Source organism: Panthera pardus, unplaced genomic scaffold (genome assembly GCF_024362965.1).
Source record: "Panthera pardus isolate Hobbes unplaced genomic scaffold, ASM2436296v1 HiC_scaffold_17, whole genome shotgun sequence".
In the NCBI taxonomy this organism is placed as follows: Eukaryota; Metazoa; Chordata; class Mammalia; order Carnivora; family Felidae; genus Panthera; species Panthera pardus.
This window is the reverse complement of record NW_026526732.1, coordinates 123057422-123201600: the sequence shown is the minus strand read 5'-3', so window position 1 is coordinate 123201600 and position 144179 is coordinate 123057422. Positions and strand designations below refer to the sequence as shown.

At 45.1% G+C, this 144179-nt stretch overlaps 1 protein-coding gene and 2 long non-coding RNA genes across 8 annotated transcripts; all 3 read right to left on the bottom strand.

Annotated features, from left to right (window-relative positions):
• Window positions 1-29634: 29634 nt before the first annotated feature.
• On the bottom strand, window positions 29635-38786 carry LOC109249637 (uncharacterized). 5 transcript variants are annotated; one of them, XR_002072681.2, is made up of 5 exons: window positions 38703-38786; window positions 38378-38612; window positions 37589-37735; window positions 33672-33940; window positions 30994-31560 (listed from the first exon to the last, which is right to left on the bottom strand). It is a non-coding gene; the product is annotated as an uncharacterized LOC109249637 (long non-coding RNA). The 5 variants fall into 5 exon arrangements; XR_008423046.1 differs by lacking the exons at window positions 30994-31560; window positions 38703-38786 and adding an exon at window positions 29635-29841 and having other exon boundaries at window positions 38378-38696; XR_002072679.2 differs by lacking the exon at window positions 38703-38786 and having other exon boundaries at window positions 38378-38696.
• An 18709-nt stretch (window positions 38787-57495) lies between these two features.
• Window positions 57496-123656, bottom strand: ADTRP (androgen dependent TFPI regulating protein). 2 transcript variants are annotated; one of them, XM_019420114.2, is made up of 7 exons: window positions 123545-123656; window positions 122582-122835; window positions 112337-112471; window positions 110835-110936; window positions 80479-80594; window positions 67223-67374; window positions 57496-58477 (listed from the first exon to the last, which is right to left on the bottom strand). In XM_019420114.2, exons 2-7 carry the CDS (start codon window positions 122756-122758, stop codon window positions 58443-58445), a joined length of 717 nt encoding a protein of 238 aa, XP_019275659.1. In that variant the 5' UTR covers window positions 122759-122835; window positions 123545-123656; the 3' UTR covers window positions 57496-58442. The 2 variants fall into 2 exon arrangements, with proteins under 2 accessions (XP_019275659.1, XP_053760883.1); XM_053904908.1 differs by lacking the exon at window positions 123545-123656 and having other exon boundaries at window positions 122582-122976.
• A 4112-nt stretch (window positions 123657-127768) lies between these two features.
• On the bottom strand, window positions 127769-129885 carry LOC109249634 (uncharacterized). The gene is made up of 4 exons (XR_002072676.2): window positions 129820-129885; window positions 129547-129686; window positions 128404-128576; window positions 127769-127873 (listed from the first exon to the last, which is right to left on the bottom strand). It is a non-coding gene; the product is annotated as an uncharacterized LOC109249634 (long non-coding RNA).
• Between the last annotated feature and the right edge of the window lie 14294 nt (window positions 129886-144179).

Here is a 144179-nt window from a genome sequence, read left to right as displayed (position 1 = left end):
CATCTGAGTGGTCCAGGTTCTTTACATTCTCCCCAGCACCTGTTATTATCAGTCTTTCTTTTTCTTAACGAGCCATTCGAGTAGGTGTGCGGTGCCATCTCCTTGTGGTTTTGATTTGCATTCATCCGATGGCTAGCGATGTTGAGCATCTTTTTACCTGCTTGTGGTCATTTGTATGTCTTCTCCAGAGAGATGTCTGTTCAGATTCTTGTCCATTTTTATTTGGGCTATTTACCTTGAGTTGTCACAGTTCCCTATGTTTTCTAGATACAAGACCTTTATGAGATATCTGATTTGCAAAACTTTTTTATGGTTTTCCTTTCTGTGTGTCGCCTTTTAACTTTCTCAATGGCGCCTTTTGAAGCACTGAAGCTTTAAATGTTGATAGCCTCACGGGCTTTTAAATGGTGAATTATTTTTTCTCTGCCTTTGGGTCATTTATGAACAGACCTTAATATACATGTGGTCATAAGATATTTGCTATAAGACACATGGTGAATTGATCTATAAGAGGTAGTTTTAGCTCGATATAAAGGGCAATAAAAATGGATAGAAGTGGTGAGAAAACAGCCAAAAAATTAAGGTCTGATGCTAGAAGGCATTGTGTGGAGAGGAGCCCTGCAGTCTTGCATATATCTAGGAATCACCCCAGTTGCCCAATACCAAAAGGGCCCTAGTTAATGTCACCATGAGAAGAAAGAAGATGTTAAGAAACAGAAACTATGCAGATAAAGACAATCACAAGAGGTTGCCATTCTTTGTGTCCTCCTGTTGTGAATAAACAGAGCCCCCGTAGCAATGCCCGTTTATTTAAAAAAAAAATTTTAATGTTTTACTTATTTTTGAGACAGAGAGAAACAGAGCATGAGCAGGGGAGGGGCAGAGAGAGAGAGGGAGACACAGAATCCGAAGCAGGCTCCGAGCTCTGAACGGTCAGCACAGAGCCTGACGTGGGACTCGAACCCACAAACCGTGAGATTAAGTCGGACGCTTAACCGACTGAGCCACCCAGGCGGCCCACAATGCCTGTTTATTGATGAAGCCAGGTGTGTGTGCTCACTCCCGGTCCAGTTACTTTACTACACGCACGGAGCACAGGATTTCTGATAGAAGTCTGTGTATTTATGTCTGGGAGAGCAGTTTTATTACACTTGTGGATGGAACCAGGGCTCCAGGTTGTAACCATTACAGCCTGAATAGAATAAAGTTTTTTTTTCTTCTTGTTATTTTCCTTGTCTTTCTCCCTTTACCTCCCCCAACCTTGCCACTTCCCATCTAAACACAGGAATATACTAATCAGGGAAATATGCACTGCTGTTTAGTAAAGGGTCAAATCCATTTGGATGGAATTCTAAGCTCAGCGTGCTAACAATGGCAGGAAACTGGGTCCTCCAGCCGGCTGCAGCACAGAGCTGTGAGCGATAGATTGTGGAAAGAGCCGGCCCTGGGGTATGCTGCTTTGGCGTGCTTTGTGTTTGGAATGCTGCGATTGTTCCAGACACAATGAGGGATCTGTCTGTCCACACAGGAGAAGTTGTAATTACAGGAACAGGAGCTAAATTACCGCTCTTAATTGCAAATGATTCCATAGCGGTCTGTATACAGCTTTGCTAATTTGTCCTCTGGACTGTATAGGAACCGGCAGGATTGTTACTTTAATGCGTTTGGTGATGAGGGGAGTAGACCTTATACCTTATATCCACTTCATCCACGTTCAAATGATGCCAGGATCCCTTCTGATTTACCTCTCATGTTGATTGTGCTGGTGCGGGCCAGTGCACGGTATTGTCTCTACTGAGAGGGACAGGGTGTTGAAAGTCTCACTGCCTTTGGTGTCCTAAAACCTCGATTTGTTGTGATCATAACATCCTGTACAGGAGTCCCCTTGTGTATATCATTGAGAAGCCATTTCCTAATTGGGAAAGAAGGTTCAAATCTGGCCCCGAAACACGTTCTGGAAAAGACAGCAATGGCCGATGACAGTTTGTAGCCAAATGTTATCTCTAAGTGGATGCTGTGAATTAAGGTCTTTGTCTTTTTTTTTTTTTTTTAAGTTTATTTATTTTGAGAGAGAGAGAGAGAGAGAAAGAGAGAGAATGTGAGCCGGGGAGGGGCAGAGAGAAAGGGAGAGGGAGAATCTCAAGCAGGCTCTGCACTGTCAGCTTTGAGATGCGGGGGCTCGAATTCACAACAGTGAGATCACGACCTGAGCCGAAATCGAGAGTAGGGCACTTAACTGACTGAGCCACGCAGGTGCCCCAGGTCTTTGTTTTTTTGTCTATTAGAAAGTACATTAGGAAAATTCACTTAGGATGGCTTATAATGTTATTCGTACGTTCATCCCTCCATCCATTCATTCAACAAATGCTATCTGAGAACCTGCCATATGCCAGGTATTGTATTAGGAATGGGATGAAAAGTAGCATAAGGGAAGGTCTATTCTATGAACTTGCGGTCTCAGTAGGGACCAAAAGATGTCAAGGAATAAAGCAGTGTGATAGCATCATGACAGAGTTATGTCTGTTTCGTGGCCTACAGATAAGAGTGATGAAGAACTTTCCGAGAAATAGCCCAAAACCATCTCCCACATATCATTGCCCAGAATTGAGATGTGGATCGTATCTAAACCAGTCGCTGGTTAGGCCAGTGAGGCCCATCCAAGGAAAAGGGGGTCTGGACGGCTTTCCTTGAGGCACAGGCAAAGGAGAGAGCTGTGGATCCCTGAATAAAACCCAGGCTCTGTCTGAAAGGAGACAGGGGAATGATATCAGGAGACAGCCAACCATATGCACTGCTTTTGACGGGCAGGTCAGAGTGCCCACTCCAGCGGTGGTGCGGAGAATGACAGAGGGGAAGCTTGAAGACAGGGAGACAGTGTGGACCGGCTGCAGTATTTGAGGAGAAGCCATGAGGCCTGACCCCTTCGGTGACAGTTACCAGGAAGAAGAGACAGCTTCCAGAAGCTGGGAGGGAGGAGACTTTATAACAGTGACTCTTCAACGTTTGGGGGGAAACGGACCCTTTGAGAATCCGAAGCAAGCAGTTTTATATTAAATGTCCGGCTTGTGGATTTGTCCTGTTTTAGCATCAGTGTGGTCTCGACAGCAGGGGAGCTGGGCTGGTCAACCCTTCGTGGGGGCCACAGTTCTGGGTTCGGATGGACGCCAGTGATCACATCATGAGTTTGGAGGCTGCAGACAGAAAGAACAAGAAGCAGCATTTTTACCAGGGACTACCTGTGTCATGCTCTGAGGCCCACCCAGCAGATAGGAAAACTGAGATGCCACACGTATCGTTCAACGTCCTGCCTCTAGAAAATGGCAGCTGCCGGGTTTGGTTCACATGTGAATTGCTATGATCGCCCACTTTTTTCTTTCCTGGAATCCTTTGGTGGCCTCTGTTTGTGCAGCTGAAGGAGACACTCACTACCTCATTCCTGACAGTTTTAGGAGCTGACAGCAGAACATTCAAGGAATGACATCAAGTGACTTTCCTCAAGGTCATTTCCTGTCTGTGACCTCTGCAAAGATCACATTCCCTAGCGCTGTTGGGGGCTGGGGGGGGGGGCGGTCACAAACAGACCCTATTCTGGCAGGCAAGGGATGTCTGAGGGAGCTGCAATAGGCGGACGTGTGTGTGTGTGTGTGTGTGTGTGTGTGTGTGTGTACATCCTCTGTGGCATGCTTTGTTGGTGAACACACACCCCACATTTGGCTAAAAACAAACCAGGTCTGCTGGGCGGGATGACTCATGCTTGAAACTGAAGTCTTCGCCCTGAGTCAATAATTCTCATTTTAAAGGCAAATGCTGAGTTCAACAGCTACCGGAGGTTATGCTGCCGGGGGCCACTCTGTGCATTCAGGGGGCTTATTAGAAGTGGCACTTCCTTAGCTCTTGATGGAGGACGTGCTTCGGTGGGCTCTCAGTGCTTCTGCCCCTTGTCCCGTCCAAGTTGCCCGCAAGAAGGGGCACAGTTCTAGGTGCGCAGAGAAGGCGGCCTGGTCAAGTGAACAGACCGTAGGTTTGGAGACGGGAGTCCTGGTGTCACGGGCAGCTTCTGCCCTTCATTACCGCGCAACGGTGGGTCACTTACCACCGGCTCACCTGTGAAACGGACATAACCGCGCTCTCTTGAAGGGTGTTTACTAGACTTGACGATAATGTGTGCAAAGTACTCGGTCACCTAGTAGGCACTTAACACGGGCATCAGGATTCACTTTGCTGCATGCGTTCTGCTTAGCCGAGTTGTCATTTTCTCCCCTCCCACTTTGTTTGACTTCAAGGGCTTTTTTTCATTTCTTTAAAGAGAAAGACACCCAGCTGAGCGATGTAGATTATTTGCACTCTCAGGGGGTTTTTCCTCCTCTCCGGTCACCTTCGTGTTCTGCATTCCATAGGAAGGCATCAGTTAGAGCAAGCGTGAGGACGAAGCAGAAGCAGAAGGCACAGAATCGGGGGACCTCGCGCCTTGTCTCTGGCTCTGCCCTAACTGTAAAGGCCCACGGAAGAGTCACCTAATCTCTTGGGCCTCTGAGAAACGCTAACCACTTTGCTAAGTCTGCGGATGCCTTTCTGTACCGGCCGATCCTTAGGACCAAATTTCCGACGCTCGGCACCAATGAGGTCAGCCTACGAAGAAACACCTTTACCATGAATGTGCCTCGGGAGGGCGAGGCGGACAGGGCTTGTCTCGGCTAATCAACCCACACATTTCCAGGAAAATTACTTTTTTCTCCTTGCTGCTCCTACACATGGCTTGAGCATGTGGGGATTTGTAAACACAGTTGATTTATAAGGGGGTAGATTTCTCTGCAACATAATTCGTGTTAATTATGTCCGCCAGTTAAAGAAATAAGTCAGCTAGTTAATTATGTCAGCTATCCTCATATGAGCTTGTTAAGACACTAAATATCCCTCCTCTAGTCTTTCTCATACTCAGGAATGAATGGTGGGTTAAGAAGTGTAATTTTGGTTTGTAAAACATCAGAGGGACTGACTGGGTTTATTTGTGTTTTACCCAAGGAAGTGAAATGTGAGGCTTTTCGCAAAGGGAAAGCTAGCCAACTGGACGAGTTTGCTTGGGCCAAATGTTATCATGAGAAACATTCTCGAACCTTCCCAGAATCCTAGTGTGTTAAGAGATGGAAGAGGCCTTAGGATTTCTGGGCAATTCCTTCTCCTCTCAACTGTCCTTTTAGCTCAAGAATGCGCTATGCAGAAAGTATATTCCTTAAAAAAAATTTCTTTTAACCTTTATTCATTTTTGAGAGACAGAGAGAGCCAGAGTGTGAGCAGGGAAGGGGCAGAGAGAGAGGGAGACACAGAATCCGAAGCAGGATCCAGGCTCTGGGCTGTCAGTACAGAGCCCAACGTGGGGCTCGACCCATGAACCACGGGATCATGACCTGAACCGAAGCCAGATGCTTAACAGACTGAGCCATTCAGGCGCCCCAAAAGTATATTCCTTTATTTAAAACAATTTTTTAAAATGTTTATTTATTTTTGAGAGAGACAGAGACAGAATGTGAGTGGGTTAGGGGCAGAGAGAGAGGGAGACCCAGAATCCGAAGCAGGCTCCAGGCTCTGAGCTGTCAGCCCAGAGCCCGACGTGGGGCTTGAACTCATGAGCTGCGAGATCATGACCTGAGCCGAAGTCGGACGCTCACCCAACTGAGCTACCCAGGCGCCCCAAAAGTATATTCCTGTAAAGAAAATTTTCAGTTAAATAGTTCTGCGGGAACATAAATCGCCCAAGTGGTGGAGTATCTCAGATGGGATTTTTTTTTTTTCCAGTAAGAAAATAAGAAACTTAAATTCTCTATCTTCTTAGAAATTTGCCCAATTCGTTGTAGGGTTTTTCAGATCTAGCTTGTTCGGGAGACTTTTATGCTCTGTGAATGCCAAGAAGTCCGTGTGAATTTTGCCAGCAGGTGGCACCAAATGTTTTCATTAGAAAAGTAACACTGGAGGAAAACCTCTTTTGCATCCTCTGCTAGTAAAAAAGCCTTTTAAGTGAGCATTGCTGGTTCATTCACCCAAATACAGGAAACATGTGCCTTTCTTATTTGGTGGCTCTTTGGCAATCTACTGTTGCAGTTCAGGGTGAGTTATTTCCTTGAAGTTTGTTAAAAGGGAAGTATGATGAAATTAAAGATGCGAAACGAAGCTTTATTAGAGTTTTGTAGACCAATTAAAATCCAGTCTCTCTGCCGCAAAACCTTCCCTTAACCCCTTCTCCGGGATGCTGAAACAAAGGACAGAAAGAGATCGCGGATGGTTCCATTTTCCCTTGTTATCCTTGCCATAGAATCTTGTTATTTTTTTCGGATCCCAAGCCAGCCTTTATAGTCTGGTTCAACTTTAAGGAAGAGTATCCTACTGTGACTTTATTGATGCAGGCTCTGTTCTGGAGGGGGGCACACTTATACCTTCAGCCATGGGTAGTGAGAAGGATAATATGTTTCTGCTCACCATTACCAGAAAAAAGGGCTGCCGATACTAAAGATCCTGAAAGATAGTGGCGATGTATGCCAAATTTGAATTCTTATAAGGTTTTTTTTTTTGAAATAAACAATGTAGGTACATTCATTTATTCATTCATTCATTTGACAGATATTTTTGAGGGTCTGCCATGCCAAGCATTGTACTTGGGAGACAGGGATCCAGTGATGAAGAAAAACATGTGGTTCCGGCTCTTAAGGTGCTCACCGTCCAGTGGATACTAATCAGGTTAATATTGTCCAATACTAATCAAGTCGCCCTGATGACCTTGCACCAACAAACTGAGGATAGTGCTTTGGAGGAAAGGAACACTGTCCCATGATGCCGCTGAACCAAGGAAGTTGACCAAATTCCTAGATTCGAGCAGAGATGGACACAGGCAAGTTTCCCTATGGAAGTGTCCCAGCTGGAGCTGGCATGTGAAGGGTGAGGATGAATTCATTAGGTGAGGGGGTAGGAAGAGGTGAGATGGAAGGTCAGATCAGGGACAAGCAAGTTCAAAGACCTTAGGGTGTGAGGGAGACTGGAGCATGTGAGACTCCAAGATGCAAGGGAGAAGGGACTCAGTGTTGAAGGGGAGAATAGATGCTATTACATGAGCAAAAACTCGTCATGAGTTTTACATTCTTCTCCGTGTTTTTTGAAATTAAATTTTTTTTTAAGTATTTATTTTTGAGAGAGAGAGACAGACAGACAGACAGACCACAGGCAGGGAGGGGCAGAGAGAGAGAGGGAGACCCAGAATCTGAAGCAGGCTCCAGGCTCTGAGCTGTCAGCCCAGAGCCCGATGTGGGGCTCGAACTCACAAACCGTGAGATCCTGACCTGAGCTGATGTCGGACACTGAACTGACTGAGCCATCCAGGTGCCCCATCTTCTCCATATTTATTATATTCCCCACCACCACCAAAAGAAAGAAAAAAGTCTAACACACACACTGCAAAATTCTATTACTCACCTGATCTGTAGTGGTCTCCTGCTTTTGTAATATGGTTGGCTTGAAGCCAATGTCCAAATACTTCCGAAAAGTTTGGGAATTTTCTTTTCCGCAGTACAGGGACCCACAAGAATGGACACAAGTGCCTCTGAGGAAGGCTAGGAGTGAAATTCAGTACTATCACCTGCAATGCTAGAAAGTGGGTTATTAAGCCTTCATTTGAGGAAGTGTGGACCTGTGAACTGATTGAGATTTAGAAATGACCCCAACCTTCTGATATGGTGGTAGCCTTGATTCACCAAATCTGGAATTTTCTCAGTTATATACATCAAGCTGGGCCAGGAACTCGATGATCAACCTACCGTGCCCCAAGACCTCAGCAGGTCAGTCTTTCCGATGAGTCCTAATGTCTACCAAGGTGAGTGTGTACCTATTTGTATTTGTCTGTTCTAGTGTAATTACATACCCTTTGCCACCTTGGGACGTTCCCGTGGTCATCGCAATCAAGGCAAGTTGCCTTTTCAATGGCAGCATCTTCCTGCAGTACGCCCAGCCCACAGAGAAGAGCCACTGTGTTGCTTTTCAAAGACGTTGGTGTCTCCCTCGCCCGTGGCCATCTCAGGCCCTGATGATGAGATCATCTATGGGGCTACTTCTACAACTGCATTCCTATCTCTTGACATCTTTGAATTATTTTCTTCTCTATTGAACTCACCATTTCCGGCCTCTCAACTTTCCCGAGACTGTACTTCCAATGGAGCCCAAGGCTTCTTCAGCTGACAAGCACTCTGTGAGAACGGCTCTCAGCTGCTCAGCGTAGCATTAGTAGATCCGGAATCATGGGTGATTGTACCCACAGTTATCCTGATCAAAACGATGTTTATTCCTCCTGCCTGACTCAATAGCCCTCAGGATCCCTTTTCTCACACATCGGCAGATCTTTGTCAATATAATTGAGTAACGTCTTGTAAGACTTTTGGTGGGTAAATCTACTGGGTTTGGCTTTGTAAATCTTCCCCTCCCCTTAGGAAATTCTGGGCTCTGATTTTAGTTACATGTCTGGGGATATCGAGGATTGGCACGCAAAATGGTTTGGTGGCGGGGGGGTGGGGTGCATAGAGCATTAAGAGAATCTGCTCTTCTCCATCTGGGAGAAGGTCAGAATCCTTAGGCCAAACATGGAGATGCCTAATCAGACAAGGAAAGAGGAGACTCAAAAGGGGATGCTAAGAGTGGGTTGAGGGTTGGGAAAATTGGAAGTCTCTAAATCCTCCCATATATCCCCATTCCAGTTCTCTTCTGATCAGTGACCTTATACATACAAAAATCAAAAACACAAAAACATTATGTAGATATGAATTCAACTGATAATATAATTGGAGAACTTTATATCACACCTTGCCTTTGATTTTCAACTACCTCAGTGCCATCCGTTTGACATAGACTTCGAAAAATGAGAATAAACAAAGCTGAAAATGCCAGCTTTAAAACTAGGATGACCCTGGGGGTGCCTGGGTGGCTTGGCCGGTTGAGCGTTCGACTTCGGCTCAGGTCATGATCTCGCGGTTTGTGAGTTCGAGCCCCACATCAGGCTCTGTGCTGAACGCTTGTTCAGAGCCTGGAGCCTGCTTCAGATTCTGTGTCTCTTTCTCTCTCTGCCCCTCCTCTGCTCATGCTCTGTCTCACTCTGTCTCTCAAAAATAAATAAATGTAAAAAAAAATTTTTTTTAAAGAATTCAGAGGACAGAGACGTGTGGCTTGAAGGCTGAGGGAATCCTTGCTATAGGAGGTGGGGGCTGAGATGAACCTTGAAGAACATTTAAATAAGAATAAATAGGAATCCAATTTTATCAAAAATTACAGATATATGATGGAAATAAAGATAATAAGTTCCAGGGACATTGACTGGGCTGATTTCATTAGTTTGGAGGAGTAGGACTTAAGGTTGTAGCCATTCTGAGGAAGATGTTGCTAAATTAAGTTTGAAATGTTAATACATGGGGCCATCTGAGTGGCGCAGTCAGTTAAGCATATGACTCTTGATTTCGGCTCAGGTAATGATCCTAGGGTTGTGGGACAGAGCCCTGCGTTGGGCTCTGCACTGAGCATGGAACCTGCATACAAATCTCTTTGTCTCCCTTTGCGCCTCTCCAACTCATGCATGCATGTGCACATGCTCTCTCTCTCTCTCTCTCTCTCTCTCAAAAAAGAAAGTACTAATACATAACTTTAATGCTAACATATCTTCAAGTATAGTGGGAATGTTGATTGCTATTGTTATTTTTTAATTAATAGCACCCTTTCAATTAATAGTAACCCATACCAATACACTTGACCCTTAAGTGCTTTCCACAAACAGTATCCCATAATCTCATAATCTTGCATAATGTCCATTCATTTCTTTAATACTTCTGGGCGTCTGCTCTGAACTGGGCACTGCACTAGGCATGGAGTATATAAAAGTATATCCAATATTGCCCCTGCTTTCAAGGAATTCACAGTTAGTTTTTATGTGAAATGGTCTGTTGAGCAGGAAAAAATTAGGGGGATGAGCTCTGGAGGGAAGTCAGGGCTAAAAACATAAGTTCTGTTCATTGCTGAGATGTGCACAAGGCACATGTGTGTTTTAGAAAGAAAAACAAAAAATAGATTTCGAAGAACAACCCAAAGCAGTTGGAGCCTCTTTAAAAGTTTCCGAGTTGGGGCGCCTGGGTGGCTCAGTCGGCTAAGCGTCCGACTTCAGCTCAGGTCACGATCTCACAGTTCGTGGGTTCGTGCCCCGCTTCGGGCTCTGTGCTGACAGCTCAGAGCCTGGAGCCTGTTTCAGATTCTGTGTCTCCCTCTCTCTCTGACCCTCCCCCGTTCATGCTCTATCTCTCTCTGTCTCAAAAATAAATAAACGTTAAAAAAAAAAATAAAAAAAAATAAAAGTTTCCGAGTCATACACACATATGCACATGAGTGTGTGCGTGCACACACACACACACACAACCATTTTAGCTAATCTTGCAACAAGGAGGTAATGAGAAATGTTACTTTGAGGTCACAAAACTGTTATTATTATAATGTACACATTCCCTTGAATCAGTGGAGTATTGGGTAACTGGAGAAATGGATGTCAGGATTAGATAGGTGATCAATATCTTTTTAATGCTTATGATAAGCTTATAGTTAAATATTTCTAGGCTTGAATCAAGTTTTATCTTCTTAGGGAAATGTGGATCATTTTCTCAGGAAGCCCAGTCTTGGGATAGAAGAAGATATGTTTGGGGCTCATCTCCATTCTTTTAGGGAGACAAAGATTTTAGGAGGAATTAATAGAAATGTAATCTTACCATCCACATACTACATCGCCCAGGGAATTCTTTATCTCATCTTATATTGCAATAGAGCTGACTATGGAGTAAAAGGAGATTTTGGAGCCTTGGAAGCAGCAGCATAGCATGACCTCTAGTCAGGGGTCCTGAAAGTCATTATCATTAAGAGCACCCGGTGAGAGAGTGATCCCCACAGAGATGCTTGGTGAACAGATGCTCAGTGGGGAGGAGAAAGTGAGGAGAGGAAAGGCTGGGGCCAGAACCCTGTGGAAGACTCATGATTAGGGGGCAGGAAAGACAAAGAAGATAAGATGAAATGGAGCAAAGGATGAGCACAGTCTCAGGAAAACATTGAATCACAGAAGGCGAGGAAGAGTTTTCATCGGAGTCAAATAGAGCTAAATGAAAGAACGTGACAGATTTTAAAAAGATCTTAGAGTTGGCTTCTCAAAGTTATTAGTAAAAGTTTGGAAAATAATCTCTGATCTTAACTTTCTGAGATCATCCAGTTGTTTTGTTAGCTGTCTTTTTGTTTCTGGAAGATTCTGAAGAACAAATCAATTTATACATATATACAAATAAATGAGAAATAGGTGTATTTGTTACTTAAAGATCACCTTGCAGAGATAAACGTTGGAGAAAAGAGATGAAATATGAAAGCATACATACGTTTATAACAACTGATAGCAAGTTCAGGGGCTTTCCTCTATCCAGAAGCCATGGCTCCCCTTTGTTTACAAACCGTGGTATTCCTTCTTCCATCTGGAAGTCAAAGCCTTGCCCTTTGAGCATTGTCTCCCAGGACCCTATCTATACCTTCCCAACTGGGTGACCACCCTACACCCACTTATCTTTCTCACCCAGGTACCTTTGCTTACCCTTCACTTAGACTTTCTTTGGTGCATTTATTCAATAAGTAGTAGATGCCTTCTTTTTGCCTGGTAAGGGAGTTACTATTGAAACTCAGATGGCCATGGCCTCTCTTCATGTAAAATTTTGCATCTCATGGGACAGGAAGACATTAAATAATAGCACATATAATCATGTAACTCGGAGCTATGTGCAGAAGAAACTGATGTAATCACATAAAAGTTAAATAAAAGTCTGGACCCAGATGCCCAAGATCTGAGGGGTATGTAGGAGTTAATTTGGTAAAAGGTAGGGGAAGTGTCGGAGGCAGAGAGAACAGCGTGAAGGCCAAGAAGGGAGCCCAGAGCACAGAAAGTGACACAGCAGCACAGGATGAAGTATGAGGAAGGCAGGGGCCAGACTGGGCCATGAGCTGGGCCAGAATAAGGCTTCGATCTATATCTATTTCCTACAGGTAGTTGAAAGCAAGTGAAGGATGTAAACAGAGGAATTACACAGTCGAATTTATGTTTTGGAAGATCATTCTGGGACAATGTACCTGAATAAACATTAGTTTTATATAACAATAGCAGTAAATGAAATTATAAATAATTACACACCATGACTAACTGGGGTTTATTCTAGGAATGCAAACCTGGTTTAATACGTGAAAATCAGTCAGTGGGCATCCACCATGGTAACAGGTTAAAGGAGAGAAATGACATGGTTAAATCAAACAATTCAGGAATAGCACCTGACAAAATCCAACACACCCATTCATGATAAAAAAAAAAAAAAAAACTATCAGAAAAATAGGAATAAAAGGGAACCTCCTCAAACTAGAACAGAATGTTCATAAAACTCCTATTGTTAACATCCAACTTAGTGGTGAAGAACTGATGTTTTCTCCCTAAGGTTGAGGGTAAGGTAAGGATAGCCACTCTTATAATGGCTATTCAGCATAGAACTGGAAATTTTAGCCAGCGCAATAAGGAAGAAAAGAAAAGAAAACGCATATAGAATGAAAAGGAAGTAATAAAACTGTCCCTATTTGCATATTACATACTGTCCACGTAGAAATCATGAGGAATCTACAAAACAACTCATACAGCTATTAAGTGAGTTCTCTGCTATTACAAGATCAGCATACAAAAATCAATCTATATAGTATTTATATATACTAGCAATTAGCTTGTGGAAACTGAAATGAGATACACAATACTATTTACAATCACTAAAGCAATGAAATACTTAGGTGTAAGTCTAACAAAACACGTACAAGATTTATGTGCCTAAAACTACTAGACAGTGATGAATGAAATCAAAGATCTAAATAAGTGGAGAGGGGCACTTGGGTGGCTTGGTTGATTGAGCATCTGACTCTACTTTGGCTCAGGTCATGATCCCAAGGTCATGGGATAGAGCCCCATGTCAGTGGGTGTGGAGCCTGCTTGAGGTTCTCTCTCTCTCTCTCTCTCTCTCTCTCTCTCTCTTTCTCTCTCTCTCTCTCTCTCTGCCACTCTCCCTTGCTGGCACATGCTCTCTGTCTCTCTCTCTCTGTCAAATAGATAGATAGATAGGTCGATAGATGGATATTCCATTTTCATGAAGAGGAAGACGCAACATAGTAACGATGCCAATTCTCCCCAGATTGATATACAAATTTAATATAATTCTCATTAAAATCCCAGCAAGATTTTCTGAAGATATAGACAAGATTATTCCGAAAAGTGTATGGGAAGGCAAAGGAACGAGAATAGCTAAAACAATTCTACAAAGGAAGGGCAAAGTGGGAGGAACTACTCTACCTAATGTCAAGATACCATGTAGCTACGATTATCAAGACTGTTCACATTAGTAGAGGAATAGATGCACAGATCAGTGGAACAAATTAGAGAAACCAAGAAATATCTTCACGTAAGTACACCAACTGTTGTTTGATAAGGATGTGAAACCAATTCAGTGGAAGAAGGATGGGTTTTTTTTTTTTTGGTGTTTTTGTTGTTGTTGTTTTGTTTTTGTAACAAATGGTGCCAGAGCAATTAGAGGTCCACAGGCCAAAAGCTGAACCTTGACCTAAACTTCACACCTTATATGACGATTAACTTAAAATGGAGTATAAATGTGAAGGTCAGACATAAAGCCATAGAACTTTCAGAAGATAACATAGAGGAACATCTTCGAGACTCAGGGCTTCGTGGAGAGTTCTGAAACACCAAAGGCATGATGCACAAAAGAAAAAATATGAATAAATTGGATTTCATCAACATTAAAAACTTCTGCTCTGCAAAAGCCTCTGTTAGGAGGATGAAACGACAAGCTACAGACTGGGAGAAAACATTTGCAAACCACATATCTGACAAGGGATTCTTAGCTACAATATGTAAAGAATTCTCAATGGGCAGCTTCAGAAACAACAACAACAACAACAACAAGCAAGCCAATCAGAAAATGGGCAAAAGATATGAAGAGACATTGGACCAAAGAATATATACAAATGGCAACAAGCATATTAAAAACGTTCAGCCCCACTAGCCATTAGCTAAATGTAAATGAAGACCAAGGCGAGAGAACACCACACACCCTTGGAACAGCTTAAAAAAAAGTGACGATCCCAAGTGCTGTTAGAGATGCAGAGAAAGTGGATCTCTCAGACGCTGCTGGTAAAATGATACAGCCAGCCTGGAAAATGATTTGGTAGTTTCTTATAAAACCAAATACACAGTTCTGCCCCTGGGCTTTTCAGAGAAATGAGGCTTATGTTCACATTCACGCCTGTATACAACCATTCACTGCGGTTTTACTTATGAGAGCCAAAATTAGAAACAGCCGAAATGAATTCATGGAAGTTCACTCATCCATAACATGAATACTGCCGAACAAGAAAAAGGAACAAACCATTGGTACGCAGTAACTTAGATCTCAAGGGCATCGTGTTGAGTGACACAAGCCAGTCTCAGAGAATCACCTACTCTATGATTTTTAAGGAGACCGAATTTTCAAAAAAGACAAAATTAGTTAGAGATGGAAAACAGATTGGAGGGTGAACGGGTTCCAGATGATGGAGGCAGACAGTGGGGAGAGGTAGGTCTGACTCCCAAGAGGTAGCATGAGGGAGGTCTCTGCGGTGGTAAGATAACGGTTCCGTACCTCGATTGCTGTAGCGGTGGTAACGTCAATCTACACACGTGATAAAATGCCACAGGACTAAACCCACACATGGCACCGATGTTAAATTCCTGGCTTTGACATTGTACTATAACTATACCAAATGTAACCATCAAGGAACCTGGGTGCAGAACATGTCGGTGGGTCCTCTCTGTCCTATCTCTGTAACTCCCTGTGAATTTATGAATACTCCAAAATTAAAGTGAAGAAAAAAAGCCCCTTTGGTTGTGGCATGAAGAGACTAAGGGAAGAAATGGTAGAATGGTTCCGGTGCAGGGGAAGCGACAAGAGATCAACTGGGAACTTTCCTCTAGTCATCGCTCTGACGAGGCTAGCAGTGGGAGACATGGAGACAAGTGAACGGAGGCGAAAGATCTTTTAGGGAGTAAGATGGCAAGTATTCCTTTGGTGTTGGATACGGGGTGAAGGAGAGGGCATTGTCAGCAATAACGCCCGGGTTTCTGGAAAGACCACTACAATGATGGTGGTGTAGTCAGTGAGCTAGGAAATGGGAGGAACAGGAGGGGTGCAGGGACTTGGGTGTGGAAATCGAGTCCGCTTTAGACATGCTGGATTTGGAGTGCCTTCGAGACAGCGAGGTAGAGCTGTTGACTCTCAGAAACGCGGAGGTGAGTATGTGGGAATCCAGAACATAGGCTACTTAAAGCCACATTGGATGAGATTACTTAGGGCAAGTACAGCAAGCGAAAGAATGAAGTCCTAGGATCTGTTCTTGAGAAATTCCAACATTTAATAGGCCGGGGAGAGAAGTACAAGCAGACAAAGGATATGGAGGAGGCGTTGCCAGAGAAAGAGGAGAAAAGTTGGAAGTGTCAGGGAAGCTGAGGACAGAATGTCTTGCAGGGAGAGCACGACTCACAGTACCGGACGGTCTGGGTAGTCCGGTTAGATTAGAACCGAAGATGTCCCCTGGGTTCGTGATATGGAGGTGGCCTTACTGAGCGTCTCTTTCCCTCCCAGAGCATGGTGGAGTCGATTAAGGAGGCAGTGGAAAGGAAGACAAGTCTGTATCATTTTTCCTGGCGTTTGGCTGTGAAGGGATATAGAGAGAGCTGTGGAAGGAGGTCTTCATTTGCCTGTTGTTAGCCTGTTTCAGAGAGACGCCAATGGAAGAGGACTGAAAATACACCCGAGTAGAAGTGTATGACACGGCACCTGAGAAGCTCAGAGGCCACAGCTTCCAGAGCACAGAAGTAGGCACATCACAAGTCATTTTTCGGAACCAGAGAGAGAGAAGTGCCTCTCGCTCAGCAATGCCGGGCTTTGCGTTGTAATGGTAATTATGGCACTTGGGTTTGGTCTGTGCTTTTGCACGTGAATAGACGTTCTTTCCTTAAGTTACTGCTCAGAAGGTTACATAGGTTAAATTAAAGTTAGAAGGGACGCTGGCATTGACCTAGCTCAGAGGCTGAGAGGAGTCGCTCCTCCCTATGGTGGGCAGGACTTGGATGGAAGCCACTGGAATCCCTCTCATCCCTGCATTCTTCAGCAGATCAGCACACTTCTTTGAGCCCAGGCTTCTTCGCTTACAACATGAACCATAATGCTTTCAAGAGGAGGGGTCTTTGGGATGATCTCTTTTTGTCGCTACGGCTTGGAAAAAAGATTGTATGTTTCTCTGTTCACGAGCTTCTCGGTTTGAAGCTGACAAGCCTTACAGGGAAATCTGATCAAGCCCCTCGATTACAGTACAATAGTCTGTGCTGCGGCACCATGTTATACTTGGAATATAAACAGCTGACTGGTTTTCAGGTGTCTATTTCAAAAGGACTCGTGGCTCACTTGTATTTGGGCAGGGAGGCCCCGATTCCTTGCCACTTTTGCAAAGACTGAGGCCGACACCCAGCAGCCCGCAGGCCCCGTCAGCAGGGCAGCCCAAGGCAATAGGTCAGGCACCTGTTCCGTATTCCTGCTGTTGCATCCGCTGAGACCAGAGGTGGTGGTTCTGTTTTTCTATTATATCAAGAAGAACTCCGTTTTCTTGAGGGGCCATAGGGTCAGTAGGATCAATTTGCATGCCTTTGTGTGTGTGTGTGTGTGTGTGTGTGTGTGTGGGTGTGTGTTTGGAACCCTGCCCATATAACACTTTCTTTTTTTTTTTAAGTTTATTTATTTTGAGAGAGAGAGAGAGAGAGAACGAGTGTAGGAGGCACAGAGAGAAAGGGAGACAGAGACTCTGAAGTGGGGTCTGTGCTGACAACAGAGAGTCCTATGTGGGGCTTGAGCTCACAAACCCATGAGATCATGACCTGAGCCAAAATCAAGAGTTGGACGCTTGACCCACTGAGCCACCCAGATGCCCTGGAGCCCTGCCAACTTAAAATCTTTATGATATTCTCTGCATAGAAACATCTATGTATACATCTTTTTATGTATCTGTTTTGGCTTTTTGTTTGCTTATTTGTTTATGTTAGGGGTATTTTAAACAATATATTATTATGAATTAATTTTAGTCTTCTATCCAAGTGGTAAAAATAGTCCCAAAAGTTTTCATGTATTCTTCTATCTTCCGCAAATGAAACCATTGTACAACTATCGAGACCGGGAAAGTAAAAATAGTACAGACAATACCACTAATTAATCAACAGACCTTACTCCAATTTTGCCAGTTGTCACATCAATGTTCTTTCCATAACCTAGGACCCAAGCCAGCATTTCACAATTGCATTTACTTGTAATGACTCTAATCTGGGACAGGTCTCCATTGTCTTTTTTGTCTTTCATAACCTTGATACTTTTGAGCCTGTCTCTCAGTGTGGGTCTCTCTGATGTTTCCTCACAGTTGAAATCAGGTTTGTATGCTTCTCTCTTTTAAGCACCGGGTTTTGGAGTTTGGGAGCTGGAATTCATATGCCACCCATGCATCATGCGCCTGTGTTCTTAGCGAAAGGCAAATTCACTTACAGAAAAAAGAATCTGCTTCTGGCTGTACCTCTGGAGCTATAAAATTAATCCTTAATGCAACTAATATAGCACTTATGGTTCACCTCCTGGGTTTTCATGAAATATATTTTTTAAAGGAACGTGAACTTTAAGTGTTATATTGTTTAATGTGCTATTTAAAACAGCTAAGTACCTGAGGGTATCAGTTCTTAAATCCCTATCATTAGTCATCATTAATTCACAGGGAACACAGCTAAATCATCAGAAACTAATGCTTAGACCAATTATTGGATCAACAGAAATTCTTAAAGACTAAACTCACCCATAAATAACTTCATAGTTTAATAGCAACCAATCGTGGGGCACGAAGGGGCTCAGCCCCCAAAAGATTTGCAGGCTGGGTACGACTATTGACGTCTCCAAAATGAGTGTGGGAAGCTGACAGGGGTCCAGAAGTTCTTTCAAGCTTTCAATTCAAATGCCACGTAAAAACTATAACTGGGACAGGAATCAAGACCCAAATTCCAGTCCCCCAGCTTACTATCATGTCACCTTAGTCTAGGAACTCAACCCCACTCATTTATTCCCTCCTTTTTAAAAAAGAGAGAATGTCTTCTGTGTGCTCAGCTCTAAGCCAAGCACAGGAGATCTTATGCCGAATTAAAATAGATAAGGTGTTTGGCCAGAAGGGATAAGGGAAAAGTGTTCTAGGTGGCGGGAACAGTGTGAACAGAGCCATTTGGCAGAAGAGAGCAAGAGTTTGGAAAAGGGACCACGGCAGCTAGATGGCAGGGAAAAAGGGCAACAGAACAGAAGCTGACTTTGTGGTGGAGGGAACGGCGAGACTGTGGGAACACCACAGGGAAAAATGAACCCAAATGGATCATAGAGCTAAATGTAAACCCTAGGCTTACAAAATGTTTAAAGGAAATGGAAGAGAATTCAAGTTGAGAGTCTGAGGTAAGCAAAGATTTCTAGGATGTGGTACTACAAGCAATTGAACACAGAAAAAAAAAATGGTGCAGTGGACTTCATCACAATTTAAAACTTCTGCCTTTTATAACACATTCTTTTTTAAAAAATGTCTAATGTTTATTTTTGAGAGAGAGAGAGAGAGAGAGAGAGAGCAGGGGAGGGGCAGAGAGAGAGGGAAATAGAGGATCAGAAGCAAGCTCCTCACCGACAGCAGAGAGCCCAAGGCAGGACTCGAACCCACGAACTGTGAGATCATGACCTGAGCCGAAGTCGCATACTTAACCGACTGAGCCACCCAGGCGCCCCTAAAAGACACTTTTAAGAGAACAAAATGGCAAATCCCAGGATAGCAGAACATGTGAAAATACTTGTAACCTGAATATGTAAAGAGCTCTCTCAAAACTCAATAATAAAATAAACCCAAACAACCCAATTAAAAACGGGGAAAAGACTTGACCAGATACTTCAGCCAAGAATATATATGGGTGGCAAAAAAAAAAAAGGCAGATGAGAAAATACCTCAACATCATTGTTAGGGAACCACAAATTAAACCATGATGAGATCTCTTCATACCTATTAGAAAGGCTAAAATTTAAGAAGACTTATCATACCAAATGTTGCAGAGGATGTGAAGGGCCTGGAACTCTCCTTGCTGGTGGGCATGTAAAATGGTGCAATCACTTTGGAAAATTCTTGGCAGTTTCTTAAATTAAACATTACCTTATCATATTATCCAGACATTCTGAGGCATTTACTCAGAAGCAATGAAGGCACATGTCCATGCAAAGACTTAGATATGAATCTTCATAGAAGTGTTATTTGTAACAAGCCAAACCTGGAAACAACCCAAATGTCCATCAGCAAATGAATAAATTGTGGTATATCTTTACGACGGAATGCTACTTAGCGATCAAAAGGATTGCTAAATGATTGATACTTGCAACAAGCTGAATGTCCAAATAGTTATGTTGGGTGAAAGAAGCCAGACAAAAAGGGTGTGTACTCTGTATGATTCTATTTGTGCAAAATTTCCGGAAAATCATTTTCTGTAATGACAGAAAACAGATCAGTGGCCTCTTGGCATAGGCAGGGAGGGGGGGAGGGGGTGGCGATGAGTGGAAAAGAAGACTTACAAAGGAGCATAAAAAGACTCTTGGCAGTGATGAATATTATCGCTTGTGTGATTTTGGTGATGATTTTGCAGGTGCAGATGTATGTCAAAAATTATCAAATTATATACTTTATGTGCGGTCTGTTGTTGTGTCGCGTCTATTTTATTCAATTGTATGTCAATCTAATTTTATTCTAGTGTATGTCGATTCTATTCTATTCTACTCTTTGTCGGCCAGAGCTGGGTCATAGGCGGGTCTTGGGCCACATGCCTGTGTCATGGCTGAAACGGAGGCTGGGGACATGCATGCTTGCCTTATAAGATTGGAGGGTTCCCCGAATGCTGCAAGGGTCATCCGATGCTGGATGGCCAAGAATCGCCAACATCAGGAGTCCGGGCCACTTTTAAGCTTACCTTCCATGCCCTTAGCTAAGAAAGGAATTTTTATAAGATTTTTGTTGAGGATCCCATGAGATCATATATGTGGAAGTTGCCATTTTCAGTATAAAGGCAAGCTGTTATTTTTCAAACCCATGAAACTTTGGAACTGAACATTTTTTTTTTTTTTTTGGTCCAACTAAAGTCTTAAAGGAATACACAAGAACTAAATAGCTGAGGAGAAGGCCCCATGAACAAACAGTAGGAGATGCCAGAAGACAGAGAAAGGCCTTAGATTCTAGGTTGTGAAGCAACCAGCAGAGGGCCCAGAGAGAACAGCCCGATAAAGCTGACTCCTTGAAGGAAATTCTTTCTCTGGCTATTTCTGTAACTTTAAAATCTAGTGACGATGGGGGCCGTAGCAGAAGCATTACAGTTAATAAGTTTATACACGTTGAAATCTGACACAGTGCCTATTATAAATAATAAATAAGTTGAATAAGAATACCTTTGCAGCTGTCATAAAATATGTTTGTATTACTGCGTGTATATCCGTATAACACATATTACCAAGTCAAATCTGGGAAAATGCTATCACACCCATCTAACTGTTCTACATCATCTTACGGCACCATCTCGCATTTGCATATCCCCAGCCGCGCGCGCGAGCTGCCGCGCGCGCGCGCGCGCACACACACACACACACACACACACACACAGTTTGTTAACACCAACTGAACTGACTAGATGCTGTAATTCCACACATGACTCCTATGACTTGGCCTTTGCTCTACCACAGTCAACACTGGAAATGGAAGCATTTAGTCTATAGGACACCCAGGGAAAGACCTTATAACTGCATTTAGAAGGTTATATATTTCACAGCACCCCCGGTATACTAACAAAGTAACATTAATTCCTCCAGGTAATTGTTTGCTATGTGTTTTTAGGTAAACGTCTGTATTTTAGAAAAGTTTTAGAATTACAGAACAGTTGTGAAGACAGAACGGAGAGTTCCCGTTCCACACCCACTTTCTCTTATTGTCAACATCTTACATTCGTGTGATGAGTTTGCTAAAGTGAATAACCAGTATTGATAGGTTATCATTAACTAAGGTCCCTACTTCATTCACATTTTGGTGATTTTCACCTAATGTCTCCTTCTGTTCCAGGATCCCATCCAGGGAACCGCGTTACATTTAAGTCATCGGGTTTCCCTAGGCTCCTCTTAGCTGTGACAGTTCCTCTGCCTTTCCTTGTTTTGGATGACTTTGACCGTTTTACAATTCACTGCTCCGAGATTTTGTGGACAGTCCTTCAGCTGGGATTTGTCCATTTTTTTGTTGTGATCAGACCTGGGTTATCTGTTGGCGAAAGGAAAGCCACAGAGGTGACGTGCCATTCCCACACGTCATATCAAGACACATGCTACCGACACGACTTAGCACAGTTGGTGTGGACCTTGGCCACCTGAGTTAGATGCGCTGTGTATTGTGTATTGTTCACTCTGCGATGTAGCAGGTCTGTCTGCCACTTGTTTTGTCATTGTTTTGCTAATATTTTGTCATGAGAACTTGAAAACACACGCCCAAGGTGAAGTCTTAGGTTTTTATAATATTTACATAAATCCCCAAGATAGATTCTACAACTGATCGTTTACTACGCTTGCCTGGCCACACCCCTGCTATCCATTCTGCCACCCATTGCTGTCAATTCATCCTTTTTAAAAAAGTTGTCATTTATTTGCTTATTTATTTTTTAAAATTTTTAAGTTTATTTTTGAGAGAGAGAGAGAGAGCGCGTGAGCAGAGGAGGGGCAGAGAGAGAGAAGGGAGAGAGAGAATCCCAAGCAGGCTCCACACTGTCAGCACAGAGCCCAACGTGGGGCTCGAACTCACAAACCATGAGATCGTGACCTGAGCTGAGATCGAGAGTTGGACGCTTAACCGACTGAGCCACCCAGGGGCTCCTTGTCATTTATTTTAGATTCTGCCGGTGTTGCCCCACAATGCAAGAAGAGAGAGAACAGCCTTGTTGCAAAGAGACAAAGGAAGAGAATCATACTGGATTTTAAAATCCAAGTTGTTGAGCTGCCGTGGCAGGAGCACATTGAAGAGAATAGTGGGGGGTAAAAATTAGCCTGCAACTTAGGAACTAGTGGAAAGTCCTTTGACGTCATGAAGTGTGTCCAAAATACCACCGCAACTCCAAAGATTACCAGCCAATAGCATGGAAAGAAGCTGAAGAAAACTATGGCCCAAGGCATGTGTGATTTCAGGGCATTTGAAGAAAAAGGAAGACCATTTTCCAGTTTTGGATACCAGGAGCGTATCTCCAAAGGAATCGTACCAGAAAAACCTGGAATTGGATTCCCATTTCCAGGACCCGTCCCCAGCACTAAATGGGAAATGCCAGGGTGTCATATTTTAACGATCTATTCCTTTAAGGCAGAGAAGGACGCAATGAATATCCCTTTACACTCCTCCTTGTCTGTAAGTGTGAGTATTTCTCCGGGAGAACAGCCTTTGTGTTCCTTTGCTAGAGATGCTGTAAAAAATAGTACCACAGCCTGGGTGGCTTCAACAACAGAGATGCATTTCTCACAATTCTGGAGGTTGGAAGTCTGAGATCAGTGCCTGCAAGAAGGATTCCCTGTAAGCATTGTGAGAGTCTATTCCAGGCCTCTCTCCTCGGCTAGAAGGTAACCACCTTCTCCCTACGTCTCTTCACACTGTATCTCCTCTGTCTCTGTGTCCAAGTTTTCCTTTTTATTAGGACACCAGTCATGTTGGATGAGGGCTCACCCTAATGGCCTCATTTTAACTCGATGATCGTTATAAAGGTCCTGTCTCCCAATAAGGTCATGTTCTGAATTGCTAGGCTTAGCACTTCAGTGTACGAACTGGGGGGCAATTCAACCTGTAAGTCTTCAGATTTATTTTTTGTACAACCCTTCAACGAATTTGGAGAAACTACGTACCCCTCACACAGTTTAACATTGACCTTTAAGAAACTATAGGCTTAAAACGGTTCTGAAGGGTAAAATTGCTGGCATTTTGTAAATATTAACATTTAAAAATAAATAGTGACTCTTTCAAGTGTATCCAAAAAAATCTAAATACCATAACAATTTGATTCAATAATCATCATCTATTAAAAAATGCATGCATAATTTCCTATGGAAATTTGATATCTTTCCTATTTCCACATTCCGTTCCAATTCCCCCACAGAGTTTTTTATCTTCGTGTTATATATTTTCACGCTGGGAAGTCCCAGTTTTGATCACCCTATTATACTTCTTTTTGACAAGATTATAAGTGGAAATTAAAATTTTTAAACGTTTTATTTCCTGGGATCATAAGGCTGTAAGTGTTTAAACTTTCTAATTGGTAGTGTTATCAGTTGAGCAAGAAAACAAAACTATATTAGAAAATAATTATCCTCTTATAATTTATTGAACAGAAGAAATAAAATATCTTTGAAAATGCTTCTCCACAAATGATATAAATAGTGCTTCTCCCTCCAATTAGTTCATGTATCTATTGATGAATGGCTTTATACTAGAACAATATGATTTCTGCAGTGACTTTTATTTCTGTCTTCCACCCCATTTTTATAGAAGTAACTGCTGAGAAGACTCATTCATAGTAATAAATAAGTGGGAATGAAAGGTGTTTGTTAAAGCAATTTTATCCAATTGTTTGAATTTTCTTCAAATTACATGCCAACTACTACCTAGTAATTTACTACCCCAAATTATTTTTAGTACTCTTCTTGTTAAACATCTATTAAATTCAGGGTGCCTGGGTGGCTCAGTGGGTGAGGTGTCTGACTCTTGATCTCAGTTCAGGTCTTGATCTCAGGGTCGTGAGTTCAAGCCCCGCATTGGGCTCTGTGCTGCGCATGATGCCTATTAAAAAAAAAAGAAAAAATTCTATTAAATTCTTCAAATTGGTGAAAGTTGAAAAACCACCTGACAAGCAAATGAGAGTTAGTTACACTTCCAAATTCCAGAAGAGACACCTAGATTTATCAAACAGCTCTTGGTCACACCTGTTGCTCCTTCACTGTAAGCACCTTGTTTAGAACAGATTGCTCTCTTAGAGTTCTCCAAAAAAGCAAACTCTAAAATCAAGTCTTGGGGCCCCTGGGTGGCTCAGTCGGTTGAGTGTCCGACTTCGGCTCAGGTCACCATCTCCCAGTCTGTGGGTTCGAGCCCCGTGTCGGGCTCTGTGCTGACAGCTTGCTCAGAGCCTGGAGCCTGCTTCGGATTCTGTGTCTCCCCCTCTCTCTGCCCCTCCCCCGCTCATGCTCTGTCTGTCTCTCTGTCAAAAATAAACATTAAAAAAATTAAAACAAATAAAAATAAAAAATAAGATCAAGTCTTGGGTTCAAGTGGTTTATCTGAAAGTTGATCCCCAAAAGTATATCACAGTGGGGACTTCCTGAGTATCATGTAGAAGGCACCTCAGAACTGTCCCACCAAAGGGCAGCACCTGCCCTTGTACGTGGCTGAGTACCAGAGAGAGTCCTCCTTAGGCAAAGGCTCTGGGCTTTACCACTAGAAAGTGCAGTGAGCCCCAAAGGGGGTCATAGGATACACAGTACACATCAATAGTGTCGGTACCTGAAAGGAATAGAAACATTGTAACTTGTATTACTGATAAAAATATCTCATCACATTTTAAAGTCTGTTATCATTGGGTCGCCTGGGTGGCTCAGTTGGTTGAGCGTCCGACTTTGGCTCAGGTCATGATCTCACAGTCCGTGGGTTCGAGCCCCGCGTCGGGCTCTGTAATGACAGCTTGAAGCCTGGAGCCTGCTTCAGATTCTGTGTCTCCCTCTCTCTCTGCCCCTCCCCTGTTCATGCTCTGTCTCTCTCTGTCTCAAAAATAATAAATAAACGTTAACAAAAAAAAATTTAAAAAAAGTCTGTTATCATCATCAAAACCTTGAAGCTGCAGATTTATCTAATTTATAAAAAATATCCTTCTTACACTGATAGAACCAACACCCTCTGTCAAGCCTATCCACAAAATAAAACATCTTCTGACAGCAACAGTTTAACTTCGTTTTTGATTCCAGTAAATGTTAATACAGGATTCAAAAATCTCATTAGCCATTCCTTGAATCAAATTTGAATTTAATAGTACATACATATTAAACACTACTAAAACTAATGAGAAAGAAATTTCAAGATGCATATTGTAAAGGGATGATTTCAATGGTGTAGAGATTAATTTATTCCCTTATAATAAGTTATCCAAACAAGAAAATGAACTGACGTGTCTTGTCATTTAACTTACAATATTTTGTAAATGATATTTAGATACCATTTGGCTAACACTGTAAATTATTTTTGAAAAGAGGTATATGATGAAAAACATGGCATTGCTTTGGTAAGTGTGTTTGTGTGCATTTTTGGATTGTTGGTATTGTGCTATGGGGAGTAATTAAATTAGAACCCAGTATAGACATCAGAAATAACATCATTGATTTTTAGATCTCAGGATAAAACTTGTCCTCATATTTAAAGGAAAAGGGGGCATCTGGGTGGGGGCGGGGGGAGGGTCTTAGTCTGTTAAGCGTCTGACTCTTGATTTTGGCTCAGGTCACGATCTTACAGTTGTGAGATTGAGCCCCATGTCTGGCTCTGTGCTGCGCATGGAGTTTGCTTAAGATTCTCTTTCCCTTGTTCCCTGCCCTTCCCCAGCTTGCGTGGGCACAAGAGAGGGAGAGAGAGAATTCTAAGCAGGCTCCCCACTGTCAACCCAGAGCCTGGCACGGGTCTCTATCTCACCAACCATGGGATCGTGCATGACCTGAGCCAAAATCAGGAGTCAGATGCTTAACTGACTGAGCCATCCAGGCGCCCCAACATGAAGCGTTTTATAAATAAAATGAGCTGGGAATTAATTTCAGCTAGAATAGACATTTAACTACATGCTTTTATACTGTGCATTTTAGCTGCTTTATTGAAGAGCACACACTGAAAGAAAGAAACGATGAACACATTTTATTTGTGGCTTTTTATCCAATTTACTTTGGGCAGTTTGGTGTCTCCATGTCAGATGCATTAAAAAAAAAAAAACACAGAGTCACTAACCTATGCTTTTCTGGCTTTTTAATGTTGTTTTTATTTCCAGCGAATGATACGCTTTAGGCATAAATATTGAGGATGGCCTAGAGGAACTGCTAAATTTTAACTTGACAAACAAGTGATGTCTCACAATACAACGAGTATGTGACGCTGAACATCACATGATCACAATGGAGCCAATGGTTCTCGAAATTTGCTCTGATATTCAGGTGCTTTGGATGACAAACATGTTTCCAGACGAACTGTGCCTACAAACCAAGGTTTTACTGTATCTCATCTCAGAGCAAGGCTTTACTCCTAATAGAAATGTGCCTACAAACACTAGAAGACCAAAAGCTTTATGGTGCTCTGAGTAGTCCTTAAAGGAGGCTTCTCTTTTGTTACTCACAGGTTTTTGAACTCAGGAGCCATGAACTGAAGTAGGATTTGGGATGGATGTAGGAAGGGCTTTTGTGAACACAGGTAGTCTCTTAGGTCAGTCCAGCAAAATCCTGCAACCTGACGAACCCTTTGAATAGCCCCGGTGTAAAGAATACCGGGTTCCTGGGTGTGCACATGTTCAATGTTAAGAAACACGGCCAACATGCCCTCCACGGTGTTTGTGCCCATTTACACTTCCATCACCTGTGCACGAGTGTTCCCATCACTCTGGAGACTTGCCTCCATTTGATACGATACCATCAGACTTTGAAGGTTTCATCCACTTGGCGGGTGGATTTTGCTTTACAAGATTTCCAAAGAAGGGCAATGAGTTCATGGATTTTGCTTTACCTTTTCCAAATTATTAATGAGTTTTGGCTTATAGTTTGTCAGCTTGTCAGTTTGTCAGCTGAGTTTCTATGGCAGTAAATGATCCTTATTTCTTTCTTCCTTTTTTGTTTGATTTTTAGAATTAAATTTTGAAGCTATATATATATATATATATTTTAATGTTTATTTATTTATTTTGAGAGAGAGTGAGAGAGAGTGGGGAAGAGGCAGAGAGGGAGAGAGAGAGAGAGAGAGAGAGAATCCTAAGCAGGCTCCATGCTGTCAGCACAGAGCCCAAAACAAGGCTCGATCTCACAAACCATGAGACCATCGCCTGAGCCAAAATCAAGAAAGAGTCAGGCATTTGACCCACTGAGCCACTCAGGTGCCCCTAAGTTCTTTATATATTCTATATGCTGATCCTTTGTCTGGCTTAGTGTTGCAAATACTGTCTCCTAATCTGTCCCTGTATCATATCTTTAACTTTAGAGTCACTGTCATTATTCTCATCGTCCAGGCCTGTTTAAACACCTTGTGTGCACTACCTCATTTAATTCTCACAATAGCCCTATGAAGGAGGGCTTATTATATCCCCATGTTACAGATAGAGAAAGTGAGGCATGCCAAGCCTTAAGGAAATTGATCAAGGTTGTCCAGCCAGTCAGGAGAGGAGCACTCATCCTTAATCACTAGACTTGCCTCCTATAACCTCATCTTAATACAATGCAAGCAATACTGCAGTGTCTAAGACGTAAGTTCAGTATAATACAAATGGTATTGAGTTTTATGGTCAAAAGCTATAGGCCATTTCATTTTGATTGGCATGAAGTCCTCACAATGGATTATATATTATGTGAGACCTGTGGATTACAAAAAGGAGAAAGAAAAAGACACAGTCCCTGCCCTCAGGGTGCTTGCAACGCAGGAGGGAAGGTAGTCGATTGCAATACTGTGTAATGAGCCCCGTAATAAGATCCAGCCGAGGACGCTGATAGAACATGCAGGAGGGGCCCTAACATGCAATCATGTGTGGTTCTACCAATAATCATGTCATACGAATGATCTCTGGCACATGTGCCAACCTTCCCTTGTCTTATACATTAGTTGAGACATAAATGTCCGAATTCATACGGCTGATCTGCTTGTTGAGATCTTTTTGGGACTCTGACTTGCCCATGGCAGGTTTCAGCGAGCATTTCCACCAGCATGCCAGTTACAGTTTGCTTAGAACGTTGTCGATGTCCTTATTCGTATCATTCACCACCCAAAGAACTGGTAAGAGACGTAGGATAGATTTTTGGAGACAAGTTGGGGGGGGGTGGGCAGCAAGCAAGCCAAACTGATCACCGTTCTGACGGTGGTTCGTCCCATTTTGCCTCTACTTCTAGAATACGGAAGGGTAGCATGGGCGAGGGGAACACAGAGCAAGGTGGTGATAAGCAGCTCTGGCCACAGAGGTGGGGGTGACCACGGTGGCTGTCCCGCTGTTTCCTTTCCTTTTCCTTCTTTTCCTCCCTTCTCCCCGCCCCCAACCACCATCAGACGCTGCAGAATCTCTTCAAGAAATTAGTGAAGCTTTAAGTTCTCATTTGAGCTGAAAATTACACAGCATCAGTTAAAACCGCTGGCACCGCAGTTTATTCCTGTTTAAAAATGGGGGGGGGGGGGACAAGTAATGCTGGACGCTAGATGGGAAATTTCAATTCTTCACTGCGTTTTGGAAGGAGGAAAGATTAGGAAAGGCAGGAGATCACTTTTGCCTGTGGGCCCTGGTGGTACCAAGCGGGAAAAGCACACCCACCGGTAAAGCCATTTGTGACTTCGTGCGAGAGCAAATGTTGTCTTACCTGGATTTTTCCTATTCTGTCATTCCAGATTGGTTATTTTTAAGCCCGCAAGCGCAAATATTCTTGGCTGCTAGTGTTCGGTCTCACCTCGGTTGCTATTTTAGCCATTGTCCTATAAAGGGACGGCCCTGTGATCTCGCAGGGTGCCGTGGAAGAGAGGGAAGAGCGGGGAGGCAAGGAGGAAAACGTGACCAGGAGGGCAGACGGGCTGCCACCAGGGCTGTTAGCAGGCACAGGTGAGGGGTGGGGGCAGGGGGAAGCGACCAGAAACAAAGTCCGGCAAAGTGCGGCTGCCGGGAGATGGGCTGTTTGCCATTTGTGAGAGTGAGTTTCCTTAAGACTATGAAGGAGTAAGGCTGGGGTGACGCTAGCGACCGTAGCAAACAGACAAGAAGATGTAAGGGAACTTCTCGGCCCGTTATGCCCTATCCCCTTCCCTATTGGAAGAGGCAAAGGTGGAGGGAACTGGCGGAAAACAAAACAAAACAAAACAAAACAACCAAAAACACGGAGTTTGCAGCATCGGTGCCAGAATCACAAAGCTGAGTACTCAAGGATGAGTTGGAGGCCGAGAGAACAACTTCATAGCTGGCTCCCTAATAAAGTCCACAAGGATGGAGCCTCAGCCACTTTATCATTGAGTTCACTCCTAAGACACAGCTAGAGCCAGGACAGTGATTCAGGAAGCAGGGCAAGACATTTACCTTCCCCAGGAAGGAGAATACTATCAGTTTCCCTATGAAAATGTTTATTTTTAAGGTACCTCCGGGGGGTTACTCATGCACACTATTGAACATTATTTATTAGCGCATGCATTTATTTAACACATGTCGGGATGTACCTTCTAGGTTCATGGTCTTTACTGCCTAGGGATTCTGTAGGTGGAAAAGAGGGCTCATTTAAAGCCAAGTTTTCCACTGCGGCGATAGCAAATTTATCTAAAGCTGGCCAGGCTCCTAGGCAATTATCTTTCACCACGGTCCGTTCTCTGTCGCCAGGAGGGCTGCGTTAGAGAGAGAGAGAAAATTAAAAATATTTTAAAATATAAATGCCACACCATCCCCGCCACTTAATCCATTGCTTTTGCAATCTCTCAGGAAATTTGGGAGAGGAAGGAAGTTTGAGTCTCTGTCTTTAGGCACTGATTACATAAGGTGAGATTAATTTTCCCATATGGTGCATGGAATCCACCTCGCTGCTCTGCAGGCATACTTTTGCCTCACGTAAGTCTATTTGTGTCTAGCTAAGCACACAGAGTAGAGTGTAGCTTAGAATAGAAAAAAAAAAAAAAAAAAAAAAAAGAAATGGGAAGGTAAGGAGAAAAAGAAGTGTGAAAGGCAAAGAGAGAAACAGAGGACAATTTCATTCCAGGTTCATCCTTCAGGATGGGTCAAACCCATTAGGATCTAGTCATTCATTCCAACGTGTAACATGTATTGAACATTTACGTGCCAAGTATTGCAGGATAAAGTCTCTAGACACCAGGCACGCAAAGACAAAACGTGACCCCTACCTTCAAGAAGCTTCCTTTCCAGTGGAGAAGCTGCACGAGCGAAAGAAGTCATGGTGCAATGTGGCAAGGCTTCTAATTAATGAGATGTGCTCAGGGTGCCGCGAAAGAAGAGATGAATGGCACCAAAATCCCACTGGAAGTCTGGAAGGCTTCCTAGAGGGGATAGTACTTTTGGCTGGTCAAAAATAAAGGAAAGATGCCTGGGTGGCTCAGTCGGTTAAGTGTGTCTGGCTCTTGACTTTGGCTTGATCTCATGGTTTGTGAGTTCGAGCCCCGCGTGGGGCTCTGTGTGGATAGCACGAAGCCTGCTTGGGATTCTCTCTCTCCCTCCCCCCCTGCCCCTTCCTTATTTGCACAAACACACACACTCTCTCTCTTTCTCTCTCTCAAAATAAATAAATAAACTTAAAAAAAAGAAGAGAAAGTAGATAAGATTTGGGGAAGTGGGATCAGCATCTTTCAAGGCACAGGGACAGGAAACAGGTCAGTATAACAGAGCATGGGATGAGAGATGGAACAAGAGATAGGAGGAGACAGGGCTGTCAAAAACCATGAGAGGTATGGAATTTTCTCTACTTGCAAGCTAACAAGTTAGCTTGGCATGGTTTTGTGGATCGTGGCAGATGACACAAGATTCCCGGGTCAGAGACAAAGTACTATGTTATTAATGGGGTAGCAAGCAGCTTTATCTTCAGCATATTTGCACTGGCCTCCTTTTTCCCCCAGATGACACAGAAGTCATGTGATGGACCCGGATGCATGCTACACATTCAGTAGGTTTGCTCTGAAGCTGAGGAACCCAGACCCAAAGGCACAGCCCTTTTGAAGCAAGCAGCTCTCAAGTCCCCCACTCCAAGGGAGCAAGCAGAAACAGTGACCATGCTGTCATCACCGGGATCTCCTTGGGTCCCTTTGTGACTGGCTGCAGGAACTGCTCAGTGTCAGGAGAGGGCAATTCTCGCAGTCTGGCATGCTTGGTAAGGGTATGCAGAGACACTCGGCCCCCATGCGGACTGCCTCTCCCAACAGGGGCCAGACAGTAAGCAGGGGCCGTCTCACGAAGGGCACTTTAGATGACGCTGAGGAATTCGAGCTTTGCCCCAAAGCATGTGGCGCCCTTGAAGACTTGGCCAGAGATATGTGCTGATAGGAGCTCCAATGTGAAAGGATGACTCTCGTAGCTGTGTGAGGAAAGGATCGGACAGCGAGCTGAGACAATGAAGAAAAGCTCGTTAGGTGGCAATCCCAGTATTCCGTGTGTGAAGTGAGCTACCAGAAGTCAAGGTAGCAGAGGAAGAGGTCGGGGGAAGGTGGTTAGTCCCAAGGGTATTATGCAAGGTAGGATCTGAAGCATTTTTGTGGAGCTGGTTAAAAACATTATTTTAGAGAGAATCTAAGTCAATATTACTGATAACTTAGTGTCCTGAATTTCATTAGCATTTTACACGTATCAGCTCATTTGATCTAACTCTTCGTGAAGGAGATACTATTGTTGTTTTACAGATGAGGAAACAGGTGCAGAGAACCTAGAAGGAGAGCCCTCCTGGTTGCCAGTCAGGCAGCTGGGTGGGTGGTAGTGTCTCCCATTGACATGACCCATAGCACATGTGGGGCAGGTCTGGGAAGGAAGATGAGGCATTCGGTTTGGGCCCATATTATGACCTGAATGTTTGTGGCCCCTCCACCCCCCAATTCATATGTTGGATCCCTAATCCCCAAAGTGATAATGGTATTTAGAGATGTGGTCTTTGCGAGGCGGCTAGGGTTGATAAGGCCATGAGCATGGCACCCTCATGATGAGGTCAGTGCTCTTCAAAGAAAAGGAAGACAAAGAATTCTGTCTTCGTGAGCATGCACTGAGTAAAGGTCAAGTGCGTGTGCAGAGAGAAGTTGCCGTCTGTCAGCCAGGAGGAAGGCCCCCGCTAGGAACTGAACTGTCTGGTCTCTTGATCTTGGACTTCCAGCCCCCAGAACTGTGAGAAAAGAAGTTTCTGTTGTTTAAGCCACTCATTCTATGGTGTTTTGTTATGGCAGCCCAAGTACACGGAGATAGCCCAGTTGAGCATACGATATCTGGTCAACATGTGAATGGTGATTCTTAGTAGGTATCTGAATCCATAACTCTGGACTCCAGAAGGGAGGTCTTTGGGGGAGAAATAGATTAAGGAGTAGTCATTGAAGGGATGGGAAGTGAAATCACGAATTTAGATGAAACTGCCTGGAAAAGTGGGATGAATAAAAGGAGCAAAGTGTTATGGGATGAGGCTGAGGCAGGGAAACTAAAGAGATCCCAGGAAAAACTGCTTTTTTCACTCCTTTTTCTGCTTCTATTCTTGCTAGGACCTACACGCCCGCCTTACACAGGCCTTATAGAACAGATCGTGTGTGTCCTCCTTGTGAAGGTCATGGTGTTGATGATTTCTTTGGAGTCCTTCAGCATAGAGACCACGGACTCATCAAGACCCCCAGGTTCCAGGGCGTAAGTGACTTATGGAGGACTCCTACACATTCGCATTTGTTCCTGGATGCCTGAGAAGACACGTGCACGGTACCACAACCCTCAAGAGAAACCCCAGACCCCTAGCAAAGATGGGACTCTCTCTTTTCCCTTCTGAGTCTCCCAGACACTCTGTCTGTGTCTACACTCCACATCTTCAGTCAACTCTGCTCTCACTTCTCCTTGGCTTACACATGATTTCTATCCTGCCTGAAGCCAAGGACTCCCCTCTGAGTCCTCGGACCCAGCCAGCCTGCATCAAAGCTATGAAGCTTGCATCAAAGCTACATTTCAGGAGCAGGTAGAAAGGAAAGCCCCAGAGAAGACCGACAAGGGATGATTAGAATGGTAAGAGGGGGGAAAAAAAAGGAGAGAAGGCACAGAAGCCAAAGGCGGGGAGAATTTCACGTAGAACAGAGTGCTTAATAAAAACTTGACCTCAGGGGTGCCGGAGTGGTTCAGCTGATTAAGTGTCAGACTCTTGATTTCAGCTCAGGTCATGATCTCAGTGTTGTGAGATTGAGCCCCGAATTGGACTCTGCACTGGGCACGGAGCCTACTTAAGATTCTCTCTTCCCCTCTCTCTCTCTCTCTCTCTCTCTCTCTCCCTGCCTCTCCCCCACTTTCTATGTCTCTCCAAATAAACCAAACAAAAAACTTGACCTCAGAAAGGTTGAGTAATGAAAGCACCATGCGCACTGAGTAAGGCAATTTGCAGGTAATTTCTAAGTGTAAAGAGAGTAAGTTAAGGCAGTGGACAAGAGAGGAATCATTGAAATTTGGACTGTGGATGACAAACCTGAGCTACCACGCGTTAAGTTACCTCAACGATAACTTCAGAGGATGTTCAACTGTGTTGGTTGGCCGGATAAGTGAAGCAACAAAGTGGACAGCCGTTTGGTTTTTTTTTTCTTTTTCTAAAAAGGTGTGATTCCATATCTCTCTGGAAGAGAATACTGTTGGCTTTTAAGAAGGTCATAGCAAGAACATGCACTCCCCTTGCATAGACTGGAAAAAGAGTGGGCATGTGTCCCAGAGAGCCTACTTGTAGTCAAGACAGGGTTTGGATTCTGATCCCGGTGCCTTGCTCCGCTGCAATAAAAATGGAAAGTGAGGGGTTAAGAGAACAGAGCCAGATCTCTTGTTGGTCGCGCTAAAATGTAACTGTTGTTTTTTAAAAAGCGTTAGAAGTGTTGTAAGATAGTAGGAAGCAGGGATAGGCCAAAAAGACCATGTGGCGGAGACCTCTCTTATCTTTCACTGCAGTTAATTAATCAGCTCAGAGAGAAGATAAAGGAGGTAGAAATGCTTAAAAAATAAATAAATAAAACATGGGCATAGGGTCAAGCAGAGCACTTGTTGTAGGAGATGATTATTATAATTAATGGTGATACATATGGATGATGTCAATTTGTAAAAGCTCTGAGGGCCTGGGAATTCTTCCATTCTCTCGTCCTCTAGGCCTTGGCTAACTCAGCTACTCCTCCCTGTTAACCCGCTGACCCTGCTGCTGTCTTTGTATTTTTGGTGTGTGTGTGTGTGTGTGTGTGCGTGCACGTGTGTGCACATGTGCGTAATTCTAAATAGCTAGATATATATTGCTATGGAAAGTAGTTCTACAGACAGCAAGTATCCCAGAATAACCAAAAGGGCTGGACAATAGGCTTAGTTGAATGTAATCCAAAGTGCAATCAAGTTCATGGTCTCCCGTGATTATCAAGAGGTAGCCCTCTCATCTAAGATGGAAAAGTAGGATGTTCTTTCCCAATATGGACTGTTGCACATTAACCAGCTTACTGAAGAACTACTAAATTTTAAAGTTGGAAGAGTTTTTAGAAATCAAAATTTCTAACTTTTTATCCCTGTAGATGAGAAAAATTGAGGCCTAGATAGGCTAAGTTATATCTCCAGGGTCACACGGCTGGACAGTGGCATGGCCAGGATCGGTACAAAGGTTTTCCAGTAACTTACTATTACTCATTTCATGTGGCATATGTGTGAATAGAAGTTAAATATATTATTGTGTGCTCGGACACATTTGAATATATTTTTTAAAACTCTGCTCTCACTGCTTTACACGTATGTTTTTCATGCACAGACATGGGTTCAAAGACCTATCCAGCTTTTACTTGTATATTCTTGAAAAACAAAATTTTGTTATTTGCAGAATATCAAGCTGTATCATTGAGAACCTTAACCCTTTCACCATTCTATATCCTAGCTTTTTTTTTTTTTATAAGATTTTATTTATTTATTTCAAGAGAGAGTGGGAATGAGCGAGGAAAGGGCAGAGACAAAGGGAGACAAAGAATCCCAAGCAGGCTTCATGCTGACAGCACAGAGCCTTGACTTGGGGCTCAATCTCACGAACCGTGAGATCATGCCCTGAGCCGAGATCAAGAGTTGGACGCTCGACCGAATGAGCCACCCAGGCACCCCCTCGATATCCTACCTTTTAAAATCTAAATATCTAAATCTTTTGGGGGAGGGGTGCCTGGCTGGCTCAGTTGGTAGAGCATACAACTCTTGATCTCACGGTTGTGAGTTCAAGCCCCAGGTTGGGTGCACAGATTATTACTTAACTACGTAAAACTCATAAAAATAAAAAAAAAAAATTAAAAAAACGTCTTCAGGGAATATTTCAGGCTGATGATAAAGGAAATAATATAGTTGGCTGGACATAAGCTCAAGGTCTCTTTGATAAGCCTGTCACAGAACGATTCCTTAGGAGACAGGCTGGTCTCTGAGCTGTGAAGGGAAGAACAGGAAGGGTCAAGCTACAGAAAACTTCAGGGTCTCAGTGGCGATCTCTCTAGCTCCTGTTTGGTCTTTTCGGGAGGCCTGTGCCAACTCGTCCATTCACCTTTGAAAGTTGCTGTGAATTCCCTCTTTTAAATATAGCAATCACGCCCCAGATGCCTGTTATTCTCTCTGACATCAAACGGACAGCTCATGTTCTTTACTGGCATTGTTTCCAGTAGGTCCAGAATGGCCTCCTACAGCAGGCCGTGGGTTCATTAGTCATAATTTCCCATCTTTGCTCTTCCTTTCTTCTTTCCATCAGAGCCTGTAGCACCACGTATGATAACATAACTTATTTTCATGAATGTTCATATTTGTTACTGCTTATTTCCATTTACCTTTGGAAAGCTCTGATGACAACTTCCAATCCAACTACTTCTTAACTCTGTGGCTAGAACCAAATCACTCTGGCTTCTCAGAGCCTTTTTTTTTTTTAACCTCTGTAAATCTGTAAAGTTTATACCTGATCTCCTGCTCCAAGGAGATTAAAAGTAGGGAAGTGCTTGACATTTTCCAGTGTGATAAGCTGAATTCAAAGATGGGCCCCCAAGATTCCCATCCCCTGGTTTATATACCCTGTATAATCGCCTCCCCTTGAGTGTGGGCAGGACCTGTGACCATGATAGGGTTTCACTGCTATGAAAGGATTACTAATCAGTTGACTAGGAGTTCATCAAAAAGGGTGGGCCTGGCCTAATCAAGTGAACCTTGAAAGAGGAACGATAGCTTTCCTAAAGGGAGATATAAAGCCAGAGAGGTGCTCCTGCTGACTCTGAAGTCAACAGTCTTGCTGTGAGCTCTCTATGGAGGGTGGGCCTGTGAACTTGGCAGGGACTTGAGTGTGGCTTCAGGGAGCTGAAAATGGTCCCCAGTGGATAGCTACCAAGAAATCAGGGATTTCAGACATACGGCTGCAAATAAAAAAATTCCACCATCATCTGAGGGAGCTTGGAAACAGGCTCTTGTCCAGTTGAGCCTCCCAGTGGGAATACAGTCCAGCCAACGCCTCCATGACAACCTGGTGAGACCATGAGCAGAAAGCCCAGCTAAGAATGTGGTGGAGCTCTGGTCCACAGAAGCTGTAAGGTAATAGGTGACTGTCATTTTAAACTAAGTCTGTGCTAGCTATTATGCAGCAGTAGAAACTAATACAGCTACTCAGTACCAAACACCAAGCGGTGAGGGGTGAGGGAAATGGACGTTCTCTCTTCTCACCTGACACCCCCCCCTCCCCCCATTCCGACCGCTGGGGCACAGGTGAGATCAAGCAGATGTGCCTACCTGGAACTTTGAATCTCGGGGGAGGGACACAAAGACTCAGAGACTATTAGAGGTCAACCCCTGAGGTCAGAGGCAGGGGGAGCAGTGCCTCGCTCAGCTTTCAGACAGGATGTGACCATGTGGTCGTGCCACATGGAACCAGGTCCCCTTCGTTCCTGACTGTTCTCCGTGTTTGGTGTTCGTGTAAATCCTGTGAACCGATACATTGCCTTTCCGATGCATTTATTTCTGTTGCCATTAGCCAGAAAGTGCTTCTGTGATTTGCCACCAAGAACTTTGATTATTATAGATCATACATGTGAAAGTGCCTCGTAAACTGTGACAGATACCATGGATGTAACATATTATTTTGACTGTTTCTCTGCCTTCACTTTTCTTCAGGCTCCTGTGTATGACCTCCGGCCTTCTCTGGGCTGTTATAATTCTTGGTGTCATTCTGCCCATTGATATTCCAATAAATAAGGGTACCTTGATTCTAATAAACAAATGGAACTAATAGGTCAGTCTGTGAAAACGAAGAGGCCGTTATCAAAAAACACTGAAGGACATTTAGGCTCTCAGAGACACAGAGAGGGACCATGGGGGCTTGAGTGGCCTGTGTAGGTTTAAAGGACTTGCCTCCAGTCAAACTCAGAGGTCAAACAGAACAATCTCTACCTGTCTTCAACCCTTCAGGAGGCAAGTGTCTGCTACCGTGGGGCTCTCCAGGGAAGACGTGTCCTGGATGATCCTTCAGAATGGGCTTGCGCCTTAGAAACGTACCTTCCAACGGGCTCAAGTTCACATCGAGGGTTCACACCTGTCCTGTAATGAACCAGAAGCCTGTGTGTTATCTTCTCAGACTCCCTGCATTTCCACCACGGACAGAATGGGAAACCAATGAAAATAGAAGCATCATCTTTGAGAACAGATGATTACAAAGCACAGTTTAAAAAAAAAAAAAAAGAAAACCAACACACAGGGATGCCTGGGTGGCCCAGTCGGTTAGGAGGCCGACTCTTGATCGCTGCATAGGTCATGATCTCACCGTTGGTGAGTTCAAGGCCTGCATCGGGCTCTGCGTTGATGGCATGGGGCCTGCCGAGGATTCTGTCTTTCCTTCTCTCTGCCCCTCCCAAACAAACAAATCCCAAACACACAAACACAAAACCACTGCCTTCTTCAGAGTCGTCTCAGGGGTCACTGGTGCGCGGCTGGGCAAGAGGGGTGGGGGTGGGCAGCCCACCACGTGCAGTCCTGGAGGCTATGCTCCTGGATCACGTGTTGGGTGTTGGGGCTGTAACCAGTGTGAGAGCACCTGAGAGCAGGTCTATTTTGTTCTGACCAGCTAAACCCAGGGCCCGTGGATCAATTTACAAATGGCCAGTGGGGGCCCTGGGGACCCTTTGTGGGAAAGGCCTCTGCGTTTGAAGAATGAGGACTCCGACCATGACTTTCCCCACTCACCATATTTGCATCCAGTTCCCAGCGAGGAGGGAATGAGGTGTTTGTCCGTGACTCCCGGCAGGAGATCTCCGGTGAACTGAAAGGCAGGCCTACCTGGGGCCGGAAGCAGTCAGGGACTAACTGTTGTCTGTAGAGCACAGAGCAGGTGGAGGGAGGAAGAGGAGTCACCGGTGGCGGCGTGGTGCTGCACAGAATAGCTTCCCAGGATACCCACCGGAGGATTGCATTTAAGTTCCTAAATAGGGAAACAGCTGCCAACGTGACCTCAGTAGAGGAAACTGTAAAAAAGAGTGAACAAATTTAGCAACCTCGGGTGGCAGTTTACTTGTAACCCTTGGGACAGAAATGGGGAGCGTGACAGAAAGCCAGTGGCACCGTGACAGAGGGAGGGGCGGAGCGCATGCGTGGTAGAAGGCGCTGCTGGGGGAGGAGCAGAGTGAGGACCGGAAGCAGGCGCACCGACCTCGGGGGCATCAGGCCAGACTGGGCTGGGCGGGGGGGGGGGGGGCACGTAGAGGGATCAGGCTGGTGGCTGCCCCGGCCTGGCTCTGGGCAGAGTCACATCTGTCTGAGGTGCTTCATGTTGACTAGGCATTCACTGCCCATCCCTTGGCATAGGAGCAAGCGGAGGGCCGCCAGGGTCTTGGCAGCTTTTGAGCCCCATGGAGTCTACGTGATCCCTTTCTTTGACAGTCCCAGGCTTGGCGGGGAACGGGGTCATGTGCCAACTGCTGCAGCAGAATCAACTGGCCACCAACCCCTCTTGGTGGCTATGAGGTCAGAAGAGTTGCACCCCTGTCCCTTCCCTCTGTAGTTATGAACGTGGCCTGTGATGTAGCGAGGCCTTGTAGCTTTCAAATTTCCTCCGCAAATGATGCTTTCCATTGAGGATAATATAATGTCAGTGTTCCAAGGCTCAAAAGATAACTCAAAATAGCAAAACAAAGTGTAAATCATATTTCCTGGTTTATGTAGAAATGAATATGGTTGTAAGCGCGGTACTTTGTGTTTAGAAAAATCGACCGCCAGTTTATACACACCGTTCCCTTTATTCGTATTACCGAAAAGTCAGAGGTGCGGCATTTAAACTCGAAACGTGCAAGCTTCCATGAGAGAACTGGGAGGCCGGGGTTTGCAAATGCTTGGACAAGTTGCTGGAAACTGGCCCCAGATACTTTTGTAATGGACATTCTGAATAGTGGCTCTGTGCAAAAGCTTTGGTAAGGCTGAGAGCAGGAGAATACTGATTGGGAGCCCTCCACCCTACCAGGGGTTGACCAGTTGGCCAGGAAGGAAAAGCACCGTAGTAGGAGCAGGTGGAAGGTGATATGAGATACATTGTATCTTCTGATTGTCACAACATGATGGTAGGATTAGCATCTCCTTTTTAGAAGTTAACAGTCACATACCTAAGGACACACGGTTAATAGGTGGTCAAATAATGATGATGGTGGGGCGCCTGGGTGGCTCAGTCGGTTAAGTGTGTGACTTCAGCTCAGGTCATGGTCTCGCAGTTTGCGAGTCCGAGCCCCGCACCGGGCTCTGTGCTGACAGCTCAGCCTGCTGAGTTGCGGGTTCTGTGCCTCCCCTTCTCTCTACCCTCCCATGCTCACGCTCTGTCTCTCTCTGTTTCTCAATAATAAACATTTAAAACTTTTTTTTAAAAAATGATGATGATGGTGATGGTAATGACAATGAGGGGGAGATGCTACCTGTGTATCGTGCTTTTCTGCTTACAGAATAAATTATTATTCAATAAGTGAGATCCTTGGGTCCCTATAGTACACAGGTGATGCAGATTTTGTTATGATCATTTTTATTTCTGGTGTCGGAAAATTTGGACCAAAACAGCTTTTTAAAAATAAGTACTGAAACGTAATACTTATTGAAATAATGAATCAAAATCCCTCTTTCATATTCATTGCAGGCCCGCCAATTTTTAGCTGTGTGACATTAAGCAAACGACTTAACTTCTATAAACCTTAGTCTCCTGGCACTAACTTCCCAGAGTATAAGGCACGAATGTGATGATCATTGTAAATTGTTTTGTATTGTTAGGGCTTAATAAATATTAACTACTTAAAAATAGTCATCATTAGAGGGGCTCCTGGGTGGCTCAGTCGGTTAGGTGACCAACTCTTGACTTCGGCTCAGGAAGTCATGATCATGGGTCATGATCGTGAGATTGAGCCCCAAGTCTTGGGATTCTCTCTCCTTCCCTGTCAGTTCCCCACTTGTTCTTGCTCGCTCTCTCTCTCTCTCAGAAAAGAAAAAAAAAAATCTTAAAAAAAAAAAAGTAAATAGTTACCGTAGAGATTCAAAAGTCCTTGCGCCTTTTTCATGGGATTTATTTCACAAAATTGTTACAAGAAATGTTTGAAGATTTTTTTTATTTTGTATTTATTTTGAGAGAGAGACACACACACACACACACACACACACGGGATGGGGGGGAGGGGCAGAGAGAGAGAGGGAAGGAGAGAGAATCCCAACCAGGCTCTGCACTGTCAGCACAGACCCCAATCCTGATGTGCTTCAGCTCACAAACTGTGAGATCATGACCCAAGCTGAAATCAAGAGTCGGATGCTCAACTGACTGAGCCACCCAGGTACCCCAAAAAGACTTTTTAATAAGGTGTTCATATCCCTGAAGTGTACCATGGCATAACCAAGACAAGCTAGATGGAAGATATATTGTCTACTTATGTATTTTGTGTCTCTTGTGCTTTCTCCTCAGTATATTAACTCAAGAAATACATGGTTAATGCCTCCTCTTTCAAGAGCTTACAGTCCAATGGGGCAACCATTTTTGTGGGTAATCCCAGTATAGTGGGGTGAGTGCATGTTGACTCAGCAGTTCCACTGTTAATTATTTTCCTAGGAGAAAAGAGAAAAAGGTTCAATATGTAGCCGCAAAAGTACTTGCACAGGATTGTTCATGGCAACTTTATTTACAATGGCTCAAACTGTAATTGACTGCAATGTCTAACAGTAGGATTATGGAAAACCAGATTGTGATAAACCCATACACATTAAAAGCAACAAAAAGGATGAAATGTGGATGCACAGACATGGGAACCTCAAGAACATCATGTCCATGCTGAGGGTAAGAAGCTAGACACAAAAGAGTACATGCTATGCAATTGATGCGAAATTCTATAATAGATAATGTTAATCTATGGTGAAAGGAATCAAAGTGATTGCCTGGGGTCGGAGGTGGAACAGGTTTTGACGGGGAAGGGGCATAAGTAACCTTTCTGGAGTGATGGGAATGTTTTCTATCTTGATGGAGGTGGGTGTGGGATAGGATTCAGAGGTGTATGCATTTGCCCGAAGTCACCAAATCAAACAGGTAAGATGTGTGCATTTCACTGTATATAAATTCTACCCTAATAACAAAAAGACTCTTAAGTCTTTTATGTTTTTACACTTTTATAAATGGTGTTTTTTAAAATCTTATTTCCCAAATATTTACTATTAATATATAGCAAGTCAATTACTTTTTGCATATTGACCTTGTATCATCTATCGGTAAATCCACTAATTCATTCTGGTAGTTGGGCTTTTTTATGTCATTTTCTTCAGGTTCTGCACATGGTAAACCTCCTTCAAGCTTCCATTTCCCTTAACTACCCACTTATGTTTCCCATTTGTGTCCCTCTGTTCTACAGTTGGGATCATTTCTTTGATCTTCTTGTTCTCTGTAGCTTAGTTGATTCTGCTCTCAGACTCCTCCTTTGAGTTTTTAATTTCCATTTTTGTATTTTTCATTTCTGAGGTTCCATTTGGTTACTTGTCAAATCTGTTAGGTCACTCTCCCTGCCCCCACCCCAAGTTCCTGTTTACTGTAGGTAGTTTTAATTCTCATTTCTTTAAACATAGCTATGTTATAATTTGCTTCTGATTATTCGGGAAACTTAAGTCTTTCAGGATCTGCTTAGATAGTGAGGTTTCTTTTTTCTGCTGTTTTTTTTTTTTTTTCTCCCACTGTTTATAACTTATTTTCTTGTGGCTAGGCTATCATGACTTTGCACTGCTCACTATCTATGAGACACGATTTTTGGTGGTTACCGTGGCTTGGGTGAAAGAGCTCTTTTTCAGTTTTGCATTGGCTTCTGCCAGACATGTGGGGACACTATCTCTCTGTAATCAATTCAAATTAAGTCATGGCTTAAAGTTTTCTGCACCACTCTTGGGTTTTTAATTTAGGTTATAATTTCTCAGGGGGCTAGCCTCTGGGTAGAACTACCCAGGGACAGATTGTGTGTGTGTGTGTGTGTGTGTGTGTGTGTGTGTGTGTGTGTTTCCCCACTCCTTTGCCCTATCCAACATTATGCCATCTCTATCTTGGGAGGTTTTTTTTATGGGGGCAGTGGAGGGGAGGAGTGGCTTGTTTTACTTCTGATTTATCTTTATCCTGAGGATTCTTCCTTTGGGATTCTAGGTTAACACAAGAGAGGTGTCTAATATTAACTTTTCAACCTGGTGGACACTGAGCTTTGACGTCTTCTTTCTCTGTAAAGTCTTCAAAACAGGTATGTAAGTCCCCCAAATATGTCTTCAGGGCAGAAGGCTTTTGTTGCTTTTCTTGCCTTTATGGGTTCTTGGAGCCTCTTAGACTTGGTCTGATAATTTCCTAATTGTTATTTTTTTCATGTTTTTAAAGAGATTAGAAAATTATATTTTCCATTGATTTTAGCATGTTGGTTCAAATGGCCTAGCCCTTCATTACTGGAAATAGAGGAAAATAAAATTTTGAATATTTCTAATAGGTCCTTTTTCATAATTTCTAGGTATAAAAATACCTAAATTGGTAAATTTCACTATGTGAAAATTTAAAATTCTGCATAGGAAGAAATAAAGGACATAAAAAGGAAAGAAATCATAAGGACGAAGGAAAACAGACATTCAACAAATAGGAAGAAGTATTTGAAACTCAAAGAAGCTCAAACTCAAGAGAAAGGAGTGATTTTCTTAACATATTTAGAGCTCTATATTATCGTTGACTGATGCATAACAAATTACCCCCAAATTTAGCAGCTTAGGACAACAAACATTTAGTACCTCTCAGTTTCTGAGGTACAAGAATATGGGAGTAGCTTAGCAGGATGATTGTGGCTCAGAGTCTATCGTAAGATTGCAGTCAAGACTGCGGTCAGCTGGGGCTGCGGTCTCATCTGAAGGCTCAGCTGGGGCTAGAGGGCCCCCTTCTAAGGTCTTTCATGTGAATCTTGGCAGGAAACCTCACATCCTCCGTAGTCACTTGCTGAAGGTGTCAGTTCCTCACCACGTAGACTTCTCCACCAGCAGCTGGCTGACGTTGCAGCTGGTTTTACTCCAGAACAAGTGACTCATGAGACAGTCACCAAAAGAGAAGCCAAATGTGTTTTACAGACTAATATTGAAAATGACACACCATTCCTTCTGCCCTACACTGTTGGTCACTGAGACCACCTGGTACAGTGTGGGAGGTACCTATGACTGAATGTGGATGTCAGGGAGTGAAGGTCATCTGGAAAGTCTTAGAGGCTGCCCACTATAGGCTCCTGAAGTTCAATACAAAATAAAAAACCCCAAAGAGAAAAATAAAAGGTACAAAAGTCTGTGCATTAAAAACACATACAAATAATACATATTAAGATACATCTTAAACATGACAAGGGGTTCAACCTCATTCAAAGTAAGAATCATACAAATTAAAACTATAGAGAGATGCCGTGTCTACCCATAAAACTGTATAACCCACTCTACTTTTGAAGATTTAGGGAAACAGGGTCTCATATTTTGTCAGCAAAGGTAGACATTGGTGAAACCTCGAAGAAGAGTAATTTGGCAATAACTATCAAGAGTGAAAATACACATTTCCTTTGATCCAAAAATTCCATTTCTAGAAATTTATCCCAAGTATATTCTGGCACATATGCAAAATGATGTCTGTTTGAAGATCTTTATTGCAGCATTGACTTACAATAGCAAAAGATTGGAAACCATCTGAATTTCCATCTAAAGGGAACTGATTACACAAAGTATGGCAATATACATATAATGGAATTCTATGCATTTCTTAAAAAGGAATGCAGCAGACCTCTTTATACTGATTTAGAATTTTCTCCATCATGTACTGAAAGATGTGAAAGCAAGGTGCAGAAAAGCATGTTGTCACTTGTGAAAAAAACATATATTTATGATTGCACATGAAGGCAATATCTCTGGAAGCATATGCAAGAGACTGGAATTGTAGTTGCCTTTGTAGAGGGGGACTGTGTAGCCAAGGAATAAGGGTATGAAACAGACTTGCTTTTAATGCATTCATTATTGTATATTTTGAATTTTATAATGTGTGTATTAACCACTCAAAATAATTTTTAAATATATATATATTTTTATAATTTTTTGAGAGAGAAAGAGAGTGCATGATTTGGGGAGAGGGGCAGAGGCAGAGAGAGAGAGAATCCCAAGCAGGCTCCACACTCCACACGGAGCCCAGTACAGGGCTCGAGCCCATGACCCTGGAATCATGACTCGAGTTAAAATCAAGACACTCAACCGACTGAGCCACTCAGGAGCCCCACATATATTTTTTAAAGTATGCTGTGATAAACTGAAATGACAGTGCCTTAAGCTAAGCTGACATCGATAGAAACAAAGAGAAGCAGAATTGGCAGGGCACGGTGAATAACTGTATCGGTGAGTGGGAGAAGGGAAAGTTCAGAATGGTGCTCAGATTCCTGGTACAGGACCTGAGCAGATAGAAGACAGAGAACCCAAGAGCATATCTCTTAGAAGAAATTTCTGTAGCTGATAAAAATTATCAAGTTTTAGTAAAACAAAACCCACATTTTAAAAAATTCAAGGCTATTCTTTTCTATATTGTACCATAAGCTTCTTGCAATTGGAGATTATGCTTTAAATGTCCTTGTATCTCTTACAGAATCTCATATGGTGTTTGACTTGTTATAGATACACAGTAGATATTTGTTAGATGAATGTCTGAAGATAAAATTGGTAAAAATGTGTTTTATCTCTTCAGAAGGTAGATTAAATAATTGCCCAGATATGTGCCGAGGGTGAGCATCAAAGAGATTGAAAATAAAAAATCTTATCATCTCTTTACCCGAGGGTGAAGGGGCACAGGCGGAGAAAAGATGAAGTTCATGCAGAAAGTTGCTTAATTGGAACAAGACACAGAACTTTCAAAACACAAGATAATTAGTTTTCCTATCTCTAAAATAAGGGGAAGAGCCCATTTAGCCACCAGAGGGCTCTCATCATTCCATTTCATTGTAGGCCTAGAATTATTCATGAGACAGACAAATGTAGTCAAAGACCCACAGAGACTAGATCTCCTCCCCCACCCCATTAAATTTATACTACCGTTGTAAGGACGTCCTGCCACGTCATCTTATTACAAGATGAGAGAATTGAAACTCAGCACATGTGCTTTAAAGGCTACGTTTCCAAATGTCAAGGATTGTCTTGTGTGAATTTAAAACTGAACTTATCTCTAGGACCCTGTAACACGAGGACTGCTCGGAAGGTTTTCCCATATATGGGATGGCAAGAAGGAGGAAGTTGCAACGCACTGTATGCCCTGATGTAAACCACTCTAAAGCAGCAATGTTTGTTGAAATTTTAGGGCTTTATGAAGACTTACAGGGTTCCAAAAACTAGGATTACTAGAGTCTACGCATTTACAATTGTGTATTGCTTTCTCCCGCTTTTATTCTGCTGGGTGCTATGTAATGGTCTCTTATTTGTACTTGAAGTCAGGGAATTTTGGGGACCTTCTTGTTGATTTTGTGAAGGCATTCAGACAATTAGTTAGTGTCCGTTCCATTAATATCTTCTGACCCCCCGTGCCCTCATTAGCCGCTTTGTCCTCTGTGACTTAACACTGAATCCACAGGATCACAAATGATAACCTATAAATATCCTTCATTGGATTAATAGAGGCTTTGAGTTAAGCGAGCAGAGAAGGACGTGGATGTTTATCGGTTTCCAGACACTGGGCTGTATTCTAGGTCCATTACGACATTCCATCCATACATTACAGTCACTCTAGCACAAGGTAGGTATTGTGCCCTCAATTTATAGATGAGGAAGCCCAGCTGTGAAGGCTGAATGAGTCACCCAAAATGGTAAATGTTGCGGTAATGGGACTAACTGAATTTTGCCTGCCTATCGTGTTTGTGCTCTTTCTGACATTACATTTCCCCCCTAAAATATGAACTCATGCCTTGGGCTTTCTTTATCTCTGCCTACCACCCTCTCCTCAAGCCATTCAGGGATCTTTGGTGGGGACTTCAGGCAGTGTCTCCCACAGTATCTCCTGGGAGTGTGGTGTAATGGTGGTTACAGCAACAGCACAAGGTCTCTCCCCAGTGTCCCCCCGCCCCCAACTGTCCACCAACCATAGTGGACATAGGAGACAGCGACGAGACCCCAGCAGGTCTTTTGTAGTAACTGGTTTGGCCATGGCTGCTCTTCCCATTCCAGCTACTGATGACCTTTGACCCTGGGACAGCCTGCCAGGAAACACAGGTAGGGTTAATGGGCCACCAGATCAGTAACTGTGCTCCCTGATGGGAACTTTATGTATTGACCATCTGCACTGAACTTGTATAATAATTAGACTTGCTTCCAGGAGGACAGCACAGTGGCCCAAAGTCAAGAGGACATATGCTTATGGGTTTGTTCTGATTCCTTCACACCTTCTCACCCAGTTCCCCTGGAAAGCAATGCTATAGGAGCAAGATGGTAACGTGAGGGTGGTTGTAAAATCTGTTAACTGTGGAGGACAGTGGCCTTTAGCACCTCCATCAGAAAGCCACACCCAAGACCACAGCCCTATAGGGTCATTAGCACATGTGAAGATGTACCAGGCAGACATCTTCCCTGTGCGGTCCAGCCCATCCCCATCTGAGGCAGAGCATTTTGAAACCCCAAGCCCCCTCAGAGTCACGTGTGGAACAGTCTTGCAAGTTCATTTTCCAAGCAACGCTCCAACACTAGGGTTTTCTTGCTGAAATCTGTTCCACTGAATGGGCTTATCCGAGGGAGGGCAGACTGTTGTGTCTTTGATTGGATGATGTAGGATTTTGGGCGATTCTTGAATGAAGGGAAGAGAGACACACAGAGAGAGAGAGAGAGAGAGAGAGTTTGGCAAACGGAAGCTGAGGGCTTATTATAGGCCTATGAGTCACAGGCACTGCAGGCAAATGATCTGGAGAGGGGCGAATGAGTGGGGGTAGGCGTGAAGCAGGGCTGGAAGGCAGACCCAGGGAAAGAAAGCCAGGGCAGGGAAGAGGAAAAGTAGAGTGGATTAGTCAGGGTTCTCCAAAGAAACAGAACCAATAAGGTTTAGTGTCTGTGTGCATATGTGTGTGTACATATATATGTGTATGTACATACATACGCGAGGGGGGGGGGGGGAGCATTTTAAGTGATGGGCTCATGCAGTCGTAGAGGCTGGCAAGTCCAAAGTCTGCAGGGTCGGCCAGCAGGCTAGAGACCCAAGGGAGAGGCCATGCTGCAGTTCCCGTCCAAAGCCTGACCCCTGGCAGAATTCCCACAAGGGGCCCCCACCGTGTCCTTGCAGTCTGGGCTCTTTTGCTTCTAGGGAAGTGTGTTGAGGTCTAAGGTAAGCATGAGGATGCCCAACCACAAAGCCTGCAGAGGCCTTTGAACCGTTCTCAGGTCCTGGCCCCACACTCTGCCTCAAAGTTACATCCAAAGGAACCAGGCAGACAGTCACGCCACCAGATTTGCCGAGCATTAGGATGGCCGGACTCTAGAAGGCAGCTTGGAAAGAAGGTTCTTCCGGGTGATGTTTAAAACAACCTGAAACTTATTATGTTCAATCAGACTTCAGCTGCCACCGTGTCCGAGGAAAATCCAAGGAGAATTCCCATACATCAGTGCTTCCAACTTTGGCTGCACACTGGAGTGACCTAGAGGTGCTTTTAAAATTCCCAATGCCTAGGGTGCGCCCGGGTGGCTCAGTCGGTTGAGCATCCGACTTCGGCTCAGGTCATGATCTCACAGTTAGTGAGTTCGAGCCCCATGTCGGGCTCTGCGCTGACAGCTCAGAGCCTGGAGCCTGCTTCAGATTCTGTGTCTCCCTCTCTCTCTGCCTCGTGTCCACTCATGCTCTGTCTCTCTCTGTCTTAAAAATAAAAAGAAAACATTAAAAAAAATTTAAATTCCCAATGCCTAATCTATAGCCCAGATGGATTCAAATCTCTGGAGGAGGGATCTGGGCATAAGTATGTTTACAGTTCCCAGGGATCCCAAGGCTGAATAGTTCTGCTCTACTCCTCCATCAGCCCTCTGTATTTCTATTCAATGTCCATTTAACCCATTTTCGTGGCCATTCAAGCTGTGAGGCCCAGGAAAGAGGCTCTTCCACAATAATGAGGTTTTCTTGGGCCTACACCCTTCCCATATTGCTCCAGAAACCTTAAACTGAACATGTTTAACATTTTGACCTTGAGGACACAGAAAGAAGGGTTAACCATCTAGACATTACGAAGGAAACAGAAGCAAGATTTGGTGGAGATCACATGGCATAAAGGAAAGGGGCCAAGCATCCAAAGCTACCAGACTGGGCTTGGATTCCATTCTTCTTGGGTAATTCCTCCTTGGAAAAATGCACCAACTTCACTGAGCCTCAGTTTCTTTATCCCTAACATTCGGGACAATAATGTCTACCTTTCGGGGCTGTGAGGAGGTCTAGAGGCAATGAACAGCAAATGACCATCTGTAGCAGGTTGTAGTTGAGACAGATGAGTGAGAAGAATTAAAATCTGGAATTTGAGAGGCGCGTGGGTCACTCAGTTGATAAGCATCCGACTCTTGATCTTGGCTCAGGTCATGATCTCACGGTTTGTGATTTCAAGTCCCGAATCAGGCTCAGTGCGCTCTCTCCTCTCTCTGCCCCTCCCCACTTGTGTGTGTGTATGTGTGTGTGTGTGTGTGTTCTCTCTCTCTCTGTCTCAAATAAATAAATAAAGTTAATTTTTTTTTTAAAAAGCTGGAATTTGATATCCAAAGACCTCTGACCCTCAATTCCCTCATTTGCAAAATAGGGATAATGTTCTGGGTTGAGTGCCCTTTAAGTCCAGCTTGAACCTCAGCATGTAAACTTATTTAGAAATAGCATCTCTGTAGATGCAATTGGTCATTGATCATGTTCAAAATAAGTTAAATGAGAAGCGATCATCTCCCCTAGTCTCATAAATCAAGAGGTATACAAAACAAAGAGGACACAAAGAGATCACAGAGGCCTGGAAACAAATGGACTTGTGTAACTCTGAGTTCCTGCCCTTGTAGAGGGGACAGATTTCCTGGCTGACATGGTGTACTAGGAACAAAACTTCCTCTTTTTTCTTCCTCCAACTGAAGAGCCTCATCTGGAAAGCCATTACTTCTCCTGCTTCACCATTGTGGGGGGAGAGCCTGGCATCTCCATGGTGCAGGTGGATTTAACTCTGGGGCCCTGTATCTTTCTCCCCCAGGCACTGCCCCTGTAGCCAGGAAGGGTGCACTAGGCGATGGGGGACATCTCTGCAGTGGGGTGGTCTGAATGAGATCCTTCTGGGCTTCGGGGAGCCCTAAAGACAATGACTGGTGTCTTTAAAAGAGAAAGGAGAGGCAGATTTGGACACCGATTTCAGAATCCTGCCATAGTAAGAGACACAGAGACATGCAAGGTAGAATGTCATATGAAGACGGAGGCAGAGATTGGAGCAGTGCAGCCGCACACCAAAGATTATCAGGGGCCATCGGAAGAAAGGCTTCTTCTCTAGAGCCTTCGGAGGAAGCATGTGCTGCTGCCACCTTGATTTCAGACTGCTAGCCTTCAGCACTGGAAGAGGATAAACCATTGTTTTTAAGCTACCTAGCTTGTGGTCCTTCATTGTGCTAGCCCTAGGAAACTAAGAAAGATAATAATAGCTGTACTACTTCTAGATTGCTGCAACTATAAATGAATATATATTGTAAATATAATTATAAATATATTTATATTATAAATATACTTAAATTTAGCGATGGTAAATGTTAACTGGGGCTATCCAGATATACTGGATAAACACTCTAGCCTGATGTTCACTGGTCCTTGGAGGGTCTTTCAAGGGTGACCCTATGAGAGATGAAGTGACATGACAAATGTCGAGTGGAGAAGAGGGCAAGGTGAGAGGTAGTAAGGCAACCTGTCAAATGCAAGAGCTGCCCACACTGGGCATCTCCACCCACCAGCCAGGGAAAAGGGGCTGGCTGCCCTTAGATTTCAGGCACATGACCACAACCTCCTTGTAACACAGACAGAAGCACACTCACTCACGAATAGCTTAGAGCCTTGCTGGCTCTCATCCTCAGAGACCCTCCACCCTCATCCCAGAGCTGTACTTCCAATCTCTTTCCCAATAAGGAACCACAGGACCAAGATTTACGTGCATGTGACATTTTCATTAAACCCCTCAGGATGTGCAGCAATCTTTCTTTATCATCGTTGTAAGTTATCCCAGGGCTCAACATGGCTCCCAGGTGGGCCCAACAGAGTTCATCTGTGAGTTGGAAGGACATTTGCAACAGGTCTTTTCTTCCCCATGGTGGGAGGTTTAGCCAGAAATCACCACTGTTGAGCAGGGATACCATGACTGAATTGGCTGCAGACATATCTCTTGGCCTCTTCGTCTCTGTTTGGTGATCGGTGAGGGCACCAAAAGGTCGAAATGGCCAGACTAGAGTCCAGCAGAGGAAAATACAGGCAATGCCAATGTCATCTATCTTATAAAAAAAAAGAATTTTACTTCACCACATGACTTTACAAATTGGCAAAGATGAGAGAATGTATATAAAATGGCAATGTGAGTGCATTTTAGAATATACTTAAGGAAGATTTTCCAATGGAACAAAACACAACTAGATTGGGAGTTTTCATCATCATGTATCGGATTCCTGCCAAGGTAAAAGTCATACGGTATTTGTTTTCTTAACTCAACTTCATCTAACTTCATAATTTGAATCTTAATAAAATTAAGTGTTGAGTGAAAACAAATCCCCCCAGTGTCACCAAATGTATCAGCTCAGGTCAGACTTAAGCCTCAGCGGAAGGTTTTGTAAGCTCTTGTAGTGGAAATGTTTTTTCTCTTCTTCCTGTCTGCATCTCAGAGGGGCTGAGTCTAGCAGAGCAGCTGTTAACACAGCGAGCGGGAGAAGCAAGGCTCACTTCTATATTCCCACAGACACTACAGGCAGAAAGGCTGCAAACCCCTAACCCCAGTGCGAGTGGCCCGAGCAGTGAGCACCTCGTCCCTGTCCTCAGACCATGCGTGCATATGACCCAGGCACAGTAGGCACTTGCTCAATGAATGAATGAATCCTACTGAACGGTGGAGTGCTATGTCGTTCGTTGCAACCTTATTGATGGATCAAGAAGTCGGTTTAATGAGGGGACACCTGCATAGCTCAGCTGATTGAGCATCCAACTCTTGATTTCAGTTCAGGTCATGATCTCATGGTGGCTGGGTTCAAGCCCCGTGTCGGGCTCTCTGCTGACAGCTCAGAGCCTGAAGCCTGCTTCCGATTCTGCGTATCTCTCTCTCTCTCTCTCTCTCTCTGCCCCTTCCCACCTCTCTCTCTCTCTCTCAAGAATAAATAAATGATAAAAATTATTTTAATTAAAAAAATAAACATTTAAAAAAGAAATCAATTTTAATGGTCACAATTTCAGGCAACATTTCAGGTGATAGAATAGAAAATAATAGGATAGAGAATGGTCTGTCACACCTATTAAAGGTGTGTGTATGTGTTTCTACGGAGTTGTGATGTAAAATGTATTTCTGAGGTATCAGTCGGGAAAGACTAAAAGCCCTTGGTGAAGTGGAAACTGTGGGGGCCTTGAGTTGGATGGATCTGGGTTTAAATTCCCACACCACCTTGACTGAACTGAACATGTTATTTGAATCTGAGTGCATCGTAGCGTGTGATGCATCATACTCTGTGTATGGGCGGGTAGAGTGATGGATAAGTCATGCCCCTTGCCCTCAACGCCACTCAGTGTACCTTTAATAGGTGTCAGTCTATCTTGAACACTTCAGGAGGTCTGGGACTGGTTGCGAAGATGTTTGGGTAAGAAGGAATCTCGGGGAAGTTCAACCAGGCTGAAGCTCTTCAAGGGCCAATGGAATCCAATTTTTTTTTTTTTCTTTGCTCTGCCTCCTCTCTTTTTAAGAATGGTGACAATCCAGCACTAACTTCTCTCTCTAGCTATAAAGCAAATTTAAATTCCAGTAGTGCCAGCCAGACAATCAAGACTAGAAACATCGAGAATGGCGTGTCACAGCTGTGCCTCCTCTTTCCACGCCTCCAAAGGCTTGCAGAGTTTTGTTGACCCGTCAGTGGCCAAGATCATTGTCTAGCTCTATCTTGGGGCACACTAACCAAAGATTAGCTCCCGCAGAGTGGGATGGAGAGCCAGGAACCCACCCCCAGGCATCTCTTGGCAACTCACATGGTAAACCATTGTGAACTAGGCAAGTTTGTTCTTGGAGTCTGCAGCTGACCCTCTCTGAACCTATTCCTTTTCTCCCAATATCCTCATTTCCATTCTGCTAAGCATACCTTTTCCCGTATGAACACTTTCTTTCAGATCGCCAAGTATCTCTCACTGATCATTGAACATGAATGAGAGCAAGTCCATGGGTCCCCTCTCTCAGTTATGTGTTAAATGTGTCTCTCCACGTCCAGTGGAATACTTTATCCAGGTGAAGGGTTGCTTTGTATATCAGTGAGATGTTTGGAGTGGCGGAAAGACCGGAGACCTTTTCCACGGTCCCGAAGAGTCATACCCTGGGAGTGGCTGAAGAAGTGTCAGTTCAGACAAAGAGTCAGACTAGACCAAGACTCAATGATAGGAGCGATTATCTGTGAGAAAGGGGTGAGAAGGAAAGGAAGATAAATTCTGAGGTAAACATGATTTGTCTTCAGCGGTCTCCTTTCTTAGGGATAAGTCTCCCTGATTTGGATCAGTGCCATGTAGGTGCTCCTTGGGGCAATCAGGGCTATCCAGTCATTCGATCTGGAGCTCCATCTGTGTGCAATCTTTATTCCCCAAGCCATTCCTTGTCCGATTTTCCCCTTTATAAAAAAAAAAAAAAAATTATGTTTGATATTTTGATTACAGAATATGCTTCATCCTGAAATGTGCTTTCTACTTCCGGGTCCCATGAAACTATCACCTGACCATCACTGTTAACAGGATCCTTGGATCGAACATGGAGACAGTATCTTAAGTGAAACAGCAGCTCTCATGTTAACAGTCTCAGCTTCTGGCGGAAGGGTAGACCCCTGGTGACGATGCCCATATGATTATGAGGCCAACCCTCAAGTCAATCCTCTGTACATATTTCCAGTACTTTCTCAGGGCACAGAGCGAGGCCTCGTGAGGGATGCAGACAACTCGACATGGCTCAAGTTCTCCGTGAGCTTGGAGTCAAGTGGGATGGAGAATCTTGGATGTCGCCACCACTTAAATAGTCTTATTCACTCATGGTAGGTATTATCATGTGACTTGAAAGAACCAGGCCTCAGAAATGTAAACTATTTCCTCCAGATTGCAAATACATGGTCCGGGGTGGAGTCTGCTGGGTTCCGAAGCTCACCTTCTCTCCAGCAACCCAACCGCCATGGGGACAGAAGCCAAGAGGCTGGATGGAGAAGAGAGATGTCGTACCGGGTGGGACTGGTACGTCCCACTCTGGGGTGCGGAGAAGGGAATGAGCCTGGCGTCTTGGGGAGCTCGAGGGAGCTTTTTAGGAGACTGGGCACTGGCTCCCACCCAAGCCGGAAGACACAAAGGACAACTGGCTTATACGATGATAGTTGGGTGGAGACAGGTCTTTCCAGGTAGGGAGACCGGTTGAAGGAAAGGCTTGGAAATAGGAATAAAATCACACTGGAGGCCCAAACAGGGGGCCCTGATTACTCCTTGTGGGACACTTGGTCTTTCACCTCCTCTTAATTCAGCCGAGGGACGGAGGGGCAGGGCAGGAGAGGGTTTCCCCAGTCTCAGGGACAGGACAAACCTGGCCTTGCCCACAGTCTTATCTGGAGCTGCTGCCTCAAGAGGAGGAGGATGGGGGTCTCCAAGGTGAGGGGCTTTTGCTCAGAAGGCCCTGGTGACGCAGGTTGCCAGTTTCCGGGGGGAGGAAGGCTGAAGGATCCAGGTGCTGCTATATTCCCTATTTGGAATCCTGGCCAGTTTCAATTTACATAACACAGCTTAATCCGCAGAAACCGGAGCCCAGGAGGCAGGTTCTTTCTCTCTCTCTCTCTCTCTTTTTTTTATTCTCCGAGACACGGAAACCTTTATTTTCTCCCTACACCACAAACCGGTGCTGTTAAATAATATTGGATAATTGCACCTGTCGTACTCCCCATATTGTGCTGAGGAAAAATAATTGCCGGTTTTCTGCTTTGCAGTTGAGCTGTGACTTCGTCATTTGACTCGGAGCATGTCATTTTCTCCCATTTTAGACTGTGTACAGGCAAACTGTGTGAAAGGACTCACAGATAGCAGTCCTGCGTGTGTGAGTGGGCGCAGGCCTCATTCAGCAATGATTTCTAATTTATACAGCATTGAGAATCCACAGCTATAAATAAACAGTTCTGACTGGCTTTGCTGCCTACTCAAATGCTTTATTAAAAAAAAAAAGAAGAAGAAGAAGAAGAAGAAGAAGAAGAAAAGAAAGAAAGAAAGAAAGAAAAAAAAAGAAAGAAAGAAAGAAAGAAAGAAAGAAAGAAAGAAAGAAAGAAAGAAAGAAAGAAAAAGAGCCACCAACGGCATGAGAAGGGAAAACAATGTCTGGGTACGGATTCTGGTTTCTGCCACCCGGGCCCCGGAGGGAGAGGCCCAGGCTTGGGACGGGTGGGTTCAGCGCTCAGCCTGGAGGCCTTCTGGAAGCCCCGCCTCCCCGCTCCTCCCTCAGCCCCCTGGGCTCCCCACGTGCAGGCGCCACGTGTTCCGGGATTACAGTATATGAAACTGACTTCCTGTTATGACAAGTACTGCGAGCGAGTAGGTGCAGGGGAGCAGAAAATAGCTTGAGAAATGGATGACCCATTTGAGGGGAGGATGGGGTTAATGGATCGTTTAGGCAAACAGGAGAAGTCTTCGCCTCGAACTGAAAACGGGCGTCGTGCGTTAGGTAGCCGCTCCAGAACGTATGGCCCGGTCGTGAGGCACCAGAGTTGCTCTTCCCTCTGCCGCCGGGGATGACAGTTTCCACCCAGTTGGGGGCCCCTGACCACCACCTTCTTCGGTCCAGCCCTGCTGACGTACTAATACATTTTTGCTTTTTTTTTTTTTTTTTTTTTTAAGTGAAAACTTTCAGATGGCCAGTTACTGCTTTGCCGTGTAACCAAGAGGTGGGAAGGCGGGTTCGGGAAGCAACCGCCCCTGTGACCCTGGCCCAGTCGCTTCCTTCCTCCGAGGCCAGGGGAGCCCTCCAGGCCAGCTCTTCCAGCCTTGCGAGGCCCACGTGGTTACGCGTGTCTCGTCCCAGCTCTGCCTTCAGTGGCCGGTTGGTGGCTTGGAAAAGGCTGTGGTGGAGTGTTTACGCCGTGGAGTGGGCAAAACACTATAAATCAGGGCCTTACACTTTCTTTTTCCTGGAGAGTTGACTTTTTTTTTTTTTTTTAGGTTTTCTTTTAAAGCTTATTTATTTCGAAGGAGAAAGGACATGGTCACGTGTGCATGTGCGTGTGCATGCTCAAGTAGGGGAGGCACACAGAGAGAGAGAGAGAAAGAATTCCAAGCAGGCTCCCCACCGTCAGCTCAGAAGCCCTACACGGGGCTCGATCACACGAACCGTGAGATCACGACCTGGGCCAAAATCAAGAGTCCTTCGTTCAACCGACTTAGCCACCCAGCCCCCCACCCCCACCCCCACCCCCGAAAGTTAATTTTTAAACATTTACGGAGCACACCAATATCAGAAACTCCGTTTGTTCATCTGGAAAACGAGAACCTAATATATTTTCGACTTATATTTTTGTGCGGGTAGAATGAGACCATGGGGGTGAGTGCTGCTTGTAAATTACATGCCCCAGTACAAATATTATCGCCGATTCTCTCACTGGTGGGTGTTGTTTTCTAACCACGCAGGGCCTGGCGTAGCCTTACGCAGGCAGCAAACCCTGCGGACCTCGTAATGCTATTCAGTGCTCATCGCAGGTATTCTGCCGATTTTCCCTTTACCGCGGCACCCTGGAGCCACCTAAGGGCTGATGTGCGTGCCCAACCGGGAGGTGGTTCTGAGGGATTTCTGGTGTTGGAATGGCTGCTGCACTTTGGTCAGTCATGCAGAAATCAAGGTTTCATTTGTTTCCAGGGACAGCGAAGCCACAGAGAGAATTCTGCGGGCTCTTTCCGGCCAACAGCTCACAATCGCTCTGAGAAGTATGCAGCCCGAGTCAGTTTCGGGGTGTGGAAAATGTGGGTGATCCCCTGCGGGTTTCCCATTTGGGGAATTTCCGCCTTGACAACTGCTTCGGGGCTCCTGCGGAGACCAGGTGCTTGGAGCAGTCAGGCAGCAGCAGGTATAGGAAAGGAGGCGGTCGGTGTTCTCAGCTCAGCCCAAAAAGACTGGAGGCTCATATCTATATATTAGTGGATCAAGGATTAGGAAGACAGCAGGTTTCTCTGTGCCTGCCCTAGGCTTCCTGTGGGCCGCCCGCCCTACTGTGTCAGTTGGCGGCCTTCTCTGACACTTCAAGACTTCTTGGTCTTTCTGAGGTTTTCTGGTGTTGGGATAGATACGGCACGGTGGCCGGTCAAATGGCAGTCAAGGCTTACTGTGATTCCAGGAACAGTTTTTACCAAATGTTACCGATTGTTGCCAAATTTCTCCTGTACGGCGTTAGGTTAGGAAGCCCAAGCACAGTCTACTCTGGGGCCCACACCCAACCCAACGGGACCTGGTGACACGCTGCCAGACTCCAACATGTTGACCCACATGTAAACCCTTGTTATCCATGTTCTTTACAAAATGAAGGCCCAGTAAATAAAGACCCTGTAAAGAAAGACCCACAAAAACCCCCTAGGAAGATCAAAGTAGGGTTCACGGATGTGCGTTGTTAGTCAACCGGCAGTCAGCTTTGTTAAACCATAAGAGCTCACTCAGCGAGGTGTTTTGTACCAACGTGTTCTCGGGGCGCCTCAGGGCCATGTCACTTCCCATCACTTGCTCCCCAAGAGGTACATTTATTTGATGAAGTAATCCACATTTGAATGGAAGAGATGTTGATGACATTGCTGTGTCCCGTCTTTGGACCTGCCCCAGATGCTCGCTCCCAAGATGGACAGATTTCCCCATATTTTTTTTTACAACTTAACTGTCTCATTGCACCAATCAGTTTGCTATCCTGTGAGGTGGACAGACAACTTCGGCAGCACCCGTCTCCCTACATTTATGTCTAGACTGTGGAAAACAAAATAGATGAGCAATCCGTGAAAATGACTAGTTTACGAAAATACTTGCTTTTAGGAAAGTTGGGGTTATTAAAAATGGCACCGGACTGAGAAGTAGAAGATCGGGGGGACAAATGCAATTGTCTTTGGCCCTCATGCAGGTTACTTTTTATCTAGGTCCTCAGCACCCTCCTCTCTAAAGTGAAGAGTTTTGACGACCCTAAGTTGCTTTCTCTCTCCTAAGCATTCTCTAACGCCAAATTTATGCAAATTTCCTTGGCCTTTGGCCAGATTTTGACCGCAGAGGCCAGAAGAAGGGAACAGATTCTGAGATAGCAGTTGTTTTTGAACAACTGTCCAGTAAAACCTTTACATGTCCAGTAAAACCTTTCAAAAAACGAAGAGTCCCCAAATTAAGCTACCTTCAGAAACCCTCCTATTAAATTTAATATCATCCTCTGTCCTTTCTGCCTTCCTATCTGACTCTATCACCTCCCCGCCAACCAGAAAGAAAAGAAAAGAAAAAAAAGAAAAGAAAAGAGAAGTATCTCATGTTTTCTTCCTCTTTTGTTCTTAAAAAATGGCCTGTGATCACTTCCTCTTCTTCCTTGGCTGGATCATGTCACCTGCACAATGAAGAACAGAGAGAGAGAGAGAGAGAGATCAGACTTCAGGGTTTCCCTAATGGGTATTCTTGTGTGAATAGACATTCACTGTGCCTTGGGCCAGTGGAAGATCAAGGGCAATTATCCCAAGGCAAGTAGATGCACTTTACGAAGTTCTGAAAACCTACCACCTCTCCAGAGAGGGTAAGAAGTGACTCTGTTGTCCTCATTTGGTGCTTGGCTCACAGCTAGCCTGTTGACCAATGGTTCCATTTGCCTTCAAGGCTTCTGCATGTCTAATGTGCACTGACTGATGTCGCTTTTGGTCAAGTCTTTACAGGCGGCACACCACCCATCGACTAACTCGGAGATTGTTGCAAATTGTTGCAATCTTTTCGGAGATGAAGAGACATCAAATTAGAGGAGAAATAGAAGAGTGGCTGTTCACCTATTTAGGGTTCATTCCGCAACCTCTCATCGAATCACCTTATCAGAATGGAAAAGTACTGGCATATTAGATTCTAGTAAGCTCTTGAGAGGGGCATTCTTCTACTGAAATTATAGCATTAGAGTTCTAGAATCACTTCCATTCAGCCAGGTTGGTACCTCCGTCTTTATTGATCATACATCTTCACACAAGCTCTGAAATGTCTAACACCTCACGAATGCATTATCCTTTCCACCTGTTGCCAAATGTTAACAATCCTACTTTGAAAGCTTTTCTCAAGTCAGCCTCTCCTTGCCCATTCCAGAGCCCTGTTAGTTCTGGCTTTGTGCCACAGCGACCTCATGCCCCTAGTTTCATGCTTCACCCTTCAGATTCTGCCCCCTCCATCAATTATATCCTTAAATATCTTCTACTAATTTTATTTTGCTAGAAGTCCCCTTCTCGGGGGCTGTAGTGACTGATGACCTGAAATCCCCCTTATCACACTGATTTTCTAGGACAGCAGACTCCTAATCACACAGCCTTTGGGGCCATCCTGCATTCATGTCTCTCAACACTTAAGGACAGTCCTCTCTCTTATTCTTCTACTCATCAATCCAGATACCCTCAGTCACCCCAGAGAAGCCTTCTTAATATATCCAGCTTACAGGCTTCATGTCATTTTCATTTATGATCTCACTTATTTTTCATTTTCCATGTAGTTTCTCTCCTCCCCAGGTCTCTGACTACAAACAAAGGACCTCCTCTTTTCTGAAGCATACCCATTTTGTCTCTAATGAATCCTTTTTCAGCTAAATGACTCATTAATTCCTTCCTGTTCAAGATCTTGGGCAACATAAGCTTCTCACCTTTGTCCCCCCGCCTCCCCGCTGTCCCTTTGAAGGTTCCTAAAACTCTCTTTATCCATGCTGTTTACCAACCCCCCAGCCCCTCAAGTGTAACTGTAACCATAACCATACTTCTGCAACCCCAGTTGCCAATGATTGGAGAGTCCTTCTCCATTTAAGAAACACGACAGAAACTGAAGACTTAGAAAGAGCCCAGGACCGGAAGTGGTGGCAGGAAGTTCCTTTGTGGGAGGAGCGCAGGTGGCTCTTTCTTCTGGATCAGAATCTCCCACGTCTAACACTAAACAGCTAGACGGAGTACTGAGACATTTCCATATACCCACAAACACATTAGAGAAGGCATCGAGTATGTCTCTGTGTGGACTTCCAACAATCATTTCTTCTGTAGTGACCTCCGTGGTGTGAACGTCACAGAAACCATATTTTTCTTTTTGTTTCTGGCAGGTAGGGGTGGGTCCTTAGTCCTGGATTCTTACAGAACTGAGAGGTCTCTAGGCTTCTTTGAATGCTCAGAATTGGTCTCTGACCACGATTCCACAGCACGTGGCTGGAGATAAAGGAACCGTTGACTTAGTAATGGATAGTATTACCTTACGCAAAGTTCACAACAAGGACTCCAAATTCTGACAGGGAAACAATGTTTGTTATCGCTCTTTTCTTCGTGGCAGGACGGTTCTTCCCGCGGGATGCCCACTAGGAGTTGGCAGGGAGTTAGGGAGCTACGTCCACCCCTGCCTCATGTTAGTCCTTTCTTAATCTTCTGTTAGATACCAAGGAGGAGAGACATTTTAGGCCAAGCATTTAACGTTTGTCTTGTGCAAGATCCAAACGTTTTCTGCCGTCATGGCAAAAAAAAAAAAAAAAAACACAACCCATTCTTTTAACCAACATCACTATGGGTACCATATGTAATTATATTCCTTATTATTCCAATAGTCAGAAAACAGAGTAAGTAAAAACATTACATTCACAAAGATTTACACCTATGTATCTACAATCACAAAAGCTACTGCTGCTAGACTTTGAACTGAAAACTTGAAGAATATTTGCCTAGTTTATGCGGGTTGGCTTGGAAAAGGGTGAGAAGGCAGATGGCTGGGGAGATAGGAGGTGTTAGAAGAATGAGGTTTGCACATGAATGAGTAAAAGTTTCAGTGCAGACGTAGCAGGAAGGCGATGGATTCGAGGTTCTGGCTGGAGAAACCCTCGTGAGGAAAGAGGCAGTGAAAGGAGGAGAAGCAATAATCCAGTTTGGACTCTGTTTGAGCTGAGGGAGATGAAATCAGGGCAAGAAAGGCAAAAAGGAGATGCAATTTTGTTGTTGACTGAATGCTGCTCCTGTGAGACCACGCTTTAGAAATACATACGGACTGGGGCACCTGAGTGGCTCAGTCAGTTAAGCCTCTGACTTTGGCTCAGGTCGTGATCTTAATGCTTGCAAGTTCGAGCCCCACGTTGGGCTCTGGGCTGACGGCTCAGAGCCTGGAACCTGCTTCAGAGTCTGTGTCTCCCTGTTTCTCTTCTCCTCCCCCGCTTGTGCTCTGTCTCACTCTCTCGAAAATGAACAAACATTTAAAAAAATAAAAAATAAATAAAAAGAAATGCATATGGAGTCATCTCCTGATAAGATTCTTTTGTGAGGAAATGATCAGGGGCAATATGCAAGAGAGAAAAAAATCGCAAAGCAAATATCTTCATGTATAAAACTAAAGAGGTTGACTAGATGGCCTCTAAGCAGTTTCAACAATGAAATCTCCCTTTTAAAATATCTGGTCTACAGGGGCCCCTGGGCAGCTCAGTCGGTGAAGTGCTGGGCTCTTGATTTCAGCTCAGGTCACTACCCCAGGGTCATGGTATCACCCTGAGTCGGGCTCTGTGCTGAGTGTGGAGTCTCTCTCTCTCTCTCTCTCTCTCTCTCTCTCTCTCCCCCTTTCCTGCCCCTAGTCTCATTCACTCTTTCCCTCCAAATAAGTAAATAAACACTAAAAAAAAAGATCCTGTCTACAGAAAATAGTATTAAAGGAAGGCCTTAACGTTATTCTGTCCTAGCCATAGACAAAGTCACTTGGTTAGACTAGAATTTTCAGTTTATAAACTCTCCTTAGGAAGACGAGGATTTGTGGTCTCAGGCCCTGACAAAGGATAGTCTGATTCCGGGCACAAGTCTCTCAGGAATGTAAGAAGAGGGGTCAGGGGCCAGAGATAAGCTGATTACGTCTCTGGCCACAGCTACATATAAGAGGCTTTGCCATGATGTCCTGGAGGCACTTAGCTCCTTCCTGTGCCTGACCTGTCTTGTGGGTTGTGTTTCTCTTCCTGAGGAAGAGACCTGCATCTGGACGTCAGCATTCTTGTGTCTTATCAAGGAGAAAACAAGAAAAGAAAGAAAATTCAGTACTTAAATGGCAGACAAGGAAGCCTGAACCGGAATCCCTTGACAGTCCCTTTCTCCAAATCAGGGTGGAAAGAATATGTCTGGGGCCTCCCTAGGTGCTCAGACATGGCGGGCCAAGCTTACACCAATCTGCCAGAGGCTGTTTCACCTTGCCTGATTCTACTATCGTTTGAAATGTATGTTCCATCTAACTCGGCCCGAAAAGTAGAAATCGAATCTTTCCTGGTAGACGTCTGGTCCCCCCAAAGTGACCCAGTGCTGGTCCAGTCCTCTGTCCTGTAACACATGACAGCTAGCACAAGAAGGGGGGTGAGATGGCGACAAGTCAGGCAGGGTGGCCCTCTGGCACCGCCTGAGAGCTCTTCGGGCCACAGCATCCCCTTGGAGACCAGCAAGACCTTCCTGAGGGCCTGATAGCATTTGTCTCCCTGCACACAGGGCCGGTCCCGTGAGTCTGCGTGCTCCTGGGGGACATCACGTACTATCCAGGTTTACATGTGATCACCGGCATCACCTTTTCCTACGGCCCTTCTCACTCCTCCCCACTGTCACCCACCAACGTGACACGCGAGGAGGTAGGAAGAGGGTAGGCGTTCAGCCACTGTGGCCATCACTGCAACAGGCCAGCAGCATCAGTATCTTTCTTTGGGTGTAGGCATCGGAAGGCCAGAATGCCCTGCCATACCTCAAATCTGCCGAATCTACTGCATTTTAACAAGAGCCTCGTGTTAGCAAGAGCTGGAGGTGCATTCAAGTCTGGGAAGTGCTGCTCTGAGACGGTGGCTCCGGACGTTGCCTGCAAACCACAGTAACTGGAAAGCTCTGAAAACTATCGATGCCAAGGACCCACCACCAGAGACAGCGACGTCATTGGTCTGGGGTGGACCCGAGGATCAGTGTTTCTCAAACGCCCCCAGTGACTTAGCAACAGTGATTTTACAACGTGGCGAGGAGATTAAGGACCGTTGCTAGAGAGTTCCTCGCATGGTCGATGGGTCCTCACTGGTATTTTCTTGACCACTTGGTGCTTGGCTGATAACTCCTGAGCGGACCGCGCTGTGTCTCAGGATTTCAGAACCGGGGATTCTGATTAATTCCAGCCTCGGTTAGCCTGACCTCCTCCATCACTCTAGCTTTGTAAGAATTGTTTCACCTCTGTCGATTTGCCCGCAGCTGTGTGATTGTTGCTTTGCAAGGGCCTTCGGCTGGGGAAACTGGTCATTGATGCATAAAACTGAGGGAGAGGATGGGAACGTCCGCATAGAAAAGGTGACGGGGTTCTGAGGAGGGAGAATGACGTTAACGGCAATGGTCACGGGTTCTATGTACCAGGCCCTGCTCTAGTCACTTGACACTTCTCTCATCGTTTACGGTTTTCTGGGATGTTAGGAGGAGGCTACTAGGATTGTCCCTGTGACACGCAAGGAAAACGGGAACACTACTGTGAAGGCACTATTCAGTGCCTTGCCTGGTGTCACAGGCCTACCAGGAGTAGGACCAAGGTAGGAACCGGGGCAGTCTGGCACAGAGTTTTTCCCCTAACCACCACCTCCCCCTGCGTCACCAAAGCACTCCTTAGAGTTTTGCTCTCATCCAAGGAAGCTCAGGTGTGAACAGGTGACAAAATCGAGGGAGCCCCGGATTTGGACCGAGGAGGTGGCTGCCTTCGTCTCTCCCTGGATCCAGAACAGAAGGTTCGGAGAGGAACCCGAGGTAGAAGAACCACACGGTTGATCGTCCAAGCCTCGACAAGGCTAAGCTACATGCACACTGGCGTGGCAGGCGTTAACCAGGACTGTCCGAGGCAAACTGGCATGAGGTCCCGTCACTGAGTCGTTGAAGGGTACTGACACAGTACACCCTTACGTGGCCCGTTTGTGGCTTGGTGGGGGACGTAGCCTAGTTTCCTGATTTCTAGCCCAGGGCTCTACCCCCCGCTTTGCACCGCCTGCCATAACGTGCATCTCTTTTCAACAGCTCCCCAACCAGGATTCCATAGCGTCACTGCCTCTACTCCTTAAACTCTCCGTCCAGTGCTTTAATCTCCAACCATCGGAGTCACTCCTTGACCACTATATCCAGAATCCTTGTGCACAAAATCCCATTAAACGCCTAGACAGAAGAACCCTCAGATATCTTTTGTCTGCATTGATTCATCCATGGGATAAGCTAATGGGAAGGGGAGATTCAAAGATGGAGAAGACATACCCTAACCCTTATAGAACTCAGCGTCTAGGGTAAAAACAAATCTCTGTGCAGACCAGAGAAGGCTTCCTGGAAGGGGTGAGTTGATATGATTTGCAGTGGGTGCGAGACAGGCAAAGACTGGGGAATGTGAGAGACTGAAGCCCAGGATGGTGAGGAACAGCATCAATGTGTAAAGAAAACAAGCAATTTGCGGGTGCTGGGGCACACATTTAGAAAAAGCAGAGGAGAAGCCAAGGCAGGGATTGGTTCACAGAGACCCTCATGTGTCATCCCAAGAACTTGGATTTTCATCTGTAAATTGGGGAAGGCTTAAAGTGTTTTAAGGAGACTAAGACGTGAGAAAGTGTGTTCACATAGATAGTTCTGTTTACTTTTAGGCAATTTAAAAGTGTTCACTGCCATTGGAATGTTAAGTGATCTAATTTCTCCCTCTCCTTTAAATTTTTAAAAATGTTTATTTATTTATTTTTTTAAAAGAGAGAGAGAGAGAGAGCACGAGCAAGCCAGGGAGGGGCAGAGAAACAGGGAGAGAGAAATCCCAAGTAGGCTCCGTGCTGTCAGCGCAGAGCCTGACGCGGGGCTCGAACTCACGAATTGTGAGATCATGCTCCGAGCGGAAGCCAAGAGTCGGAAGCTTAACCCACTGAGCCACCCAGGCGCCCCTCTAATTTCTCTTTTAATTCTTATTAGACCATTTGTAATTATGATCTGTTTAGAATTTAACCCATTTATGATCTTATTCTGATGCTATATAGGACTTTTGACTCAGTCTATTCTTTAAGGAGACTCTAGATTTCTTAAAAATCTAGAGAGAGGAGAGGGATGCGTGGCCACCCACAGTAATCTCTATCACTCACATAAACATTCCCATGTGTGCATGTGAGGGTCCACGTGTTGACCCTAGCCTAGTTACTCATTGGGACCTAACTGTAGTGAAAAATTAGATGTAGTTCTTAACCAACGAAGCTTATTTAAATGCACTTTGTGTTGTGGGGCACCTGGGTGGCTCAGTCGGTTAGGCATGACTCTTGGTTTGGGCTCAGGTCAGGATCTCACGGTTTTGCAGGTTCAAGCCCTGTGTCAGTCTCCTTGCTGACAGTGCAGAGCCTGCCTGGGATTCTTTCTCTCTCTCTCTCTCTCTCTCTCTCTCTGCCCCTCCCCCACTCATACTATCTCTGTCTCTCTCAAAATAAATGAACGTAAAAAAAAAAAAGAGCTTTGTGTTGAACATAGTGATCTCAATACTACTAAATTTGGTGAAAAGATTTTTAATTCAGTGGATGTTTAAAAGCCACTGTAGAATAAGAACTTAAAAATTCATCATTATTGAATTCAATACAGTTGTTTTAAAAAGTTAACGTTCTCTAAGCCCTGAGTAATCATATTTTTCTCTGCACGTCTTGTTTCTGTCACATTTCAAATGGATTAGGTTCTTTTTTTCTTTCTTCATATATATATATATATATATATATATATATATATATATATATAGGGAAGACATCAAAAATCCTTACCAAGAACTTCAAGTTGCCAAACCAGTTAGAATTAGATGTCAACACATCTGAAATGTCAACAAATTCCCCGCCCCCCCGGATAATTTCCTGCGATTTGGAATGCTGATTTTGGGAATAAATAAACATAACATGAATGAACTGGTTTTTAAGTGTTTGCTTTCAAGGATATTGCCTTTAAGATTTCCCCAACCAGTTAAATTCTCCAAAAGGAGAAAACAAGTGAAAAAGCCAAGTTGCCTGCTTATTTCTCTAGGGTCTCATTCTCCTCTCAGAAATATACACTCTTGTACTGAAGCTTCTGAAACTGTCATGTTGTTTTTCTTTTCTTTTTCTTTCTTTTTTTTTCTTTTTTGCATACATGGGCTTATGTTTTCACACCAGTTCATAGATTGGGCGGAAGAAGCCACTTCTGCCATTTCTATTTTGATAGAACAGAATGGCATGTGGGCGAGTGATGTGGGGGACTGTATGTGACTCTTGTCTTCCTTATATACAAAATCAGGGGAGAGTTCCTGTACTTCCCTTTGGGTGGGGAAAAAAAATCATGATTATTTTGCAGCCTGACTTTTTGATAGTTACTTCCCCAACAAAATAATGTTCTGGGGGTCGGGGCAGTGGGGGGAGCAAGGAATCAAAGAAAATCTATTTTAAGTCAGCTAAGTTGGTTTTTTTTTTTGTTTTTTTTTTTTGTTTTTTTAATGAAGAAGCAATATGGTTCCAACCACCTAGAATTGGGAAGCTTAGCTTGCTGACCTATTCACTTGGCCTAAGACCCTGTCTAAATGACAATTCCCATCTCAAGTACAGGGGGTGATTTTATCTGGTAAATGTTGTGCTAAGGGTTGAGAAGCAGCCGAATGGGAGAGGGATGGGAGGCCGTCTGGGAAAGCGCTACTGAGGGTGAGAACTAAGAGGTCATCTGGACCCACACCCTTCAAGAAGAAAACCTTGACATTTAACAGCTTGGATCGCTCAGTCCCTCGCTTAAGGGAGGAAGACTCTGAGTTCAGTTTTTCATGCGAGGATAGTGACACCTTGCTCTTGCTCTGGGTCCTGAACTCTCTAAATAAGATTATTTTTAGCCTTAAAGTTAAAGGAGGTGCTGTGTGTGTGTGGTGGGGGGGGGGGGGGGGGGAGTGTGGGCAGGGAAAGAATGTGATGGGGTCCTTTAAGAAAATGCAAACTTCTTCCAGGCTTTCCCTTTGTCTGCTTTGGTAGGACCTGAGTCTTCTGGACAGAGCCATCAAGGACCGCTTCCTTCTGCTTTGGACTAGACTCTCCCTCTGTTTTCAGGAGGAGTGGAGAGAGTGTAAGGAAGATGTGTCTCTGTAGGTAAAAGAGAAATAAACTGACCCCATTTCCAGTGGTTGAGCTTCTCTCCAAGTAGATAAATGCTGGCGGTAAAGATGTAGCTGAGGGAGAAGAAGGCTGTCAGCCCCACCGGGCTGAGTCTGGCAAACAAAGGATACACCCACGTACCGGTCTCAGAGTAGATCCATAGGACCCTGCAGATAATGACAAATCACAATAATTAGGACGATGGGGGGTGGCGTGGTGGCAAAGCCGCTTTATCCTCAAGATCAATGGGGTTCTGGAGCCCAGGCAGATGAAAAGAAGCCATGGGGATCATTTGTCAACAGCTGAGGTGCTCCACAAACCTACAGAAGTGATTCTTTTCTGGATAAATAGGCTTGATTCAAAGAGACATCCTATTTCATAAGGTGTGCTGGGCTCTTCTACCTAATCCATTAAAATTCGATGCTGGTGAAAGAATATGGGAGAACATCAAACACATCATCAGCCGAAGAGAGTATGTGAGGACGCGAATTATTCTTTTCCCTGAGAGGTAGGGCCTGCCGAGACATTGAACTTGCCGAGATGGCATCATTTTCTGGCTCTCAGCCAGACAAGTGGGGTTTGCGTTTCTGCACCTAAGAGTCAGGTGTAGCCCTGAGTCTCTTAGGGTAGGAGGGACAGAGATGGAACCTCGTTGCTCTATTGCAATAAGCCTTTTAGAGGTAGGAGAGGTTTAATTGTTGGCCCCGATTTTCAGCTCACGAATCTAGCCACGGATACGGTGTGCGGTAGGGAAGGATGGATTTACAGGAGGTTCGGATCTTGCTCACGTGAGGATAAAATAGAAGTCACTTCTGTAAGCCAAGAGAAGGAAAAGAAATGCCGGGAGAGGAGCCACAATATCTAAGAGAAGCCTGCAAAGGCAGCGTGCTGGAAACCAACTGCATCGCCCGATGCCAAAATCTGAAATAACTTTTAAAATTAAACATGGGGAAGATGATGTATCTAGCAGAGTTTATAATTGGTGAAGCGGACAGAGTCTGAAACCAGCCTTCTGTGATTCAAAGTCTAATTCTGCCACCTATTACCTCTCTTACCTTTAGCTGTTTATTGAACCCCCTCTGCCTCCTGCCCTCATGTGAAACATGAGGGGTGCAAACAGCGTCCATATTATAAAGCTGTCATCAAGATTAAGGGAGTTAACCCATGTAGAATAAAATAGTGTCTGGCCCACGGTGATCATTTAATAAGAGTTTTAAAGCTTTCCCCTTCTTAGGGATGGCACAGAGGGGTCTTAGCAACCTTTCTTTGAGGCTCCCTGTCTCCAGTAACAATTAGGATAGACCGGGTCATGCTTCAGAAACAACAGGCAAATTTTGATGCCCTAGGTTATCAGTTCAGAGGGAAGAATAAAATTCTGAGCTTAATTAAACTTTCAGAAACCCAAGTGTACTCTGAATTGTTTAAAATGCTTTAGATTTTTCAAATGCTTACGGAAGAGACAAGGACTAAAATCAGCGTCAGGACTGGGGTGAGGCAAGGGAGGCACCTATGGTATGAAATTCAAGGGCCCATCTCTGTACATCCAGAAAACAATCAATATGGTGACAAGGAAGCCTATGGAATGGGAAACAATATTTTCAAATCACGTATCTGTTAGAGGATTAATATCCATGATATACAAAGTACTCCTACAACTCAACAACAGCAACAAAACACCCCAAACAACCCCATTAAAAATGGGCAAAAGAATAAATGGACCTTTTTCCAAAGAAGACACACAAATGGCCAACAAACGGTACTCAGCACGTCATCAGCCAAAGAGACTGCTGTGGAAAACAGTGTGGCAGTTACTCAAACAGGTAGATATAGGATTATCATATGATCTGGCAATGCCACTTCCTGGTACCTACCCCCAAAAAATCGAAAGCAAGGACTCAAAGACATATTTGTATACCTGTGTTCATAGCAGTATTATTTTTTCTTTTTTTTTTTTTTTAACGTTTATTTATTTTTGAGACAGAGAGACAGAGCATGAATGGGGAAGGGGCAGAGAGAGAGGGAGACACAGAATCGGAAGCAAGCTCCAGGCTCCGAGCCGTCAGCACAGAGCCCGACGCGGGGCTTGAACCCACGGACCGTGAGATTGTGACCTGAGCTGAAGTCGGACGCCCAACCGACTGAGCCACCCAGGGGCCCCAGCAGTATTATTTTCAAGAGCTAAAACATGGAAGCATCCAAGTGTCCATCTATGAATGAAGAGATAAGTAAAACGTGGCATAGATGCACAGTGGAATATTATTAACCCATAAAAAAGGAAGGAAATTCTGACACATGGTACATCATGAAAGAACCTCGAGGATATAAACCAGTCCCAGAGAATACCTACTATACGATCAAATCCATAGGGACAGAAGGCAAAACGGTGGCTGTCAGGGCTTGTGGGAAGGAGGGAATGGGGGATTACTGTTTCCTGTGTACAGATTTTCAGTTTGGGAAGAAAAAAGTCCTAGAGACGGATGTTGGTGATGGCTGCACAACATTGTAACTACTTAATGCCACTGAACTTAAAAATAATGAAAATGGTAAATTTTTGTTAGGTGTATTTTACCAGAATAAAAACAATTCAAGGAAGCATCTGTGTTAGGGTAGTAGAAATCAATCTAGGGCTGGCCCTGGGTGCCTAGTCCTGGCCATGCTCGTGCCACTCTGCTGTCCCAAACTCATCTAGATGCTTCTTTTACATAATTAAAACTTTACTAGATACAAAACAAACAATAATTATTATTGTTTGGGAGGAAAACATTTCCTCCACCTTTCACGGTCCTTTTGGCTGGTCTAAGAATTACATGGACACGTGACAAACAGGAGAATACGAAATTTAATTTTGTATGTATGGGGGCTCCACAAGAATATGGGGCCCATATGCAGTCAAACAATGGAAACTTAGATGTCATTTGAAACCAAGGGATAGGGGAGGGTGTTCTGGGTCTTCAAAGGGAAGGAAGACAACTCACAGGAAGATGAGAGAGAATAGAGATTTGTTAACTGAATGTTTGCTGGGCCATACACAAGGAGGGCATAAACAGACTTTGCTAGGGTCCTCCCTGTCCCCCTCACCTAGTTCATATTACACTACTCTTATCTATGGGGACAGCTCCCTTCCCAGAGCAGACCCTCCATTTAAATTCTTTTAGGCAGTTGGGTGAAGGTCAAAGTTTCTTCCTCAACCTTCTGCTTCTTAAAACTAATCAACATAAAATAGTCCTCATGCCCGGGTGCCTGGGTGACTCAGTCAGTTAAACATCCAACTCTTGATTTCGATTCAGATCATGATCTCATGGTTTGTGGGTGCAAGCCGCTCATTGGGCTCTGTGCTGACAGGATGGAGACTGCTTGGGGTTCTCTCTCCTCTCTCTCTCTCTTCCCCTCTCCCATTCTCAAAATAAATGAATAACAAAATTTTAAAAAATGAAAAGAAAACTGTCCTCATGCCTAAGAGACGTTGTGGGTTTCGTTCCCCTACGTTGTCATTATTACCAATATTGGGATTCTGTGCGATGTGCGTCCCACGGGCATGTGCATTAGAAGGATATCTACAGCACTTCTGTGTTACATGGCTGCTTCTCATGACAGACCAGAGAAGGTATAAAGGACAGAAAGTAAACCCCCAAGGAGCTAGGGCTGGAATTTGGGGTCAACAGGGAGAGCTGAATACACTCCAAACAGATTGTTTTAATTAGTTCACTTTGTTTACTTTATACACCAGAAATTAGGGCTTCCTAGTTTCCATGCACATTTATGTAAGATAGTCTGTGAATAAGGACATTCCCCTGGAGGCCTGGAAAGTTTCTCTTTATTTACTTCATTTTTGTTTCCTTCAGCATAAGGTTCCGTAAAGGAAAGTTCCTGAGGTAAGTTAATGAAGTCTATAGTTTCACAGAGAAAGCGCGAAGAAAGTTAGAAGTGTATTGACTGTCAGCGGAAAAGTAATGAAAATACAAATACAACAGCAGGTAGAAGTACAGTTATTTAATGAAGGGCAGTCAGAGAAAGAGAGAGAGAGAGAGAGGAGGAGGAGGAGGAGGGGGAAGGAAGGAAGGAAGGAAGGAAGGAAGGCAGGCAGATGGAGGCCAAAATGGAATTCATCAATGTCTTCTTAGTCAATGTCAGCTCCTTCCCAGCCCCCATGTAAGATCCCACGAAACCACATCTAATTGTTTATCTGTTGCACTCATTTCCTAATCTTGGTCCAGGCTCCTTCATCCAGAAGGGTTTCTGTAATTGTCTACTTGCTGGGCTTTCTCGGACCCTTCAATCCACTTTCCTTACCACAAGCTACTAGCGATCCATTAATCTTTCCAAAAGAGAAATCTGTTCAGGGCACTCCCCTGCCTCCAGTGGACCCCACCAATGCTTTAGGAAAATACCCAAGCTCCTTTACCCAGCCTACCTGGCCTTGTCCTGCCCACCTGTCCACCTTCAGATCTAGAATCCATCCATATTAGACCCTTTTCTGTTTCTTAAATAAACCAAGCACTGCAGCTCTGGGCTTTCACTCATGCTGTTGTCTCTGCCTGGAACACCTGTGACCTTTTCGCTTCCTAGGACACACTTCTCCTCGCTCTGTGCCTGGCTGAACCATACTCACACTTCAAGTTTCAGCTTATAAGTCAATTTCTCTAGAAAAGATTTCCCAAAGATCCCATAACACCCATTCAGTTAGGTTCTTATGCCGTATACTTCCTTTACCACGAACTTACCCTTGTTGTTTATTTGATTGTCTTTCTCAAGCTGGAATGGGACAAGGATTATATCTATCATGTACATCTGTTTCCCAAGTGCTGGGAACATAGCAAGTTCTTTATATTTTTAAGCAAATGACTCTGGGGTGTTTCTACTAGCACCTATAGTTCCCTCTTTATATATATTATATATTATATGTATATATATATTATATATATATAACATATATATAATATATATAACATATATATAATATATATATAACATATATATATATAACATATATATAATATATATAACATATATATAATATATATATAACATATATATATATAACATATATGTATATAACATATATATATGTTAACGTATATTTTTGAGACAGAGAGAGAGCATGAGCAGGGGAGGGGCAGAGAAAGAAGGAGACACAGAATCCAAAGTAGGCTCTAGGCTCTGAGCTGTCAGCACAGAGCCCGACGTGGGCTCGAAATCACAGACTGTGAGATCATGACCTGAGCCGAAGTTGGATGCTCAACCGACTGAACCACCCAGGTACCCCAGCACCTATGGTTCTCTAACTGCTGTTCACTGCAGCTTCTGCAGACAGCTCTCAGCTGCGTGACCCACCAAGAACATCACAGCCTCTAAAACCAGGGAGGGGCGCCTGGGTGGCTCAGTCGGTTAAGCGGCCGACTTCGGCTCAGGTCATGATCTCGCGGTCCGTGAGTTTGAGTCCTGCGTGGGTCTCTGTGCTGACAGCTTGGAGCCTGGAGCCTGCTTCTGATTCTGTGTCTCCCTCTCTTTCTTCCCCTCCCCCATTTGTGCTCTGTCTCTCTCTGCCTTTCAAAAATGAATAAATGTTAAAAAATTAAAAAAAAAATAAAACCAGGGAGATGTACCCTTGGCCTTCCAGACTTTAGTTAATCGATTGCTCACTTTATTAATACTTTGAAGAGGCCAATAATTCTGACCCTCAGTTCAGAGAGCAATACTCTGTGTCCTTCTAGAGCTGTCTGCTGAGTGAATCTATATGAGTCAGGCTGGGCAGGCACAGACTGGCAGCCAAAAATTAATCTTTTATAGTTTTCTTATCCTAGATATTATAGCATCCGATGGTTCTCATAAAATTCATATTTTCTGTGTCTTATCAGTACACAAACAGTGGAAGTCTGTGGGTTAGGGACTAGTAGATAAAAAGGGGTTTTGTGGGCTTTACACATATACTTGCTTTTTTTCAGTTTATATTTTTTTTTGAGGGACAGGGAGCACAAGTGGGGGAGGGGCAGAGAGGGGGGGGGGGAGAGAGAGAATCCTAAGCAGGTTCCACACTGCCAGTGCACAGCCTGATGTGGGGCTCGAACTCACAGACTGTGAGATCATGACCTGAGCTGAAGCAGGATGCTTTACCAGCTGAGCCATCTAGGCTCTTGTATGCATATACTTCGTAAAGCATGAACACTCATGCTGTATCAGTAGAATAATAGAATTAAAGGGCCCTCTGGCCCCATATTTTCATGCTGACTTCCTACAAAAGCATGCAAGATGGTCACGTTGCACCTGAGACCAGAAGGCAAGCACAACCTGAATTCACATTTTGTCAACAAATTCAACAAATTAGCAGAAGACTTCCTACCATGAAAATGTCCTTGAGAACAACTGGGACCTGGTGATTCTTTAAGGTGGGGACAGAGCCTATTGCTGCCTTTGCAATGCAGCCCCGTGTCACCCTTCTGTTCACCTGCCTGCCCAGGCTCCCAAACACAAACAATGGAAGGTCAAAGATACCTGCCAGCTCCTGGCTTTTTAATAGTAACTTGTGAATTTCTACCACTGTCTTTTTTTTTTTTTAAGTTCATTTATTCATTCTGAGAGAGGGAGAGCGCGAGAGCAGGAGAAGAGCAAAGAGAGAGGAAGAAAGAGAATCCCAAGCAGGCTCTGCATTGTCAGCGCAGCATCCGATGTGGGGTTTGAACTCAGAAACCATGAGATCATGACCTGAGCAGAAATCAAGAGTCAGATGTTTAACCGACTGAGACATCCAGACGTCTCTTCTACCACTGTCTTAAAAAAATCCATGTTAGGTAAAGAGTGTAAGAAAGAGAAGAGAAGAGAATGAGGAGAGGAGAGGAGAGGAAAGAGAAAAGAAAACAAAAGAAAAGATAAAAGAAAAGGAAAAGAAAAGGAAAAGAAAAGAAAAGAAAGGAAAAGAAAAGAAAAAAGAAAAGAAAAGGAAAGGAAAGGAAAGGAAAGGAAAAGAAAAAAAAAGAATGGAAAGGAAAATATAAAAGAAAAGAAAAGGAAAAGAAAAGGAAAGGAAAGGAGAAAAGAAAAGAAAAAAGAAAAGAAAAAAAGAAAAGGAAAAGAAGAGAAAAGAAAAGAAAAGATAAAAGAAAAGGAAAAGAAAAGGAAAAGAAAAGAAAAGGAAAAGAAAAAAAAAGAATGGAAAGGAAAAGATAAAAGAAAAGGAAAGGAAAAGGAAAGGAAAGGAAAGGAAAGGAAAGGAAAGGAAAAGAAAAGAAAGGAAAGGAAAGGAAAAGAGAAAAGAAAAGAAAAAAGAAAAGAAAGAAAAGGAAAAGAAAAGAAAAGGAAAGGAAAGGAAAGGAAAGGAAAGGAAAGGAAAAGAAAGGAAAGGAAAAGAGAAAAGAAAAGAAAAAAGAAAAGAAAAAAAGAAAAGGAAAAGAAAAAAAGAAAAGAAAAGAAAAGAAGAAAAGGAAGAGAAAAGAAAAGGAAATTTTAAATGGAGTAGAAAGAAACGGTGAAGCTAGAGGGCTAAATTATTTACCTAGATGTTGAAAAATATCAGCAATAATGAGAGTTGTTTGGGGTGGCCACCTGTTCAAGACAGTTAAAACTGTTGCCCACCCTCACGATATTGCCCCCTTCTGGGCCAGTGCCTCATCCTCCCTTCAGGGACTGTTGGGCTCTTGTACCTTCTCCATTTTCTACCATTGGATCATTCTTTGCTACTCTGCTGCCCCATTGTCCTTCCTGCCCCTTAGAGGAGGGCATTGCCCCCCAGCATTTACTTTCCATCTCTCCCTCTCTCTCTCTCTCCCCACTCTCAGTCTCTCACTCTTTTTCCAGGAAGCTCATTCTACCAGGAGGGTTTACTCCCTGGATCTCCACTGTCCCACCTCTCCTGGGAAGGATGTCCAAATGGAAGTTCCTCTAGGCAAGTAGTTCTCAGCCTTGGCTGAAGATGAGAACTGCCATGGGGAGCTTTAAAAATCCCAATGCTCAGGACGCACCCTAAACTAATTAAACCAGAATCTTTTGGAATAGGACACAGATAGGGGGTTTTACATGGAGTCTTTCACTTACACCCTCAAGCCATTTTGTTTCCCTAACGTTTCTACATGTATTAGTGCGACTACCATCTTCCCTCGTCTACCAGCCAAAAACTCATAGAACCGTCCTTGACTTTTTCTTCTCGTTGGCCCATGGCATGCCAATGAAGCCACAAACCTATTCTGTTACTTCCACAATGTGTCTCGGGTGCCCTCATTCCCCCTTGTACAGGAGTATCACTCTTCAGCATCGTATTACTTCTAATTTTTGAAACAGGCATTTGGGTCGAGCAAGAGCCAAGGTTTGCACAGGAGGGACAAGTGTGGACGACCCTTCCCTCTCCCAGCCCTCCACTTTTACCTGTCTCCAGATTGCTCCCCAGCTGGCCTGGGCTCCAAATGTGGACAACTAGGGGCCTTGTGTTGGCATCTTTATATTTATTTCATATATTAATTTACATGGGGACAAAGGAGTACCTCTGGGAAAAATGGGACTGGGAGTCTGATCTCAAGATTCAAGGGTGTGAAACTCCGGTGTGTCTAGACAATCCCAGACAAGTGTTGTATTTATACCCGGGAAAAAGTTAACAGTGGTTCCGGGCAGCGATTTACCATGATGCCTTAGTGGACGTAGATGCTGATCTTGGAACTCAGCTTAGTGCATCGCTCTGGCAGCTTTTAATGTATTCCGGCGCTGAGGTATCTGTATGTGTAAATGTGTGTGCATGGAAATGGATGCCCAGATTTAGAGGATTGTTGTCCCTGAGGGCCCAGGCACCTTTGATGGGGAAGCTCACCTGAGTGAGCCGAGTATAGAAGACAGAAATGATCTCTCTTGCCTCACAGGAGCTGCTATTGAGGACGACTTTACAGACACCTCCCCTGCTGCTGGGTCATAGCTGCGTATCTGTGTGATGCTCGTCCCTGGCAAGACCTCACGAGATAGCAGAGACACCTGCGGCACCTGCAGATTTCTGGTCTACCGAGAGCAAGGTGGCAACCTGCTGCAGGTCAGCTGGGGCTGTCGTAGCGGCCGGTAGTGTTATCCTATGGACACAGCGGACCTGTGGGCGATAACAGTGTGGGTCTCAGCAGATGGGGGGTGGAGTGCAAACTGACTTGGATGCGGAGCCCGGTGGAGACGGGGGGCCCAGGAGGCTAGGTGTGCATGACCAGTCGGCAGGTGTGAACACTCATGGGCTTATTGGAACGCTCAGGGAGGAGGATCTTGGAGACCCGGGCCACCTGCCGCCAGGAAAATAGTGCCCGGAGCACCCAGACATGGGCAGACATGGGAGCTATGACGTAACCATGGATCAAGACTAGGACATTGGGATCAAACTCAATGATAAGAATATTCCGCCCACCTTTTGTTTGGGGGTTATTTTATTCTGTTTTGCTTCCCGTGCAAAGCTGCTTCCTCCTCTGTGTTCCCCGTGGCTCCTTGTATTTGCTGTATTTCCTCACCTCCCATCTTGTGCTCTGACGATGTGCGGCTCATCCCCACTTATGAAGCACAAACCCCCCGTAGACTGGGGCTGGGCCTTATATAACTTGGCTCTTCCCAGCAGGACCAGCCTCGTGTTAGGGGGAATATTTGTTCACTAAAAGAGCGGATCAGAGCCAGCGGTAGGAACAGGTCTGTTTTCCCGCTCCTCGCCATGACCTCAGAGAGAGCTGGGTGACGAGTTTAGGGGTGAGAGAGAAGGGAGCGGGAAGCAAGCTACCGTATTTCTAGGTGAGTAAGGCTTGCCAAAGGAAATGAAACGTTTGCAGTCATCGCTCCTTTGCAAAGCTTTCTTTTCCCACTTACGGGCCAGCCCTCCAATTCTGCAATCTGAAAAATGACAAAAATCAAGGGCCACGTGTGAGGCAGTCCCCACGGTCCCAGTGGCTATTTTTAGGTCGTCGTGACACGGTTTCGGCAGTGCGCTGCTTCCCCAGCTCAGCATTACTGCCGTTTTTCTGACTCATGTTTGTTTCTCACGCTCACCCTGGCCCCGGCCCATACTCTTTACCTCATTCTTGCCACGCCGTTTCCCTATTTGACCATCCAAACCGGCCTGCCTAACAGCTGGCCCCCAGCCACTTCCCTAAAACGTCTCTGTGGATAGCCACACTTTGTGGAACTTGGTTGATGGCCATCTGTCGCTGCAAGGGCCCCACGGGCCCCAGGGCATTGCGTAAGGGCGGAGGCGGCCGACGGCCGAGTCTGAGCTCCCACCACCGGGAGCGGACAGAGGTAGGGAAGCTGTAGTCAATGCAGCAGCGAAAGTGTCCTCTTTGTCCCAGCAAAAGTGGAGCCTAACGGGGCCAAATGCCGCCTTGGTACTTCATCGGTGATGAGGAGGTCCAAATCGCAAACCTCTTCCGCTCCTCACCCGGGCCCACCCAGTCACGTTCCTACTGGCGACAGGTCTCTGTCACCTCCCTCCCTCCCCTCGTTCCATTGTATCACTGTAACATCCAGTCCGAGCACAGAGCCGGGAACAACGACATCACCGAAGTTTTTCGACCGTGGAAATGAGGTTAAGCTTCGGCTCATGCTCACCCCCCAGCTCACTTTGCAGAGTGTTTTGCTCACGCGGGGAGCTGAGCAAATCTCCGGCCGTGTGGAGACGGCGGAAAGCGAACTGGATTTGGAAACGGGAGCCTGGAGTGTAAGTCCCAGCTTCAACTTTTCCCCAGCCACAGGACCTGGGGCATGTCATTTAATCTGTGAGGCTTCAGGCCTTCGGTGCTAGATGACCTCCCAGTCACTTCCATCACTCGCCCTCTCTGATTCCGTTTGCAGATTGACCGATATTGTCATCGGTTGGCTAACATCCATTCTTTCCAGCTACCACAAGTGCCACTAATTGGTCTCCCCGTCTTGTTCTTCTTTAATTTCCTCCAGAGTCATCTTTCCAATCAGTCATTTACTCCTCCGCCTAAAACTTTCCCACAGACAAGCCCTTACCTCCTACAGTCCAGATTCACTGATGTGAATTCATGAGCCGGCTTTTCCTGTCCTCCAATTCAGCCCTACCCTCAGCAACTCCAGCCCTTTGCAGATGCTGTTCCCTCTGTGTGAAGATCTTTCCCATGTCTGTCTTGACTTATTCCTTCTCATTCTTTGGGTCTCAGCTGGGACATCAATTCCCTGCCGAAGCCAGCTCTCAACATCCTTCCTGGGCACCCACAGCACCCTGTGCTTCCTCTTATTATAGTCCCCTCACCCTGTTGTCCTTGTGGGCAATTTCCTGTCTCTCAGACGCTGAAAGCAGCATGGTGCCTTGCACACCTCTGTGTCTTCAGTTGGTTAACACAGTGCCTGGCACTGATGAATAATCGAATGGACACATGATACTCTCGCACCGGACCCCCATCTCATTGCAACTCTTTTCTCCACCGACAAGCTAAGCTCTCTTGACTGCTGCTTCTCATCTTTGCGGCCGCCACAATTACTCCCCAAGATACCAGTGGCGTTAGGTGCTTTTCTACCCTCTTGGTCTCTGAAGATAAGAGGGCAAAAGTCAGGTGTGACGATGGGTGACCGCCTTCCAAGTCGTTAGGTGGAAGAAGTTAACAGACCAAAGATGCTACCGTATATATAAACTCCAAAAGTTACACTCAGCAAGGAGAACTCAATCCGATGAAAGTCCGCCCAAAAAGGCAAAAGTATGGAAATTCGTGTGGATAATCTGCCAGGGGCCACCCTGCTTCGGGTCCACACATAATAATACGAGAAAATATCTTGATATATACATACTCTTACCCAACCTCAGGATCCAGATATTCTATCTTTAGGGATTTAGTCCTATGGGTTAAGCCAGATATGCTAAGTACCTGGCATGTATCTTCCCACCTGCCATTCTTACACTATGGACAGATATTGCTAAGGATGACAAAACTCTTTTTTGTAGGGTCTCAGAATCCTTCTCGACACTGTGCTCCAGAATCAACTGCCAGCAGGTGTCCAACCATCACCTGTTCCCTAAAAGTGTCCTTTGTTAAAGTGCAAGGACCCCAGGAGTGCCTGGGTGGCTCAGTTAAGCCTCTGACTTGATTTCAGCTCAGGTCGTGATCTGACAGCCATACAATTGAGCCCCGTGTCAGGATCTGGGATAGATGTGGAGCCTGCTTGGGATTCCTTCTCTCTTTCTCTACTCCTCCCCTGCTCATGCTCTCTGTCTCTAAAAAAAAAAAAAAGTAAAGGCCCCAGAGTGGAGACCAGTGTAGAGTTCTAAGGTAGATTTATTGAGCAAGTACTTTCTTTCTTCAAAAGAAAAGAAGCAAGAAAGATGTGGGGCACTCAGAGAAGGAGAGGTGCAGCAGGGGAGGAGGGACATACATTCCAGAAGGACACAAAAGGCACGGGAGGAGCCATCATCTGAGTTCTGGGCACAAAGGTTATGGGCTCTGAAGCAAAGGACGGCAAAACCAATGAAACAAGCAACGTCCTATGGAATGTGCTCTCATTCTGGCTGCTACCTCCAGCAGAGCCCTATACTTAATTGAACCTCCATATATAAGGAGGGATTGGGGGATTACCCAGACTGTCAGACACAAACGGCTTAGATGAGTCTAGACTGGAGAAGGAACAGCAAGATTAGCTTCTGATCTGCAGGGATCATGCTTGGCATGCCCCTGTCTGTAGAGCAAGATACGGTAGTGGATGAGAAGGCGACAGCATGGGAAGGGGGGGGCGGTTCTAGTCATTGGGTGGAAGGCCAAGCCTTTTCCCTTGATGACAGACCATTGGGCAGCGTTCCTGAGTATTGGTGGCAGCAGGTAGTTGAATAATGAAGTCTAGGCCAGCTCTCCCGTGCCTCCAGCGTGGCTGGTCTGCAAGGCGCTGGGAAATTGCCCCAACGCCCCGTAGGAGCTCTGGTGCCAGATGTTGATGCAAATAAGCCCCTAAAGATACAGGCAACAGAAACGGGCCAAAGGAGCATGCCCGAGCCATCAAATGCCTTTTTAATTGCAAACGGAACCAACGATCAATATTTTCTTGGGGGGAGTAACATGCATAGCTGTGCAATGATGACTTCTTCACGAGACAGAGAGAGGAGTGTGCAACTGCTCCCTGTGGACTCACACCTGTGCACTCTGGCACAAGTGACGTTCCCGTGAGGGTCCACATCAGACAGTAAGAATCTATCCTGCCTAACGATGTAATGATGGTTAAATCCCTGTTAACCCAAGATGGAGGCACTCCTATAGAACAGAGTGCTGCTTCTGGGGTATCCAGAGTCTTGAAAGAAAAGTCTAAGGAGATTTCCTCTCTGCGATGCATACCTGCTGATGTAAGCAAGGCTGGCCACAGCCAACAAGGTGAGTCCTTTCTTCTTCAGTGGGTAGCAGTGTGGCCTGAGGATGACTTCAACCAGCGAGAAGGGTAGTATGGATGTGTGCTGGAGGAGAAGAAGTGATAAATCGTCACGTCAGACAGCCCCGGCGGCCTGCCATGCCCCCAGTTCTCTCCTTCCTTTCCAATCTACCTTCTCATGCAACTACCAGCTGAAACTTCCCCAAACTTGGCTCGCCTCATGCTCCTTAGATGCCCAAGAGCCTCCAATGGCTCCCTACTGCCTGCCATACTGGTCCAAACTCCGTTGTCTGGCCACCAAGGCTCTTTGTAATGTTCTAGCACCTTCTCTGCTCCTGCTTATTGCTCTCTGCTCTTCTCTTCCCACCCACCCACCCACCCCCACACACACACTCTTACACACCCACCCACACACACTCCTTCACTAGAACAAAGCTGTTTCCTCCATTCCCCTTTGCACTCAGCGTGCTAGTTCCCACCCTCACACTTCTGTTCATGCCCCGACTCTCCGTGTGGAATGCCTTCTCTCCCTGTATTCTAATCATTCATGTTCTTCACAGCCAAGACAATCTTCCACGATGCTGTCTCTGAATTTTCCTCTTGCTAATTTCTCTCACCCAATTCCACTGCATTTGTATCCCGCTCCATGTAGTCTGGCACTTACGATGTGTACTCGTAAGATCTGGGGGTGGGGTGGTGGAGAATACTGCTTACTGGGAACATCTAGTAGTGTGAGTATTTCATGTATATATATTTTCACACGTACAGCTATCACTCCCCTTTCATCCCCGGTCCCCGATCGCCTCGGCTCTTGGTAGCCTCTCGTGTCCTCAGGCTCCGCTTGTAAACCCCAACTCATTCCCATTCCTGATCCCCAAGGCAATAGTCGCTGGGGCTTAGAGATGTCACGGGGCCCATATCACCGTGCTCCCATGCCCGGCTGTGTGGCTGGGGCCCTGGGTGCCGGCTCTGGGTGGCCTTTGCTCTCAGTCATGTCTGCGTCGTGCTCAGAGGCATCTCCAGAAGACCACAGTTTCTTCTCACTCTACCTGAACTAGGGAGGGTACGGTCAGGAGATCCAGACCCGCAGATGACAAGAAATGTGGCAAGTTTTTATGCGGTAGGGGTGGAAGGAGAAGGAACAAATCTTAATAAGAGGGCATTGCTGGGCAGAGAGGGCCTCCTGGGGCCCTGACAAGGCTGCAGTTGGTTGGTGCAAAGTAATTAGGCCTCTTCCAGGCCCCGGGTTCCCTCATGTTAGTAGCAAAGCTTAGAGGAACAGTGTTGCAGACAAGCTATAGCTTTTATATATACAATTTTTTTTTTTTTTTTTAATATCAGAGAGAGAGAGAGGAGAGAGAGAGCACAAGTGGGGGAGAGGGGCAGAAGGAGACAGAGAATCTCCAGGAGGCTCCGCACTCAGCCCCATTCAGGGTTCCATCCCACAACCCATCATGACCTGAGCCGAAATCAAGAGTCGGACGCTCAACTGACTGAGCCCCCCCAACCCCCCTGCCCGGCGTCCCCATGCTACAGCTTTGATAGACTTTGCCCCAGGATGGTCCTGAACTTACTGACGGGTTGCATGTACAAGTGGAAAGACACGTAGGCCAATTGGCATACCCCACATCTTTCTCTGGTCTGATTTTCGGCTATAGTTTCTGCGTCTCTCCCTCTAATAAAGTGCATCGTGGTTGCAGGCACGAACTTTCAGATCTGACCTTGGGCTCATGACTTGAACCTGAACTTCAGCTTCCTAAGCTATACGATGGAGAATAGCCAGTCCACATGTCACAGGGAACACCACCCTGAGGATGAGGGGTAGAGCGTCTAAAGGGCTTCGCCCTCCGCCCCTGAGCACTTCCAGTGAGTGTTAGCTGGGATTGCCACCATTATCACTGTGACCGCTGTCCTTCATCCCCTTGGTGGCCCAGTGTGGCTGAAGGGAGGTTCTGGGCTGCCCACAGCACCAGGTGTTCAGATGCAGGCGTGCAAGCAGCTGGAAGAGGGTAGCACGGCGGTCCCTGTGGCCACCCTGTGGCTCCCTCCCCAGCCCACGGTGGTTGCCTATGCTCCCAGCCGTGGCCACCTCCGAGCCCTGGCTACGCCCCGTGACTGCCGTCAATGATCTTTTCACCCAGAGGCCACCTCGGGAGGCAAGAGACGGGGCTTGTCTGCCCAGCACGGCCACCTGCCTCTCCACCCGCCCTCCCTCTGCCGCAGCCAGGAAGATCCGGCTTCTATTAGGAAGCATTAACAGTCCCATTATACTGGCCATTGATCTGACAGATTTTATTAACCCTGTCTGTCGTCAGCAGCTTCCATTCTCTACATTAACGATCATTTGGAACAGAATTCCCGGGGAATAATGTAGTGCGTTCGCATTAGGAGCAAATGAGTTCGTAGTGATTAATGCTCTTGCAACAAATAACTCAGGAATGCATGACTGGTCACCTCGTCTAGAAGCCTGCCCTTTGCAAGTGACATTCAATTGGATTTCCAAATGACTTCTCCCTGATGACTTCTGGGAAGTTTACCTCGGTGATGTCATTAGTGACGGGCCATATACTGTGGCTTAATACCAGCTAAAAGGTCTTTAAAAGAATCACATTTTTTGGCCGGAGCTGGGGGATAGGAGGAAGACGGCCGTCTGAGAGCTTTCTAAACATGGAGCTACCGTGAGGAGACAAGCGTGATACAATACACCTCCTGCTGTTTCAAACGTCCTGGTATTTCACCTCGCGTTCATATACATTGTATAACCTTTATCAGGCTGCGCGTGATTTTTTTTTTTTTTCCTCTGAGGAAGAAAAAACAACTCAGGAAGAGAAAAATCAAATATGCTTTCTGCTTCCAAAAAATCTAATAATTAGGCTGGGATTGACACAAATTAGAACACTGCCAAAAATTACTGAAAACAGTGACTCATTCTGTATTTCAATTAACAGTTTCTCAGTTTCCCTTATAAACAGTGAAACTGACAAAAATTAATTATCTCAGAGGGGGTAAAATATTTCCTTCCAGAGTAAACAAAAACATCATGGGCTGAAACAATAGTACGTGCTCACAGAGAGGATGCAGTGAAATGATCTTCCCTTGTCAACTAGCCATCATTTTGGTACAGTTTTCCCTTGAATATCTCGTTCCAAATGCATTGGTTAAAAGGACAGTGCTGCTCTTTCCCCATCCTTCTCTACCAAATTATGCCTTTGTCTCCTGTCCTCAGTGGAACGCCCACTTTGGTCTGAATCTCTTGCAGACGTAATGCTAAGCCTGAGACAGGGATTTAAGAATTAGGATATTAAAGCATTTTATCTTTCAATTTTTATTTTAAAAAAATGTTAATGGTTACTTTTTAAAAAATGTTTGGAATGTTTATTTTGAGAGAGAGAGACAGAGCGTGAGCGGGGGAGGGGCAGAGAGCGAGGGAGACACAGAATCCCAAGCAGGCTCCAGGCTCCGGGCGGTCTGCACAGAGCCGGACGCAGGGCTCGAACCCACAGATGGTGAGATCATGACCTGAGCCGAAGTCGGACGCCCAACCGGCTGAGCCACCCAGGTGCCCCAAATGTTTGTATGAGAGAAAGAGAGAAAGACAGAGAGAATGTGAGCAGGAGAGGGGCAGAGAGGGAGAGAGAGAGAACCCCAAGCAGGCTCCACACTGTCAACGCAGAGCCCTACACGGGGCTCCAACTCACAAAACCAGGAGGTCATGGCCTGAGACGTAATCAAGAGTCAGACCCTCAAGGGACTGAGCCACCCAGGCACCCCTATTGGTAAAGCATTTTAGATACCTTGTTGCAAAATAGCCTTGGCCACAAGAACTTAAATTTACCAGCGCACAGAGCATTCTTACAAGGTTACACGAGTGGCAACATGAAACATAAGGAGCATTTACTTTTACTCACTTCCCCCCCGCCCAGGGAGCTACGGAGCTGTTATAAAGAGCTATCCTGTTAGGTTTAAAAAAAATTTTTTTTAATGTTTATTTATTTTTGACAGAGAGACAGAGACAGAGCATGAGTGGAGGGAGGGGAAGAGAGAGAGGGAGACACAGGTTCCAGGCTCTGAGCTGTCAGCATAGAGCCCAACGCGGGGCTCAAACTCACTGACTGCGAGATCACGACCTGAGCTGAAGTCAAACGCTCAACCGACTGAGCCACCTTGGCGCCCCAAGAGCTTCCCTGTTTTTGAGGCTACGGGTATAATCAGATGCATTTGCCTGATTCTGGAGAAAGAAGCAAGCCTTAATCCCCGAGATAACCCATGGAGCCCCCAGGTTTCCATCACAGTCATGCAGGCTCCAAGCCCTAAATCCATAAGCCTAGGATGGTCCCACTCTTATCTCTAAGATCCTCGAGGGGCAAGAGCACTTAATTTTCTCCAGTGAAAGGATTCAGGGAGCCTCCACATTTTGAAAAGCAGGTAACGCTTAAAAATACGGTCTCTGCCTTTTTCCTCTGTTTCATTTCCTTGTTGGACTGGCTCTCGTGTTGATTTGAGTTGATCAAGATAGACACGGCTGCTTCTAGCCTCTTGGACTGGTCATTGAGAGACTTTGTCCTTCAGAAGCTGTTTCTCACAATGAGCTTCCGTAATATCGCCCGCTTTGTGTTCTTATCAGTGTTCGCCTCCTTCCCTCTGTTCAGGCAACGCTGAAATCTTAGAATCAGTTCCTTACACTGACTCTAAACTGAGGTCCTTTCCCCCAAGTCTCTAAAACAATGTCTTTGGTTTGTTTATGGTGCTAATGGATTGATAATTTTAAATGAAGTTTTAGGGGTGCCGGGGTGGCTCAGTCAGTTAAGCGTCCAATTCTTTTTTTTTTTAACTTTTTTTTTTTTAAGTTTATTTAATTTTGAGAGACAGAGACAGAGCACAAGCAGGGGAGGGGCAGAGAGAGAGGGAGACCCAGAATCCAAAGCAGGCCCCAGGCTCTGAGCTGTCAGCACAGAGCCCAACGTGGGGCTCGAACTCGGGAGCGTTGAGATCATGACCCGAGCCAAAGTCAGACGCCTAACTGACTGAGCCACCCAGGCGCCCCAAGTGTCCAACTCTCGATTTCGGCTCAGGTCATGATCTCACAGTTCGTGAGACAGATCCCCGTGTCAGGCTCTGTGCCTGCTTAAGATTTTGTCTCTCTCCCTCTCTCTCTGCTCCTCCCCCACACGCTCTATATCAAAATAAATAAATAAACTTAAAGAAAGATGAAGTTTTATTGCACCAGCAAGATCTCATTTCTGGGGACATTCAGGGTATTTTTTGCTTACTATGCATTAAATATAACACTTCTTCTGTATTAAAAAAACACAAAAGCCTTTACAAAATCTCCTCAGGGGCAAACACATGGCCAAAACATCCATTAAAACTTAAATGTAAATACAGCAGACATGGAAAAGGAGGCAAAACAAACCTTAATAGAATGCTATTATACTCGGGCTTGTTATTACACTGCTGGGTCATGTTCCTTAAGCTCGCAAACTCCATGTGGTAAAAACACACAGTAATAATTGTTTTGTAAATCCTTGTAAGACCATCTCTGATTTCAATAACTACCATTTATTTGCCAGCGAAAAACTTTTGCCTCCTTCCTCACCACTGTAATTTCTGACTCTGACACCCACAGGTTGGGACAATGGTGAAGGTCTCCCTGGAAATATTTTGTATCCAAAAGCAGAGACCATCTGTATTCTTTCTGGCCCCTATGTTGTTACAGTTACAATTTTGCTTTAAATCCATCGGATACACGAAAATCCAGAAACGTAGACATAGGTTATACCTTTCCTTTCCTTTCCTTTCCTTTCCTTTCCTTTCCTTTCTTCCTCTTTCTTTTCTTTTTCTTTCTTTCTTTCTTTCTTTCTTTCTTTCTTTCTTTCTTTCTTCCTTTCCTTACTTCCCTTCCCTTCCTTCCTCTTTCTCTTTCTTTCTTTCTCCCTTCCAAACTTTTCTTTCTTTCTTTCTTTCTTTCTCTTTCTTTCTTTCTTTCTTTCTTTCTTTTCCTTTTTATAAAGTGTTCCACCTACACTGCCTGTAGGTGTCTTTTCAGCCTCAAATACCAGAGAATAGAAGACACTGCCATTGGATTTGTAAAAAGTCCCTTTCCCACTTTCTAGAAAGTCAAGTGCACAAGGTAGGCACCACTATAATTAAAGAGCCAATGTTCAAATGCCTAGGGAGGGGGATTGGGAAGATAAACCACCCACAGAAAGAGCCACGGGTTTGCCTTTGATCTTCGTGGTCTTCCTGGGTGGGCTGACACAGCCCAGCGTGGCAAAACTCCAGACACAGAAGTTAAACACCAGTAGTCTTATTTACCAAGGAAGAGTAGTGATGTTTGCAATTTACTCTGAAATATACCAAAACTAAGATGAGTTGATGGATGGGCAGATGCACAGATTTGGGGTAAAGCAAATCCAGTGAACTACAAATAGTAGAATCCAAGTGGCAGGTATTATAGCGGATCACTGCAAAAATTCTTTCAACTGCACTTGGTTTGAAAATTTTCATAACAAAAGCTTGGGAGCAATGTGAATAGTCTTTACTGACCTGGAAAGAGAAGTAAATGCTCCACTGGGCTGAGCAAAAAAAAAAAGCATGGTGTTATTTATGAACTCATACATGGCTTGAACAGAGAGTTAAGTGATACATTTGTAAATCTTCTGAAGAGGGTTTCTAAGTGATTTCTCACTTACTACACTGTTGTCCCTTGGGTTAACATGGAGTTTGGCCAACAGCTCAGAGCAGCAGATCTTCTGATAGGAAGCTACTTGGCTTTGACAGCATCCAGCCTGGTGAAGAGGTGCCTGTTTAGACTCTATCCAGTTAAGGGTAGGACGAAAAGAAAGATCTGGGATCTTAGGACTCTACAATCTAGGGATATATATTTGCCTTTTCCTGTTCTCTCTCTCAGTACCTCTCCAAAGCACCCAAATCCCTTCCTCTCGTTTAATTCTCTCTGGCAATAACAACACCCTAGACACCTGCTGTAATCACCGACCCACTTCTTCATGTTTTCTACCCAAACTTGATACACTTTTCCTTTCCAATTCATCCCATGGCTGTCTATATCCTTTTATCTTCCCCAGCATCACCCCCCCCCCCAGCTTTACCCTTTCTTGTACATACTCAACATTGCAATTAGACTAACCTTCCTAAAACAAGTTTCATGTTGCTACTTCTGCTCAAAAAGCCTTCTGCAGCTCCCTGCTGCCTGGGGTCCACTGTTTAAACTCCTGATCTCATCTCATCTCTGATTTTCCACAGCTTCTCAACAGGCTCCCCCCTCCTTTGACTCAAACCAATCTCCTCATCATTCTGTTTCCTTCCCTAGACTTCCTTTCTTTTCCCCCTCCATTTGCTGAGCTCTAGAATGCTTCTCTCCCGACCAGCCCCACACACCTTTGAGATGCCTTGCAACCCAAAGCACCCGCCTTACCATGAGGAGACATGAAGGAAAATCAGGACCTAGGAGGCACTGAAATGCAGATCTACCAACCAGAGCTTTGCTGGGCTGCTCTTACTGAGATTGAAACTCAGCAATAGGTTGCCAGACAACCGAAGTAAAAAGAGAGAGATGGAACGAACAGTCTCTTTTCTCGTTTGTCCGTGTTTAGGGGAAAGCAAATTGTTCCACTAACATTTTCCACTAGTAGGTGGTGTCCCCGACGCAGAACAGGTCAGAGATCTAGGTTCCATAAACTGATAAGATCTGAAAGCAAAATAATAAAACAGAATCTCTAGGCGGGGACTCTGCCCGTAAGGAGATAATATTGTGTAATTAGGCTTCTCATGATCAGAGTAGTAGATCGACTCCCATAAATACCCTGTCCCCCCCTGGGGTGTTTTTGGTTGGTTTTGTTCCCCTTATGAGTCGGACAACAGCCCGTATTTTATTCTGTGCTGAGAGGCTGGAGCGGAGGTATTCTACCCCAGTTGGTGACACAGAGATCTAAATGCTTGGAGGATTTCAGTCAGTGGTAACAACGACAGCCCCTTACTGCAAAGGAGAAGCCAGCCCGCCTCTCGGAGCTGAGCACGCAGCCCTTTCTGCAACTTCTGGGGCCCATGCCCCGGCCACGCCACACCCATGTCACATCCTGCCTTTGCACGAGGTGCGCACGCTCCTGTCCCTCCCACAGCTCTTTGGGGCTGCCCTCCGCCCTGCGGTGCTCAGTTCCATTCCGTTCTGTTTCTTACGCTGTCACTTTCGTGTTTCCACGGTCAATTTTCTTCCCCTGGTGTCATCAGATTATCAACTCTTTGAGGGCAAAGATCTCATCTACTTTTTCAGGACGCCTCCCTCCTCTGCTTAATAAGTGCTTTCTGATCGATTTCCTCGATTTGAACGTATGTGTTGCAAAGTAGAATTAAGTCCTTCGTGCAGCCTACAGAGCTCCCGATGATCTGGTTGCCTCGCCCACCTTACCTCTAGGCCATGCTGTCCCTACGTACAGCCTTCGCCCCTCTTCTGCCACCCACAGTGATACATCACACACATGTCCCTCCCCTCCGTCGTCTCCTTCACCTTCTTCTCACCTTACAGGGCTTGGTGTAGATATCGCTGCCTCCGGGGAGCCTTCGCCACATCCTGAAACCTCCAGTACGTTCCCTTCCCGGCCACAGCTGGACCTCCCGTGCTCCTTCACATCAGAGTCACATCACTGTGCTCACGTGACACTGGCCAAACCTCCCAGGGATAGAAAAGACTCGAGGCTTAGGGCTATTCCCGTTTCATCACCAGCGCCCGACCCACTACTTGCCCTTCTCCGGCCACGTGACTGTTTGTGGCATTCATGCACAGATCAGTGGAACGATGGAGTGGGGCAGAAGAGGAAGGGGCCGTCCTCCACCTCTCCTGGCAAGACCACGCAGCGTTCTGGAAGGAGAAGACAGCAGCTGAAGGCCAGGTGCAGCTGACGTGGGCGGCCGCAGAACGGGCTGTGTCCACGGTCGCAGGGCCACATCAATCCCTCTTTGGGCGATCACCTTTATCCTTTGCCACGGCTACAGACGGAACCCCAGGTCCTGAGAGTGGACGTCGTGGGTCACAGGGAAACCCGTGAGAAAATGGGACGCCTGGGAACAAGCTCAGGGTGTCAACGTCACGACGACTACCGTGGAGACTCAGCTAAAGGGGTGTCAGCACCCAGGAGCCAGCAGCCCTGCAGGAAGTCAAAACCTATGTAACCAGCAGACGCTGTACTTTGTTCGTCTTGGGGTCTGCTGGCCTTGGCCCTCCGCTCTGGGATTGGGCCAGGTGGAAAGCCCCAGGTTTTGTCCGGTATCTTCTTTGCATCTCCTCCTCTGAATTGGAGTGTGATCCACCCTTCCTCCTTGCTTCTGAGCCTGGTTCCAGATAGCACACATGGAGACTTGTTTTTAAGACATAGACAGATGGGCAGCTCTCTAGAAAGCTGCTCCAAGTTGGAGAGAGGAGACTGTTCTTTTCACGAAAGAGAAAGTTGCAGAAGCATGAGAATCTGCTCTTGCTTTAAGAGCCACGGTGTCTCGGGCCACCGTCGCTTCCCCTCAGATAGCACATCGTGATGTCAGTAAAGGACACGATGTGTGGGCAGCTGGTTTCCCTGGGAGATAACAGCGATTCAGGAAAGCACCCTGCACGCACAAACTCCGGGGCAAAATTCCAAATTCCCCACATGACTGATCCCATGAGGGACCGGTTTCCAAACTCTCTCGCCTTCCTGCCTCTGGCTCTCCCTTGCTGACCCATCAGGGTATTCCTAAAGCGACACGCCAGCTGTTCTTGAAGAGGGGCGCTTGCTGCTCTCTGGTGGCGTTCCCAAACGCAAGTAGTTGGTTGGTTTGGGGTTAGCCTCCAAGGGGGTGAAGAGGGACACGTGTGTTCACCGCAGGGGAGGCGGGGGTCTAACCCGCAGAAGAGAAGGCATCTGGGAGGGGGCCACAGGGGCAGGAGAAAAGAAGTTTGTTTGGGAAACACCCTCATTCGATATCCATCAGCTATCTCACGAGAAACAGTTCCGTTTCAGCACTCCGGGAAACTGGAAAGTATATGGGGCAGGGGCTTCAAACTCAAAGAAACATTAATGAATTTCAGTGCATATTTATTAGCGCCCTGCAGCGCGACCTGGGACTTGGCGAGCTCTAAAGCATAACGGAGTGGAGACTCTTCGGGAAGTGTTGGCCAACAAGAGGTACCGCTGGGGGAAGTGCCTGGAGTTCACGGTGAAAGTCCTTGTTTAACGCAAAGACCCCCTTTCTCTTTTGCGAGGCTCGCTAGGGGTGAATCGGTCTGACCTAAGCGACTCTAGGGTTTCTCTTCCTCAGCAGCATCCCAAACTGTGTCTCCTCTCACAGTGCGTCACTAATCGGTGCTTTGTTCTTTCAGAACAAAAACTCATTTTAATCCCCTTTTATTAAAAGATGATATAGCTCACACTAGTTGTTCAATGATAAACATTTTTTTTTCCTTGCTGAGAATTCTTTTATTTTTTTATTAAAAAAAACATTTGTTTTAACCTGTATTTATTTTTTGAGAGACAGAGTGCGAACGGGGCAGGGGCAGAGAGAGAGGGAGACACAGAATCCGAAGCAGGCTCCAGGCTCCGAGCTGTCAGCACAGAGCCCGACGCGGGGCTCGAACCCATGAACCGCGAGATGGTGACCTGAGCGGAAGTCAGACGCTCCACCAAATGAGCCACCCAGGCACTCCATTGAGAATTTTTTTTTTTTTTAAATTGCTCAGTCAGTTGGTCATCTGACTCTTGATTTCGGCTCAGGTCGTGATCCCAAGGGTCATGAGATCAAGCCTCACATCAGGCTTTGTGCTGAGCACAGAGCCTGCTTGGAAAAGTCTCTCTCCCCCTGCCCCTCTCGCTCACTCGCGTGTTCTCTCTCTCTCTTTAAAATAAAAAATTCTGGGGGCACCTGGGTGGCCCAAGCCCCTGGATGGCCTAAGTTGGACTCAGGTCTTGATCTCACAGTTCATGAGTTCGAGCCCCGCGTCGGGCTCTGTGCTGACAGCTCGGAGCCTGGAGCCTCTTTCAGATTCTGTGTCTCCCTCTCTCTCTGCCCCTCCCCCGCTCGTGCTCTGTCTCTCTCAAAAGTAAATAAACATTAAAAAACATTTTTAAATAAAGAATGTTTTAAAAAGCAAAACAAAAGGGCTGTCTGTAGGTTATCACACTGAAGACGTCCAACAGAATGGTTGAAATCCGAGTTTTATGCTCAGAAGAGACATCTAGCGACAGACAGAGACTTGGGAGCCATTAGAGTGTAGCTACAACTTTTTTAAGTAGCAGAAGATGAGATGACCCCCCAAAGAGTGTATGAGTGCAAAGAATAAAGAATCTAGGAATAAACACTATGGAACACTTGCACTACTCATGGTGTGGAACTGAGAGGTCTTTGAGGAGCGTTGCCTGTGTGTTGTAGGATGGTTAGCAGCACCCTTGCCTCCTTCCTAGATGCCGGGAGCACCCACCCTCCCCTAGGTGTCCCCATCAAAACCATCTCCAGATATTGCCAAGTGTCCCCTGGAGAGCAAAATCAATCCCAGTTGAGAATGCCTGATTTGGAAGAACATCTTGCAGAGGTAGTCGACAAGGAGCAGTTAGAAAGTCTGGAGGTAAGACAAAGGGAAGAGAATTCTTCGATAAATATGGTCAAATGTGTCAAACGCTGAGAAGGTATTAGGGCTTGAGTCCCAACCCCCTTGGTTTCAGAGACAAGAAGGGAACGCAGGAGCTTATTTCTTACATTCCCCAAATGTTTTGTTCTTTCTTCCAGGTTGACTCCCATGTTCTTTGTTTGGTTCCCTGTCCCCTTGGTTTCAACCTTTTATTCACGGTGTTCTTGGACTTGGACCTTGGAGCCCCTGGGCACTGGGGAAATAGCACGGGGATGTGTCCGTGGTTGCCACGGATGTCTGTTCCACAAATCCCAAGGGTGGGTGGAAATTAGAACACCTTTCTGAGTGCAAGATCTGGGAACTCACATGCAGGACAACTTGGTGACAGTTTGCTTGCCCAGAGTCCCCCCCACATCACTGGGAACGCAAACCTGGGGCGCTGAGACAGTCTTCCCGTTGCCAAGAAGTTTGCCTCACTTCCTTATCGCGGTTTTCTTAGGAAAAACAAAACAAAATTTCTCAAAAGGTCACAAAATTCCTTTGCACCACTGAATAGTAAAATGTGGCTTTTATGAGTTCCTAGATGTGTTTGGAGAGGCAGACCCAAAACACACAAGCTCTTACTAGGAGAGCTCTCTGGAATAACCCTCTGAAATAATCATGCACTTTTTGGTTTCCAAACTCAGGAAAAAAAAAAAAAAAGCCCACAAAGGTTTTTTGTTTTTGTTAGCCTTCAAATCTGAATTTTCACTGGTAAAATCTATTCCTAGGAAGGGAAGTGAAATGCTGAACTCTCGCCTGCCTTTATGAGGCTTTTCCCCCAAAAAAATTTTTAAGTTTATTTTTCTGTTTTGAGAAAGAGAGAGAGAGAGAAGGCGCATGCACAAGCGTGAGCTGGGGGAGGGGCAGAGAGCGAGGAGAGAGAATCTCAAGCAGGCTTTGCACTCTGCCAGCACAAGGTCCGATGTGGGGCTTGATCTCATGAACTGTCAGATCATGACCTGAGCCAAAATCAGGAATTGGATGCTTAACCAATGGAGCCACCCAGGTGACCCAAAGCTTTTTTTTTTTTTTTTTTTTTTTTTTTAATTCTGCCCTCAACTTAAGAAGACTCTTGATTACTATTGAGATGTTCAAACATTAGGTTCTGTGGCAGGCCACCAAAGAATTTATTCTGTTTCTATTGAAGTTCTACGTTCATAGATTCACTCGGCACCTACATATACTAATGCCCCCCATTACTAGCCTCTTTGCCCATCAATAGAAGCCCTTGGTTGGATATATTATCAACCAAGAAAGGCAGCAATAAAGAAGCTGGGGAATTGGCCTTTTACACATTTTTCACAGAGATAGAAAGAGGCTCTTTGGATTCTCGTTGTTTTTCCTTTGACCACCTTTCTTTCACCTGGTTACCTCCAATGTGGTCATGTCTTTATTCCTGTTCTTAGTTTCAGCCTCTGCCATTTTTCTTCCCTGATTCAATAACTTTTTTGAACTCCCGTGGGCTACGTGAATACTCAGTTACCTAATTCACATCCGAGAATGGTGATAACAGAAGAAAGCGTGAGCCGCAAAGTGTTTCTGCCAGAGAATGGTCCATCTTGGAGCCACAGCCCTGATCGGAAACAACAGTATCTTTCCTTTCATAAAATATATGGAATTGTTATGTCTCTGTGCATCTCTTTGAACAAAGGTCAATCAGTAGTACGTCATATCTCAGATATAACAACCAAAACTCCCGTAGATATTTCAAGCTATCAGTAATCCCTCTAGAATTTTCCTCACTTACACCTTTCTGAACAAAAGAACACCTCACAGTTTCAAAGCATATAGTGTGAGCCACAGACTCTCAATGCAGGGCTGCTAAAGGCTTCCTCTCTGCCTCCAACACCCCCTTAGCCCGAGCACACCCCACCCTGCCCCTAAGGGGGAACTTTGGGGCCAGTCAAGGGCACAGAGAAGCTAAGACAGTAAGAGGTGAAGATTTCACTCATTCTTCCATGAAACAATCTTTATTAAGTGCCTACTTCATGCCAGGCGCTGTGAGAGGTGCTGGGATTAAATGGTAAACAATGTGGTCCCTGCCTTTGTAGATCTTATAGTCGAATCAGCAAGATTTTCTACAAACAAGTAAAAAAAAAAACACAGAGATACCAATCATGATATGTGTTATGAAGTAAACAAACAGGAATCTCTGCATTAGGGCCAGGGACGTACGTTTAAGTAGGGTAGACAGCAAAGGCCATCTTGGAGAGGTCATTTTTAAGCTGGGGCCCAAATGATAAGCGTGAGCCATGGAAGAGTAGAAGGAGATCATTTCTGGCAAAGGGGACAGCATGTGCAAAGGTCCTGGTGTAGGAAAGAGTTCTGAGGATTTCAGGCTCAGAGCAGAGGCCAGGTTCATCAGACACGGTAGGCCGCAGAAAGGAATTTAGGTGTCATTCTCGGTGCAACAGAGAGTCACTGAAGAGTGTCAAGAAGGGAACACTGTTTCAATCTCTTTTGCTGTTGTGTGGAAAAGGTTAAGAATGGAAGCAAGACCAGTTGGGAGGTAATGGCTATTTTGGATGAGAAGTGCATGTGGACACCAGGGTGTTGGCGGTAGAGCTAGAAGGTGAACAGATTTGCTAAGCATTTTGGAGGTAGAATGGATTCGGTGTGAGTGTGGTGGAAGGCGGGGAGGTGGCAAGGTCAACGCTGGCTTCTGCGTTGAGCAACTGGGAGTCGGCGGCTCCATTTTCTGAGAGAGAGGAGCCCAGGCCAGGTTTGGCGGTGAGTGCCACACTGACCCACCGGTCTCTGCGTCCCACCCACAGGTAGGTCTTGCACGGTCTGGCAACGTGGAGCTCGTTGGTGACCAGAATAGGAAGGAGCAGAACAAGCATAGACGCTCCTTAGTAAGCTCTTGGGCGCTGTCCCGTTTGGAGATACTCACCTGCTTCTTTCCCATTGTGGCTTGTCTGCCCAGAAGGAAACTCCTAATTAGCCTACCCTGCCCTCACCCCCCCCCCGCCCCCACCCCAAAACCCTGGTGAGAATCAGGGATAGGCTCAGGACCGTGAAGTTTTAACTTGAGGTCTGTCTTTGCTTTGGGTGGTAAAGAGGAGGGTGTCCTTCCTTTCATCTTCTCTTAGAGTGGTCGGATTGAAAGGCTGATTGGAAGCCGGAGAGTGGGTCTCAGAAAAGGGACCAAGCAGCAGGCTGCCATCTTGCTTCTGGCTGGGCCTTAAGCAAAAGGGACAAGACGGACCACTCTGACGGACAAGGATGGAAGGGATTAGGGAACTGGGGGTGTGGGGGAGAGCAAGCAGCTCCCGCGTTGGCAACGTCTTCGTCTTGGGGCATTCACAGCTCGTGGAGGCTTGGAGGAGAGCTAGGAGTTTGGTTTCTGGTTAAATCTCTCCTTGGGGCCCAGCCCACATCGCAAACAGGACTTGCATTTCACCCTTCCCCTGGTGGGGTGGCCCAGGCTGTCCCGGAGGCTTGTGCAGAACCCCCACGTTGATGTGAACCGGAAAGTAAATCAAGAAATCCCGAGGACATTAAAAGTCAACACCAAAGCTTTACTTATACACTAGCTAAACAGCACGAGCCACAATATAAAGAAGCACATACTACTTGTGCTTAATTGTGATGCTGCCCGGCATGGAAGGCAGGCAATTTGGTCACCTGAAGGGATCACTTTATGATCAAGAGCCTCTCCTTAATGCCAGAAACCTCTAAAGACCTCCCCTCCAGGGACACCTGCCAGGATTAGAAAGGAGGACACTCCACCAAATGCATCTATAATCACAATTTAATATTATTAAATGGCGGCCTGTGGAATAAGCCTTAGGGAGCTGGGCTCTTGTGCCTGATAAACGGATGAACAAAATGGATTGCTTCATCACTCACTCTCTTTTTCTGCCGGTCCCTTTCACCTGAGTACTTTAGAAACTTTGCGTTTTCCCCTCAAATGTATTTTGATCTTCCCATATTGCCACTCCTGTCCCCGTGTCTGACAACATTAATAACTGGCATCGTTCAATTAGGGGTTAGTTGCATAATTTAGAGGTTTGTGCCTTTAAAAGCAGTAGAAATGCTTGCGGGGTGAGGGTGGGAAGGTAACTCAATGGTGCTCAAAGGCCTGTCCCCCATAAAGCGCACCTGCATTCATGGGTTTGAACCTACCCCACGGGAGTCCTGTGCTCTCTCTTTTCTCTACTCCCTGGAACTGCCTCTGATTATGGATTCAAATTTTCATCAGTGTATTTTTTTTTCCTCTTCAGTTTTTCTTCTTCTACTGATGCAGAAGCCATACGCTCCATTTTTATGTCGCCCTTGTAGCCATTACAACGTGCTCCTTTAACTCAGTAGGGGCCAATAGAAGTCCTTATCTCTCGCCCCATCCTCCCCCCCCCCCCACTCCCCCCCCCCCCCCCCCCGCAATCCAAGGCAGCCTTAGAATGCCTTCCTTCCAACCATCCTCTCCCAATTTGCATCCTATTTCCATCCAGCATTTTAATGCATTCTTTTTTTAAATCACCGGAAGTTGAACAAATTGCTTGCCATTTGCTTTGGGGATCGCCGACCTCCCTTCTGACATCATTTTCCTGCTTCCTGAAGTATCCCCGTTAGCCTTTACAGGTGATAAAGTCTGTTTCTGGGTGTCTGAAAATGCCTTCCTCTTGCCCCTGTTTCAGAAGACACTTGCATAGAGTAAATAAGTTGGTGGGGTTTTTTTGTTTTTGTTTTTGTTTCTTTCTTCAATGCTTGAAGCGGTTACTTTACTGTCTCCTGGCGTTGCTAATGAGAAATCAGCTATCAGATTTCTATTTGGGAAACCCATCTTGTTAGTCTGGCTGTTTCTAGGATCTTCCTCACGTCTAACGTGTCCACGGGGTCATACAAGTGGCTACATGTCTGCCCTTCGTCCTGCGTGACAATTTTTGGTTCTTCTGGAATCGGAGAGTTAATTTTTCGAAAATTCTAGGAAATAACCAGTGATCCGCTCTTCAAATATTGCCTATACCTCCCTCTCTTTGTTAGCTCCTCTTTTGGTTATCTGGGGGAATTTCCATAACTTTCTTGTCAGTCAAATATTTTAAAATATTTTTAAAAATACTTTATTAAACGTCTTAGGTGTCTTGTCCTGTTTGTTTCAGGGTACTTATGCCCACTCTGCAGCCAGAAACAGAAGTCACTGGAGACCTTGTTTCCTTTGGATGGATCTTTTCTCATGTGAAGGGTGTGGGCATGATTCAGAAGGAAGCAGGAATTTTATGGCCATGTATCCGCCAGGAGCCCAGCAGGAACACAGAAGCCCGTTGAGAGATTCCAAGGAGGAAGGTCTTGGGGGGATAGGCAACCGTTGGACAAGGTAGGGCAGTAAGAGTCAGGGAAACTTCTGCTCAAAGGGAGGATTTAAGGGAGTTGGCCAAGAGGCCGTGGCAGCCCTCATAAGTCTCTGGGAGCTGCCACCATTGATTTAGCTACTGTAGTATAAAGTGTGTGATTCCTAGATGCTTGTGCAGCAGATGCGGCTAAATTCGTGTCTGTTTTCCCACAAAGCTGTTCTCAACTGCCACTAGAGAATAATGGCTTCTTCTCTCGCACATCTCATGAGGATGCCCCTCGTTGGCTGACTCTCGCCTGGAACCATATGGAGAAAGTGTGTGGTCCCAGGCTTCTCCTTGCTACGCATAGAAGGTTGGAGAAGGGAGTCATGGTGATTCTAAGTTGACGACGATTTGGTATGGGTCATTTATGTATCACTGATAGCTTCACGTTGCACATAGATAATTTTCTTTGCTCCTAATAACATCCCTGGGAAGAATAGTAAACACGCCTGTCTTAAGGGACCCAGTACCCAGAGAGGTTTACTAACGTTCCAAGGATCACACAGCAAGACAATGGCAGGAATGGGGCCAAAACTGGGATTTTCTGGCACTTAAAGGCCATTCTTGTCAGGAAATAAAAAAATTAACTTGTAGGAAACATCTGAGTTCAATCATTTGTGCAACTTAGACACAGAGGGAAGAAATTTTGCGTCCTTTCACCCCAACCTGATTTTTGAGGATCAAGCTCCAGCACCCCTTTTCCTAATAATTTACCCCTTTCAACTTTTCAGCCCCAGAAGAAACTTAACAGATGTGAAGACAGAAAATTCTTCACCAGATGGTCCATTTCCTGATGGCCTGCACTTGACGACGTCTTGGATTATTTGCACCTTACTGTACTCTACGAGTCAGCGCCCCCCCCCAAAAAAAAACCCCGATTACCATTAAGTCCCATTGTCATTGGGTACACAACTCATATTCCAGGTGTCAAAAATCATTCAACAAATATTTCTTAAGCACCTTTTGTGTCGGGCTCACCGTTTCTGTGATCATCATGATACTTCAATGCTTCTAACTCTGACATTATTAGGTTAGCAAAGTATTTTAAAATATGTCAGTAAAAGCATGCATATTAATTAAAATGTTCCCACATATAAGCCTTAAACTAACCTCCCTGGGCTGATTGGAGACAAAAGACTTTTATTAAATACTGTTTGATAGGTTAAGTATTGTAGTATCTCTGCCAATCACTGCTACAAATGCATAGTGAATAGAAATGAATAAAAGAATATTTATTGCCAAGCACGAAATGGGTAAAAAAGAGAACTATCGCTGTATTATTGTCTATGAGAGTCACACGTCCTAACTAAGACAATCGCAAAAGGTAGCGTTTTCAAGCAGTGGCCCTACCCTTTTGCCCCTTATCTAACATCAGGCTTTCATCCTGTTTTGTTTTGTGTTGGTTTTTTTTTTTTTTTTTTTTGAGAGAGAGAGAGAGCGAGAGCATGCAAGAGTGGTAGAGGGGGAGAGAGAATCACAAGCAGGTCCACTGCTTGGAATCCAATAGGGGGTTCTTATTTGATCATGACCTGAGTCAGATGCTTAACCCCCTGAGCCACCCAGGCACCCCTAATTCTGGTTTTAAACATTCATAATTAGACAGCTGATTCTCTGAGCAGAGAGATGCAGATTTTTGTGTTAATGGAGGGTCTTTGTAATGGCATCCAGGGCATTTTTAGTTTTCAGTAAACGCTTAAAGACTACAAGTATATCCACAACAAGAAAGGCAGGTACAAATACGCAAACCCCCACAAGTGAGAGAAGACATTCTCTCTCCAATCATACGAAAAGCAGGGTGTCCATAAGTTACAAAAAGTCTTAGACAATTGGCAGAAAGGGAGACTTTAACAATGGGAATAAGTGGACAAATTTCACAGAAACATGAACGAAAGCTTTCAAAAGTCTAAGTTCTACCCAAATGTTGATAACTCTAGCTCCTTATATAAGTATGTGTTTTACAGAGTCACAGGGCTCGGCCCAGCTGTCCACTCCTCACTCCCAGGTTTAATCAAGGCAGACTTTCGTGGGTAGGAAATCAGTGGAATAAGAAGCCGCTGTGTTTTTTGATACTCTCCGTCATGATAAGTGAGAGGCATTTGTGATAAGTAAGAAAAACAGTCTGATTAAAAGGAAAGTGCGTTCAGAGGCGCCTGGATGGCTCAGTCGGTTAAGCGTCCGACTTTGGCTCAGGTCATGATCTCACGGCTGGTGGGTTCGAGTCCCGCGTGGGGCTCTGTGCTGATGGCTCAGAGCCTGGAGCCTGCTTTGGACTCTGTGCCTCCCTCTCTCTCTCTCTGGCCATCCCCGGCTTGTGCTCTGTCTCTCTCAAAGATAAATAAACATTCAAAAAGGATTAAAAGAAAAAAAAAAAGGAAAATACATTCAACGAATCATAGTTAGAGCCAGAACTTTCTTTTTTTTTTTTTTTTTTTCCGAGAGAGAGAGAGTGAGAGAGAGAGAATCCCAAGCAGGCTACACGTTCAGCATGGAGCCCTATGCAGGGCTCAATCCCACCACCTTGGGACCATGACCTGAGCTGAAATCACGAGTCAGACACTCAACTGACTGAGCCACCCAGGCGCTCCAAGAGCTAGTACTTTTAACTGTGTAGTTTTCACAATTTTTCAAAATGCAGATTTCCAGCTTTTTGTTTTGTTTGTTTGTTTTTGTAAATACTAGCTACCCCTTAAGGCCGTGTAAGACTACTCCCTGCTGTTTCCACAGCACCGAGGGGAAGGCCTGGAATCGGGTCTATCATCTGCTCCTTGGTTTTTATTTAGAAAGAAATGACGACAATAACAATAATGACCGAAAGCAATTTTTTTTTTTTAAATGCTATCCCTCCAGAACGCCTTATTTCTAATTCTGATGTACTCACAGAGGAAGAGACCTTGAAGGTAAGCAGTGGCTCATACCTGCAGGACCAGAGACCTTTCAGGGACTTGGAGAGCCTCCCAGCGCTAGGATCTGTGTTGGGACACCGTGGCGTAGGGAAATCGAGTACGAAACGATCCATGTAGCATCTCTGGTAATTGTAGACGTTCCTGGTCATGACTGCAAATGGTCCCCCCAAAGCTGCTTTATGGCAGCCTCCAAGCCTGCATGCATTTGGATGCATGGGCCCCATTACAGCTTCAAATTTGGAAGGGCCATTAGGTCCGCTGTGTGCTGAGCAGAATACAAAAAAGCCCACGGCCCCAGAAAAGGGAAAGAAAGCCCGCCAAGTTACCAGGTCTTCCCCTCCCCAGTCTTCCCCCTCTATGCAAAGTCACCCCCAGTGTCTCAAGCTAAATCTCAGGGGAGTAATCTTGGCTCCTTTCTTTTGCCTTATGCTTCAAGCCATCAGCAAGTTTGTTAATTCTACCGCCCGAACACTCCCGACGTCCCTCCGTCTCTGCTCATCTCCACACCTGGCTCGCGGGCCCCAGCACCACGACCCACACCTGGATGCCTGCAAAGCCGTCCTCAGTGGTCCTGTCACCTGCACAGTGTTCTGTAGATGGCAGCCGGGGTGGGCCTCTCCTGACACAGAGCGGATCGTGTCACCCCCCCGGGCAATGATTCCGCAGAGCCTTCCCATGGCAAGAAAAACAGGATGCACAGTCCTCAGCCTGGTGTCCACGGGGCTTCATGCTCTGGCCCCGACAACCCCACCAGCTGCTCTCCGACCTGGTCGGCACCTCTCCCTTGCTCTCCCTTCCTCTGTGCCCTGAGCTCCTTCCCGCCCTGGGGGCTTCATGTGCACTTACCTCTGCCTGAACTCCTTTTTTTGCCCCCTGCTCCCTCCCGGCTACCCGCCACTCATCCTCACCGAGGCCTTTTTTCTGACCCACAAACCCACATTGTGCTGTGGGTCTTTCTCATAGAATACGTAAAGTTTGTCCTTATCCATTACTTTAGGAGACTGTTTAATATCTGTCCCTTCTCTAGACTATACACTCCACGAAGACGGGGGCTAGGTCTGTATCATATGTCATCTGGCCCCATACACACAGCACATGGCAGACACGATCTGGACGCCCAACAAAGGCGCAAAAATGTCCTGCTCTTGGGGCGCCTAAGTGTCCGACTTTGGCTCGGGTCGTGAACTCGCTTTCGTGGGTTCGAGCCCCGCGTCGGGCTCTATGCTGACAGCTCAGAACCTGGAACCTGCTTCAGAGTCTGTGTCTCCCTCTCTCTCTGCTCCTCCCCTGCTCGTGCTCTGTCTCTGTCTCAAAAATAAATAAAGATTAAAAAATAAATTAAAAAAAAAATGCTCTGCTCTAATTTGGCTCCTTAATTCATCCCTCCCTCAAAAGCACGGGACTAGGACAAGGATTTTATCTATAAAAACAAACAAGGGGGGGCGCCTGGGTGGCTCAGTGGGTTAAGTGTCCGACTTCGGCTCAGGTCATGATCTCACAGTTTGTGAGTTCGAGCCCCGCGTGGGGCTCTGTGCTGATGGCTCAGAGCCTGGAGCCTGCTTGGGATTCTGTGTCTCCCTCTCTTTCTGCCCCTCTATCGCTCATACTCTGTGTCTCACTCTTTCTCTCCAAAAATGAATGTTAAAAAAATTTTTTTTAAACAAACCAAAGGGCTGTAAGTTTTCCCCCCCTCGGGCATGTAGAATCACTGAGCATCAAAGCAGGATCCCCACTTTGAGCAAAGCTTTTACTCCCACTCCCAGAGCCCAGTAGCCCCCCAGGCCTCCTGGCTCAGTGTGCAGGACCTCCCTGGAGAAAGAGCTCTCTCTTGCCCCCCCCATGTGCTCACTTCCTGAAACCTCCGAGAAAATGGATGAATCTCATGAGTACCTGCAGATGAGACAGGGGGCAGCTCGTAAGAAAGTACGATCGCTGCTAGGGCACCAGAGTGGGCGAGATTTAGGACCGAGCCGGCAAAGCAAGCGCCCATATACACGAATGTGCCCATTAGATCGTGAGAGGGAGAGGAAGGGCAGGGCGGAGAATTCAAAACTCAAGACAGAGAAGCGTCTCCGAGCCAGGAATCCATGCCACGGGCGTGCAGCGTGTGGGTAAGTGGAGACACCATCCAGGAGAGCAGACAGTGTCCTGCAGAAATGTTCTCCTGCTCGGTAACGCAAGCACCTGGAGGTGAGAGCGAGGTGGTGGACTCAGACAAGCTCGAAATTTCCAGCGGGGCACAGGTGACTGCTCCACAGGCAGAAAGGATGCAGAGACCAGGGAAGGGGGCTGGGGGCTGGGGGCTGGTTGAAAGTCCCGCAGCGGCTCCCTGCTCCAGGAGAGGACCTGGCTCCACAGCTGTCTGAGTGGCTTCCAGTGGGTTTCCCAAGCAGCCACAGGCATGGGGGGACTTTGTGCTGCCTCTGTAATCAGGCGGGTGACGTTCATTGGAATCTGGCGGAAGAGAAGGCTCTCCCACCCGCCCACCCTGCTGCTCTTGGGCATTTTCACTTCTGTTCTGAGATCACGGGATGTTAGTAAGCTCTTTCCTACCCACTTAGCTTTTTTTTTTTTTTTCTTTCTCTTGGTATTTCAGAGGGGTTTAGGACCTCCCGTTATGAGTTTCTCCGTCCCGGTTATTCTTCAACACAAAGTCATTCTTCTTGTTGGTAGTGTTACACACAGTTGCCATGGAAGTAGGGATTAATTACATCACATGGGAGGGCAGACTCAGCAGCACAGCCTCAAGGGCACCAAATGATTTTAATTATTCAAATTCCTAGTAACTACTTAGAAGACACGTGTATCGTTTGGATATTAAAAAAATAAAATAAAAGTCTTGGACCTTCATTTTGAAACTGGGATGTATTTTCTAATGGGTATTCTGTTTAGAAATATGAAGAAATACTAGATCGTGGAATTGTAAAAGAGAGCCACTCTTCAGCACACCTAGGAAGTTCTCCAAAGTGGGATTTAAAAAAAGAAAAATAAAGATAAACTTTCACCACTCGGGTCCCTCCCTGCTCTCAGGAGATGAAGAAAGCATGGGGCGCCTGGGTGGCTCAGTCGATTCAGCATCTGACTTCAGCTCAGGTCATGATCTCGTAGTTTGTGAGTTTAAGCCCTGCTTGGGGCTCTGTGCTGACAGCTCAGAGCCTGGAACCTGCTTTGGATTCTGTGGCTCCCTCCCTCTTGGCCCCTCCCCCACTCACACTCTGTCTGTCTCTCTCAAAAGTAAATGAACATCAAAGAAAAGCACGCACTGTGATCGCTTGGTTGTAGTTATATAAAACTGTGAGTGGATTGGTACTCCTTTGGCAGCTCATTATCAAAATCTGCTGTTCACCTTAAGACTTCCTGAGGGGCAAGATGGCTTTATTGTCCTTACTCAGTGACTTCTGCTCCCTAATCCCAGCTTAGCTTCTGATTTCACTGCTGAGCCTTAAGCATTCACTCAACCTGTTTCCCAGGTGAATGTCTGTTGGAGAGTCTAACCCGCCTTAGATTAGGAAAGGAATAGTGTGAATAAAGTAATAGCTAGAAATGGTTTTAAACAAGGGGACAACCCATAAATAACACTGTAGTGATTAAACCTGGAAAAAATATCCAAGGAAATATCAGGGTGTGGCCGTTGACCATATTTTCATTCTTGGTTCAGGAGCTTTGGAACAATGTTCTGGAAAAGGATCTCTTCAGTGGCACACCATCCATTCAAGGACTTAACTAGTGTATCCCTACCCTCCCTAAAGTCCCAGGATGAATCATGTCCCAAGACCATTTTCTGATCTTTTTGGGCAGTCATATTTTCGTTCTGACGTGAACCTAGTCCAGAATAGAAAATCACCAGAGAAGATTTTAGAATGTAATGGTACAACAGATTTGAAGAAGGGGGAAGAGGCCACGAACCAAGGAATGTAAGCAGATTATAGGTGGAAAAGGCAAGGAAACCGATTCTCCTGTGGAGTCTCCAGAAGGAATGCAGCTGCACTGATGTCTTGACCTCACCCCACAAGACGCATTTTGATCTTCTGACCTCCAGAACTCTAAGCTGACAGATTTATGTTGTCTTAAATCATTAAGTTTCCATTACTTTGTTAAGTAGCAACAGGAAACGAATGCATGTAGCATTACCAAGGCTCTACCTCCCCTTATCACTCCATCAAATTGCTCTTGTGCAAGTCACTGGAGAGTTTAGTATTGCCAAAGCCAATGGAAGATTCTAACTCAGGTCATCTTACAATATCATCATACTTGACCTCTTGGAAGCTTCTGACATGCAATACTTCCTCTTTCTTGAAACATTTGTGTACTTGACTTCTGGGAGACCTAAAGGCATTGGGTTTCCTCCTAACTCATGGGCAGCCCCTTCACAATCTCCTTCGTAAAACTCTGCTTTTCCTCCCAGGCACAGGAAATGGAATGTTCTAAGGCTTAGTCCTGGAGTATCTTCAGGAGCTGTACTTACCCCTTAGGTGATCTTAATTAACTTTAAAAAGAATCATCATGATGTAGACAACCAAATTTATAGCACCAGTCCGAAAATCTCCCCCGTGCTCAAATGGCAACCTGCTGTTCTGCACCTCGATTTTGCCATCTAACAGGCATCTCAAACATGTCCAAACGGAACATGTCCTCCTCAACCCTTGCACTGTCCCTAGGATCTCCACCCATACCCTTTCCCCATGCCTTAGCTTAAAAACCTTATCTCTCTTGGTGCATCTGGTGGCTCAGTCAGTTAAGCTTCTGACTCTTGATTTCAGCTCAGGTCATGTCTCGTGTTTGTGAGATTGAGCCCCAAGTACTTGCTTTACTGTCTGCCTGAGCCCTTTTGCCAAAATTTCCTGTGGCCGCCTTCCTCACTTTATCCAAATTTCTCTGAAAATATCAGCTCACCACAGAGGCATCCCTGACCACTCTGATTGGCCTACACCCTATAAACCTACTAGTTTTATACACACACACACACACACACACACACACACACTCCTTTGTCCCCTCACCCTGCTTTACTTTTCATTTTAATACTTTCACTCCTTGACATCATTCACTATTTATTCATTTATTGCTTCTCTCCCCCACTAAGATTATATATATTCTCCACAAGGACAGATTTCTTTGGTTTGTCTGTTTTTACATCTTTAGTGCCTAGAAGAGGGCCTGGTACATAGAAGCTACTCTATAAATGCTTGTTAGCACTGCCTCGTGTTAAAGTTAAAGGTCTTGCTTATTATTATATACATTAGCTAGAAAAAAATATATATGGTTATATATTATATAAAAATATGTAGATATAATATAAAGGAGGCTCCCTATAGTGAGATAACATTTGATAAAAATGGTGTCCATCAAGGTAGGGTTTACAAAGGTATTTCTGAGGAGAGTTTATTTCCAGCTATCTCACTGTAGGAGAGCTGCATGGCTTCCAGTGACTTTGGACTGTGATTCAAATATCCTCCAACAGATCTCATTTACCACCCTAAGAGTGACATGGGCGGGGGCACTCTACCAACAGGACATACTTTGGCTGATGTCTTACATCATGGGGACGGCAGAGGTGGATGGGAGGTGGAGTATCCCATGGGAACTTGACCAGGTCCCTCTTTCCTTTCAGATGTGGACGTTCTGGTTAATAATACTGGGGTGGGGGTTGTTTTTGTATTTTTTTACTGTCACAAATATCCTCCCAAAGATGCTACAAAACACAGCCTCTGCATTTAGTAAGTTAAAAGGCTGAGTGGGAATATATATGTGTATGGTATACATATATATATAATATCTATAGTTTAAGCTTTTTGCAGTTAGGACACATATCTCACATTTCACCCCATAAAGATGAAAACAGATCTAAGTATATCATAATGGCTTTTTTCTTTTTAAATGAATAATCCTTGGGGAACCTGGGTGGCTCAGTTGGTTAAGCATTAGACTTTGGCTCAGGTCATGGTCTCATGGTGTGTGAGTTCGAGCCCCGCGTCGGGCTCTGTGCTGACAGCTCAGAGCCTGGAGCCTGCTTCGGATTCTGTGTCTCCCTCCCTCTCTCAGCCCTTCCCCTGCTTATACTCTGTCTCTCTCTCAAAAATAAATAAACGTTCAAACATTTAAATGAAAAAAATTAATGCATAATTCTTGATTCTGTCTTTTCGATTTGAACTGAGCATCAAAATCATCTAGGGGTCCTCTTTCCAGGCATATGCTCAGTTATGCCAGGAAAGGTTAACCAGAGTCCCATAAATGGAATTTATAGACTCAGAGACTTCCCAATTCACAAAAAGGTCTATTCCCTAAAGGCGAAAACCACTGACCTATCCATAGATATCTAGATTGTGGGTCTCCTCTGCTCAGAGGCAGGGCTGGGATGAGGAATCAGGAAGGTATGGAGGATGGGTTGGTAATTTTTGACAACAAAGTGTGGCTATTTGGTACTGATAGGTCCACAGTTGACCTTCTTTACTCATCAGAACTCACCTACTCGGCAGCCCAACTATTTCACACCAGGTTTATGGGTGGGAGAGAAAAATCTGAGATTGGGTCTGAATTTGTGGGAGACAGCATCTTGCATGCTATGAGGGAGGAAGAAACTGGAAGGTTTAGATTTTCACTGTCACGACATTTCGACTCCCCAGCACATCCCCAGAGAGGGCCCACTGGCCTTCTAGACATGAACCATGTGTCGGTCACAGCCACACCAGGACACAGGGGGCACAGAAGCCCTCCTGTCTACGTCACTCATTTGGTAATAATGACTTACTTCTGTATGACGCCTCATATGTCAATGTCTTACGTTCGTATTAAGTGTTATTTTATTATTTCTCCTCTGTGTGTATATACTAGCCTCAATCAGATTTAAGGGTGCTTGAAATCAAAACCCTTGTCAAACATTGATCATGATGCTCCACACATAGTTGGTACTTAATTATTTTTTTCAAATGAATAAATGGCAAGGCACTTAATAACTAAGAAGCCGTATCCGGCACCTGCTCCAATTTAAACAGCCAAGGTAAGGCCTGTCTCTTAAGAGCAGATGATTTTGAAACCTCTGTTAACACGAAAGAAAGCTTTTCAGTTCTAAAATTCTGTGACCATGGATTGAGAGTTTTCTATGACCATCACATATCTATGCCATCCTTTATATTTCATAAAAGTGCTTGCAATAACGCGTTCTCAATAACTAGGTACTATTTTCAAATGTAGAGGGGCTCTGAGGGGGGTTCTCTGATCTATTTCAACTCTCCTTAGGGGCAACCTGAACAATTTAGGTTGGTTTCCAGAGAAATAAGTTCCCTAGCTCTCTTCAGGTTAGGATCTGATGGTTTTCTCAGTTACTGAGTCGTCTTCCTGCTATTTAAATCTGGCTGCTCTGGTTCTATCTTCAAGAGTCATTTAGATAAGACCCAGGGAGGTAGTGTTTTCCCCGGTGAAACCTGGAGGAATACTTTGCTGATCTTCCCTTTCTTTCATGAAGACTGGAGAACCACTCAGCAGTGAGTCAGGTTGATCTACTCGAGTTCCTAGGGCACCAGCGAATGGCAGCCTGGCAATGGTGAATGCAAATATCTCATGTTACTATTTGGTTTGACTAAAAAACAAGGGTACGAAAATGTCCATGAGAGATGACAGTCAACTCTGAATGACTCTTCTTCAATGATACGCCGCCAAGGAGCTAGAAGGGTCAGGCTGGTAGGGTTCCAAAGACCTGATGAATCATGAAGGTTTTATAACCACACTGTGTCAAAGGAGAGAGTGGTATTTCTTAATATGACAAATACTACTCATAAAGCCCAGGGCAACATCACAAATGGCAACAGGGGAAATATTTCAGGGCTAAGGCTAGAATCACAAACATGAGGACTGTTGTGAAATGAGAGAATCTTTAAGGAAAGCTTGTGACTGGCTATGGACAACAATAATCCTTATCTTGTGGAAGAGAAAAGGGGGCGATTCCCTTCAGAACAGGGCCGGCCCCATATGGAGACGACTGGTACCAAATGTCTAGCCTAACCGCTCATTATCACCCTGGCTGCCACAGTGGTGGTTTCCAGGTATTCACTCCTCTGGATTGTCATGGAAGGACACTGTTAGAATTTAGAAAGAGTCGACAAGTTGACCCAGTGATAGCCATTTTCATATTCATTCATACTGGTATTTAAGAAATTAGTAGAGAGCATTCCTCAAGGCAATAGACTAGGAAAATTTAATAATTAGGACAGAAACTAGAGATGGTAAGGGACACACTCTGGGAAAGAGGGATGAGATGCAGTCCTGAAGACATTGGATTTGGAGCAGAACAAAAGGAAGCATGACACTTTGAAGGTGACCACATCAGGGACACCCGCTGTTGGTTCTGCGATGCCGACATTTTTCCATCAAGGCTCTGTTGGGAGTTCCTCCGATGAAACGAACAGAAACACAGGAGAGTCTGTGTCTGACCCAAGACAGCTTGCCTCCCCCTCTCCTCTCTTTGTCACCTGTGTCACTCCTCTGTTGACTCTAGTCCTTTCTCTCTAAGAGATTCAAGTTACTTAATTGACCAGAGGCCACATAGAAGGGTCAACAGAAACCCCTAGATTGTGAAAGCACAAAAATATCTTAAGACCTCTGTTGTACAATATCTGCCTTGCTAATTAGTTTGTGGATATGATGCACATTATCCAACTATCTGCTTCCAAAATTATCAAAAATCCATATGGCTGCTTAGCGAGGTCACAAATGCCAGGCATCACCATTACAACTATTTGGAAGAAGTCCAACTTGACTTCTATGTGGAAAATAGAACCTGCAAGAGGTAGGGAAGCCTGTAATGGTTGTAGGAAAACTCCTACATGAACTCACAAAGCCAGGAAAAAGGTGTTTGACATATGTGTTTGGCTCCAAATAAGAGATATTTCCTAGACTCTGTCTTTATATTTTAATAACATCTAGCTCAGTCACTTGTCCCCAATCACTTCATTTTCTTAAGTCATATTTTGGCTTATGAGCATACAGATGGGGATTCTGGACTTTTTTTTTTTTTTTAAGTGAGAATTCTCACTTTGCTATGTTAATCAAGCTGAGTGACATCTTTTTGATTGCCTGGTGAATTATGAAACCCGATCGAGCCACAAATTTTGCACTTATTGTACTAAAAAGCAACAGTGAATTAGCCTTGGATTTAAATCCAGCTGTCCCATTTTTGAGCTTGGTAGCCCCACACAAATCACTTAACCTCTCTGAGCTTTTTTTTTTTTTTTTTTGTGCAAAAAATCAGGATTACAGTTGTCATCTGAAGAAGGTTGTGTGAATTAAATGAACTCATATTTTGAGGAACAAGCTTAGCACAGTGTATCGTGCCATTAAAAAGCAGAAATATTCCCTACATGGGTATCTGAGATTAATGCTAATGGGAAATTGGGAAGGTGAGGAGTGGTCTAACCAAGAGAAGGTGGTGGAGGGATCCCCGAGAGGTGGGACTCATTTAATATATAGTTTTTGTCCCGAACTCTAAGTTAGATCAGAACTTGCCTATCTTTGTCAATTAATCATCAGTATCTCACTGAGTACATAGTAAAAGTGAAAGACTATATTTTTCCAGGGGTAGGGCACACAGAGGGGCAGAGTTAATGGAATGAGTTGCTTTTCCAAATTGGTAATCATCTGAGCTTTAAGACAATGTAAGGATTGGGAGCAGAAGAAAGTTTGTGAGCTTGAAGAGCTTTCATGTGATGTTGCCTCCTTCGTAAATATTGAGAGCTGAGCTAGGACCTTGAATGATTAGTGCATGCATGCAATGCCAATGACTCAGACCTCCCCTTTCATCCAAGACCTAAACAGCCGTGTGCCAGGACCACTTGTCCAGCTCACTGTTACTGGCGTTCAGATACCAGTGACCTGAATATCTCAGAACAGGTTCTGTTTACTATCCAGCCCCTCAAAAATAAACATGCGAATAAAAAACGAAATGGGAATATATCCACAGAAATGTGTTAATGATAATTCCAGTTGTCATGTATAGCCCTATCGAGTATTAGCTAAAAAGCTAAGCTGTGTGAGCTGCTCCTTGGACGCTGGGGTGGATTTTTTTTTAAAGGTTGCTTGACTTCTTTCCTAGATCAGGTTTTCATTACATGCCATTTGCGGAAGTCACCTCTCTTTCAGGACTGCAGCCGCCAAGAGGTTGCCTGTCCTTATGGTTGGGTGTCTTTTCAATGACTTCAGAAGTAACTTGGCAAAAAGGGTTGCCTCGACATCCCCTCTGCTAGCAGTGGCTCCAATTACAGCAGCCATGTTTGTTCATTTTGTATCCTTACTGTGCTCTTGAAATAAATAGTGATGGGATGGAGAGTGAGAAATGAACAGGATGCTGGGGGCTGAGAAGTTTGGAAACATAAATAAGGCACTGTGGAGTTCTTAGTACAGAGGCTGTTGCCTTTCCAAAGTCACTGAATTTCCCCCTCACTCACCATTGCATGATTCAACCATTCTGGAAAGATACCATCTAGGGCCTTCGGGTAAACGAGCTCTCGATCGTAGAGAAAGAGGATCCAGAATGACAAAAATACAAACTGGAAAATAGAACACAAAAATAGCATCATTAAATTTTTTTGTCAGTCGGAGCTTTCTAAGTTAACCAAGGAAACATGGCGAAATAAGAATAGACACCAGTTTTAAAGATATCCTCCAGGCACATTATAGAAATGTAAAATGAAGACAAAATTCCTCACTGTTGAATTGCTAGGTCCACTCTGGGGATTCCAGAGAGTTGGGGATTAATTATTTGTCATCGTAGCAGACAGGGTAGATATAGATAAACAGGATTCACCGACTCTTAAGTCATTTTATTTTATTTTCATTTGTTTTTTTATTTTTTATTTTTTAATGTTTATTTATATTTGAGAGACCGAGAGAGACAGAGCGTGAGTGGGGAGGGGCTGAGAGAGAGGGAGACGCAGAATCCGAAGCAGGCTCCAGGCTCTGAGCTGTCAGCACAGAGCCCGGCCCGGGGTTCAAACTCACGATCTGTGAGATCATGACCTGAGCCAAAGTCAGACACCCAACTGACTGAGCCACCCAGGTGCCCCAAGTCATTTTATTTTAACCAATGACCTCTCTTGTCTAAGCTTTCATCAGAAATACTGAGAGCAGCCACTCGGGGTGGTTTGAGTCTTACACTTTCCTTGCCCATCTGAGTTTGAAGGCTCAATGCTAGAGAATTCAGGACAAGGATAGGTGGAAAGAGGCAGCCATTTCTAAGCACAGATTCTGCTGGGCGGCCGACGGGCTTGATCCCAGTTCATTCCCATTCTGCCAGATGAATGGAAACAGGAGCCACGTCATCGAAACGTGGACCGTATCAGCAGATACGCTCACTGTCACTGGCATATGTTGTACTTCTTTCCAGGGTCCATTCATTCAACAAAATGAATGAGGCTCTCACTGTGCACCCCACACGAGATATTTTGGACAGACTGTCTCGCTCTCTCCCCAATTGTCTTTTCCACGTACCAACTCTGAAGTTCTCATACCCTTTTTTTTTTTTTTATGGTTTCCACTTGCAGAAGTAACATATGCTCATTGTAGCAAGTGAAACAAGATGTATAAAAGGGAAAATGAGTCATCTGTCTCCCCAGCACCCTGCATTCCCGGTACTCCCATGGAGCCAAGGTTATCTTAGCTGTCGTTTGATGAAGAAAGATCCTTCAAACCCTTCCCCATTAGACATCAACAAGGATCTTGTATCGAACGTTCACCAAGATAAGAAGGCAGTGTTAACTCCAGTCCGTAATGAGCCCTGTTTCCGGATGCCACTGGGCAACACGGTACAGTCCTCAGGCAAGACATTCAGGCAAACGCAGTTGCTCTGGTTTGCAATAATGGGGGCCTGAACAGCCTTGCTGCCCGGGGGATGTGTTGTTCCTGCGAATCTACCTGGGTATTATATTACTAACACACCTTCGTCACTTACTGTGGATATTGGAAAAGCCAGCGTGGTAAAAAGCAGGTCTCTGAAGGCGGTCACGAACTTAAGGTCTCTTTCCCCTTTAATTCTTTTCAGCACATCTTCCACGCAGGCGACCCCGTAGAAAATGGCCTGCAAGAGCTAAATTCATTACAACAAATGAGGGCATTTTCATTTGCTTTAATTAATACATTCTTCACCGACGTAAAGCTCCGTCCCTCTGGGAGCAATGTTGATTTGAGGAGGTGGGGGGCAGGGGGGGCTGTTGGCTGTTTTGGTTGAGAGCCAATTCAAGCGATGGTCTTCCAGCTCAGTGGGCCCTGACCTTGCTTGCTAAAACTGATTGAGTAAAGTCGTTTAGGGGATAATAATGTGTACAGTATTTAGTGTAATGGACTTGAGCTAAAATGGAAACAAAATAGTCAGCTTAAAAGGAGAATGTAATGAGATAGATACCTTAGCTGCACAGAGGTGGGCAAAACCAAATAAACAACACGAGGGCAAAGAGCCAGACACAATGGTGGGCGTATTCTGGCCTCTTCCAGAAGGAACCAAAAAATGTTTAAATGCCTAGCGCTACAATCGCATTAAAGAAGCCAGAATCAGGGTCGAGAGCACCACAAGGCAGCTCTGTGCTCTTATGAGGCAGAAGCACAAAATGGCATCTTGCTTATCTGAGGGAGAAGTTGATGTCCTTCTCTGATTGCAAGGGGGTGCGCGAAGGCCTTACAAAGAAAATCTGGCTAAGGCAGTGACTTAAATCCACAGGGATAGAGCAACCCAGGGGCTCTGCTGTGTCACTAAATACCACGAGGTCCCTGAGCCCAGATATAAGAGAAGGACGGCCTCCTTCGGAGAAGTAAAACCAAATCAAGGGCAAACTTTGCCCATTCTTACCGTTTCGTACAAACCCATGGCTCCTGATTTAAGACCTCATGGGTCACACTACAGAGCTGGGGTTGGTTTTGAGTTGTGCTTGCGTTAGACCCCATCCTACTCCTTAAAAGCTCTGGGTTGGTACAAAAGGGGCCATCTGGACTCCTCTCTGAGAGTATGAGTCAGGCAAATTCTGGACCCCAGGGCATTGTACTCAGGAGGGATCAATCAGCTGTCAGGGAATGACCTCTGAGGTCTGAACTCGAGGAGAGTTCTAGCAGAGTTGGCCTCCTACCAATCTTCAGCGTGAAGAAGCAGGTGGGAGAGGATACAGAGGTGAATTAGGCCAGCAATATGCATAGCTGGGTCCGCAGACCAGCAGCACTGGTGTTACCCAAAACTCATGAGAAATGCAGACCTCAGCCCCACCCCAGACTACGCTGTCAGAATCTCTGGGAGTGAGGTCCAGGAACTCGTTAGCAAACTCTCCAGGAAGTTCTGGAGACACTCACTGGGTTAGACATAAATTTATCACTTACAAATCCTACTGACTCCTCAAAGCTAATAGACGACTTTCACTGATGTTATGTGCCCGGCACTGATCTAGGCTTTTAATTTCTCATAACAACCTTATGAGGTAAGTCCTATTATTATGCTCTCTCCCGACCCATTTTACAAATGAGGAAACTGAGGCATAGAGGCATGAACACACTTGCCTAAAGTCTCGTGGTGGATACATGGGGATTTGAAACCCAGAGTCCGGTTCTTGAGTCAGACTTTATTTTTTTTTTAATTTTATTTTTTATTTAATTTTATTTTTTTTAACATGAAATCTGTTGTCAGATTGGTTTCCATACAAGAGTCAGACTTTAAAAAACAGAGGTTTCTAAGAACAGTTCAGGTAAAGCACCGTGAGAGGTCAGAAGAAAGAAAACTATCTCCAGGTGGAAGAATGAAAAATGGCTTTGAAAAATACTGATGCCTGATTGCCACCCTTTCCCGCAGAGATTCTAATTTTCTGGGGGTGTGGCCTAGGCGTCAGGATTTTTAAAAAATCTCCCAAGTGGTTCTAATTAGGACAGATAAGGTTGAGAACCACTTGCCTAGAGGAACTTCCATTTGGACATTTGGATCCGGCCTTCCCAAGAGAGGCGGGATGCAATGGACAAAGAGAGAGAGAGGGAGAGAGAGATGGAAAGCAAATGCTGGGGCGATGCCTTCGTCTAAAGGGCACGGGGCCAAGAGGGTCAGCAAAGTAGCAAAGAATGATCTGATGGTACAAGACAGAACAAACAGGAGCCCCAGAAGGGAGGAGGAAGCTTCGAGCCAGAAGGGTGGTTCCAGGGAGGGGTGGGAAGCAAGCGTTAAATGTCATAAACCCGCGGCCACCCCAATACCCGTCATCTACTTTTGACACTCAGCCCTCAGGCTGTAGAATCTGGAGTACATGGATGTTAGAGGAAGTCGCCTCCTCCACCCTTCCCCACTCCCACCCCTCCAGCAGCCCTCACCTCACCCCTGGTTTCACTTCCAGCTGTTCAGGCCGCAGCAGGCAGCTGCTTTAGTAAGGAAGGACAGGCATGGGGCCCGGGCCCCGGCGAGGAGGCCCACACTCTTCTATCAACATAGCAATTAATCACGTCCTGAGCTCGGAGAGTCTGCCAGGGTTTCTGTCTTTGGGGAGAGGCCGCCTCCACCCAGCATGTGAGGTCCATGTGACCGCTTTCCTTAGCAAGAGCTTTCTAGAGTCCCCATGAGTCAAGCTGGTCCTAACTCTCTCTTGCTTTTCCCAGTCAAAAATGTCGAAATCGGACTGGGGGAAAGAACACACTACTCAGAGGCTCCCTGGCTTCTCCTTCATCAATAAAACTTTTCTCCGTGCCGCAAACTGGCCAATCGCCTCTCCACCTCTACCCCCCAGCTCCCGTACATACGCCACGCTGTGAAGATGCCAGCTGGGTGCGTAGAGCAGCCTTGTCCCCGCCGATCTTCATCTTGCATTGGCATGCCATCATCTGTCTCAACAAGGAATATTTGTGGAGCCCTCACAAAGGAGCTCGGGAGGGAGGCGCTAGGATGTTACCAAGAGAAATACGTAAGCCAGAACTAGGGTAGAGAGGAGCCACACAGCTGAGCTGGAGGGCAGGGAGAGGGAGGTGCCATAAGCTCATTCAATGGGTAGGCTCCTTGGACGGCCACAAGAACAGGTCTCGACCCAATGGGACAATCCTTGTCCAATGGGACAAGGGTCTGCTCAGTCCCTAAGGACAACACAGTGAAATGGTTGTCAAACAAGCACAGCAAGAGCAGTCAAGGGCGACAATGGTAGTTATTAGGGACTGAATGATGCCCCCCCCCCCCAATTCACATTGAAGTTATAACCTCCAGTGCCTCTGAAAGTGGCTTTACAGAAGTAAGTGAGCTAAAATGAGGTCGGTAAGGGTGAGTCCTGATCCAATAAGGCTGGTGTCTTTACAAGGGGAGTTCTAGGACACAGACAACAGCCAGAGTGAGGCATGACTGAGTGAGACACGGGGAGCACGTCAGCATGCTGAGGAAGGGGCCTCAGGAAAAACCAACACTGCTGATACAGTCATCTTGGACTTTTAGCCTCTGGAACTATGGGAAAATAAATTTCTGTTGTCTAAGCCACCCGTCCGTCATACTTTGTTATGGTGGCCGGAGCGGACCAACACGGGAGCATTAAAACAAGGTAGCAACAACTGGCCCAGTTAAGAATCTTACAACAAAATTACTGTCATTTAGATTTCTTTTCTTTTTTTTTAATGTTTTTTAAAGTTTATTTTTGAGAGGGGCAGAGAGCAAGCGCGGGAGGGGCAGAGAGAGAGGGAGACACAGAATCGGAAGCCGGCTCCAGGCTCCGAGCTGTCAGCACAGAGCCCGACGCGGGGCTCGAACTCACGTACCACGAGATCACGACCTGAGCCCAAGTCCGACACTCAGCCGACTGAGCCACCCAGGCGCCCCACTGTCATTTACATTTCTCAACTATTCTGGCCACCAGGAAGGCACAGCTAATGGTATCTTCTTGACCAGCATTTGCCTGAGAGCTACTGCCCTGTGATTTATCTTTTCGACCAGGTCTGCTCTAAATCTCTTTGGTCTTTGTGCCTTTTATTCTGAAATGTTGCTGGTCTAAGTTTGTTAGCTGGCTTCCGCTTTTTTTTTGTTGCTAGCTAACAAATTTACCACCTGGGAAGGCTGAATTACGTTTTTTATAACTAGGGCAATTTAAGAAACCATAGCTAAAGGAAATTTCGTTTTTATATTCATGTGTCTTCGCAAGATTCACAAAAATCTTGAAATTATGGAAACTTAGCCTTTCTAAGTCATTAAGTTCATTTCTTTGCCTTTAAGCCAGAACTGTCTTCAACTGTCTCAGGAAATGAGAATTTCTTCTATTTAAGAAATAACTCCAGAGAGGGAGATTCCACAAGTTTTTCTGAACAAGGCATTACAACTCTCATTGGATGAGTCGTCATCCAACGCCCAGCCCAGCTCTGTGCCTGACTTGAACGGGCTGGACCTTTCTTAGGTCTTGCCTTCCAAATGAGGCAAGGTTTACAGTGGGAGACTATTCCAGAATAAAACAGCAAATGGGGACTAACTGTGGTGAGTATTTTCTATAATTGCGGTGATGAGAGTAGTGGTGTTTGGGGGCAGGTAGAAGAAACCTTTGCTAAAATCTAGCTGCAGAATGTGCAATATACTGTTTCAAACATCATTCAGGTGCAGTTAGCTTCAGTAAAACACCGAGATAAGAGAATGAGATAGAAAACATAGGAGAAATGGAGAATATAAGCTGGCAACAAGTGGAGGAAAACGAGAGAAGAAACCAAGAATACTGTCAGGGGATTGGAAGAAGAATTCTAAGAACGCTCAGCCAGTGTTGTGTGCTGATGATAACTGGCTTCGAGAAACAGCAGGATGGGGGTGGGGAGACGACCCTACAGGTGGGATGGGGGGCCCGAGAGACCAGGGTTTAACTCTTCCCAGTTAGACCCATGTTCTGGTCATTTATTCATGCCACCAACATTCACAGAGTGTAGGTGCCACAACCTGTATTAGATACAGTACCGGCCAGGGCAGGCCCTGTGCTAATGTGTCTTTATTAGGACGAAGAAGAGAGGAGAAGCAGGAGGAGGCATCTTTCCTGTACATTTACTCTTTTATGTTATGTAGGTCAGGTTCCCTGGGAAAGGATCAGATGCTTAGATCTGCCTGCAGAGTGTTCATTGAGGGGTACCCCCCGGAACAACTGTGAGCGGGAGGGAAGAGGGGGGACAGCAGGTCTGAGCGGCAGGAAAAGAGGAAAAGCAATGCATTGGCATGAAATCGTCTGGTCCCCAAAGGAACTCTGGATCCGAGCTGACTCTTCGGTGTGGTCCCAGAGCCTGGCCTTCGCACCACAAATCAGCCAGTCACTGGATGCAGCAACTCCAGGGAGGGCCCTAAGTCTTGTCTAGGCAGCTCCCTTCGGCTAAAGGGCAATCCTAGGACAGGACCCTAGCTGTGAGTCATCACCAGCCAACACTCTTCCCGGGAACTGGGGAACGGGTACCTCGATGCTAGGGAGATGGGGGGGGATCCTGGGGGCCACACCACAGTATCCACTACCTATGAGGACACTGAGGCTCAGGGAAGTTAGGTAACCCACACAAGATCACACAGCCCGTGAACGACAGAGCCAGCACTCACACCCAGGTCACCCGTCCTCTATCTGTACTGTGTGTAAAGAACCCACCAAAATGTCATGGCTGCTCAGTAAGCTACAGCTATTCTGTTTTGGGTGCTGGTGGTGACAGGTTCCTGCCATCGGTTCTCCTCCTTTCAGCCGCCTGAGCGCTAACCACGGGGGCCTTAAGCATTTTTGGGAAAGGACAGTTCAGTGTATTTCTGACTCTGTTGCGCATCAGAGATCCACGGATTGATATATTGACCTGATGATGGAAATCCAAGGTTGGCCCCGAGTATCGAAGTGGGGGCCGGAACGTAAATGGGTCCCTGTCTTCCCAGTGTTCGGGAGCTGCTTTGGAGTTTGGACCCATGGAGGCTCCTCAAGGATCTCTCTTCCACTGGCCCTGCTTTACCGTCCCTGAGGACCTCTGTGATGAGGTTGCTCTTGTCATGGTGACAGCCTGAAGAGAATGAGGTCGGAGCTGCCTGAGGCTTGGGCAACTTTATGACAAATGGAGGGAAAGGTCGTGTCTCGGTTGGTGAAGTGGGGAGGGCCCCACCCAGAATCTCCCCTGGAGATCCCAGTTATGTGGCACCACCTCCAACAGGGCTTCAGAAGGAACCTTACTTTTAAAAAGAGGAAAACCCAGCAAGCCGTTCAGTCAACAAGCTAAATCGAAGCTAAAAGTCCCCTCCGTCCCCCACCTCCTAGCTTATATTCCTGGAGGTCAGAGACAGTCCCTGGATGGAAATGGAGTGGACTACGGAGGCGGGGACACAAAATTTGTGGAGGTCCCGGGTGCTGGAAGCCAGAGCCAACATGGGGACCATGAGGATGTCCATAGCACTGCCTTGTCTCCGCTCCCAGCTTCAGGGGTTTCCCCATTCATCATATGCTCCCTGCTTGAGCCTGCAAAGTCTACTCCCAGGACGGCCCCAGATCCCGAGGGCTGCACCTGCACAGGTCTAGCGGGGGCTCCGCGGTGGCCATCCTTTGGCTGGGAAGCTGGAGCGTGTCACCCACAGAGGGAGATACCAGAGCAGTGAGGCAGGTGGGCGACCCTTGCCCGGAGCCGGGAGCCACCAACCATGGTGCTGTGAGGGGACCGATGTCCCACTAAACCGCCTTTCCCTCCGCACGACCTCTATTCAAAGACGGGATGACTAGAAGCTCATCCCCACCCTCCTACCTTCTCTTTTCATCATCCAGCGCATACAGCATTCTGAGTGCTTCTGGCACGCCAGGCCACGCACCCCTCATGGTCACTCTGTGATGAGGCACTGCTTTTCTTTCTATTTGGCAGCTTTGGGAACCCAAAACACAAAGAAATACCTAGCCCAGTGTCATGGAGCCTGGAGGTGGGGAGGCTGAGGTACCATCCCAGAGACTCATGACCCTAGAGCTCATGCTTATAACCACCAGGCTACACAGCCTCTCCCTCCCCACAGAGAATCGGCTGCCCCTTCCCTGAGGAGGGTGGACTCCCTCATTAGGCAAAACCTCCCAACTGCCCTCTCCTTCCTTTACTCTCCTTAAGCACCAGGCAGGAATAGGTCACTGTGCCCAACTCTCAGTGACACCCATCCCACCCCAGCCCCCCACCCCCGTCACCAAGCCTGTGTGTCTTCCCTTTGAACGCCCTGGGATGCTTCAAGAGGAAATGGGACGCTCAGAATGTTGACCCGCACCAAAGTGGATTGTGCTCTTGAAAGGAGGCATAACTGACACTCAGCCAAGTAAAAATTGAGGCTGTTTCAAGGGAGGGGGTGTAATTTTCCTGGAGAGCAGGCTGGGGTACTGACTTCCACAGGCTTACATAAAATAAACTGAAGGGTGTTAGAGCAGGTTACGAGACTTCTATGACTTTATAAACACAGCCATTAGCTAGTCACTAATTAATCCTTAGTTAACACCAATTAATCATTAAGAGACGCAACCCTTCATCAGCCCATGAGGCCTTAAAAGCAGAGCAATGTTCAGGCCCAGTATCTCACCTTGGGTAACATATGTGAAATCTATTCTTTAAATCGATCCGCTGACACACGGCCAACCACAGTCAACCCATCGTCGCCAACTGAGAAACTCTGCATCAAGTCACAATTTCAGTGACACCTAACAGAGCCCGGAAAGGAAACAGCTGCAGGTGAGCCCCTCTCTGCTCATTTCAAAGGCCAGAAGATGTCAGGAGAGATAATATTGCACAGGGAGGCAGAAAACACTGAAGGTCAAGTGCGGTCAACGTTCCAAGTCGCTCAGTTTTTATACGGGGGTTACGCCATGCCAGCCATTGTAGCAAATCCAGTGTAGAACCAGAATGTCAGGAGACAAAGCTCCTGGTTTAGAGGATTTATGATTTTATCGGAATGTTAAGACTCACATGTGGGTGGAAATAAGAAAATCGTACTATACCTAAATAAGCAGGGGCTGAGAGATGTCATAAAAACTCAGGGAAAGGGGAGCCTGGGTGGCTCAGTCAGTTAAGCTTCTGACTCTTCAGTTAGGCTCAGGTCATAACCTCATGGTTTGTGAGTTCAAGCCCCACATCAGGCTCTGCACCGATGGCACGGAGCCTGCTTGGGATTCTCTCTCTCTCCCTCTACCTCTGCCCCTCCCCTGCTCACACACACATACACACACACACACACACACACTCTCTCTCTCTCTGTCTCTCAAAATAGATAAAACAAACATTAAAAAGAGTTTAAAAAAAACCTCAGAAATAAAAAAACAAATGTGGGCTGGAGTTGGTCAGCAGAGATTTTAAGGAAAACATGGGATATCAGGGGTCTATGAAAACAGCAAAATGGTGGAGGGGCAGGTAGGCCTTTCATTCAAGGACGGTGTAAATACAGGCAGAACAGTGACGGCAAGAAGCGTAGGGACCAATGCTGGAAAAGACACAGGCCTTCCTGGAGAAGAGACCAGCTTTTCTGGGGAGAGGGGGGCCTGAAGGCTGGGTAGGCAGGTGAGCTCACACGTCAGGAATTTGCAATTGGTTCCATAAGGTAGGAGGGAGCCACTGTGGTTTCTTCAGTAGCAGACCCCATTTCTCAAGCAGGCTCATGATGTTTATAACAAAACTAAACCAAAAACAGTGCTTTGGGAAGATTAATCTGGAATCTGAGCGGTAGATAGATGAATTGCTAATGAGAGGGCAATGAAGAGATAATCTCGTCACCCAGGTACAAATTAATAAGAGCCTGTAATAAGAGGGATATTAAGATTGGGGAAGAAGGAAGGAGCCTAACAACAGGAAAAAGATAGGATTTGGTGGCTGATTAGTCAGGGAAGCGGAAAGGGGATTAATACTAGGAAATGATAGTGTCTTTGACAAGATAAGTGGCTTTTTTCCATACTTGGAAATATGACAGCTCTGGGGCACGGAACTGAGTGAAAACGAAGAAGTCAGGGAGCTGGTTTGTGGGAGTAGGTGATAAGTCTGTTCTCAGCCATGCTTAGTGTGAGGTTCCATACTGGGCTTGGGTTAGATTCCACTATCCACCCCGACTACAGACACCCTTGTCTTTTAGTTGACCATTTCTAAGATAAAGCCAATGGATGCACAGAGCAGAGGTTTTTACTGAATTATTCTAGCTTCACAAATGCATTTCTTTGTTGTTTTCCATTTGTGTGTCTATTTCATAAAATCCTATGACTCAAACAAGCAGTCATCTTGATAATTTCCAGGGACCCTGAAGCTACGGGGGCTTGGGTCTTCCAGGCCAAAATCAAAAGCCAGCAAATGGCCAGGGAGGGGGAAGCAGAACATCCAGGCGTCTTTGCTTCGAACCTTCTGAATTTCCTCCCCTTACAGCGTAACGCGTTCTGACCACGCGTAACCTCTGCTTAGGATCGTGATTCCAAAGGACTGGAATATTTTTGCCCGCTCTCTGAAATCAGAGGTTTTCACCACACCCTACATTTTAGTTAAAAATCTCAAACATCCATTAGCATCCCCAAAGGATGTGCTATTTTTAGCTTTTAAGTCTGAAAATATTTTTACATATTTCCAACACATTGTTTTTAATCGAGTTTTCTCCCATTCATTTTTGCTTCATTCATCAGAATGTGGTCAGCTGGGCTAGAGAGACGAGAAGGAATCAAGTCATTGGATTGGTTTGTAAATGGTTGAAAATGTGTATTTGCCATTTGGTTGGGTGATTTATCCTTTAAGATGGAGCCTGAGCCTATAAAAAATTGAAGTGGGATCTGAACATGGCAAAACGTGTTTGCTTTTCTTAGATAAATCTGTTAGTCTGCGCTGGGAAATGGCATCGTTCCCCCCATTGGAAATTATGCTTCCCACACAACATCCGCCACTCTGCCTTCCCTCACAGATTTCCCCAAGCAAAGTTCAAAATCCTGCCTGTGTTTGTAGTCAGTCCCCTGGTGAAGCCATTCATTTAGTCTTTCCATTTGGGCTCTCTGAGAAGAGCTCCACGACAGGATCCTTTTCGAAAGAGCACTGGGCAACTAGTTCAACACGTAGCTACAGGTACCTTCTGAATTGGGTCTCTCAGAGCAAACTGTCAAGGAAAAAGCCAAAATTTCCAGACAACGAAGAAGGAAGGCAAAGAATGGGATCTGGCATCCGATAAAATTCAGAGGTGATAGGTGCAAAAACACTGATACTCTAGACAAACAGATCGCTTCCTGGTATGGTCATACCGACTTACCAGATTTAGGAAGGTCAAGTATTTCCACTGTCCACCATTTAGAAAGATTTTGGATTTCCGCTGGTCCCCTCCTTGCTTCGAGATGTAGTAATTGAGAAAAAGATACCAGCTCCAAACAAGGAAGTGGTAAATGCATGTGCAAGTTCTCCTCATGGCTAGCTCTGACCTCGGAGCCATGAATGTCTCAGGGAGCTCTCCTCGGCGTCCTTCTCCTCCTGTGGGTCATAGGTGGAGTCCCGGGGCAGGCCAGAGAGCTGTAAAATACACCCCTCAGGGATTGAGAGTTCCAACAAGGCTGAATTTTGCTTCTCTCGTAGGCTCCCTCCCTGATAAACCTGGGAGACAGGATTATTCCTGGCTATGAGATGCTTTCCTTTAGATAACAAGTAATCCTCAGATTTGCATAAATACTTAGGCAGGGAGGAAGGCCAGAACTGCCCTTTGCACTGTTTGGCTGGGGTGGGGGTTGAATAACCTTATTGTGAAACGCCAATAAACTAATAAATACTGTCCTGGCCACAGTATTTCTCTCTTTTCTCTTTTTCTCTTTTCTTTCCTTTTCATTTGGACAGAACAAGAAAGCTGGGACAATACTTCTTGCTAGATGAGGATCAGGTCGATGTACCAGAAGGGAGACATTACGGGCATGTTTATGCCACCGAGGGAGAGGGAGAGGGAGAGGGAGGTAAGGAGAATGGGAAAGGATGTTGTAATCTTGTTCCCGGGGTCTCCAGGGCCCTATGAAACCTGCAACAAACTTTGCTCTCCGGGGAATGGCTCCAAGATTGTTGTTTTTTTTTTTTAAGTTTTATATCTAAGCCCAAGAGAATCAAAGGTTAGCCAGGGCTCCCCCAGATATTTATTTGCATGGGTATTTCTGAGCCCTGAGAGGGAAGAAGCATGGCGTGAGGTCGGTGGCCAAAGAAGCACAGGAAGAGGTATGTAGTCATGACCCCAACATACCTGAGTTTAGACACTGCTGAGAGACAGTGAGGGTCTCTGCATTGCCTTAGAGAGGACGAGCATGTGCTCGGGCCGGGCAGCAGAACCGGGCCCTGCTCAGGTTCAACAGAAGGACCCTGAGAGAGCGCCAGAAGTGTCATACCTTGTGACGTCACCAGCTTGTTTCCCCGGGCAACTGACTCAGAGGGTTCTGCGCAAATCCCCAAGGGAAGGGCTCCCAGTGCCAGTATGTAAGTCTGGAGTTGATGCTGTTGCATGATTTAACCAGGGCTTGCGAGTACTGGGAGAAGGAACCATAGGCTGCACGTGGGCTGCAAAAGAAAAACAGACCCACCTCCTAAGAGTCATCAGGCCCCAGACATCAGGAAGCGTGGTAGATGGTGGCCCAGGGTGGGGAGAGCAAACCCGAGCCAGCAATGGAGGGTCTTCCTCGGAAGTGTTGCCAGGGGAGAGGGTGATCTGGCAAATGGTGACATAAAACTCTAGACACAACTCCATCCATGGCCTGGGTTAAAATTGCAAATGACAGGGGCGCCTGGGTGCCTCGGTCGGTTGAGCGTCCACCCTCGGCTCAGATCGTGATCTTGCAGTTCGTGAGTTCGAGCCCCCCGCCCGGCTCACTGCTGTCAGCACAGAGCCTGCTGCAGATCCCCTGTCCCCTTCTCTCTCTGCCCCTCACCTGCTCATGCTTTCTCTCATCCTCAAAAAATTAAATGAATAAAATAATGGCAAATTACAAAAGCAGCTAATGCTTTGCCAATACTTACCGTGACAGGCCTTGTTCTGAGTGCTTCACACCTTAGCTCGTTTAACACTCTAAACACCGCTATGAAGTAAGTACCACGATGAACCTCACTATTAGGAACTCCATTCTCAGTTGAGGAAATGGAAGCCAGGCTGCTAAAAGGATGCTCGAAAAGTAGCAAGAGACAGAGCTATAGTCTGCACTCTAACCAGCGAGCCTGACCACAAAGCAACAATGTTTGCTCTGCAGAACCTATGACTTCCTTTGCAAACGTTTCTCCACTCCCCGCTAACCCCTCTTATTCCTCTATCTCTCCCATGGGAAAGTTCTCTCAGGAAAGGACAGGTCCGTTTTGAAACTTGGCGCACATATAAGCTATTGTGCTATGTCTCCTGGGGTGTTTTCACGGTACCTGCCATTATGGATTTAGGGGTTTTATCCCCTTACACAAAAATATCAAGCAAAAATCTGCAGATGTGTAAGGATTTGGGGAAAAAGTGAGAAAAGAGAGGAAGAGAAACATGCAAATGTCTGGGATGCATACACCCAACCTGGGGGTACCTTTTAACACCAGGATTTTTTTTCTTTCCTGCATTAACCTCAAAGCCCATCGATGAAGCCTTTCATAAATATTGATACGATTATTTAAATTTGTAAGTTGCTCAATGTTTGACATTGGAATCCAATCGTTAGCTTTTTAATGAATGGATAAGATGATATATGAGGATTTGTGTATAGAAAATATATAATTTTTTGGGGCGCCTGGGTGGCTCAGTTGGTTGAGCATCCGACTTCGGATCAGGTCATGATCTCTCAGTCTGTGAGTTCGAGCCCCGCATCAGGCTCTGTGCTGACAACTCAGAGCCTGGAGCTGCTTTGGATTCTGTGTCTCCCTCTCTCTCTGGCCCTCCCCTGCTCATGCTCTGTCTCTCTCTGTCTCAAAAATAAATAAACATTTAAAAAAAAAAAGAAAATATATAATTTTTTAATTCAGCATATTTCTTATAAAAATGTGAAAATGAAATTCTACCTGTGACCATGTTCACATCACAATTTGTACCTGTGGTTGAATAACCAGACACATTTTCATGAAGCACTTTGGCCATCTGTCTCCTGCTCTGAGAACAGGTAGAGCTCTGGGGAATAATGAGTGTTACTGTTTAGCTACACAATATTATAAACTAATACATACTAAATCTGCTGTTAGCCTGCCTTTCTCCATTTTCCAAGTATCTTGAGACCTCACATCATATCCAGGCGAAGCAACAGAGAATTGTTTCCTAATTTAATAAAAAACTGACAGAAACATGCGTTTTTTTCATAGGAAGTACTAAAAACATACAATAAGCATATTTTATACTTTGAATTGAACAGATAACTTGACTACTAAAAAGAACATTCTTTGAAACTCTCTACCCTCTGGGAGTTTGGAACACCAGTCTTTGATGTCACAAATGCTTACTGAGCAACTGCTAATTGCCAAGTACTGTGGATTCCTTGGGGAAAGAGAGAGAGAGAGAGAGAGAGAGAGAGAGAAATATTGAGAGATCCAATCCCTGGCCTCATGGAATCTTTATTCTAGTAGGGGGTGTGGACATTAAAGAATAATACAATTGGGTGTTAATTTATAATTCTGGTAACTTCTGTGGAGGATAATCGCACAAGACCTGGAGTGTTCCGAGGTCAGGGAAGCTGGCCCTAGGAAGCCACACATGACCAGGGCTGCCCTCCCCACGCCTCCAACATGCTCTGACTGTTCTACCCAGTCTTTTGTGTGAGCTCCTCTATCTTTGCTCTTCCTTATGTGTTGGTGTTTCCCAGGGACCTGCTCCAGCCCTCTGTCCATCTCCTTACATACCCACCCTGGTGACACCGCCCACCGCAAATCACAGTGTTTGCCACTACTTTCCAGTTTATGACCACAAATTTTATATATGTACTCCCAGCCCTCTCCCCATCCTCACAAAGCTTCAAATAGATCTTTGAGTACATGTTGCATATTTCCTGAATGAGTCAGATGCACCTCAAACTCAAGATCTCCTAAATGAACTCACCGTCTTGCCCCAAACCTGACTTTCTGCCTTTATCCTCTGTCTTGGGGGGATGGCCCCATGGTCCACCTGGGAGTCTTCCTGGTCTCCTCTGTCTCCCTCTTTCCCCAGATCCTGACAACTTCATCTCTAAATCAAGCACAAGTCGGTCCTCTTCTTTCCATCTGTCTCTAACTGCCCCGGTTCAAGTCTTTCCAATCTCTTTCCAGGACCACGACAACCGTCTTCTACCTGGTTTTCCTGATTCTAGTCTTATCCCCAATTTGGTATTCTCTCCAGCCTCATTTTGGTTTTACATTTGATGTTCCTCCAGCCACACCTGGCTATGTCGTGTGCCAGTGCCTTTGACTGGATACCATCCTCTAAAAAATGCAGCTCAGCACTTTCCTTCTCTAGGAATCCTTCCCTGAACATCTCCTCAAACAGGCCATATTATGGCCTTTTGTAGCAACCTGGATGGAACTGGAGAGTGTGATGCTAAGTGAAATAAGTCATATAGAGAAAGACAGATACCATATGTTTTCACTCTTATGTGGAGCCTGAGAAACTTACCAGAAGACCATGGGGGAAGGGAAGGGAAAAAAAAAAAAAAAGAAAGAAAGGTTAGAGAGGGAGGGAGCCAAAGAAACTCTTAAAAACTAAGAACAAACTGAAGGTTGATCGGGGGTGGGAGGGAAGGGTGAGTGGGTGATGGGCATTGAGGAGGGCACCTGTTGGGATGAGCACTGGGTGTTGTAGGGAAACCAATGTGACAATAAATTTCATACTTAAAAAAAAAAAACCAGGCCATATTAAATATTCCCCTCTAGTTTTCTTTAATACCCTGCATCTCTGCAAATTGCATGATGATTATTAGCGTCTTAGTCCATTCAGGATGCTATAACAAAAAAAAAAAAAAATGTAGACTGAGTAGCTTATAAACAACAAAAATGTATTCCCTTCAGTTCTGGAGTCTGGGAAGTGCAAGGTCAAAGCGCCAGCAGATGTAGTGTCTGATGAGAGCTGCCAGGTTCATAGACGGTCATCTTCCTACAACTCCGCATGTGAGGAGGGGTGAGGGATCCCTCTGGGGACTCCTATGTAAGGGCAATAATCCCATTCATGAGCGCTCCACCCTAAGGGTCTAATTACCTCTCTAGGGTCTCACCCCCTAATACCATCACTTTGAAGGTTAAGATTTCAACACAAAAATTTTGGAGAAACAAAAGATTTACTCCATAGCAATTAGAAATGAATCTCTTTAATCGACTGTTCTCTCCCTGGGTTCAGAGGTGGTGTTTGGGGATTCTTAGAGCTCAGCATAGTGCTGGACACACAGCAAAAACTTAAGAAATATCTGTCAAATACACAAATACACATCTACCTGGGATATGTGTCTACTGAGCCTTACTCTAAAGCCAGCTCGTTCATTAAAAACTTACTATGTTCAAAGTGTTCAGCTGCTTAGTTCTGTGGACGAGCTGGAACACTAACATGAGTAAGGTATGTCCCGGGCTCTGGAGGAACTCACAGTCAAGTGGCAGAGACAGATATCTAAACAAAAATATTATAGCATGATGTGATAAGTACTATAACAGAGGCACGCATAGCCTACTAATGGGACCTAAATTATCCTGCATATTTTCCGTCATTCTAAATATACAGAAGATTGAGTTCAAGATAAATGCGTTGAGGGAATCATGGGAAAACTCCAGAAGCTATGTAGGAGAAGATAAAGATTAAAGCGATTTCACTGAACACAGTAGCTCTGGCCGCCAGCATGGATAACGGCTTTGCCCGGGAGAGATTATAACCCATTCCTAGGCCAGTCATAAAACGATGAGGTATGAAAAGCAGGGGCCCAAGCTGGGCTTGAGTCTACTGTGTGACCTTGGGCTGGCTGGCCATCAGCCGCAATGGGATGTTAGTTACCTTGAAGGTGAAATGGGACTTGGGGTACCTAGGGTGGTGATTGTCTTGTTTCCGAAAACCAGGACATTTACTGAGCCAAAGGAGGAACTGGCCAAGGGTGGCCTCTGAAGACACTGGAGGGAAGCCCCAAGCCCACACAGATATATGCTTACTCATTCCATGGAGCCAACTAGAGCTCTTCAGCGTTGGCAGGTTGGTTACAGGTAGCACAGCGGTGAGAAGGAAATCAGGCTGGCAGAGCTCAGCATTCTTGAGGTCATGGTGAAAAGGTTGAGAAGTATGGTTTCGTTTCGGCACAAGAGAGAGGCCCCTCCAACTGCAAGTGCTGAGCAAACAAAATCCTAGCGAATCCCAGTCGTGTTAAGCTGCAAGGTCAGTAGACCTTGTCTGCATTCCACTTGCCTCTTAACTTGCACCCGGCCATTTTGAGATGGCTCATTCCCTTGAAAGCTGATATGCCTCCACCCGCCTTGCAACCTCCCTTAACTTCGCCCACTCTTCAGTCAATAGTCCCATCCTTAAATTCCCATCTGAGAAGGCGACCGTTTCCTGCCGGAACCCTACCTGATGGGGCCAACCAAACTGTGAGCTCCTCCAGGGGTGTCTGGGACACCTCCGGGACCTCAGAACTATTCGTGGTTGTAAGCAAATTCCAGATGCTAACGAATATTTGTTTGCAAGGATGAATTCTAGTATTGTGGTATTCTTAATATCTACCTAGGGGGTCTTGAACCCGTGGTTCTCCTGACCGTTACCCCCCTCATCACCTAGAGCTGGTTGTGTTTTCCTAGAACCCTGCTGCCTCTGACTCAGTGTCACTTCATTGACTTCTAAAGGACTCTCCCCAGCAAAAAGAGAGTGATTCTGGAAATAAATAAATTAACAAATGTGTGCGATGTGCAGTTGCAGCCAAGGTGCAGGGGGAGCAGGCTCTTATTTTCAGTGCATTTTGCTCCCCTACGAGCCTTTGTCCATTTGCTATACATGCAGCTAAGAGCTGAGTTAGAATGAAGCATTTCACTCATTGGGTTATTTATACCCCCTCCCGGCACATTTGTTTTCTTCGAGGGCACTGCAACTACTCTGCTTTTTAAAAACTAGAACATTCGTTGGAGACCCCTTCTGAAGTCTCTTGGGTGAGAACATGTGTGAGTTTCCAGCTACCAACGTCAACTCTGAAAAGCAGAAGAGTCTTATCCTTTTTTTTTTTTTTTTTTTTTTTTGGTCTAGTAGAACTTTTCCTGGCCCACCATTCTACTCTGCCTGTTGCACTGGGACACCTCCTTCAGGCCCACCTTACGCTTTGGCCTCCAGGTTTGTTTTCACAGTGGAATGCAGTGTTCTGTGGTGATCTTCTCGAACTCACTCAAAGGAGAGAAGTTCTCTATCGGCAGTTTTGAAGAGGCATTTTCAATCCAGAGGCCAAAGCAGCTTCCTGTTTACAAGCTTGAAATTGACACATTGTTTTAAAAGTTCAGGGCAGGAAAGAACCTTTTGAGGTCAGTTAATTCAACCTCTTTCATCTTTTAGATGAGAAAATTAAAGCTCAGAGAGGTGAAGGCACTTACCCCAAATCACAGAGCTATTAATAGGGGAGCAGTGACTAGAATACATGTCTCCCAATCAAGCCAGGGAGCTCTCACTGTCTTTTGAATTGCTTTGTTCTGTACCCAAGTTCTAGAATTTTCAGGTGAATTTTTCTCGCTTGAATTTGTGCGTCACTTGATTATGTGAGGACTGATGAAGTTATTAAAGAAAAAGTATCTACTCATAAATGCCTTTTTCAGGGGTGCCTGGGCGGCTCAAGTCATGATCTCCCAGTTGTGAGACTGAGTCCCACATTGGGCTCTGTGCCGGGCATGGAACCTGCTTAGGATTCCCTCTCTCCCTCTCTCTCTGCCCCTACCCCACCTCTTCTAAATAAATAAATAAATAAATAAATAAAATCTTAAAAAAAAAAAAGAAGAAAAGGAAAGAAAGAAAGAAAGGAAGGAAGGAGGGAAGAAAAGAAAGGAAGAAAGAAAGAAAGAAAGAAAGAAAGAAAGAAAGAAAGAAAGAAAAAGAAAAAAATGCCTTTTTCAGACTCCATGTCAGATTTCATGTATTTTGCAAACACCATGTTAGTCAGACTTAAGTTTTTTCATAAGAGAACTCAGATACTGCCGACAGATTTTTTCCTTCTAAATGAATTGGCATACTTAAGAAACATACTCAATACTGACCAATCGGCACATTCTAGTTTCAATCTTTTGGGCACACTCTAATTTCAATCTTTTGAAATTTCTCGTGTGAATTTCTGCTTTCCTGGGAAATTCACCAGAAGAGGATCAGCAGTTAAGCTCTGGTTATCTTGTTTTGGCAGTCTGTATAGAAATACATATGAGTCATATATAGTCATATACAGAACCTGCACTTTGATTTGCTGATTTTCTATCTAATAATTATATGATTTGCTGAAAGGGGGTGTTGACATCCCTAACAATAATTATGGATTTGTGTATTACTCTTTTCAGCTCTATCAGATTTTGCCGTTAGGTATCTAATACTCTTGTTTGGGGCATACATCCTTAGGATTGCTATGTCTTCCTGGTGATTAGGAATTATCATTATGCAATGTCTTTCTTTGTTTCTAATAAGTTTCTTTGCTCATATAAGGTCTACCTTATCTGATATTAATATTGCCATTCCTTCTTTTTTAAGTTAATGTTTACGTAGTTATATTTTTTGATCCTTTTACTGACCATTTACCAATTTTGTTGAAATTAAAGTGAATTTTGTAAAGTTTTTATGTATTTAAGTAATCTCTACACTCATCACAGGGCTCCATGCAGTTCATGACCCTGAGATTAAGAGCCACACACCCCTTCAACAGAGCCAGCCAGGCGACCCTAAAGTGAATTTCTTGTAAATAACATAGATGGGTTGTGGGTGGTTTTTTGTTTTTTTTTTTTTTAATTTTAAACTCACTGTGCCAATCTCTGCTTTTTAATTGGCATATTTAGACCATTTACATTTAAGGTAGTTGTCTACCATCTAATTACTTGTTATGACTTGTTTCCTCTATTTCTTGCACCTCTGTTCCCCCTTTCCTTCCAGTGTATTGTGTATGTTTTTAGTATTCTATCTTGATTGAATTATAGCGGTTTTGAGTGTATCTATTTGGAAGTTTTCTTAATGGTTGCCCTGGGTATGGCAATATACACATGTGACTTATTAGAGTCTATTATTATTAACATTTTGCCATTTCAAATGACGTGTGGACTCCTTGCTTCCATTTTAGTTCCTATACTTCTCCCACTTTTAAATATCATAGTCTTGAACATCAGATAGTATTGTAATTTTTGTTGTACTCATTAAATATGATTTACAGAGATCGTGACAAGAGTTAGTCTACTGTATGTATCATGCTTTTGCTCTTTACATTGTTCTTTCATCCTTTCCAATGCTTCCAGTTTCCCTCCTTTATCATCATCTTTCGGTTTGAATTACCATTGGCCCTTGAACAATGCTGAGGTGAGGAATGCCAATCCCCAGCCGTCTGCATACAGCTGTCAACTCTTTAGAAACGTAACTGCTAATAACCTACTGTTGACTGGAAGCCTTACCAATAACTGCCAATTGACAAGCATTATGTATATGTTATATATTGTGCTCTTACAATAAAGCAGGCCAGAGGGAAAAATATCACTAAGAAAATCATAAGGACGAGAAAATACTTTTATAGTACCGTTCATATACTTATTGAAAACAGTCCACATATAGATAGGCTGGGCCACCGAAAGACAGCAGTGAGGGTGGGCCTGGCCCCAGCATGGTGATGTTCCTCTCCTGTTGGCCCCAGCTCAGCCGTATCAGCTGTTGGTTGGGCCCAAAGCTGGCAAGAGCAGCATAGAGGAATAGTACGGTTGCCACTTCTGCCTACAAGTATACCATCAGCCCGTAACTGTGGCCATTTGTGAGTGCCCAAGGAGGCCTCAGAGCCAGAGCACCACATGGGGAAGGGTCCATGCCCAGCCCAGGTGGGGCCTGAAGCTCCAAGCTTGCCCAGAGCAGCTTCCACAAGCTAGTGTATGGAAAACACGGGACAGAGACATCAGGGGCTCAGGCTCCCTACCTACTGTGGTCCCTGCCCTCTGTGCCATCCCCCTGCTCAGCCTAGCCTCCCTCCTGCCAGCCCCGAGCACTTCACCCAACCACCCTGTTGGCACAGGGAAACCTGCAGCTCTGGTCCAGGGGCCCCCAGGGGCTTCCGACAGCCTTGGTCGGCCTCCCTGTGTCTCAGGGGCCAGCAGACAGGGCCTCTGCCCCAGTTGCCTTTGATCTGGTCCTGTGGAGACTCGGGTGCCCAGCTGTAAATGAACATTTTGTGGCTTCTGCTGTCAACTCTTAAAAAAAAACTCTACATAGAAGTGAACCTGGGCAGTTCAAACTGGTGTTTTCAAGGGTCAATTATATTTCCTTTCACCATTTTCTGAAGGCAAGACCGCTAGCAACAAAATTCTTTAGTTTTCCTTCATCTGAGTTTTCCTTCATCTGCGAATGCCTCTATTCCCCTTTCATTCCTGAAGACTTTGTAAGATGTAGAATTTACCATTGACAATTTTTTTGTTTTCTTCTTCGAAAAATGTGTGGGACACCTGGGTCGCTCAGTCGGTTAAGCAGCCGACTTTGGCTTAGGTCATGATCTCACGGTTTGTGGGTTCGAGCCCCACGTCAGGCTCTGCACTGACAGCTCAGAGCCTAGAGCCTGCTTCAGATTCTGTGGCTCCCTCTCTCCCTGCCCCTTTCGCAGTTGTGCACGCATGCATTCTCTCTCTCTCTCTCTTTCTCAAAATTAAATAAACATTTCAAAAACATTTTTAAAAAGGAGAAAAAGAAATCTATATAAAAAAAAAGAAAAATGTACAACTTCCTCTGGCCTTCATGGTTTCAGATGAGAATTTTTTTTTTTAATGTTTTAATTATTTTTAAGACAGAGAGAGACAGAACGTGAGTGGGGATGGGGCAGAAAGAGAGGGAGACACAGAATCTGAAGCAGGCTCCAGGCTCTGAGCTGTGCGTACAAAGCCCGATGCGGGGCTCGAACTCACAAACTATGAGATCATGACCTGAGCCGAAGTCGGATGCTTAACCAACTGAGCCGCCCAGGCGCCCGGAGAAATGTGTTTTTATTTGAATTTGTGTTCCTTATCGTTGATGTGTTGTTTCTCTCTGGTTGCTTTGATGACCCTGTCTTTAGTTTTTAGGCATTTAATTGTGATATGTGGTGGCCTGGATTTCTTTGGGCCTATCAGATTTGGAGAATTGCTCAATTTCTTAAATCTGTAGATTTATGTCCTTCACCAAATTTGAGAAATTTTCAGCCATTATTCTTTTTAAATACTCGTTCATTCCAACTCGTTTTCTACTCTCCTTCTGGGACTTCGGCAATACGAATTTTGGAAAATTTTGTTATTATCCCCACAGTTCCCTGAGGCTCTGTTTATATTTTTCCAGTCCACTTTCTGTTTTTCGTATTGAGTAAATTCTATTAATTGGTCCTCAAGTTCATCGATTTGATCCTCTGTTATCTCTACCCTATTACTGAGCCCACCCTATTACTGTTTGTTTGCTTTTTTATTTCTGTTATTGTATTTTTCAGTTCCACAATGTCAACTTGGTCCTTTTTAATAACTTCTATTTCTTTGCCAATGGTTTTTATTTTTCATTTGTTTCAGGAGAATTCATAATTGTTCTTTAAGGCATTTTGATAATAACTCCTTAAAATCTTTGTCAGATAATTCCAATATCTGTTTCTCCGTTGGTGTCAGTTTATTGCCTTTTTTTCATTCAAGTCGTACTTTTCCTGGTTCTTGGTGTGGCCAGTGATTTTCATTTAATCTTAGACATTTTGATTATTATCTTAAGGACTCTGAGTCTTATTTAAATCTTTTATTTTAGCACTCAGGGCCCGGCTTGACTTTTGTAGGCGCTGGTTCCAACGATAACTTAATTTCTTGAGACTTTGTAATGCTACTTTGATGTGCTTTGTTGATCTGGTGCCACTGCAGCTTGCTCCTAGTATGACAGCCAAAAATATCTCCAGACATTTCCAAAAGTCCCCTGGAAAGAATAACATCCCCAGCTGAGGAGCACTGCTTGGCAGAAGCCAGAAGTATTCAATGTCCCCGGTGTGGGACAGGCCGTGATCCTGTGGGGAGGGGAGGATATATTCTTCCCCAGAGCCTCATGGGAGAACTTCAGGATCCCAGTCTGCGTTTGTGTGCACCCACTGCTCCAGCCTGGTATGAAGAAAAGGCTTTATTTGCCTCTTACTCCATTTGTTGAAACTTGTACTCAGGGAGGAGATTGACAATGCTTCCTGCAATGAAACAGGATTTGATTTCCTGTATAACCCAGCTCAAAGGCTAATCTAGCCGGAGACAAACAAGTGGCCTTTATTATGGAATTAGAGCTATGAAGTTTCAAGGTGAAATCCTCTTAGCACTACATGTATACGTGTGCATATTTATATCTTCTCCTTTAAGACCTGTTGCCAAAGATCGTTATCAGTTATATCCTTTTTGCTTGTTAGTTGGTTTTCTTCTTATTTCTGCATTGCTGAAATGACATTACATGACCTTTTGAGAGTTTTTGCTTTTCTGCCTGGAAACATGGGGCAGTGTTTCATAAAAGTGAGGAAAATGTTGCTGTGCTTTTAAAAATCCCCTTAACTTAAAAAAAACAAAAAATTGCCAGATTGTTTATTGCAGACTTGACTCATTTGGTCAAAAAGAATTGTTTTGGCTAATCGTTTACCCGGCTGCCCTCTGAATAGAAATGCCAGCCTCAGAGTAGGTGAAAATTACATGAAACCGCGGAGAATTCGTGTTAACCAAATGGCTGAAACTTAAGGTCAAATCTGTTGGCCTCCTTGGCATTTTCTCCCTGCCAAGCAAGTCTAAATTATTACATGTTAATTATTTAGCTGGAAACGCTTCACATTATCTGGTTAGTGGAGGTTTCTCTATGGCCGCTAGGCAATTTGCACCATTCTCCACCAGAACGTTCACGGCATTTGGGGCTACTTAGAGTGAATCCAGCTTTTAGTGATGTCACAAATAAAGCACACACCAGTACAGAAGAAAATCAGCCTCTTCCTGTTACCTTCGACAAAGGTAGATTTCTCTGAAACGTGGCCTGCTCAGGATAAGAATGTTTTATAGACTGTCAGCTCCTGGAGACAGACGTACAGCTGGTTCCCAGCTGATTGGAGGAAATGTCTCCTTTGGACTCTTGACTTTTGTTTTGTGTTGTTTTGTTTTGTTTTTCAATATATGAAATTTATTGTCGGACTCTTTACTTTGGTACCGACCCTTTGTATACTTGTCTTCAAAGAGGTCAAAACTTTTGTGCACAGGGCGCCTGGGTGGCTCAGTCGGTTGAGCGTCCGACTTCGGCTCAGGTCATGATCTCGCGGTCTGTGGGTTCGAGCCCCGCGTCGGGCTCTGTGCTGACGGCTCGGAGCCTGGAGCCTGCTTCGGATTCTGTGTCTGCCTCTCTCTGCTCCTCCCCCACTCATGCTCTGACTCTCTCTCCTTCAAAAATAAATAAACATTGGGGCGCCTGGGTGGCTCAGTCGGTTAGGCGACCGACTTCGGCTCAGGTCATGATCTCGCGGTCCGTGAGTTCGAGCCCCGGGTCAGGCTCTGTGCTGACAGCTCAGAGCCTGGAGCCTGTTTCGGATTCTGTGTCTCCCTCTCTCTCTGACCTTCCCCCATTCATGCTCTGTCTCTCTCTGTCTCTAAAATGAATAAATGTTAAAAAAAAAAATTAAAAAATAAATAAATAAATAAACATTAAAAAAAATTAAAAAAAACTTTTGTGCACAGTATTCTACCTGCTCCCCTTCTCTGTCCACCTTCCAAGAGTCAGAGGAAATCTTGCGAAAAGCATCTGGAGAAGTCCTAATGGAAAATACATGAAGTACAGCCACCTGTCTTCAAGGCTGTCCTCAGACCAAGAAGCCTCCTTGCCAATGAACTTACTTGAGGTGCAAGAAGCTGACTTTTTCCCCCTGTTTTTGGAAACAATGATTGCTTCACTGAAGGCCTAATGACATCCTCCCCCACCACAGTAGTAACGTAAAAAGAGTTTTCGTATATATATATATACATATATATATATATATATGTATATATATATATATATATATTTTTTTTTTTTTGGCTCTTCAGTGGCATTAGTGTGAGCATCGGTCGGCCCAGGAGCTCAGAGAGAACATGCTGGGTCTAGAAGCCCTGGGATCAAGGGCCGAGTAGAAAAATCCAGCCCTGCTCTTGGTCAGTTACCGCCTGCCAGCGGTGACGTCATTGTGGGGACGTTATCAGAAAGAGGGTGACAGAGGAAATGTCTGAAAGCTGCCGGGTGATTTCAAAGACTCTCGAATTGCTTTCTGTCATTTCGGTGAGGCTGCCAGCCTGCAGCTAAATGTTTACTTCTAAAGAAGTACGGCCTCCAAAGCAAAGCAAGGCAAACTGCCTTCGTGCAATGGCCAGGAGCTCCAAAATCAGCGTGCCTTACTTCACGTCCTGGTCTCACTTCTTCCCACCTGTGTGTCTGTGAGCAAACTCGTGGAACTTTCTGTGTCTCTGTTTCTGCGGCTGTAAAGTGGAGATAATAATGGTGCACAAGCCATAGTGTTTCCAGTCGGGTCGAATGAAACAGTACGTGTGAAATGCGAAGGAGAGAGCCTAGAAGATGGTACGTATTCCATAAGCATGAGGTCTCGTAGAAAGTCCTTGGACAACGTCTGTCCTCGCAGCCACCATCTGATCAGAATGCGCATCTGAAGCACAAGCACCTAAGCACCAGGAAGTGTGTTTGCAGTGGCAACTTCTGCTATGTATCTTTGCTGAATGGCATGGTGTTAACAGGCTGTCTATTCCAAGCAGCCTGAGTTCTTTCCAAAACACATTGATGGGAACAATTTTCAAATGTATTTCAGACTTGTCTTCAGGGCCACATTAGCTTTTAAACTGAAGAAAAGTTGTTACCCTTGACCTGGGGCTTTCCATTCAAACTTTAATGACCAGTAATTTCCCAACGTCCCTGCTAAGTTTGTTAGGAATTGAAAAGAGCAACTGAAATTGACCTAACATCTGATGTTTACAAATTATCACTACCTCTCTCTGGAGAGAGACAGACAGACAGACAGACACACACACACACACACACACACACACACAGATACACATGCAAGTTCATGTGGGCAAGGAAAGGTAGGAGGAAAAGCAAACACTCAGCCCTGAGCTGCTGTCTTTGATTTAATTAAGGGGGTGCTAAGTGACAATCAGAAAAGTCTTCTGGTAGCACAGAGAAATATGGAAACAATTCAAATATGCCTGACTGTTTACCAAATTTTGAAGCTTGAAAAAGCTGATTTTGAAAGCATAGCCCAAATCCTGTCTAGATAAAACTATTTTCTTCTAAGGAAATCAGACGGTAGGAGTGACTGTTAGTCAATGGCGAAGGGAAATGTACATGACCCTAATGGACTACAGAGAGGCCTGCAGAGAATCCTGGGAGTTCTCTGTGTTTGTGAGGTAGAGAAACAGCCCTCAGCACCTCCAAGTTCACAGACATGGAAGAAAAGGGAAGATGATGCTTGGGCCCCCTGGTTTCTCTGCCCTTATACCCCTTTTCTCAGCTCAGCAGAGAGACATTGGGAAGCTGATCATTCACCAGCCCCAAAGAAAATAGTGTCCTGTATCCATTCTCAGAGTTCCTGAAAGGGTGCACTGTGACCATCCTCGGTGAGCTTCCATTGAACAGACCAAACCAGAATGTTCCGACCTCCTATCCTGGATGAGTGTTACGGACTGTCAACATTCGCATATTGAAACCCCAATGTCCCAGGTAATGGTATTTGGAGACAGGAGCCTTTGAAAGGTAATTAGGTCATGAGGGTGGACATCTCGTGATGGGATTGGAGCTCTTATAAGAAGAGGCTGGAGAGAGTTTGCTTCCTCTCTCTGCTCTCTGTCGTGTGAGGAGACAATGAAAATACAGCCTTCTGCAAACCAGGAAGTGAGTTCTCACCAGTCACTGGATCTGTTGGTACTTTAATCTTGAACTTTCATCTCCAGAACTGTTGGTTGAGCCACCCAGTATTTTTGTTATAGCAGTCTGAACTAAGAAATGGGTGTACCCATTCCACCTTCCCTCCATTTCTTTAGGTGGGAAGAGCTGGTTGACAATGTGAGACAAGAAGACAGTGGATCCATTTGGCTGGTGTGGAATGAGCCTAGATGGAGGTTAGAGCCAAGAGCTCCATCAGCTGCCTAAAGAAAGAAGAAAGATAAGGAAGGGAATGGAACTTATACTTCGAAGAGCTGAAATTATCGTTGCTAAACATTGGCCATTTACAATTATTGTAATGTGTGATTTGCATTGATTTCTTAAAACAAATATATCATCCATATAAATTATAAGTGCTAATGCTTATTAAGCACATCAATGACCCAAGCACGTACAAAACACTTCATGCATATTCTATCATTTTTTCTTTCCTACGGACCTCTAAAGCAAGTATTTTGGTGCCATTTTAAAATTCAAGAAGCCATATCCAAGTAAATGGGTGTTTAAATAATGTGTCCAAGGATACAATAACAAATTGCAGAACTGGGACTTGAAGTCATTACTATCTGAATCAGAGACCTTCTGTCATCTGGGGACTCCATGCACTTTCTTTGCAACTATTCCATAAATGTAAAATCATTACAAAATAAAAAAGGTTATTTGAAAAAAAACATTATCTAAGTTGCCCTACTATTCTATCTTTCCAAATAACTTATAAAAGTTTTGGTTGGTTTATATGCTAAATTTCTCAGAAATTTTGAAAAATAGTGTGTTATATTTTCACCTGGGGATCCTTCTAGCATCTATATTCCCAAAGTATTTTGTACTTCTTCATGTAAAGCACTTAGAAGAGAGAGTTTGTCACTTATCAATGGGAGAAGATATTTGCAAATGACGTATCTGATAAATGGTTATTATCCAAAATCTTATCTTATCTTGAGAACTTGTCAAACTCAACACCCCAAAAATGAATAATCCAGTTGAGAAATGGGCAGAAGACATGAATAGACACTTTTCCAAAGAAGACATCCAGATGGCCAACAGATACATGAAAAGATGCTCAACATCACTCATCATCAGGGAAATACAAATCAAAGCCACGATGAGATACCACCTCACATCCATCAGAATGGCTAAAGTTAACAACACAAGAAACAATAGGTGTTGATGAGGATGTGGAGAAAGGGGAACCCTCTTGCACTGTTGGTGGAAATGCAAATTGGTGCAGCTGCTCTAGAGAACAGTATGGAGGTTCCTCAAAAAAAAAAAACAAAAAACAAAAAACAAAAACAAACCCTAAAACCTAAAAATAGAATTACCATGAAATCCAACAATTGTACTACCAGGTATTTACCCAAAGATATAAAAATACAGTTTCATACTCAGCCATCAAAAAGAACGAAATCTTGCCATTTGCAGTGACGTGAGTGGAGCTAGAATGTATTACGCTGAGACAAAGAAGCCAATCAGAAAAAGAAAAAAAGTCAATCATACGGTTTCACTCATATGTGTAATTTAAGAAACAACACAGATGAACCTATGGGAGAGGGGAGAAAGAAGGGAGAGGGACACAAACCACAAGAGACTCTTCACAATAGAGAACAAACTGAGGGTTGACGGAGTTTGTTGGGTCAGGGATGGGCTAGATAGGGGAAGGGTACACTTGTTGTGATGAGCACTGGGTGCTGTACGTAAATAATGAATCACTGACTTTCCACTCCTGAAACCAATATTGCATTGTATGCTACCTGTAAGGGATTTTCTCTCTCTCTCTTTCTCTCTCTCTCTCTCTCTCTGCCCCTCCCCTGCTCATGTGCTCTCTCTCTCTCTCTCTCTCAAAATAAACTTTAAAAATTAAAAAAAAAAAAAAAAAAGAATCAGTGAACACATTAAACTCCCCCCACTAGACTGTGAAGGACTCCAGAGGAGAGACCATAGCAGGGGCTCACTATTTTATAAAACAAATAAATCCCTTTGCTCACAATTTGATCTTTCAGCAATGAATCATCAGATCGACAGGCAGTTTGTTTCTGTTTCTTTTTCTAACTTGCCTTTCCCCTGGCCGGGGCGGGGGGGGGGGGGGGGTGGAGGGGGACGTTTCTTATGCCGTGTCCCCATTTCCACTCAATACCAACAGTGGTTATAAATTCGTGGGATCTAGGAAGAGTGAGGGCATAGCTCCAGAAGCCTGATGCGTCAGGAAATGTGGGCTCTGGAAACAAAAGTGCTCGCTGTGGCTTTGCTGAACCAGCACACTCTGTGCGTTCACCGAGATGGCAGGAGCATCACATGTTTGCTCAACCAACTGGTGAGGGCTAGGGCACTGTTTTAAAACATGTCAGTTCTAGGTAATTGCAGGAAATATCCTCTAGCTCAGCACCATTCAGCAGAACTTTCTGCCATGGCAGGGATTTATAGATCTGTGCCGTCTAATAAGGTAGAGTGGGAATAGATGGTCACCAATGCAACCACAGAATTGGGTAAAACCACCACCCAGCTTTATTACAGGGTGACCATTCTCGGGAGCATGACCTTGGGTCAGAGGATGGGGAAATAGGAGTGTGGTTGTGGGTGGGGGTGTAGATGCATATAGACATTAACACCAGGTTTTTATATACGGAGCTAAACACTTAGAATTGGTTTTCCTTTTTCTCTCCCTTGTCTGGAGTGTGTTTGTTTTCAATAAACTACTATCCTTAGATTATCCTTTAGAAATCACACCTTTTTAATCTAATACCTCCAAAGAGTTATTTTTGAATTCTTGCCTCATTAACAACCGTGCCATTTCCCCTCCCTGAAAAAGCAATCGTTTAAATTGGATGTCCTGGTTCATGGTTAACAGTGAGACTGAGGTCAGGTATAAATCTTGGTCCCAAGGTAAAATTGTTACTGGGGCATCAAAAACACCGCAAGCATCATATGACCTCTAACTATACATTCTGCTATTCGCCGCAGGTATATAATTGGCAGGGTGAAGAAGGATGCATAATTTGCTTCCTAGAAACCTCTTAGGCTCCAGCAGATAGACTCTAAATAGTTGTGCCTGCTCCTCAAATCCTAAACACATCCAGAACCGCCTGTATCCCAGCATGAAAACAGGGTACTGTTCAGAAAGGAGGATCCTAAATCTATTCATTTGATAAGAAGAATGATAGGTACTGTTGAAACAGAAATAAAACATTGTTTCAAATGCAGGTTCTTCATAAAGTCTTATTGCAACGTTTAAACCTTCACCATTTTCTTTGTTTTGAGGCATGACCTGGACAAATCAATAATTAGTCAGACAATGGAATGTCCTTCTTCATTGCTTATAGGAATTAATTTGGCAAGCTATATAGTTTAAAAGAAAGCACGTTTGTACTAACCATATTTTGTGTACCTAACCCAATGTGTTCAATTGTGCCCTGTGATTACTTTGAAATGCTGCCCACAGCCTATGTCGTTTCAGAGGAAGGACACTCTCTTGGGTTTTTTGGGGGGCTTTTGTTTGTTTGTTTGTTTTTGTTTTGTTTTGCTTTTTATTTCATATAAGACATATCCTCGAGCATAAATCTATTATTTCTTGCCCATTGAAATCTTGCAGGTCCCGAGAGAAAAGTATTCTGGGAACCATTCTAAATCAAATCCCTGGGGTTTTCTGACCCGGGATCCCTCGGATTTGCTAGTTCAGTTCAACAGGAAAACCTAAGGCAAAGGATCCCCTAAACGGCAAGGCCACACCACAGTACAGAGGGTTTATATCTGCACCTCATCGTACTGTTTTCCTTCCAGGGATACCATGCCTCTCCACCACACCTCATCCCCCCTGTCTTATATGCCTTCAGGGAGGCTTTCTGTTTTCCCAAAGGCCTATCAACTAATTTCCTCTCTGGTAAATAGAGAGTCTAAAGATAGCTGTTGCTCTTGCCTGAATGGCACAACACAGCGGTCAGTGATTTCCCCATCAGCTGGCAGTGTGTGTGTGTGTGTGTGTGTGTGTGTGTGTGCGCGCGCGCGCTTGTGTGTGTTGGGGTAGGGGGTTGGAGGAGAGGAGGAATGCCTTTTCCTTCTATTGCTCACTCACTCCCAGTTGGAAGTCTTACCACCAAAACCTAGACACCACACTGTATAAATATCTGGGACAGTGTGAAGGGAGGCAAGCCAAGCTATAACAGACTCCTCTTCGTTTATTCTTTCTTGGGACACAGGGAAAACTTTTCCCGATTGTAAAGAAGAGAACAAATGAGAGGTGAACTCCTAGGCTTTGAAAGGAACGAGGACGGAGGAAAGGGGACACTTTCCCAACTTCAGGACATGGGGTGTTTCAGGGATGATTCACCGTATGTTCACCTGCAGTGTGGCTAGGTGAGTCGGGCACAGCCCAGCGTGGGTGTGCACACCAGAGCAGCAAGTGGTAGGACAAACCTGGGCTTGCTCTTATCTGTGTCTCGTTGGATCCGTGTGGTCTGGCTGTTCCCCAAAAGGGGTCACTCTGTAGCTGGGTCTACGACACTATGTGTACTTTACCAGGGGCCTTTTGGTAGCCACAGCGCCATATTGATTGGCTAACCTGTGAGTGACTTCAATGGTTTAAAGTTCAGAAAAGTTTTGCTAGATTGCATAAGTCAACGGAGGAGGGTTTGGAGGTGAGGAAGGCCTTGGGCCATTTTGGAAAGTACAGCCTGTTGACACCTGCCTGCTCTCCAGTTTCTGCTTGCAGGTTGTTCGGGCCCAAACGATCATGGTCAGTGCCTAAGGGAGCCAGGGAGCACCATTCACCCTATAGGAGTTGGGTAATAAATACTCAGTTGAGTCGTGTTTGAGAGCAAAAGGAAACAAGATGTCCTGTGTTCCGTTTAAGTCGGGGAAAACGCCAAGTGCAGGATTCGAAGGTGTTCCACTTTTGGATCTCAATTTCTTCAGTGCGCAGGAAGGTTTCCCATCACCCTTTCCTCGTCTCTGACCAAAGGGGTTAAACAGCATTAAACCTCTTCACGTGATTGCACACCAGAACCGTGATTGAGCAAATTATCTGGCAACAAGCTACTGGCACACAGAATAAATGTTCAGACACCCAAGAAGCACGCAGTTCTAAGAAGCCACAAACCCACGTCCCTGGCCAGCCACTACAGGGCACCTTCTCGTCAAGTGTTCATCTGCACACGGCAAAGACCCTCAGATGTCGATTCCAACATGGGGAAACTCCCCCAGGGCTCCCGGTGCCTCCTGAGAAGGGAAATGCAGAACTGGAGACCAAACCTAACTTCTGGGCACAGGGGATTTCCCGGCCCAGAGCACTGCCGAGCTGAGCCCAGTTCTGTCTAGACCATCGGACACGTTAAGTGGGAACGGGCAATCTAAACGAACCCTTCACCAGGCCACACACTTAACTGTTGCCAGACGAGGAAGACAGTCACCTGCAAGCTATTTCTCTTAAGAGCTGGCCTCAGATCTGTGTTTTTTTGGCACAGCGGCTCTCTTCCTGAATCCGGTCACCGTGACTGGAGATGATGGAAAGCTAAAGGCTCCCTTGCTGATGGGCGGTATAACTCATTGTGCTGATTGAAAAGTAAAGCAAGAAAGGTGTCTCTGGTTTGGGGTGTCTGTGAGGCTGTGAGGCTGAGAGAATGCTGTGAGAGGTGAGCCGGCTGCATACCTGGCAGATGAAGGGTGAAAGTCTTGGTTGCCAGGAAGTTGTGTGGGTGAGGTCACTGGCAAAAGCTACTTTTTTTTTTTTTTTTTTGGTGAGTGGGAGTTCAGAGGCAACCCACTCCGGAGCTGGCATCACCCACCCGGAGTAGAAAGTGCAGGAAAAGGGTGAAGGAGAGAG

Coding starts and splice junctions, on each gene's coding strand:
- ADTRP (XM_019420114.2), bottom strand. CDS start 122,758: ATGGCTCCGAGGTCAGAGCTAGCCATGAGGAGAACTTGCACATGCATT. Junction 112,472..122,581: donor ACTTGACCTTCCTAAATCTG/GTAAGTCGGTAT, acceptor TAATGAATTTAG/CTCTTGCAGGCCATTTTCTA. Junction 58,478..67,222: donor GCTCAACCACTGGAAATGGG/GTCAGTTTATTT, acceptor TTCATTGTGCAG/GTGACATGATCCAGCCAAGG.